Genomic DNA, 121896 nt, shown 5'->3' with positions numbered 1-121896 from the left:
TCTTTATACCTGCTTGACAAATGCTCGGAGGGAGGAACTTACCCGACCTACTTTTGTTAGCCGCACTGTGGGATACCGCAAGGGTCAGGCTCTTAAACCCTCCCCGCCGGTTACGCTGCCCGTAACCCCAGACAGAGCCGCGCTGCGCCCTCCGACTGACGGGGCGGCGCGAAAGCGGGCAGGGCCGGACTCACAGCAGCTGGGGCTGAGGCACTTCGAGGCGGGGCGCGTCTGCCCCACGGCCGGGGCCTGACCCAGCAGCCGTGAGCTGACCGCCAGCCCCCGGGCGGCTCCTGGCTCAGGGTCGGGGGAGGAGTGAGAGCCCCACGCCCCTGGCTTCTCCTGCCCGGCCACCTCGACCCTGCTACGGCCCGGCACTGGCTCAGCCGAGCCGGGGAGTGGCAACTCGTGCACCTGCTGCCCATGCGCAGCTGGCGGGGGACGACAAGAATCTCCTGCGCATGTGCCGAGGTGGTGCTGACTCATCTGCGCACGCGCCTCAGCAAAGCTCAGGCCGCGCCCCGCCCCATCCTCTGTCTACGTCATACGGCTAGGCCGGAGTACTGTGTGTCGCGCGCAGGCGAGGGAAGGTGGATGAGGTCATTTCCTGTCCCTGCAGAAGTGTTTCCTGTCTCTCTCTCGCTCTTCCCCCCCTCCTTCCCCCCCAACCGAGGAGGCGGCAACAAGATGGCGGCGTCGGGTGGCGGAGCGGAGACCCCGGAGGAGCCGGGCTGGGAGGTGGCGGTGCGGCCGCTGCTCTCCGCCTCCTACTCGGCCTTCGAGATGAGGGAGCTGCCGCAACTGCTGGCCTCGGTCATCGAGAGGTGGGGCCGGGGCCGCGGGGGTGTCGGTCCGCTTCTCTCGGCTCTGAGGGCGGGGACCTGGCAGGGTCGGAGAAGGCCCCCAGCCCCGCGCCTGTCCTTCCCGCCCCCGTTCTCCAGGCGCTGTGCTGGGCCCCCCACCCCACCCCAAGCCAGTCCGCTCCCCTGTTCCCCTGCCCCCCGCCGGGCTGGGGAGCCCGCCCCGCTAGCGCTGCCTAGCTAGTCTGAGCCGAGCCCCGCGCCGGCAGGCAGGCGCCGCTCTCGGGCCTCGGCGGCAGCTCAGCGCTGTCTCCGGCGGCCCCGGACCGAAACTGACCAGATTCGGTGTCTTGCTGCTGAGGGCAGCTGCCACGGTGACAGCAATGGCTCCTCTGGGAGACCTGGGGAGGGCTAGATTGGCGGGCGCTCAGGGGCACGGGGAAGGTGTCAACACTTTGCCTTTTCCAGGCAGGGGTGGGGTGGGGCTTAAATGTATCCAGCAGCTTCTAGCCCGAGGCTACTACGGAAAATGGAATTCCAAGCAGCGTCCCGGGAACTCCACCCTGGTAGGATCACTGGCACCCTGCCTCTCCTGGGCTTCTCAGATTGTGAGCTCCCAAGGGCAGCAAGTGGGGACAGGGTTCATATCCCCTTTCTCCATTTTTTTGGAGCTAATTGGTGTCTTGTAAAAAAGATGAGCTCTGCCTTATCCTTGGTAATTATACCCTTCTCGTATTTTTAGACTGTTGTTCTGTGTTCATATTTCTCTGGTTAAAAATGTGTTGTGATCTTATATGCTGCGTAATGCAAACTATTGTGGTCCTTGGACAATGGGGTACTAGATCTTCATCTCATTAGATTAAATGGAATTGGATTTAGGTTCTGTCACTGAAACTATTTTTAAGAAATATGGAGATGGAAGTTTTACTCAAAGGCAAGGTTCTTTCTGATCTCGTCTGTCTTTCCCAGAAGCTGGAGGTGTTTCATTTTGAGTGCATAGTGTATTTGCCATTGAGAATATTTTCTAAAGTTATTAATGCATGACTTGTAGCTCACGAAAGCTTATGCTCAAATAAATTGGTTAGTCTCTAAGGTGCCACAAGTCCTCCTTTTCTTCATGCATGACTGAAGTAGTTCTTGTATACCCTGAGCTTTAAGTATGAATACCACCACCTTATTTTCAGTTACAGAGAAATATAACTCTCAATTGCCTGTTGGGAAGCAAAAAAGAACACAACAAAAATCTCAAACTTGACACATTAGGAAAACAGTTGCAATAAAACATTGTTTTGCCAAATCAGACAAAATACCCTAAACAGTAGATACCTAAAGCAGGAAACTTTTGCACGTATGTATATGATCATGCTATTCAAGAACATTCTTGCAAATCCTGCTTTTGAAGGCTTCCCTAGCATGGTCTTTCTCTTGTGGATCTCAGCTGTCGAGTAGGCAAATTCATCACCGCCTTAATAAAATACATATTTCAAAAATGTTGATCGTTGTATCGATGGCTGTCTTTGATCCTTTATGTTCTTTCTTCAATAATGAAACTATTGACCTGATTTATGGATTTAGACCAATGATTTATCATTATTGTGAGAACTGTTCTTGAGGGCCTAATCTGATGTGTTGAGTGCCCTCCAGACCCACTGAAGCTTATGGGAGTTGAGGGCACTCTGTGCTTTGTAAGATTGGACCTTCTGTTTCAGACTATGGCCCCACTGTGGTGCTGTATAGCCCTATGGATTTGAGGACCCTTAACTGAGGAAGAAAAGAGAATATAATGCATATGATTATATTTTAAACCAGGCTCAACTTTTAGACATGGTAGAAGTTATTTTCAAAAAGATACTATTGAATTTTCTAATTTGTGTATCAGCGGGTGTAATTCATAAAATCCATGAGGTGCATAGTTGTCATCGTGATCAGCATAATGTAATGCTGTCTGAATAAATAAAGAGTGCAAGAACTGCTGCTTTTGGTTCTTAGGTTTAGGCATTAACAGCTTAATGGAGGAGTTTTCATAATGACAGATGTTTGGCAGCTAGTAACCCTCTTGCTTAAATATTGTAAAATTAACTTTGAATTATGAAATTAATGATGTGAAGTTGCACCATCAACTTGGAATCCAGTGTGTATACAAAAAAAGAGTTTCTTTGAGTCAAATGGGACAGACTTGCAGGAGAAGTTCATCTATTAAGAACTTTTTTTGAGTCAGTCTATTCCTCTTCAAGAGGGAGGCCTTCGTGAAAACTATTGTACATAAAGGGCCTGATCCTGAACCATTAAAGTCAACAGAAGCTGGCTCAAATCCAAACAGTGCAATGGGGCCTTGCTCATGATTAGAGCCTCTGCGTGCTACTGGAATATAAACAAAGATTACAATCTGTATCTGACCCATGTGTTTCTCTCAGAGGGTTCTGGTTGTGTGAAATAAGATTTCATCATGGTGAATGTGTAATATCCTAAATTAACAAACATTTGTGCCCCAACATAAGTTACATAGTTGAATATTTTTGCAGTGCTTCATTATTTACAAAAACAGACCTCTTGAGAATATAAATTACTTATTGACTATGTGACTGCTCTTTTAATAATAAAAAAAAACAAATCTCTCATCTTCAAATCGAAATGTGCAACATTTCATTTCCCTGCTTTCTAGTTCCTCTGCCTTTGGCCTCATGTAACCCTGGGGGGATTTGTATATCACACAATTTGCCTTACACAACAGAACAGTAGCAATAGCTGAGAGTAGCTGCCAAATGGTTGGATACATGATCATCCCCAGATTGTTCTTGCTCATTCTCTTTAAAATACATCACGTATGGATGTTGCTGCTAATTTACGATTGTGCACAAAGAGGTAGAAGAGCAAAACCTACTACTGAATCTGAACATGTGAGAATATGAACTTTGGAGAGGTCTATTTTCAAGCCTCTAGATTATTTGGATTTATGGTGAAGCAGTCTGATTCCTAAATTACAGGAATAAATTGTACTGAGAACTTCCAAATTATTAAAAACTAAGCTGTGTGTTACCCTAAATCCACATACAATTTCCGTTTGTATTGGTAGGCGTTGTTCTTGCATCTGAATTAGGTTTACAACATGAGAGTAAAATACTGGCAGGAGGTAGGAAGGGGTGAACTGTTCTGTTGTAACTGAATATCATGAAATGAAGCCCCTAGAATCTTACTGACTGCTCTTGCCTACGTAAAAGAATAAACTGTGCTACATTCCCTCTCTAAGGGATGAAGACAGCAAGTCTGTAGCTCTGAATTCAGAACTATTTTCTTTAACTATTTCAGGTAAGTTTCACAATAAGATGGCAAAATGTGACTGGAAAATAGAAAAGGGGAAAAGACTAGTCATTAACTGATCGCTGCACAGGTCAGCAGGGAGTTGTTCCTTGTCTCCTCCTCCCGGATGTTTAAGATTACACCAATGTGCAGGTAATGTAAGGGCGTGATGTATTTTGCCTGCTGGAGACAGGATACCAAACCTGAGGGTTCATTTTTTCGATCTAGTATGGCAAAGTGTTTGTTCCTAAGTGGCTGACTGGCATTAAGAACTTCCTAAAAATAAATAGCTGCAGAGTACTGATAAATAATAAATGGGGTGCTGTGGAAATCACCGGAGCATATAACCAGACATGTAGACAGGATGAAAGAGTATTAAAACTTCCTCTCATGTTTCCAGGGATTTAAGACAAAGCTGTAGGAGTACTTCTACATTCACTTTGGAGAGTTTTGGTTTCAAATGCCTAAACTCGAGGGAGGCAGAAAACTAAGATAGGGATTCTTCAGTATTGGAAGAGGCAGATCATCCAATGAGATTAGAGTCAGGAAACTGCAAAGGTATCTTCCACTTGTTTTCCATTCATTTATTTTGAGAGTTTTTCCTCCACTCAAACCTTATTCCAATATTTCCCTCACTGTCTGTATTTGATTTATTACGTATCTGATGAGGGGGATTAGGGAAATCATTCTTTGTCAGTTTCTTATTGCTGCATGGTCTGCCACTGAACACAGTCATAGAACTCAACAGGGGTCCAGACACACCGTCATGAAAATGTTAGCTGAGCGCTGGGGCACTCTAACTGCTCTTGGATCTCTGTCTGCTTCCAAAGCAGTGGCAACTGGGCAGGATAAAGTCAATCATGCAGTCGGATAGGAGGTAGGCACGGAGCATTGAAGAAAAACAATGTGCTGAGAGGAAGGATAGTCTTGTGGTTAAGACACTGGACTGTGACTCAGGTGACCTAGGTTCAATTCTGCTTCTTCTGCAGAATCCGTATTATCATGGGCAGGTCACTTAATTTCTCTCTGCCTCAGTTCCCCTGTCTGTGAAATGAGAAAAGTTCTCTTGCATTTTGTCTTCAGTCGTAAGCTTCTCAGGGCAGGACTGTATCTTACTGTGTGCCTGTGCACGTCATCTTAATGGAGTCCTGATAGCCTCTCAGTTGAGGTCTCTAGAAGGTACAGGAGTATAAATGATTAAATAATAATCCTATAGCGATGGGAAAATTCTTCTCCCTCTCAGCAGGGCAACAGATTGTATTTATAACCAATGTAAGTCTTGCCCTTGCCAGAAAGTTTAGAAACTATTCCTGCTGCTTCCCCTGCCTCTGCTGAATTGAGGCAGATTCCAGGGTTTGAACTGCAGTATCTCATTTGTTACTGCAAAGTGTCTTCTGTCGGCCATCAAACCACATCACCACAGTTTTTGTGACCAACAGTCAAGTCTTTCGTCCTAAATTACTAGTTCAGATCTGGTCGGTGCTGAATGATGGTTACGACCATCTGATGGCTCGTGTGATACGATTCATTAGCTAGTGGGCAGGTATCCACATCCCACAGTGTCACCACTATAAGCACCACTACGTCAGTCACAAGAAAAACTGAGGACTGAATTAGCCCTTAAGACACAGCTACCTTCTCATTCCATGGGGGCCTATCCATGCTAATGTTGAGGCACATCAGTGGGACAGTGTGTGAAGCTTGATCTGCCACGGCCCATGCTGTATCTGTTCTGTGGGTAAGTCGTCTTCCATCTCCCTGACTGTCAAGCAAAGAACTAAGCTGCAATTATTTTTAAAGATCTTTCATGTGCATAGGGGTGTTTTTTTATTTTACTATTTTTAGTCAGACATTTGAACTGACATTAACACTTCCTTCACTGGGGGTGAGCAGTTTGTTTCCAGCATTGACATTGATTTTATGTGGGGAGCACAAAAAAATCTTAAATGGATCTTTGAGGCCACATGTCTTTGCCTCTAGGACAGATTTCAGCAAATGTATTTTTCTCCAAGTGTGTGGCAGCTCTGCCAAAAATTTCCCTTCCTTTCCTCTCTTCACAAAGTATGTTGTTATATTTGTCACTGTAACTGACTGTTTTGAGCTCTCCATTCTGCAGAATTGCCTCCTGTCCTAGCAAACCCTGGCCAACGGTGCAAAACTTATAGGCAGCTAAGATGAGAATGATCCTCTGTTAAAAAGTAATAGAAGGGGATGTTGGGAGTAAAGGCAAAATGTGCCAAACTCTTGAAAGCAGAAGGGCAAAATGTTTATTGCATCAGAATTCTCTTCTCTGATCCACAGTGGATTTTGACCTTGGTATTTTCCTCTCACTGTTTATGCAGAAGTCCCCATGGATGATGTCAGAGAGCTCCTTGCACATAGGGAAGAGCAGAGATGCTGCATTGCTCTGTGGAAAATAGTTTTATTCCCCATGTTTTATTTTGAATATATATTTGGAATTAAAATCATTTAATTTAAATAATCTTGCCTTCCATGTATTAACAAATGTCACATCTTCAAAGCACTCAAACATTTACTATTATTTTATGCAGCTGACTTGCTTTCCTGTTATGTTTTTTTATTGCAGTGAATCTGAAATCCTGCACCACGACAAACAATATGAGCCCTTCTACTCGTCCTTTGTTGCGCTCTCCACTCATTACATCACTACAGTGTGTGGCCTAAGTAAGTGTTCATCATGTCCTACTTCTTGTCTAGTGACTGGGATGTAATGAACAGGGATGTCATTCTTTCGGTACTTGCTTCAAGTCTGTTTTCTGAATCAGATGTTAATGAAGAGTTTGTGGGTCTGGCACTTGCCAGCAGTTGTTCTAGCAGCCTGTTTCACGAGTGTGGGGGAAGCACAGCCCTAAGGATCTAGGCATTGTAAGTGAAATCTAATGGTGAACTCTTTGCTTTATGACTTTTCTCATTTATTGAAGCCTTTTAGTGTCATTGTAATGCAAAATAGCAAATGCTGTTATAGCTTGCATATTTATACCTGCCTCTGGAAATTTCCACTACATGCATCCGACGAAGTGGGTATTCACCCATGAAAGCTTATGCTCCAATATGTCTGTTAGTCAAGAAGGTGCCACAGGACTCTTTGCCGCTTTTACAGATCCAGACTAACACGGCTACCCCTCTGATACTAAATACTATTATAGTATCCCTTGTATCTATGGTGGTCCTTACACCTGTATAGATAATTATTCTTGCTTTAGAGAAGTTCCTTGTATATTATTGTCTAATAAAGAAATAGACTAAACTTAATCTTCTATCAATACAGTATGTTACTCTGCAAGTGGTTCTGTTGAAGTTACTGGGACTAAATGTGGAGTGAGGTGCTATTTATAAGAGTATTGGGATCAGACCCTCTCTTCTGTCTCTCGCACACTGTTTTCTTCAGTATAGTTAAGAATGTATTCCAGTGATTTAACTCTCAGAAGGTGGGGTTAAATGATACAAGCTTTTTACTTTTGTAGTACCCAGGAACCAGCTGCAGTCCGTGGCAGCTGCTTGTAAAGTTCTGATTGAATTCTCACTACTGCGACTTGAAAACCCAGATGAGGCATGTGCTGTTTCACAGGTGAGTAGAAGGGTGGATTTTGAGACTGGAAGCAGAACTATATCAGAGAAAGGGTGCGTGGCTTCTTCCTTCTTAGTGTCTGCTCTAGTGTAATTTTGGGAGCTGTTGCAAGATGCAAAGTTATTCTAGAAATATTTAAGATTTAGTGCCCTAGAAGGGTAACACTTGTAACACTATCTTGTTGCCGCATCCTCAGTTGGGTAAGGGTTGTGGTGGGGGAAGGAAAAAGGAGAGAAACAGGAAATGCTTCTGCAGGGATGGAAAGTGACCTAATCCACCGTCCCTTGCCTGCATGCGACACATGGTACTTGTAACCTACTGGATCTTTCTTGTTAATGCCTTCTTTTTCCAGAATCACTGTGCACAGGCATTAAGATGAGTGTTACCTGCAGATTTGTGATTAAATAGACTTCAAGGAGCAAAATTAACTCTGAACATCCATTCTGATTTTCTATTTTCTCTGCTTTGCATCTTGAGAGATGCTTCCGCATTGCCACCTCATTTGTTCTTCTTGTGTAAGAAACAAACTCTTCTCTGGTCATGTGTTCCTCTCCTACGGAGAGTTTTCCTCTTCCACAAAAAGAAAACAAGTTGCTGAGTTTCACAATCCTTTAAAATCCTAAAGGTAAATTGGCTTCTGAGGCTCAGACACAAGGTGATCACTTACTTGTTCTGAGCCCGAGTGCACTATCGGAAAGATAGCTTCTCCAAGTGCTGTTCTGTAGCAGGGAGAGGATTCAAGTCCTGGCTGCTCTCTCATCTGCTGTTCATTCCCTTCCATGCTCCTAGATGAGAGATCAGCTTTGGCCTGTGAGGGGAACATAAGAACGATCACACTGGGTCAGAGAAAAGGTCCATCTACCCCAGTATCCTGTCTTCTGACAGGGGCCAATGCCAGGTGCCCCAGAGGGAATCAATGTTGAGGGAAAAATAGGGAAAAAGAGCACTTGGATTTGATTTGGTGTCCTTTTTGTAGAAACACCTGATTCTGCTGATAAAGGGGCTCTGCACTGGCTGCAGCCGCCTGGACAGAACTGAAATTATTACTTTCACAGCAATGATGAAATCAGCCAAGCTGCCTCAAACTATCAAAACCCTCTCTGATGGTAAGTGCTTCAATGTAATCTTAGCACATGCTTGTTGTTTCAATGCAGTACTTTTACAAAGCACTGCACACTTCCTACCCTTGACATGTGGAATGACACTCTGCTTCTGCCCCTGCAGTGGAGGATCAGAAAGAGTTGGCCTCTCCAGTGAACCCTGAACTGCGACAGAAAGAGGTGCAGATGAACTTCCTGAATCAACTGACATCAGTCTTTAACCCTAGAGTGACAGCATCACCATCTCTTGCTCCAGACACCCAGGTGAACAAACAGCCTTAGAACAGAAGTGCCATGTTCCTAATACTACTGGTGTGAGCATAGGGATGGGCAGAAGGCTATAGGAGATGAACAGGGAGCTTTTTATATATATACTCAGATGAAGCTCTTCTGCACTGGTTAAATCTCATTTGCATGTGGGTAAGTATCAATGAGATGGAGGAAAGTATGGTAAATCTTTTGGTGACTGATTTATCACAGTATGGAAAGCTAACATCTTTGGAGGTGTGGGTCCTCGTTGAGTTGTGTTGCAGATCAGTCTTGCTCCCATAAAGAGACCTGCAGTAACACCCCATTTTCAGATGCTGGTTGTCCTGTATTTCAGGAGTTCTCCACAGCCCAACTGTGCCACAACTGGTTTTCTGCATATAAAAGCCAGAGCCAGCGTTAGGGGGTAGCAATCACGGCAATTGCCTGGGTACCCATGCCACAGGGGTCCCCGCAAAGCTACATTGCTCAGGCTTCAGTCCTGGGTGGTGGGACTCGGGGCCCTGGACTTCAACTCCATGTGCTGGGGCTTTGGCTTTCTGCCCTGGGCTCCAGTGTGTCTAATGCTGGCCTTGCTTGGTGGACCCCCTGAAACCTGCTTGTGGCCCCCCCAGGGGGCTCTGGACCCCTGGTTGAGAACCACTGCTGTATTTAACATCTGCTTGTTTATTAGGTGGAAGGAGAAAGTGATAATCAGACATCCACAGATCAAGCCTCTGTGGCGAAGACCAAAAGTATATTCATTGCTCAGAATGTAGCCAGCCTGCAAGAGCTTGGTAAGAATGAGCTTTTAATAATAATAATAATAATAAAAATTAATAATTGTTCTTGGAATGTCCCAGAGTGTAAGCCCTGGAGCCTGAAGTCCTCTGCTGCAGAGATGCAGCATGGGTAACGATAGTGCAAGCCTGCCCTATATCACACCCTGCCATCCCTAACCTGAAGGAACCAGCTCTATGGGTGGAGGTTGAGTTCATCCTCCAAGACCCACTCAGTGATTTGTCTTTGTATTGAGATTGCCTGTAAAGTTGGTGGCTGTGATGTGGTTACTTATTTGTTAGGAACAGGATGAAGATGATGATTTAACTTACATGCAAATAGCTATGATACATAGAAAAAGGCAGTGTAAAATGACAAAGGATGGCATACTGACTGGGCACGAGTGATGGGGTTGGGAGTCACTGCTGCATAAGTTAGGTCTAATGTACCACACAAGATGAGCATGAGACCTTCCACGTAACACCTTTTCTGTTACTTTTTTGGCTGCTATCCTGTGGTGCATTTAAACTAGATTTTAACTTAGGTTTCTTTATCCCAATTACCTGATCTGTGGTGCCATCCCTATATTTCCTCACAACAAATTGCAACTGCATTCATTTTAAAGATAATGCCACAGGTGAAATATGGGGAAAACTTTATCCCCACTGATTTAAGCCCATGGCTCATACTCTGTCACCTTAATTCTAGTTTTAAAGCCATCCAGTGGAACAACAAAGGTAAAGCAATGGCCTGTTTTTTTTCTGATTTATGTCTGATAGGTGGCTCTGAAAAGTTGCTGCGAGTGTGTCTGAACCTCCCTTACTTTTTGCGGTACATAAATCGATTTCAGGATGCAGTGTCGGCCAACTCGTTTTTCATTATGCCAGCCACTGTAGCAGATGCCACTGCAGTCCGCAATGGGTAAGAGATTTCAATTTTTCGTCCTTTGTTTATATTAGGTATGTTAGATGAGAGAGTGCGAATGTACAAGTGGTACAGTACCGGCCACTGTCTCTCTTCTATTAGACATTTGATGCCAGTAAGTCCTCTCCAGAGTGTAATGTGCTTTTCTTAACTCATTTCAATTGTGGTTATAGGTTTCATTCGCTGGTGATAGATGTGACCATGGCATTGGATACTTTGTCTCTCCCTGTGTTGGAGCCCCTGACTCCCACACGGCTGCAGGATGTGACTGTTCTTGCCCTCAGCTGCCTTTATGCAGGTGAGTTAATGTCCTTTGGTAGCATCATGTTTCTAGAGATCAAAAGTCTTTTCTCTCTCCCTGGAGCCCTGAGTAGCTCTGCATTTCCCCTGCTTTGTAACCTGCACCTTTGAGACCCAAAAAATGACCTCCTTCCTTCATAGAATATCAGGGTTGTAAGGAACCTCAGGAGGTCATCTAGTCCAACCCCCTGCTCAAAGCAGGACCAATCCCCCACTAAATCATCCCAGCCAGGACTTTGTCAAACCTGACCTTAAAAACTTCTAAGGATGGAGATTACACCGCCTCCCTAGGTAACGCATTCCAGTGTTTCACCACTTTCCTAGTGAAAAAGTTTTTTCTAATATCCAACCTAAACCTCCTGTGCTGAGGGAGGACTGAACAGGACACTCTTTGAAGGCTGACTTTGATTGGGTGGAACAAGAGGCATGCTGAATTCCCAGGGGTTCGCCTCTGTAACATAGTACTCCCAGTCCATAGCACTAGGAACCTAGAGTGCCCTTTCCTTTTTGTAAATCTGAAGGCTGACTTGGTAGTATTGTGTTCAGGTTAAGCAGGAAATTGTTGTAATGTCACCAAAATGACAACGGACAGTGCTAATGCAGAGTTTCTGTGACTGAGGGCGTATTGGGTAGTGTTGGCCGTCCTTGTAAACCTGTCCTTGGGATGCACAAGTTCAGTAATGAAACACTTCCTTAGTTGTCATCTTTCACCTTTTCTGCTTTGCTTTGTTGTTCAGGACTTAAATGTTTCTCAGAGTTTATCCTTTAAATTTGCTAGTTATACCTAGAATTCAGCCCTGTCTCCCAAGTGTGTGTAAGCGCCCCAGAATTATGAGAATGTAATCAGTGCGTAAAGTATTCTCTATTAATAATTTCTGCTACATCTGATTCCCTCCTGAGTATTAGGTTGTATGTAACTTCGTTGTTTTAGGGTAACTGAAATTATCCTCTCTTCTGCCAACTGGAATGGTGAATATTCCTGGCCTAATCAACTCCATGTGTAGTTTCCGCACTGCTGACTGTAGTGTAAGTGAACAGGAATATAGATTTCCAAGGTCAGCTCTTAACTGTAATGTGGTCCTTTGCCCTCTTCTTTCATCAGGTGTGAGTGTGGCAACATGCATGGCAATCCTCCATGTGGGCAGCACCCAGCAGGTACGAACTGGATCCACAAGTTCTAAAGAAGATGATTACGAAAATGATGCTGCCACCATTGTACAGAAATGTGTAAGTTGATGGCGTGGAATGCAACTGCTCAAGGGAGAGCAGTTGTCTTGCTTTCACTTTATTTTTGCCAAGGATGCAAAGGAACATAACATAAGAACGGCCATCCTGGGTCAGACCCCAGGTCCATCAAGCCCAGTATCCTGTCCTCTGACAGTGGCTAGTGGCAGGTGCCCCAAAGGGAATGAACAGACAGGTTATCATAAAGTGATCCATCCCCTGTCACAACAATCCCAGCTTCTGGCAAACAGAGGCTAGGAACACCATTCCTGCCCATCCTGGCTAATAGGTCCATCAATGGTTATCTTCCATTAATCTATCTAGCTCCCTTTGGAACCCTGTTATAGTATTGGCCTTCACAACACCCTCTGGCAAGGAGTTCCAGAGGTTGACAGTGCGTTGCATGAAAAAATACTTTGTTTGTTTTAAACCTGCTATCTATTAGTTTCATTTGGTGGCCCCTTGTTCTTGGATTATGAGAAGGAGTAAATAACACTTATTTACTTTCTATATACCGCTTGTGATTTTATAGACCTCTATCATATCCCCCTTAGTCGCCTCTTTTCTAAGCTGAAAAGTCCGTCTTATTTATCTATCCTCATACGGAAGCCATTCTATACCCCTAATAATTTTTGTTGCCCTTTTCTGAACTTTTCCAATTCCAATATATCTTTTTTTTGAGATGGGGCGACCACATATGCACGCAGTATTCAAGGTGTGAGCATACCAAAAGACTAGAAGGAAACTCAGTTTAGGTCTTACACATGGAAGTGCCTATCAGTTTTAACTGTTTGAATCACTGTTAGCTTCTCTTGGTCCCTGGCACTGGGCTTGCTGACACCTGAAGAAAGACTGATACCAATATAAGCTAGTAATATCTGTGAGTTTGCAGTGGGGAGGATTACTGTGGAGTGGAACCGAGCAACCTTCAGAGAAGGGTGTTTGAGTAGTACATGGAATAGTTTAGTGACTTGTCTAATAGAACACTGCAAGATTACGAAGGTTTTTGGTTTTACTTACAGCTTGAAATCTATGAAATGATTGGTCAAGCCATCAGCAACTCGCGCCGTGCAGGGGGAGAGGTAATAATCGCATCCCACCGGGAACCTTTTCTTTGTTGTAACTTGTGGTGGTGCATTTGGTCAGTTGGATTTACGTTGGTGTGTCTGGTTTTTTCACTGTTCGAATGCTAGCATTATCAGAATTTCCAGCTGCTTGGGGCCTGGTGTTTGCTCAACAGCCTCTTCCTCATCTTGAACCTCAACCCCACTGCCCTGGCCGATAAGGGAAAGGAGAAAGACCCATTGGCTGCTCTTCGAGTCAGAGACATTATTGCTCGTACCAAAGAGGGAGTTGGGTCTCCCAAGCTGGGACCTGGGAAAGGGTATGTGAATACCTCCACTAAGTTAATCAGTTTACACATATCACTGTGGTATTGTTCTGTTATGCTGTGGCTGTTACTCCTGAGTGGTTGTCTTCTTCAAGAGACTTCCTGCGCCCGCCCACCCCACCTTCATAATCAATCCCTTCATATTCTTTTCTCCAGTTTTCTTCCCTTTCAGTTTAAACTGAGTGAGATGACTGAGAAATTGCTCTGTTAATTTTTCACAAATTATATTGTGCATATTTTTTAGCCAGTACTTAGTAAGAGGAGGGCTTTTTATCTGTAGAGGAATATGAAGATTCCACTTTAGGCTTAGCGCCAGGTACTTTCTCAGTGGGCAGGGAATATATCTTGTATCGGACCGGATGAGGCATTGTATACCATAGGGTGAACAGAGCCTAGATTTCTGTCTAGTAGGGCTTGGCACCTTTAGTGAACCTCCCCTTCCCCAATCAATTCATGATTCTCTACAGTAGCAGATGCAGTTGTGGGGTGGTAGGAATCTGTAAACCTTGCCCTCAGGTGGAAGAATATTTTCAAGTGAATTATTATTTTCACTTGAATTAATTGCTAAAATTAATTTTCCTATTCCACTTATTGTGAAATTTAAATTGTATACACTTTGGTCTGGCCGGTATTGCAAATGAGACGTAAATGTAATTGATATAAGCATCAGGCAATGTTCCTGATACTCTAACGGTTCACTGTTTGGATTAAAGTCCTCAGAGATGACAGTGATGTACAATGGAGAGATTGAGCTGGTAATTCTTTGGCAGTTCCTATAGAAGACAAGTAGATAGCATTAGAGTAGTGATTAAAATATTAATATCAAGACCTTTTCTTTTTCTGCAGACATCAAGGGTTTGGTGTTCTGTCAGTGGTGTTAGCAAATCATGCCATCAAACTCTTAACATCCCTCTTTCAAGATCTGCAGGTGGAGGCACTACACAAGGTGAGAAGGTGGAACTCTGATTTTCTTAAATAGTCTTCTTCATTGGAACATGCTTTGAACCGTCCTTTGATGCTGTCCCCTAGGCGTGGGAGACTGATGGTCCCCCAGCAGTGCTGAATGTCATGGCTCAGAGCACATCAATTCAGAGAATTCAACGTCTGATCGATTCCGTACCGCTCACTAATCTGCTGCTGACTTTGCTCTCCACTTCTTATAGAAAGGTAGGAGATGGCACGTTGATAGTTCTGTTGTGGAACTTCTCTCAGTTAAACAGTGAGAGTTGTGTGGAAAGTTCCAGTTGCAAGTGTCAACTAACATGCTAAGGAGAAGAACTTAGAACTGTGTTTACTTATAAATGTTGCAAGTTACCAACAAGGAATTGGATGTCTCCCATTTTATAGAATAGGAGAGGTGGTGACTATGACAGACTCTGTTCTCAGGTGCTTCCAGTGAACTAAGAAAATAAGGGTCCTGTGTACAGAAGGGGAGTCTTCATGTTTCGATTGTTATGCAAAATGTACCTTGGAGTCTTTGTGTGGGCTCTGCGTTAGCCACCCCAGAAAATGATGGATGTAATTTAGAAGAAAGTCTTGATAGGAATGCCAGTAAGCAATTTGAGCAGAACTATAATAGAAAGGAATAAAAAAAAAATGAGGATTTGAAAGCAAGTCTGTTCTTATCTATTGTACTTTCAAGTTTTGATCTTGTGGTTTAACTTGCCCTGCTGTTCTTTTAAGGCTTGTGTCTTGCAACGTCAGAGAAAGGGTTCCATGAGCAGTGATGCAAGTGCCTCTACTGATTCTAATACGTACTATGAGGATGACTTCAGCAGCACTGAAGAGGAGAGCAGCCAGGGTAATAGTTTTCAGCAAGCATCTTAACTCTAGGTCTTACACTTTTTATTTTTCAACATAATGGAAGCCTGTGCACTAAGCTTTTATCTCCCAGGACTGGATTACACTGTGGTGCTTAAGAATTAAACTCATTTGTTAGGATCAGTGGGCGAAAAGAAATACCAGCAATGCTCTGTAGGTACTGAAGTCAGCCCCCCAGCGTTACAGGGTTGGCAGTATCTGCTCCAAATGGAACTTTGGGGAAGACTGAGAATTCTCCCCCCTCAAAGGGGAGTCCCTGCCAAATGAAGATAGAGCTCGTTGGCCTTGTGATTGAAAGGAAAGGTGAAGTTATAGGGCTGCTGGTATTGCCCTTTACTGGGCTCTTAGTGAACTAGCTGGTAGAAGCAATGTCATTTTGCATTTGTATCATTGTTTTCCATGTACTCTTTATTAGATGATGACAGTGAACCCATCCTTGGGCAATGGTTTGAAGAAACAATTTCTCCAAGTAAAGAGAAAGTGGCCCCACCCCCGCCACCTCCCCCACCTCCCCTGGAGAGCTCCCCTAGAGTGAAAAGCCCCAACAAACAGGCTACTGGGGAGAATGGAAACATCCTGGCCAGCCGCAAGGACCCAGAATTGGTATGCTATGATCTCCGTGATGAATTATGTAATTAGTGAGATGTAGCACTGAACAGTGGCCAAAGAGGCTTGTTAGTCTGGCACTTAGCAGTTTAAATCAGGCATAGTATTATATTGCTGTTCTGAGAGTCATTGGCTAGCTGGGGTAGGGTGAATGGCCATGGGTCTGATTGCCAAAAACCTTGGCTTCAGGAGGAGCTGTTTTGAATTACTCTTTCTGGAGGTACATATTAATAATGGCTATTGTCAAGGGAGAGAATAATTAAGATAATATCGATTTAGGTTGGAGGGGGTGAGGAAATATGAGGGCAGAATTATAAATGGAAATGTTAACTGCACTTTATCAGACAAACCATTCCTTTGGGTAATAGTGAAAATGAATGTTGCTGTTGAGCAAGATAATGGATTTGCAAGCTCTTTAGACATCTATATGAAATACCAGCTGAATGAGAGAGCCACTCATCCCAGTGGGTTTGTCTTGAAGACTAGAAACTGTAATGGCAGACAAGCAGAGTGGCTGTACAGCAATCTAATTGTAGTGAGAAGAGAGAAGTAAATCTGAACTCTAATTATTGGCTTGTAATGGAGGACGAGTGTAGCTGGGTGGTGAATTACCTAGCAAAGAGATTTTTTTGTTTAGTTTTTCTTTGACCACTATTGGATTTTGGTGTTTCTAAGATTGATGCATTTCTCTTTCTTCCTTCTAGTTTTTAAACCTGGCTTCCAATATTCTGAACTTCATTACTTCCTCCATGCTGAACTCCAGGAACAACTTCATTCGCAACTACCTGAGTGTGTCTCTTTCAGAGCAGCACATGGCCACGCTGGCTAGCATCATCAAGGAAGTGGACAAAGATGGGCTGAAGGGTGAGCAAGCAGAACTTCTTTACTCAGGGAACGTCTAGGATGGGGGAGTTCTACTTTTACATGGGTTTTCTTTGTCCAGTGTTGGGATCATGGCTCTCCAAGTAGAGCTGTAGTAGGAATTGACATAATCTCATTTGTGTTGCAGGCACATCAGATGAGGAATTTGCTGCTGCATTGTATCACTTTAATCATTCCTTGGTGACCTCGGACCTACAGTCTCCTACCTTGCAGGTTAGGATGTAAAATTAAAGCATTTGTGTCTGGTGTTGAATTTACATGGAGAATACATTCTATGTTAGTACATCAGTGCTTCTCACTCTAGAGCCCCTTTTGAACACCAAGCAATGGGATATTGTGGGGCTGGCAGAGGAGATGCTTCTTGAGGCGATGCTTTTTCTACAGAATAGTCCCCAGAATGAAAACAGTTGGAGAGCAGCAGTCTGCATCAACACTCATTTGTAAGGGGGTTTGAATTAGTGCCCTTAACTCCAGAGATGTTTAAAGGGGAAACTGAATAATTCTCCATGTCTAGGATGCTGTTAGTTTCAAAGAATGGTTTCTGAATGTGCATTTTACTGTAGGAATTTCCTGCTTGGCTTTTTATGATTTGATCTCTTTTGCTTTCATATACTAACCTTGTGGCCTCTAGGTTTCTTTGTCAGAACACGTAATGACCAAGCTTAATGCCATAAGAAGAGGGTTTGTAAATCTGTTACAGTAGTGTATCAAAACCCTATGCCTTTTGTTGACTATTTTCCCCTATAGTTTAAATACAGTAATTTTTTGAAGTAGTTACTCTTTTTTAAATATACATTTTTGACATACGTAAACAGAGAGCGAGCATAACTGCACTCAGTAGAAATGGAGTGTTAAGAGTGGGGATGACCTCTCTGGTTCTGGTTAGAATTTACTGGAGACATGGTACTTAAACACAATCTGGCAAATAAAGAGGTAGTGAGTGAAGGGCCTTCCAGAGACTGTATTGGCGCTAGTTAACCTCTTGCATCGGTGTTTAGCATACTTAATAGATGTAATTAGAGTTTAAAGAGTTTCAGATCAGTGGTTTCAGGTAAAATCTCTTTTCACATGTCCATATGTTCCTGTTTTTGTGGCACAATAAAAGTAGCAGTCCGTTCTCCTTTGGTGGTATTTTTTTGTGTTTTTTCTCCCCACATCCCCCCAGTCTTAAGGATACCTGAGTTTTAGCTTTTGACAGTGAAACAGGATACATGATTAATGTCAGGCAGAGTAACTATAGACTCTGCAAGTCTGTCTACCATTCTGCCAAACCACCATCTCTTCTGCCAGTATTGGGTCTCATAAGTGAGCAGGACTCATGATATTTTTTCCTAGACTTTTTAATGTAACAAAAGTCCCCTATGGTGTAGATGGAGGCTTTAAAAAGAACAACAAAATCCCTCTGCGTAACTTCACTTGGTACCTATGCCATATTTTACTTAGTACATGTGCCAAATAATGTGACCTTCCAGAGGTGAAATACCACTGCATTAACCCTATATATATCATAGAATCATAGAATATCAGGGATGGAAGGGACCTCAGGAGGTCATCTAGTCCCACCCCCTGCTCAAAGCAGGACCAATCCCCAATTAAATCATCCCAGCCAGGGCTTTGTCAAGCCTGACCTTAAAAACTTCTAAGGAAGGAGATTCTACCACCTCCCTAGGTAACGCATTCCAGTGTTTCACCACCCTCCTAGTGAAAAAGTTTTTCCTAATATCCAACCTAAACCTCCCACACTGCAACTTGAGACCATTACTCCTTGTCCTGTCATCTTCTACCACTGAGAACAGTCTAGAACCATCCTCTTTGGAACCCCCTTTCAGGTAGTTGAAAGCAGCTATCAAATCCCCCCTCATTCTTCTCTTCTGCAGACTAAACAATCCCATTTCCCTCAGCTTCTCCTCATAAGTCGTGTTCCAGACCCCTAATCATTTTTGTTGCCCTTCGCTGGACTCTCTCCAGTTTTTCCACATCCTTCTTGTAGTGTGGGGCCCAAAACCGGACACAGTACTCCAGATGAGGCCTCATCAATGTCGAATAGAGGGGAACGATCACGTCCCTCGATCTGCTGGCTATGCCCCTACTTATACATCCCAAAATGCCATTGGCCTTCTTGACAACAAGGGCACACTGTTGACTCATATCCAGCTTCTCGTCCACTGTCACCCCTAGGTCCTTTTCCGCAGAACTGCTGCCTAGCCATTCAGTCCCTAGTCTGTAGCGGTGCATTGGATTCTTCTGTCCTAAGTGCAGGACCCTGCACTTATCCTTGTTGAACCTCATCAGATTTCTTTTGGCCCAATCCTCCACTTTGTCTAGGTCCCTCTGTATCCTATCCCTACCTGCCACCGTATCTACCACTCCTCCTAGTTTAGTATCATCCACAAATTTGCTGAGAGTGCAATCCACACCATCCTCCATATCCACTTAGAGCCCTACTGTTTATTATCACTTTTGGATTGTTGAAGTTTTGTAGTTACTTAAACCAACATGTAAGGCTTTCCTCTCAACTGTGTATCTGTTGTCTTGTGCCAGAACACTCTTCTACAGCAGCTGGGGATAGCCCCTTTCTCTGAAGGACCGTGGCCTCTGTACATCCATCCTCAGAGTCTGTCTGTGCTGTCTCGGCTTCTCCTTATCTGGCAGCACAAAGCCAGTGCTCAGGGAGACCCTGACGTCCCAGAATGCCTTAAAGTTTGGGAGAGGTAAGAAAATGTTCTATATATCATGACTAAAAATAAGTGACCTGCTCTCTCCCATGACTGCTAATTTCCTAGGAGATGGTATATTTTCTGTTGGACAGATTAATCCAATGACCAGACATTTGTTTTAAAAAAAACTAGGAAAATCCTAGAGGGGAAGGATGTGAAGCTTGGAAGATCCGGTTTATTTGTTTGGGGAGGGGTGAGGAAGATAGAGTTCTTCAAAAATGCCTTAGACTGGAAAATTCAGCCCCTGGATGAAAATAGGGGATGAGAACACTTATCAAGTATCAAGACTAGATGAGTAGAGTATAGACTGCTCCAGCAGCACTGATTTTAAAAAGAAAAAGCAATAATCACATTCTTTTGGTGCCTCATACCAAGCCCATCATTGTGGTATGTGAGTTCCTTTCTGCCAAGCCTTGACCCCTATGTACTTGTTTTTAAATGTGAAGCTGTACAATAGTCTGGCTGAGTTACAGCCTTTCCTGCTGGGGCAAATGCACATCTTTCTCTTTTTTAGCTTGTTATATTTATCTTGAAAAGTTTTTTGCTGTTTTTGTTTATATAGGGCATAAAGTCTCTTCCACAGTCTCACTTTCATGCATCCTTCAGTGAAGTTATGGTTAATTTGTGAAATCGCAATATTCACTTAGTAAGACTGAGGTCAGAAACAAAACTCTAGTTGCACTGCTTGATCAAGTAGAAAGAAATCATTATTAAAATGTGCATCTTAATCAGCGAGCTTGCTTCAGGGGAAGTCCCCTCACAATAGTGTGATCTATGGATCACTCTTCAAAAGAACAAACGTCTTACTGAACCTCTTTCCTGTTGCTGGCAGGTTTGTGGGCACAATGAAACAAAATGCTCTGCAGGGAACTCTTCCTAATGACACAGAAGATCTGAATGTTGAGCACCTCCAGCTGCTGTTGCTTATTTTCCACAACTTCTCAGAGAAAGGCCGCAGGTCTATCTTGACCCTCTGTATCCAGACCATCCTGGAACTGATTGTGAACATGGACTCCCAGCTGCGGTCTGTGCCCCTTATCCTGGCTCGTCTTCTACTGGTGTTCGACTACCTTCTTCATCAGTATTCCAAAGTTCCTGTATACCTGTTTGAGCAGGTAAGGGATTGAGGATGCATGTTTCCATTGTTTAATCAAATAATCACTCAGCAATGACCTATATCAAGTAGTCTCCTTGTTGTATTCCTGTTCCTGTGTGTCTCCCTTTTGGCATTTCCAGTAACTCCTTGTTTTGATTTCACTAACTGCATGCAAGGTTACATCCAGTTAGCAACACAATTGGAGCTGTTAATTTCGAGCAGCTGGTTTGGGTGGAGTGTTATGTGGCTTTATACTCGGGCATACTGACTGCTATAAGTAAATTCATGCTGGGCAGCATGGGTTACTAGTATGGCAAAGCCCAGAGCAGTAAACCTGCCTTCTTACTATTGCGTGTACTCTCAAACACCCTTCAGGTAAAGTTCTTTGAGTTTAGCTCATCTCTGTTGCTTTGTTTCAGTCTTTGGCACTGTTCCAGATTAATGAGATGCCAATGTTTTGCAGACTATTCTCTGGAGTATCTCCTTAGTATCTTGACAGTAGTCTTACTCCACTGGCTCAAAAGTATGAGAGAGTCTTCAGCTGTGTGCTCAGTGCTATCTCTGACTCCTCACAAGTTGGGAAAGTCCATGTGTTTGGTGGGGGGCGGGGGATTGTATATTTTTCTTCTAAACAGCCTGCCTTGTTTTCTGTGTGTTTTTTACATAGGTACAGTATAACCTGCTAACCCAACCCATTGGCTGGGTGAGTGGATCCCAGGATAGTAGTAGAAGAATCTCTGTCCCTCTGTATCATGGATTTAAAGAAGTGGAAGAAAACTGGACCAAACACTGCTCATCAGGTCAGAAGGGAAGTTGTTCAGTAAAATTTTACTCCTAGCCGTGGGGTTGTGGTTGCATAATAAATGAGTGCTGCAGCATGAAGTCAAAAGTCCCTTTCAGGACTTCGGAGTGTGGTTTAAGACACATTAGACTAGACTAAATACCAGGCTTGTTGTGAATAAATTACTTGTAATTTTACACCAAAGGGGAGATGGGGGAAACCTGCAGACCTCTAGCATTGCCCAGCCATTGTTTGTTGAACAAAACATGCCTTACTCATATGCTATGTAGGTTTAGGAATATGATAGTTTTTGTAATGTTTATTTTAAAATGGAAAAAGTACTCAAATGCTAGACATGCATCACTCAGTTAATCTGTGCCCCCTTTTATGGGTATATATGTAACACACACACCGTCTGTTGAGCAGATTTTTACTCTAGCCTTAAGTGACTTGTTGTCTTTGAGGGGAAAAAAAATTACCAGTGATGATATGCCAGCAGCATTGTTTATCTCTTCAACTGTTAAATGGTTTAACTTTGGTATCTGTGTCCCAGATGCAGTTCCACAGCCCAGATTCTACTGCATCCTGTCACCAGAAGTGTCAGAAGATGACCTGAACCGCCTAGATAACATGGTACCTGGAATTTCTTTAAAGACTTTCTCTGAGCCTGTATTACATTAGGGAAAGCAGCGTAGAAAATGACTGGCAATGTAATTGAGACGTGAGACAAAAGGTGCCCAGTGATTTCATTTAGTACTGCATTAAAAAGAACTGTGTGTATTAGCTGAATAGATGTTAGTATAAGACAATAAACAGAGTTTGAATACTTTATAGTTAAACAGTGCACAAATCCTAACTCGAAAGCTGATATTTGGTGAAATAATCCCAGCTCACCTAGCCCATATATTCTTGCAGTGATTTGCCCAGTGGGATATATAACGTCCACCTGTGTTGCATAGAAGTAAACTGTGGCTGAAAAGAGAGGAGAACTTTTCTGTCTTTGTGGTAGCTTGATTCTGTCGGATGTGCCAATGCCAAGAGTTCCTTCATATTCAAGTTACCTCTCAGCGCTTCGTCTAGAAACGTGTCTGCTGAGGAGTTGTCTCCCCATCAGTTTGCCCCATGTTCCTTCTGGCTTTTTTACAACTGCTGTCTTTGCTCACTAGAGTTCTTATTTCTGCAGCTCAAAAGAGAAAATAACATATTGTTGGATGGGGCAATTTACCATATACACCAAGGTTCCTGTTTGTACATCCAAAATGTGTTCCTTTCTTGCACACATTTAAAGCATCTTTGAGACTGATTGGGAAAAGCAGCAATTGACACACCTGTCCTTTGGGGTTATTTTGCTTGGGAGTGTGTGTGGTGTTTTTAGTATATCTGGGAGCGGATCTGAACTGGCTATGGATGGGAATCTATGTAACCAAGGAGGAAACAATTCTGACTTGGCTTTTTCAATAGGTTTGTGAGGTCCTGTTCTCTAGGACAACGAAGTATGATGAGCTTTATGCAGCCCTGACCTCACTACTTGCAGCTGGATCCCAGTTTGATACACTCAGGAGGAAGGAAAACAAAAATGTCACTGCACTGGTAAGGGCATATGTATGTGTTGCTATAACATTCTCCCTGCTGAGAAAAAAGAGTGGCTCCATGCAGCTGCATGCATGTTATACAGAGAGTTTGGGCAATAGTTGCTAAACTGGATTTCGGAGCTTAAAATTTCCTAGTAAACAGTTGTCTTATATTTTGTCAATGTGAACTGGTGGGCCAACTCCTCACCAGCCAATGCATCAAGTAGTATGCTCCCAGTAATGGCAGAAATTCAGTCACTTCCTTCAGGGAGGAGTTTATTCAAACCAAAACAGATTAATTAAGTCCTCCTGCCTGGCCTGTCTTACAGTCCATTCCTTGTAAAGCTTCTGCACCTCCCCATGCCTCATTGGTGTGAAGATTCCCCTTCCAGATCCTTTCTCCTGATTCTGGGTCTCCTGCAGCAGCCTTCCTACTCCCTGCAGGTCTCTCTCCCTTAACTGAGCTGCTTGCTCAGTTAACTCCCTTAACTGAGCCTGCAAGTCACCTGGTCATCTATCATATGATCCCTGACCTCAAACCCATCACCTGGATGGCAGCTAATTAGTTATAGGTAAGGTTAAGCCCACCTCCCTTTAAGGGCCATCCCATCCTGTGACCATCAATAACAAGATGCACTCCTGTGTCTGGCTTATAATTCAGTGTCTGCTTCAAGCTTTTCCAGCTGCCTAAAGGAATAATTTGGACCTTTCATCTTTTGGGCTGAAGTGGATTCATTGGATTTTTGTGTCCATAGTAGAATGGGGAAGAACTTGAGTGATGTATGTTTGTGTTGGTGCAGGAAGCTAGTTGATGACACTTCAAATGTAACGTTTTAGATTAATATTTCAGTTTTCACTTCAGCTGAAAAAATATAAATTGTGCAAACTTTCCTAGGTTTGAGAGAGTCAAGCTGCTGGCTGTGAGATGGTTCTTAAAGTTGGCTGGTTTTGTTTAGTGGTAAATGACACTACATAGTGCCAAGGTTCTTTTAAAACCTATAATGAGCTTCTGGATCATGATGTCTCCCAAATGTATTCAAGAGGTCTGGCTTGAATGTGATTTAGATTAGATGAGAATTTTATGCCTCTTGACAGGGAATTATGTGAGATAAGAAAATTTGTGCCACCAAACCAGCATGAAATGGAAGTATGGTCCATTTCACTCTAATCTCGGGGACACTACCTCCACATGCAGACACATTTAGGAGCCCCTGCTAGAATCACAGCAGTTGAAGCAGGGTGATTATAAATGTTTCCTTCCTGATGTATCCTCCACTGTCTTTGTTTAGGAGGCCTGTGCACTTCAATACTATTTCTTGATACTGTGGCGGATATTGGGGATTTTGCCTCCATCCAAAAACTACTTGAATCAGCTGGCCATGAACACACCAGAGATGAGTGAATGTGATATCCTGCACACTTTGCGCTGGTCTTCCCGCTTACGTATCAGTTCCTACTTCAGCTGGATCAAGGTATAGCCCTTTCTTTAGAATTTACAATGTACGGTTTTTGACACATTATTAGCGTTCAACACAACAGCACAAATTCCAGAGCTGTAATGATCTGTGTCAGAAGTAAGAAAATGAAATTGTAGCAATGTGTCAGAGCTTAATGAGGAGGGAAATATAAACTGTGCTAGGTGTATCAAAAATAGTTTTAATCTCCCTAAGTGCAGCTGAGGGGATTAAACCAGTTCTTAGTCTTGTTTTATAGCTGCTTTTTTTAATATTAAACAACATTAGCAGGTGTTTCTAAGATGGACAATGATCATTTTAATCTCTGCCTGGTTCACTTCATGTGGGAATTGCAATGTTTGCATGGTGGTGGGAAATGGGGGTTAGTATTATATGGGGTTTAAAAAAACCCAAGTATCATAGCATGGTGGTGGTTCATAAATTGGTAGATTCCACAGCCCTTCTATATTCCCTTAAATGTGATGCTAAATCTTTCTCTTCAATACATACAGGATCACCTTATCAAACAGGGCATGAAAGCTGAACATGCTGCTTCTCTCATTGAATTGGCATCTACCAAGTGCAGCTCAGTGAAATATGATGTGGAAATAGCAGAGGAGTACTTTGCTAGACAGGTAAGTTGGTATGAATACTGGATACATATAAGCTAGTGTTGAGCATTGATCTTTGTGTGGCGCATTGCTGTTATAAATGTCTTCATTCTATTTTAAGATTTCCTCTTTCTGTGGGATCGACTGTACCACAATTCTCCAGCTGCATGAGGTTCCCAGCTTGCAGTCCATTTATACCCTTGATGCTGCAATTTCCAAGATCCAGGTTTCTCTAGATGAGCATTTTTCCAAGCTAGCTGCAGAAACCGACCCACAGAAATCATCTGAGATAACCAAGAATCTGCTGCCTGCTACGCTACAGCTTATTGACACTTACGCTACATTCACCAGGTATGCTGTTGACTTAGCCCCTCTAGAGGGATATTGTTTTCTTTTCTGTACTTGGCTCTTCATTTTGTGTTAGCTCCCCAGCCCTGTAGTGTTCTTTTTTAATAGTCCAGGGTGATTGCTCTGTCATATATCACACAGAACGTACCATGTTAAATCAATAGACAATCTAAAATCCATAGGTTTTATTATTCTTTTTCAAGTAATCTACTATCTGATCTTTCAAGACTTTCCTACAAGCTGCAAAACAGCTTTATCTCTGAAGATGAAACCTCTTCCTAGCACCCTGAAAGAGAGAGAGCAGCACAGGGTTATTTCAGTGAGTTATTCTTGTAACTGTCAGGATGACTTGGAAGTGGGGTGGTATAATTGTTAAGTGAGAGTCCAAAGCCTTTTAAACTGCCTTTGGCTCCTGTGCAGAAGAAAGTGAAAGTAAAGCAGCTTTTTTGTTTGTTTGTTTCCTGAGCAGCCACTTCTATTGGTAAGTGGCTTAAAGGAGCTTAAAAGCCCAGAACTCGTGGAATGGTATTGTAGGATTTACGGGATAACAATTCAGAGAGTTGGTTCTTGAAGTTTGCCTTCCCGTCTGTTACTGTATTGGCATGTTAGTTCTGAAATGCAGAGCTGTCCCCTGAAATGAGTCCTTTCCACCCCCAACACAGATCTTACTTACTGCAGAGCCTCTCTGAAGAGGGGTCCGCTGAGAACAAACCTTCTGAAGAGAAGCTTCGGGGGTATGCTGCTGTCCTGGCTATTGGATCGAGCCGCTGCAAATCAAATACTCTGGGTAAGGCTCTTGTGGCGTTTAGCTGCGTTCCTAAATTTGTTCAAGGGAGACTTTTGATACAATATTGTAAAGGTTCAGCTTCAAAGCTGTGCTGGCAAAAGGTTCACGCCCCTGCTGCCCCCCAACCATCACCTCAAAGACGGGGGTACTGATGCTGTGTAGTTCAGTCAGGTACTTGCACCTCTGGATTCAGAAGTGGTTGTAGTGCAGAAGTGTGGGGGGAAATCATGAAAACAATAACTAGCTTAAGTCCAGCCAGCATTAAAATGGCTTTGCAGCTGTGTTGCCACTCTGCTGGCATAGCTGTCCTTTGAATTTCCATGGATTTTCATTGCTTGAATGGATAGGCTGCATACTGTGTAGCAAGTGAAACTTTCAGAATTCCTCAAAGGAGGGATTGTTGTTGGTTAATCACTTGATTAAAGCATTTTGACACGTTAATACTGTTGAAATAATACCTTTTCACTGGAGGAACTGTCTGCTGCATGACGAGTTGCCCAAGGCTGTGGAGGGTAATGCAGGCTTTATTTTCTTAAGAGCAGTTATCTTATTGTAGAAGAGTGTGAAACGAGCCTCACCACCAGAATGACAGTTCAGATAAACCTAACTTTGATGGGAAACTGGATAGCTAACTTACCTAATTCAGTTGGAAGTATTCTGGCTTTTTTTAAAGAGGGCCTTACTGAATTCCAGCCTTACTGGCTTCCCTGTCAGCCCTTGTGAATTCCTTATTTTTACTCTCTCATTTGGTTGCAGGCCCAACGCTTGTACAGAACTTGCCATCAGCAGTGCAGGCTTTGTGTGAATCTTGGAACAACATTCATACTAATGAGTTTCCAAACATTGGATCATGGGTGAGTCCAGTCCTATATAAGGGCCTTGAAATAGCCCTTAAGTATGTAAATTGGTGGGAAAGTTGTCTACTATATTTTTTTGTTTAACTTCCATTAAACTGTAACAGCTAAACATATGGCAGGAGGGAAGTAGTCTTTCTCATGCTAGACATGAGTCATCATCTGCTATTGCAAAGGTATCCAAATTTTGCACAACCAAGAGCTGCAAATTTTCCTACAAAAGGAGCAGATTTACTGCATCCTTCCCTTTTAATATAGAGGTTTGGCCAGTGGAAATTAGAAAGTTCCAGTTCACCATCAGAACAGCCCTGCTGCTTAGTTCAGTATGGAGGATTGCATGTTAGTGTGTAAAGTCTCCATGGGTGTCACATCCCTAACCACAGGCTGAACTGTCAACTTCTGCAGACTGCAATTCCACCACCTTGCGGCTATTAGGACAACAATGTGGAGGTTTTAAAAATCCAAATGGTGAACTTCAGCCATGACGCACTGTGTTTACTCACATATGCTCCTTTTTTAGGCACCAGATTATGCTTTCTGTGGTAGGTATTCATCCTGAACATGTGTTCTGATTCTTTTTAGCGCAATGCCTTTGCGAATGACACAATCCCAGCAGAGAGCTACATCAGTGCGGTTCAGGCTGCCCATCTGGGCACACTCTGTAGCCAGACTCTACCCCTCGCAGCTTCCTTAAAACATACCCTCCTCTCCTTGGTCAGACTCACTGGGGACCTCATCGTGTAAGTGAACATTTTTTTTTGTTGCGTTTGGTTTTGCCTGTTCTTTTAAACATGACTTGCAACTGACCATTCCTGTTTATGAGGAAAAAAGTTGGGTAAAGGACGCTGTTTTTCTGAATTTGAGACCAGGAACTGTACGTGAGTGAAAGGTAACACTCACTTGGCATTGGATCTGTAGAAGCCAGACTTCACCCTAGAGGGAATTCTTAGCCCCTTCTTGCAGAATGGGGGCACGGAATAAACACACGTCCCACAAAATGGGGAAAACAATGGAAGCAGTGTGGATTGCTTTTTAGATTGTGATCACCAGGTGTGTCCTCTTAGAAATATTAATGCATAACTGGAAAGGAGAACAACAGAAACAGTTCTTCTGTGGTGACTTTTATTCTCTAGGTATCCCAAAGCACAGAACAGGGTTCTGATACTGTCCCATTGTCTAGAGGACATACTAAATGATGCAGTTTCTACCTAGGAAAACATTACAGGAATTTATATACCATAGTGGCTCAAAGATAGTTTTGGTGAGGAGAACTGTTTTGTTCAGAGAGGATAGATAGTCAGGGCAACTGAATTATACCCAACTATTTGAAAAGGGCTTTGGACTTAACATGTACCTAGTCTTCCATCTAGATCAATTTCCCAGCTCTGTGCCTGCTAAGCTATTTCATTGCGTAGATCTTTTACTGGTGTACTAATGGAAATATTTTTGCTGTTTCTCTTCTCCCTTCAAGCTGGTCAGATGAACTGAACCCACCACAGGTTATTCATACCTTGTTGCCCCTTCTGTTGGAGACCAGCATGGAGAGTGTGGCAGAGATCAGCAGCAACTCCCTAGAAAGGATCCTGGGCCCTGCGGAGTCTGATGAATTTCTGGCTCGTGTCTATGAGAAGCTGATCACAGGATGTTATAACATACTGGCTAATCACTCTGACCCCAATAGGTATCAGATCATGTACAATGTGTCCCTTCATTGTGTGAATTGCCAAGCCAGATGGACAGGATTATCTTGATCCATTTGTTCATCAATGTTTTTATTTGTGCTATGGAAAGGCCACATAATAGCATAGTACAGAAAAGAATAAGCTAATGTAGTTTCTGATTAAAACCTAACAACATTTTATCCAAGTTACAAAAACTTTAAATAGTGAAATATCTATGTAAACAAGCAGTGTGGATTTGATGATCTACTTGAATTGAGTGTTGAATCACATAGAATCATAGAAATATAGAGCTGGAAGGGAACTTGAGATGTCATTGAGTCCTGCCTCAGTGAAAGGGGGTGTAGAAGTAAACCTAGACCATTACTGACAGGTGTTTGTTCAACCTGTTCTTAAAAACCTCCAATGACGATGATTACACAACTTGCTGTGGAAGCCTCTTCCAGAGCTTACCTACCCTTAGTTATTTTTTTCCCCTAGTATCTAATCTAAATCTCCCTTCTTGCAGATCAAGCCCATTACTACTTCTGATCACTGTTCTTCTTATAGTTGACCTTAATGTATTTGAAGACTGTTATCTGGTCCGTCCGTCCCCCATCTAGACATGCCCAGTTTTTTTTAAGCTTTCCTCATAGGTCAGGTTTTCTAAACTTCTTATCATTTTTGTTGCTCTCCTCTGGACTCTGTCCAATTTGCCCCCATCTTTCCTGACACGTTGCATCCAGAATTGGACACAGTACTCCAGCTGAGGACTCATCAGTGTTGAATATTTGAACATGAATAATTTGTGGCTGTTACTAGACAAATAGGGGTTGTACAGGAAGCATGAGATTAAGGCTAGAGGTGCTAATCAGAATCACTTGGTAAATTTTTCCTTATTGTTTGTTTGCATCTGACTATTAAATTAGGCTGGTTAATGCCAGCTTTCTCATTGCGAACCAGACAGATATAAGGCTTTTCCCTTCTCATTCTCCCTCTGTAAGTCAACGGGCATAATAACCTTGGAGAACAGGTACTGTTACCAACTAAACAAGAGACTAAAAACATTTTGCAAAATGATATTTAATCTTTTTAACATTGATTCCCTGTGGATGGAAGAAACTCAGAGTATCTACTACACTTCTTGTTAGAGAATGAAAACGTCCTTAGCTTTTGCATGCAATGTAGGAATATTTGCTACAGGATGTATTTCCAGATAACACAAGGAAGAAACTTTGGAATCAGTAGTGTGTGATGACGAAAGTGTGTGTGTGTGTATTATAATTATGCACAAACTTAATTTTTGTCGCAACAAAAATAAAACCCAAAATAAGTTAAAACAAAAATAAAATTTTTAAAAAGGTCACGTGGCACAGAACATACAGTGTATGTTATATAATATATAAAACGAGTTAAAACAGCAAAACAAATGAACTCAGCAGGTTGCTTATAACTCATTTAAATTTTCACATCATTTATTTAAATGCAACAACCCACAGTTCCTTTATAGATTACCGGTGCTTTGTGAATCCATGAAGTTGCACTCTCTCTCTTTTCCAGTAAGCATCTGAATCCTCCTTTTCCCAGAGGGGTGGATGGGGTGAGTGTGTTAGTGCCCTCTGCAAAGTTAACTGTTTGCAAGTTTGTTCTGATTCTGAGACTGTCACTTGGCCATGGTCTGCAGCCTTTTTAGTCTACGTTTTTAACTGTTTGCAGGATTTCTTAACCCCTTTTGTGTCCTGCAGACACAAGACCATTACATATAATTCTTCAATACACACTTCCTTTTTATGGAAGTTTTTATATTTCTTGTTGTTTACTACATTACTCTCAAAGGTCTCTTGAACCATGTCCCAAGGTTCTTCCTTGGCTAAGGTTTTTCTATGAAATCCCCCTCCCCAAAGGAGATTATAAACTGTTTAATGCAGTGCTCCATTCTGAGAGCCTACTTTCTTATCTGGATATTTTCCAATGCCCTGGCTAGGGCCTCCCTTGAACCATCTGTGCCTTGTTAGTACCCGGAGTCTTAGGATTGCAACACCAAATGTGACAATAAGACATCTTGGAGTTTAGCCCACCTAGGGATGCCTATTGTAAAGTGGGAAACTGAGGTCTGATCAATTTAGGCTTAATCAATTTTTGACTTTATTTATAAATTTTCAGACAATCATTGTCACATATAGTTTCTGATTCTATATGTGACAGATAATAAACACGTAAGACTGAGCAGGAAGTGCACTCTTCTTTATACTTAATCTTTGATCCACAGTGGCCTAGATGAGTCTATTTTGGAGGAGTGTTTGCAGCATCTGGAGAAGCAGCTGGAGAGCAGCCAGGCCCGGAAAGCCATGGAGGAATTCTTCTCAGAGAGGTGAGGTGATGGAATATTGCATTCTAAGGACTGCTTTTCTCCTCTGTTATTGCTTGTCTTGTCATACTTAGCATTTGTGGAATGCTGTTGCTTCTGTACAGGAAAGTGCAGAGTTCATATAATATGCACAAGGAACATGTTGCCCTTTGGAGAGATGTGGGATTTTGTAGGTGTGACAAGATTCCCAGGTGAGAGAGAGAGTTCTGCTTTGACACGGCAGATGAAATGTTCAATTAGTCATCATTTCAGTGACTGGTTTTGTGAGTCTTTGGATACATCCGTTTTGTTCGAGGCAGCATAAAGAACCTTTTGAGAGAGGCTGTATTAATTTGCCTGTCAGTTCTACTTGTAAAGTAGCACCTGTTCTCTCAATGCTACCCCCAGATAGCATTGGCTTGATCTCCTGAAGGATGCCGTTTTCCTGTCTTGGAGTATGAAGACAAGGTAGTGCGGATGTGAAACAGCAGAGCACAGCAAGAGTGTAGGAAGAGGTGAACTGGGGGAGAGTTAATTACAGTTGCAAAGTTGATTGACATCCTTTACATGCTCTCTACTTCGTGTGTTCAGCCCAAGCTAAAGTAGCGTGATGGGGGAGTTGGCTTGGTTTATGTGCACTGTTGGGATGGGAGATGATACATGAGAATAGAGTGAGAAAGAAGATGACGACAAAAGATGTTGAAATCAGCTTTGGCCCTTTTGTGACAGAACCCTGGTTTGTCTCCAGATTGCTCATGATCTGTGAGGTCCTGAGGTTTGCATACCCTTCTGAATTTGGAGCTAAGGCTCTGATGTCACTGCTCTGAAAGTATTGTATACAGCCAGATTGCAAAAACACGTTAATGTAGTGCTGCTAACCATGAGTTAGTACCTCAGAGAGTGGAGGAGAGGACAATGGGAAAAAGATGTGATGATTTTACCAGCAGGCTGAAATTGCTTCAACCAAACAGCTGCAATCATTTTTTTAACAAGGCGCTTCTGTTACGTAGCCTTAATTTTAAGCTGACTGACTACAGCAGGACTCTGTGGCTCTAATAAACATTGAAGGGAAGTAGTGTTGGCACTTGTTTGATATTTCCCTTTGGAGTGTAATTGCTTGGCTTCTTCATGGACAACCCATTAACATGGTTTTTGTTGTCATTCTTTTCTGGTGAAACTAAGAATGGAAGGTAGCTGCCTGCAATGCTCCATCCTTACTGTGCTGGGTGCAAGCTTCAGAGTTTTGTCTTGTTTAGGTGTCTGTTTCTTCCCCCACTCCCCCAAAGTACTCTGCAGCATATGAACGGTTTCTGCCCTGGCATCTAAGATTGATATAAAGAACAGTGAAGAAAAGAGGTGAGTGCATTTTTGAAAGGTTTGACCTGATGATTTGTTTTCTCTCACTCAATTAGTGGAGAACTGGTCCAGATCATGATGGCAACAGCCAATGAAAATCTCTCAGCTAAATTCTGTAACCGGGTTCTGAAATTCTTCACCAAACTCTTCCAGTTGAGTAAGTGACTGTGTTTAATCTCCGCATCAGAACTTTGATTTCCATTTAACATTTTTTTGTTCTACATAAATTGACCTACAGTATGAAAATGCTTGAAAGAAAAATTGTGGGGAGATAGTGAAGACTACGTGTACTCATTCCCAGTCACCTTTTGTGTTTTGTTTTTGTCTTCTGTCCCCTCCGCCTCTCTAGCTTCAGTTTTCAGGTCTGTCACTGTCCCTCCCCTGACAGCCTCCCTCTCTGCACATTTCCCCTTGATTATTTGCCCTTTCAGTGTGTAGTAAAAGCTTATTCTGAGTTAACTAGTATTTCAGCAATTCCTCTTTTGAAGGTGAATGTTTGCTAAGCAGACTGTTCAGCTCTCTGGAGGAGCAGGCACAAGGGGACTGTCTGGCAATATCTTCAGTATGCATATGAACAGCTAGAGATGACCACAAGCTGGAAAATTACACAATTCACTTTTATGTCATGCTTGATTTAGTTACCCTCAATGTGTGAGAGAGAGAGAATAAGTGTCTGGGGGGAACGAATGGAGGGACAGAATTAGAATGATGATGATGATAGTAACAGGGATAGCTGTGGGGTTGTCTCCAGTTGCATGCCCTTTAGGGAATCCAGTGAATTTTCCTTTTAATAGTAGAAGGAAAATTGTCATCAGGCCTGTTCAATTTACAGCCACAATATCAACCACTGATCATTCTGTCTCCTAGCTGAGAAGAGCCCTAACCCCAGTCTGTTGCGACTATGTGGCTCCTTGGCCCAGTTGGCCTGTGTTGAGCCTGTACGCCTACAGGCCTGGTTAACCAGGATGACCATGTCACCACCTAAAGATTCAGATCAATTGGATGTTGTTCAAGAGAACAGGCAGCTGCTGCAACTTCTGACAACATATATTGTTCGGGAAAACAGGTAGAGAACAATCTTATGTGACTTACATTATATACTATTGATAAAATACATATTCCATAGACACCTTCTAGTCTATTAAATACTGCTGATCTCTCATGCTGTAAAGCCATTGTCTTGCTGTTGTTCTCTAGTGTATATTAATGTAGTAGTATTTGAAACAGGACTACATTAACATACCCTAGGGAACTTTTATTGTATGCCAGCAGGGCCCATATGGGGCAGTTAGTGCGCGACACACTAGTCCATGCTAGAATTTGCACCCGTCTGGTGCGGACTAATATACTGCTGAGATAACCCTCAGAAAAGTTCAGCTTAAACTGGTGTAGATGGGTGATTTAATGCATCTCAAACTTACTTTCTTGTTGATTAGCCAAGTCGGAGAAGGCGTGTGCACTGTTCTGCTGAGTACCCTTATACCAATGGCAACGGAAATGTTGGCCAATGGTGATGGAACAGGCTTCCCTGAGCTCATGGTTGTGATGGCAACTCTGGCCAGTGCTGGGCAAGGTGCTGGACATCTCCAGCTTCACAGTGCTGCAGTCGATTGGCTGGGCAGATGGTAAGAAAAATGAGACCTGTGTTGGTGGTTGATTATCTTCATGCGTTGGACTTACTTCTTGGGAGTTTGATAATGGAGAGGGGAGAGCATGTGGGCTGCTGTGTGGTTGCCTCATAGTTCGGAATGCCACCTGTTGGAATTTGTGGTAGTTGGGATAAGTATCTTTGTGGAGATTTGTATTGGAACCATGGAGGTCCTTAGCTTTTCCTCTCGTTGATTTAGTGGTCACTACCTTAATGATTTGCTTAATGCTGTTGTAAAACTAACAAACTAAATACTTGGGATCGTCATCAGTGAGGATTAAATTGATAACTTTTAAGAGCTGTTTCTATAACTATCTTTTTTAACTTTCCTTTATCCTATAGCAAGAAATACCTGTCTCAAAAGAACGTTATAGAAAAAATGAATGCTAATGTCATGCATGGAAAGGTAAGAAACACAGTCAGTTCTCAGTCCTCAGTGTTTGGTCTGAGCCCTGGTCTGCATCAGAAAAGTTATACCGGTATAAATGTTAGGGAAAGAACAGAACAGGTAATCATCAAGTTATCCATCCCCTGTTGCCCAATCCCAGGTTCTGGCAAACAGAGGCTAGGGACACCCTCCCTGCCCATCCTGGCTAATAGCCATTGATGGGCCTATCCTCCATGCATGTACAGTATCTGATTTTTCTTTTTTTTGTTGAACCTTGCTATAGTCTTGGCCTTCACAACATCCTCTGGTAAGGAGTTCCACAAGCTGGCTGTGCGTTGTGTAAAGAAATACTTCCTTTTGTTTGTTTTTAAACCTGCTGCCTATTAATTTCATTTGGTGACCCCCTAGTTCTGGTGTTATGAGGAGTAAACACTTCCTTTTTACTTTCTCCACACCAGACATGGTTTTGTAGACCTCTGTCATATCTCCCCTTAGTCGTCTCTTTTCCAAGCTGAAAAGTCCCAAGCTCATTAACCTCTCCTCAAAAGGAAGGTGTTCCATACCTCTAATCATTTTTGTTGCCCTTTTCTGAACCTTTTCCAATTCCAGTATATCTTTTTTGAGATGGGACGACCACATCTGCACACAGTACTCAAGGTGTGGGCATACCATGGATTTATTGAGAGGCATTATGATATTTTCTGCCTTATTATCAATTCCCTTTCCTAATGGCTCCTAGCATTGTTAGCTTTTTTGACTGCAGGATGACTTAAGTATTCCTTCTCTTTTTTTCATATTCAACTTTTGCTTGCAGCATGTTACTATACTGGAGTGTACATGTCACATTGTGTCTTATCTGGCTGATGTCACTAATGCTCTGAGCCAAACCAGCGGCCAAGGACCCAGTCATCTGTCCGTTGACGGAGAGGAACGGGCTATCGAGGTGGATTCAGATTGGGTGGAAGAGCTGGCAGTGGAAGAGGAAGATTCTCAAGCTGAAGACTCGGTAAGTTCTCGTAGTGTGATGTTCGCAACTAGTAGCTGAAAGCTGATGCTGTTGCATGGTTGTGGCAGCTGGCCTAAGTAATCAATCATCTCCACAGTCTCCTTTATACACGCAATTAAATTGTTGCATGCAAATTAGCTGTAGAGTACGGGTTGTGATTTGTTGAGTTACCTCTGATATCACAGTGGTCTAGCACTCATGGCATAGGTACATGCCTTACTGTAGCTGTACACCTCACGAGTGTAATCTGTAAAGTTCAAAATGTCTCCGATCTTAAAGATTGGAGAGTGACAGACCATGAATCCCAGTGATGATTGGACCTTGTGATATTCTTAATCAGAAATCAGCTCATGCTTGTAGCTGTTTCCATTGCTTCACATTGACTCAGCAGTTATTCTAGGCTCCAGAGTGACAATCCTGTAATCTTATGATGTAGATTAGCGGTGAGAGTCACAATAGTCTTCTATATTTATATGTGCAGCTTCCAGATCAAATGTAGAAAAATATTGTGATTTGATTTATAAACAGTATGATTTCATGTTGGACAATCTTAACCTGGGATCTGAAAGCCCATCTGTGCCCTCTGTCTCTTAAAACATTGTCAGTAATAAAGATTTTGCAGTTTAGAACGTAGCTGACATAAGACAGAAGAGAATCCAGCTCTATCTTGTGTAGATAGATTAGTTTTTCAGTGTTGACAAAAAAGTCTTTACCTTTGTCAGTAAAGCAAGCAGAGATGAGCTGAAGATGGAGCAGAAATGTTGAGTAAGATGTTGCTGGTCTTGTATAGCTGGTTCTCTGACTGTTACATTAATACACAATTTAACTGGGATAGGCTTTTAGATGTCTCTTTAATATTAAAGCTGCCATCAGTAATTCATTCCTTTAAATTCAGGCCCCAATATCTTCTTTTAATTATTGTTCAATATTTCTTGGATGTAAAATGAAGTGATTTTGTTTGGTGCCTGCTGCTTTAGATGATGCTAAAACTCACTGTTTTCAAATGTGAATTTGTCAGAGAATGTGTTTCTTTTGTATCAAGTGATGGCTCCAGGGTAGGTAGGTAGATATGTAATGCACTGACCAAATGATCTTCCTTCCTAAACAGGATGAAGATTCTCTCTGCAACAAGCTGTGCACCTTCACCATCACACAGAAAGAATTCATGAACCAACACTGGTAAGAGCCCTCCAGGTTTTCCTATATACAGAATATCAGCCTGGTCTTTCTGGCCATTCAGAATTGGGGAAGAGATGGTATGCTAAATTGGAGGGGCTATAATTTCTAACCTCTCTGGTTTCTTTTGTACAGGTACCACTGTCACACTTGTAAGATGGTGGATGGGGTTGGTGTTTGCACGGTTTGTGCTAAAGTTTGTCACAAGGACCATGAGATTTCTTACGCCAAATATGGTTCATTCTTCTGTGACTGTGGAGCGAAGGAAGATGGCAGTTGCCTGGTAAAGGATCTTCATGGCTAAATTTAAACTGTCCTGCAACTATTACAGGTTGCCTAAGTTTGGCTTTGCAAAGTCTTATATTGCACAATAGTTATTTTGTCATCAGTATATGGGAGGGGTCTACTTTAGAATAAGCTTCATCACTGCCCTGTAATTTGAAGCTTTCTACTTAATGATTTCACCCCCTTCACCAAGATGATCTCTATTGGCAGATCTGTTAATACTAATTAAGACTTTGCACCTACATAACTGACTTGTGGTTTGTAGGTCAACTTCATGTTGCCCACTTACCAGATCTCTGCTCTTTTGATGTTTCCCACCAGCTGCCAACAATGTTACTTCCTGTCTAATACAATGTCTAAAAGGAAAGTGACATGCATGGTACAGGGTTATTGCTGTCTTATCTCTCTGAAAATGTACTTTGAGGAATTTAATTTTGCTCCAATTGAAATCACTGGGAGTTTTGTCATTGACTTAAATGGAAACTGGACTGGGCCCTCAATATTGCTTTGTCTTTCCCAGGCTTTAGTGAAAAGAACTCCCAGCAGTGGCATCAGCTCTACCATGAAGGAGTCTGCATTCCAGAGTGAGCCCAGAGTGCCTGAGAGTGTCATCCGCCATGCAAGCAGCTCCCCGGCAGATAAATCCAAGGTCACCATCAATGATGGGAAGGGCCCTGATGAAGAGAAACCCAAGAAGAGCAGCCTGTGTCGAAATGTTGAGGGCTGTCGAGAGGAATTGCAATCCCAGGTATTGTCACGTTAAAATCTCATTCAACAATCAGGATCCCTCTGTGTAGTAGTTCTTCAGGATTCTTTGTTCTCCTAGAATAAAGCTGTCTTTGCAGTAGTCAATGCTTCTAACTTAAGAGACTTTTACCATTTTGATTTAGTGTTATGCCAGTACAGAATTGGTGCAGGGACTATGTTCTGTGTTGAGAGTTAACACTGGATTTTTGTGTCTAATGCCGGTAAGAAACAGTCGAGTTTGGTACAGAGCGGTTGTGGAGTGGGCTGTACTGGTAGTTAGACAAGTTACCTGATTCTCAGTTGTCTATTAGGATAGTGGTGCTGTAACTGCTTTTCAAAGGCTTATCTTGCCTGTGAAATGCTGCTGCTATGGAGATTTCATGGGTATGTCTTGTGCTTTACTTGGCACATCTGTTTCTCATAGGCCAACTTCTCCTTTGCTCCTCTGGTGTTGGATATGCTGAGCTTCCTAATGGATGCCATTCAGGTCAACTTCCAGCAAGCTTCAGCCATGGGCAGCAGCAGCCGAGCACAGCAGGCTCTGAATGAGCTGCACACTTTGGACAAGACCATGGAAATGACAGATCAGTTGATGGTATGATTACTGGCTGGCTTGCTAGTTCAAATGCTTGCTTTTGAGCCGACGGGAGGGATCACTTTTGCCTCAGTTTTTAATAAGGGTAATGAGCAGCCTGGGGGAATGGGAGCATGGCCAATGGGAACAAGGACATGGAAGCAGAAATTGCCACAACCGAGATGGAAGTCAAACTCAATGAGCTTAATAAGACCAAACTGGGGAGCCTGGATATTCTCTATCCAAGAATATTTAAGGTACTGACACATGAAATTGTGAGCCCAGTAGCAAGGATTTTTAATGAATCTGTAAACATGGAGGTTGTACCCTATGACTGGAGAATTGAAAATATAGTACCTACGTTTAAGAAAGAGGGAAAAAATGTGATCTGCTAAACTGCAGGCCTGTTAGTTTGACCTCAGTTGTATGCAAGATCTTAGAACACATTTTTAAAGAGAGAGTAGTTAAGGACATAGAAGTAAATGGTAATTGGGATAAAATACTGCACAGCTGTACAAAAGGTAGATTGTGCCAGAACATCCTGATCTTGTTCTTTGAGAAAACTGATTTTCTAGACCAAGGAAATGCAGTAGATTTAATCTACCTGGATTTCAGTAAAGCATTTGATACATTTTCACACAGGAAACTATTAATTAAATTGGAGAAGATGGGGATTAATATGAGTATAGAAAGATGAATAAGAAAAGGGGAGGCCAGGTCAACCTGCAAGTAAATTGCCAGGCTGGAGGGAGGTTATTAGTGAAATAACTTAAGATATTCCTCAGGGACTGGTCTTGCAACTTATCTTATTTAACATTTTCATTTATGACCTTGGCGCACAAGTGGGAGTGCGCTAATAAAATTTGCGGATGTCACAAAGTTGGGAGGTCTGGCCAAAACAGAGGACGACCAGAATATCATACAAGCAGTCACGGGATAACAGGGAAGGTCCACTCATGAATCAGTGGCTGGTTAAAAGACAGAAAACAAAGGGTAGGAATAAATAGTCAGTTTTCAGAATGGAGAGAGATAAGTAGTGAAGTTCCCCAGGGATTTGTACTGGGACCAGTGCTGTTCAACATATTCATAAATGATCTGGAAAAAGGGTAAACAGTGAGGTGGCAAAATTTGCAGGTGATGCAAAATTACTCAAGATATTGAAGTCCAAAGCAGACTGTGAAGAGTTACAAACGATTGCACAAAACTGGGTGACTGGGCAACAGAATGGCAGATGAAATTCAATGTTGATAAATGCAAAGTAATGCACATTGGAAAACATAATCCCAACTATACCTTCACAATGGTGGAGTCTAAATTAGCTGTTGCCACTCAAGAAAGAGATCTTGGAGTCATTGCGGATAATTCTCTGAAAACATCCACTCAATGTGCAGCAGCAGTCAAAAAAGCTAACAGAATGTTGGGAATCATTAAGAAAGGGATTGAAAATAAGACAGAAAATGTCATCTTACCTCTACATAAATCCATGGTAGGCCCACATCTTGAATATTGCGTGCAGATGTGGTTGTCAGATCTCAGAAAAGATATATTGGAATTGGAAAAAGTTCAGAAAAGGGCAACAAAAATTAGTAGGTGTATGGAACAGCTTCTATATGAGGAGAGATTAAAAAGACTGGGATTTTTCATCTTGGAAAAGAGATGACTAAGATGGGATATGATAGAGGTTTATAAGATCATGACTGGTGTGGAGATAGTGTGTAAGGAAGTGTTATTTACCCTTTCACATAACACAAGAACCAGGGGTCACCCAATGAAATTAATAGGCAGCAGGTTTAAAACAAAAGGAAGTACTTCACACAACCTGTGGAACTCATTGCTAGGGGATGTTATAAAGGGCAAAACGGTAACAAGGTTCAGAAAAGAACTAGATAAGTTCATGGAGGATACGTCCATCAGTGGCCATTAGCCAAGATGGTCAGGGATGGAGCCCCATGCTCTGGGTGTCCCTAGCTTCTGTTTGCCAGAAGCTGGGGGTGGATGACAGGGGATGGATCACTTGATGATTACCTGTTCTGTTTGTTCCCTCTGAAGCTTCTGGCATTGGCCATGGTTGCAAGACAGGATATTGGGCTAGATAGACCATTGGTCTGATGCAGTGTGGCCTCTCGTATGTTTGTAAGATTTGTACAACCTTGAAAACTGGAGTAAGAGAAATGGAATGAAACTTAATAGTGCATAGTGCAAGGTCATGCTCTTAGACAACAAGAACTTTTGCTATAAGCTGGGGATATACCAGTTGGAAGCAACAGAGGATGAGATAGACCTGTTTGTATTGGGCAATCACAGGATGACTGAGCTGCCAATGTGATGCGGCCTTGAAAAAGACTAATGCAATCCTAGGATGCATCAGGTGAGGTATTTTCAGGAGAGACAGGGAAGTGTTATCACCATGATACAAGACACTGGTGGAACCTCATCTGAAAAACTGTGTGCAAATCTGGTCTCCCATGTTTAAAAAAAATTAATTCAAACTGGAACAGGTGCAGAGAAGAGCTGCTAGGATGAGCAGCAGAATGGAGAAGCTACCTTATGAGAGAAGACTTAAGGAGCTTGACTTGTTTAGTCAAACAAAATGAAGAATATGGGGAGATATGATTGCTCTTCCTAAATACATCAGAAGGATAAACACCAGGGAAGGAAAGGAGTTATTTAAGTTAAAGGCCAGTGTTGGCACGAGAACAAATGGATAGAAACTGACCATCGGTAAATATATACTTGAAATTCGATAAGGGTTTCTAAGCATCAGAGGAGTAAAGTTCTGGAACAGCCTTCCAAGGGGAGTAGTGGAGGCGAAAAACCTAGCTTGTTTTAAGATCGAGCTTGGTCAGTTTTTATGGAGGGGATAGTATGAGATTGCCAGAGATGGCACATGGTCCATCCATGACTGCTATTAGCAGATATCTCCAACAGCCAGGTGTCTGGCTGGTGAGACTTATCCACAGGCTCAGGGTTTATCTGATAGCCATATTTGGGGTTGGGAAGGAATTTTCCCTGGGTCAGATTGACAGAGACCCTAGGGATTTTTCACCTTCCTCTGCAGCATGGGGCATAGGTCACTTGCTGGTTTAAACTAAAGTAAATGGTGGATCCTCTATAACTTGAAGTCTTTAAATTAAGATCTGAAGACTTCAGTAACTCAGCCAGCAGTACCTTCATGAAGGTACGGTCACATGGGCCTATTAAAAGGAGTGGGTGGGCGAGGTTCTGTGGCCTGCAGTTTGCAGTGAGTCAGATCAGGTGATCATGATGGTACCTTCTGGCCTTAAATTCTGTGAGTCTAAATGAAACTATTTCAATTGTTAAATCTCTGCTATTTGTCTCTACTTCTGTGTGTTCTTTGTGCTCCACAATGGCTCAGGTCCCAACTCTTGGCTCTCAAGAAGGTGCTTTTGAGAATGTCCGAATGAACTACAGTGGCGACCAGGGCCAGACGATCCGACAGCTGATCAGCGCTCACATGCTGAGGCGGGTGGCAATGTGTGTGCTGTCCTCCCCGCATGGGCGCCGCCAGCATCTAGCTGTGAGCCATGAAAAGGGCAAGGTGGGTGCTGAGAAGGGGACGCACTCCAATGGCGCAACAACCTAAAATCCATTTTAAAGTAAGATGAGATGATTTAAAATGTTCCATAGTGACTAAAGAATCAAGCAGACTTCCTACGGTCAGACTCAAGGAGTCTGTAAATGACTAGACTCTTTTGGAAAAACCTCCCTGCATGATTGTTACTTCAGTTGTTCCATATTTTAGGGAACAAAAATCTTGCTTCTTGCTGCAGAGATGCTGAGACAGTACATTGATGGAGTCATATAAGAAGCTAGATACTGAGAATTTTTTTTTGTGGTACCAACCTTAGACAATTGACTTGATTTCATTATTTTGTAGATTACGGTGTTACAACTCTCAGCATTGCTTAAACAAGCGGACTCCAGCAAAAGGAAATTAACCCTTACTCGCCTTGCATCTGCACCAGTTCCCTTCACTGTACTGAGCCTAACAGGAAATCCCTGCAAGGAGGACTATCTAGCTGTGTGTGGGCTGAAGGTAAGGGTCTGACAAGCAAGAGAGTTCCTTTACCTCTGGAAATGTGACCTCAAACCAAGCAGTGCTCCTCTCTCCCTAAGCGATGGGTTGTGGAGTTCTGTTTGGCTATCAGAGATCTGAAGTCATTGTAGATGTCACTAATTCTAGTTCTTGAATCACTTGCTCCTAGTTTAGTTTTGCTGCAGCTTCATTTACTATGTCAATCCTATTTATTATTTTAAACCATTCTTGATGATGCCCAAATAAAACAATGATACTCAGGCCGACTGTCCTTTGTGCTGCAGAAACCAAGAAGGGTATCCACGTAAATAAAACTTCACTGAAATGGATGTGTTTAATCTTAATCTGCAGCCACTTCTACTACTGAGCAATGGGTGATCATTTTGTATTTTATCAAATCAGTGTACAATTTCCGCAATTAAAGAAATACACCGCCTAAGAAACCAGTAGTCTCAAATATTTGAAAAAAACCCAGAAAAGACACAGTTCTCTTGCAGAGTCATTCATCCTGAAAACAGGGATGCTTAATTTCTTCCTATATGAATCCATTATTCATGTTTGGGGCTAGGGAGAGGTCAATGGCAGGAATGATGCCCCTTGAATCTGTTTTTGCAGAAATAAATATATATATTTAATACTTGACTTTTATTTTCTTGTCTCAGGACTGCCATGTGCTAACATTCAGCAGCTCAGGATCAGTTTCCGATCACTTGGTACTCCACCCCCAATTAGCAACAGGAAACTTCATCATTAAGGCTGTGTGGCTGCCAGGATCTCAGACAGAACTTGCTATTGTGACTGCAGACTTTGTGAAGGTACGGTCACAACTTGTGGATGATCCCGGATTGACTTGGTGCTGTGCGTTGCTTTTCATTTCCCGTGGAACTGACGTGGGCTTCTGGCAGTCTCCAGAGTCATCAGTGGATGTCAGAATAACATAGTGCTCTAATTTACGAGGAAAATTTGAATTCTAGGAAGGGCATTACTGTTACTTCTAGTTTTCTAATATGTATTGCTATTCACCACTGTTAGGAATAGACTGTTCACAGAAACATAAAAACAAAGGCTCACATTTTCGTAAGTGACCTCTTATTTTGAGTGCCCAACTTGAAATATTTAAGATTTTACTCTCTCTCTCTCTCTCTCTCTCTCTCTGTGGTACTGAACACCTGCATCTCCCTTTGATTTCAGTTGTGGGTGCTGATACTTCTTAAAATCTGGCCTTGATTGTCTAAAGTTGGTTTCAGAGTAACAGCCGTGTTAGTCTGTATTCGCAAAAAGGAAAGGAGTACTTGTGGCACCTTAGAGACTAACCAATTTATATGAAGTGAGCTGTAGCTCACGAAAGCTCATGCTCAAATAAATTGGTTACTCTCTAAGGTGCCACAAGTACTCCTTTTCTTTTTGTCTAAAGTTGGACACTCAAAAATGAAGGTCACTTTTGAAGATGGGGCCAACATTTTCCCCTCTTCCTAACCTCACAAACACAGAAGAAAGAGGTCATTCGTAGATCTGAGATTATCTTTATCTCCATATTATGGCACCTGAATAATCTGCCCTCCGGGATCCGCACCATTGTAGGAATAGTTCCAGTCTGTGTTTATGCTCCATTAGGAAGAGCTGTGGGCTCACTGCTAATTCCCTTCCCTCTCCTCCCACAGATCTATGACCTTTCCGTAGATGCTTTGAGCCCAACGTTCTATTTCCTTTTGCCAAGCTCCAAGATCAGGGATGTCACATTTCTGTTCAATGAGGAGGGAAAGAACATCATAGTCATCATGTCATCTGCTGGGTACATCTATACTCAGCTCATGGAGGAGGCGAGCAGTGCCCAGCATGGACCATTCTATGTTACCAATGTGCTTGAAGTCAACCATGAAGACTTGAAGGTAATGGTGGCTTTCCCTACTAACTTTTCTCTCCCTCTGCTCCTGATGGTAAGAAGCAGCAGTTTCTTTTTCTTTCCCCTGATCTAGATCAATGAGTGCACTTTTTTCTGCAGAGAGAGAAATTCTGACACTGACTCTGACACCACTTGGAGGGTGGTGGTTGAGGGGGAAGGTTGAAATTAAACCCGTTGATCCAGTCATCTACAAAATTGAGCATGGTTTCCATGATTGGATCTGAAGTTATGCCCAGCAGGATTTCATAGCAGGAAGATGGTTGCAGAGCAGCGTTACTGTTGGTATGATGCACGGCTAATGGTGCATTAGCTAGAACGGATGGGATCATCCACCCTTACGCAGGGTCTGCAGAGACACAAGCCTTTTTTTGTTCAGTGTCAACGCTACTGTGGGCCTGGTGTGCCCCACCCAGGCTGGCTAGTTTAAAATATTTCCAACGTCCATTTAGCATCACTACCCCAGTCTGCTCTGAAATGGGGAAATAGAGGAACTACAAGCCAAGAGGAAAGCGCTTTTGGGAGCTGGAGATGAGAAGGGGTTGGCATGCAACATTCTCTCACACAGGTGCTGTCTCGTGCACTACCTACAGTCTGTCGGCGTGCAATCTCAGTATCTTATTCAAAAGTGTTTGGAGTATCTCATGGTGTGCAGCTTAGTAATGTTGTTGTTGAAAGTTGCATTCTCAAAGACCTTTGCTGTGTTATGTGATAGGTGGAAGGGCAGATGTTGAAATATTGTACTTGTTCAGGAATTTAAAAGCCTGACCACTCTAGAGCTTTGAAGATGTGTGTTTAAATATCAGTGTTTTTTTCCTTGTCCCTACAGGACAGCAATGGCCAGGTGGCAGGAGGCGGCGTCTCTGTGTATTATTCCCATGTCCTTCAGATGCTTTTCTTCAGTTACTGTCAAGGCAAATCTTTTGCAGCCACAATTAGCAGGGCTACACTGGAGGTACAGCGACTTTTCCCGATCAACATAAAGAGGTGGGACTGAGGGGCTGCCCCCCTCCGATTTCTGTTTCTTATTAGCTACAGTGGCTGTTCCCAGTGAAAGACGCCAGCTTCCACTGCCCAAGGCTTTATGTAGAGAACCTTCCTGCAGTTGTGTTATCTTACCATTTTATATGTCACCTCCTGCTTCTACCCTCTCTGTTTGTAGAACAGTAAGACTGAAACTAAACCCAGCTGCTTTTGCAGTGGGGTGTATGTTTAGTTTGCTCACTAGGATTTCACAGCACACAGGTGCCTTCAGAGCAATCTTACTGTCTGAGTGCAGAGCTTCCAATGGTGCAGCAACTAGAACTGATGGGATTATCCACCCTCGCAGAGGCTGAGGAGCAGGAAGCCTTTGTTTCCATTTGGCACAAGCACTGCAGTGGACCCTGAGCATTGTGCATATAAAGTCTTACTTTCAGGCTCCCCTGAGGGAAACCAATCTCTTATGCTATAAAAATGGCAAGAAGAAAATTCTTCTATCATTTGTTCTGACAATCAGAGCTGGGCATTCAGGCCACAGAGTCACGCTAGCTTAGCATGAAGCAGATATCTTGCATTCTATTTCCATGAATATCAGGTCCCAACATCTCCCTCACTCTAATCAAATGTGGCCTGGTCATTTTGCACAGGGGCTTTCACTTCTCTGAGAGTTAGATCTAAGTGGGATTATGTTCTTGGGGAACATTTTCCTGTGCTTGTCTGTTTCCTCAGTGTTCATCACATGGCCACGGTGGAGCATGGAGCACTGTATCCACTAACACAGATGCTTTGCTCTGAGACCAGTGCCCTTTTATTCTGTCTGCTAGAATGCTGACAAGTAATGTGGTGTTTTCCTATCACTCCCCTGCCAGCCTGATAAGAGAGCTCTCTAGTATAAGGTTAAAAAGATACTTCAAATCTGATTTAAGAGTAACTTTCATGTTTTTATGGTAGTGTCACTAGAATTTTATATACCAAACGAATGGGGAAAGATGTTAAAGAACAGGGCTGGGTGTCAGGACTTCTGGGCTCTCCGTGCTGCCACTGACTCAGCTGTGCAAGTTTTTGCACTTCAGTTTCCCCATCTGTAAAATGGGGATAATACTGACCTACCTCCCAGGGATTTTCTGAGGTTGTTTTAATTAACCAAATACTTTGAGATCCTCAGGTGGTGATTTACTTGTCTTACTAGCTGGAATGAGAATTTTATTTATTTAGCTTGACTCCCCTTGCAGCTGCTTCTTGAGGTCATGTGAGCCTGCCCTTTTTTTCTTGCAGTTCAAATGGTGGGAGCAAGACCTCCCCAGCACTGTGCCAATGGTCTGAGGTGATGAACCATCCTGGGTTGGTGTGCTGCGTTCAGCAGACCACAGGCATTCCTCTGGTGGTCATGGTGAAGCCAGATACCTTCCTCATCCAGGAGATTAAAACCTTGCCAGCTAAAGCCAAGGTGAGTATTCTCTATCTTCTGCACTTCAAATTGACTTTCCTGTGTCTCTGTTGCTGCCATTTCTTCCAGGTTTCCCTTGCAGTGATGTCTTACAGCAAAGTCGTCCTGGTAATAGCCACTAACACTGCCCTTGAAAGTAGTATTTCAATACACAAACTGACTTTCCCCAAACCCACCCATGTTTTTAAGGTGTTTTCGACCTCTGTTTACTCTTCTTTCTCCCTGCAAAGCCATTGAATCTCTTGCTCTATTGTAGCCTCTGTCGGCTTGAGTACCTGCTATCCCTGATACTTGTGTGACACTTATGTGACAAGCTTGTTCTCTGAGGCAGCAACTTCTCTGGATCTTTCATTTGCTGGTGTGTAACCTGTTTCAGATCCAGGACATGGTGGCCATCCGTCACACGGCCTGTAATGAGCAGCAGAGGACCACCATGATCCTTCTGTGTGAGGACGGCAGCCTGAGAATATACATGGCAAATGTGGAGAATACTTCCTATTGGCTCCAGCCCTCCCTCCAGCCTAGCAGCGTCATCAGCATCATGAAACCAGTTCGCAAACGCAAGGCAGCTGCGATCAGTAAGGCTGCTTTCCTTTCATATCCTGTCTAAGTTGCCAGGAAAGAAATTAACAATGGAATAAATACATGGTCTGTGACCTTCTCCCCAGAAATAGGATCCTTCACAATCCAGTGAAGCCCCAAGCAACTCCATCAAAATTTTCCATTTAACTTCCCTTTCATGAGGAACCTATAACTTTTCAAAAGTCTTTGCCCATCATTCAGAAGTAGGACAGCTCTCTTCATAAACATGATCATCAGTGGGGGACTGGATGGCTAAGGGAGTTAGTAATGGAATAATGGAACCTTTCATTTCTAAATTGCTGGTTTGAATCTAGACTGTGTTGGTATTAAGCAGAATTCATTACCACCTAATGGTGATTTGAGTGTGTCTTGTCCCTAGTGGACACACATCCACATCACACAGTCTCTGCTACAGCTGGCCGCTTTGTCCGCTTATCAGAAAACCAATGACTGAATGAGTATGCAGATTGGATTACCCCCTCTTCGCTAGAGGCCAGCATGGAAGCACTTTGGTGGGATAATATGGGGAAGTGCATACTGCCACTGCCTATGCTATACCTGTTCTGTAAAGAGAACTTCAGTCTTCAAGACTCGCCAGTTCAGAACCTTTTGCCAGCGCTAGTCACATTTTTAAAAAAATTCCCTAGTGTCTAATGTTAACCTGTTATACAAGGGTCACTACTGAAAATAGGATCGCATCACTTAGGCATTTGGCTCTGGTAATCACCTTACTAGTAAACACCAGCGTTGGGAGTTATGGGGTTAGCATGGGATTATTTTAATCTTTCAGTATGAATCTCATTTGTATGAGCTGCAGATAAGCTGAATAAGAGGACCTTTCCCAATTGAGCATGGCACATGTATCTGATAAATGCATAACTAATTAGAAAGTTGTAGCATTCCCAAAAGATATGCAGTCAGTCTGCAGTTGGAGCACTCTAGCTTCAGCTCTGTGTCTTTTTTTTAGCCATTGGTGTCCTTTCTTTCAGCGACTCGCACCTCCAGTCAGGTGAACTTTCCCATTGACTTCTTTGAACACAACCAGCAGCTCACAGATGTGGAGTTTGGAGGCAATGATCTCTTACAGGTTTATAATGCCCAGCAGATAAAGCACCGGCTCAACTCCACTGGCATGTATGTGGCCAACACCAAGGTAAATCAGACACTTTGGGAGCTCTCTTAAGCATTTACATAATTCTGTCATAAGGCTGCTGTGCTCTTCATCTGATCATGAGCAGTTGTTTTTAGAAGCGTACGTTCTCTCTTGAATGACCGACCCACTGCCAATCCTGGAGGCTACTGGCCTAACCAACCCCATCAGTGACTAGAGGATGTTGTATACAAATTTTGGTTGGTCACCCAATCTGAGTCCTCGTAAGAGCCAGCTTGGCATCAAATTTACAACCAGTCGTCTGCCACTAGGAGCTTTAGCTTTGTACCTCAGCTCTACCACTCTTTCACTGTTTTTGGTTTTCTTGGCCTTTTCTCTCCTTGACTGCTATTTTTCTCTCTGGCTCCATTCTTCTTTCCAACGACAGAGCATCCATCTTCCAAAATAAGTAGGCCTTTGAACCTCATTAATCTGCTGCTCCACCCAGTCCTTCCCAGCAGGTCCATGGGGTTGCTACTAAAGTTAGGTAGTGTAAGAAGACAATTCCCAGGAAACATTCTGTTCCTATCATGGTGTAAACAGACCATCAGCATTGCAGTGAGGTAGGGCACAGGCCTTCCCATTCCAGGGTACTCGTGGTTAGAAATACCCATCTTCAGCTTTCCCTTCCTCAGTAATGATTGTCGCCTGCAGCCTGGTGGCTTTACCATCGAAGTCACTAACAACAACAGCACAATGGTGATGACAGGCATGAGGATCCAGATTGGCACTCAGGCAATTGAGCGAGCGCCCTCCTACCTGGAGATCTTTGGCCGCACCATGCAGTTGAACATGACCAGGTCTCGTTGGTTTGATTTTCCTTTCACACGGGAGGAAGCCCTGCAGGCTGACAAAAAATTAACCATCTTCAGTAAGTCTTTGGTCTTGGTTGCATGCTTTAACTACCTGCAAGCTAAATGTGGGTGTCTGGGGGCTGTTCCACTTCAGCTGTTAGTGGGCAGAGGTTCCACCAGGAATTAGTATTACTGGGACATAGCCACGGTTCTAATAATCCTGGGGTTCTGTAAAGTAGCTATTTATAGTGGATCCAGCACCTCATTGCAGAGGACACGTGCTGCACCTCTAGTTGAGTTACAAGGATTCTGTGCTGAGGTAACATGGAGGGAAAGACATTAGAAAATAAGACCAAGCTATGTTTCAGAATGGATGAGTGCTGGGTAAATTGAGGGGCAAACCCTCTCGACTTGCTTGTTGGATGTTTCAGAATGGATGAGTGCTGGGTAAATTGAGGGGCAAACCCTCTCGACTTGCTTGTTGGTATCAAAGAGAAGAAACCTCACTTCAGTGAACCTGCAAAAATCTCTCTTGCTCATTGCAGTTGGGGCTTCTGTGGATCCTGCTGGAGTCACAATGATGGATGCCGTCAAAATTTATGGGAAGACCAAAGAGCAGTTTGGCTGGCCTGATGAGCCCCCAGAGGAATTCCCATCTGCCTCAGTGAGCAACGTTTGTCCCCCGAACCTGAATCAAGGAAATGGTACGGGAGACTTGGAGTCTGCTACCCCTGCTGCTGCCAGTGGGACTGTCCTGGAGAGGTATCTATACATCTCTCTCTATATGTGTGTGTGTATATACATTGTTTCTATTTGCCTTTGAAAGTTACTAGTTGTACTGGTGCCCTGGATGCACTTGTGTGTCATTCTTAGCTGGGAGCTTTTATACTGGTAATGAAGTGTTCCTCATTTTCATATAACGTGACAATTCTATCATGCCACCAAAGAGTCAATGTGCAACTCTTCCAAAATGGTTTCCTGCTGCTCCCCTCTAATCTCCCATGTGGAGCTGAGGATGGAGCTTCATGCATTCTCCTTCGCATTACCAATTGAGTCTGTCTGCAGCAACCTCAACCAGCCTCAGGTGGCTTCTGTCTTCTTGCCACCTTTTCTTCTTTAAATCTGGGATCCTTTTACAGCCACCAAAGATCACAAAAGTTAGAGGCTATTTGAACCTAAGCTCACTTCTGATGAGCTGTTTCTTCATTCCTCTTTTTAAGTTTCTGTGTGACATTGCCTGACACACATTCTCCTCTCCTCTTCTTTCTCTGTAGCAACTACTTGTGCTCGTAGGCCAGGGATTCCCATGCTTTTCAGTCTTGCAGTCCAACCATTATAATACTAGCTATTGCACGAGACCCTGTTCTGGGACTCATACAATATCGAGGTGCGGGACATGCCATGAATAGGAGTTGGGAGTGTATTTGGTAGAGGACAGAAAATTTCTGTTGCTTTCTTTTTTTTCTACACTCAATTGTCTATCCCTGCCTCAGGGTCTTAGAGTCCGTGCAGCAGAGACTATGTGTGGCTGCAGAGCTAGTGGAGACAGAAGGCGGGAAAGTAAAATAAAGATAGATCAGATGACTCAGTGCAGAGAGAAACTAGTATGACTTAAAAACTAGCCAAATTCATTGCTGGTGTAACTTGACTGACTTCACTGGAGATGCACAGAGGTTAAGTGGCTCTTTGGAGGAAATTTTGAAAGGCCATAGGCACTTAAGTTCCTTTGAAAGTCACCTTTGAAAATCTACCCCGTTATATTTTAGCTAATCAGTACTTCTTTTTCTTTAGGCTAGATCTTTCCTTTCTCTTCTCTGCTGCCCTATCTCCACCAGGTGTCTCCCTCTGTATGGAAACTTGAGAAGTGGGACTATGTTTTCATAAAACTCAAAGCTAGACTGATCAAATAAAGTATTTTTCTTGCATCCACTTTATTTACTACAAAATTCCCAGCTGCCTGGTGACCCCAAAAATGGGCTATGGACCCCTCATTGGGAACCACTGTTGTAGACAAGAGGCAGTTTACTATGGAGAAGTTTGGTGTCTAGACTCTGTATCCTTAACCTAGCCTTCAGTAGTGCTTTTAACCACTTTGCTTGGCTTCTCTGTGCTAGATGGCCTAGAGCTCCTTTAATTTGTTTTGCTGTTAGGGAAGTGGTGTGCTGCCCAAATAGAAGGAGTCATGCTTGGAATTACTGTATATATCGCTCTCCCAGCTTCCTGACTCCCCATTTAATTTGCCTTTTGCTTAGAATGTGTTCTAGGTAGTTTTCTGTGAGCTTCACACATTTTTTTTTCTTTTTCTTTGCTCCCCCAAAGTTCTGAAACTGAGTCCCTAACCATCCTGGACCGGTTAGTATGCCATCCTTTTCTCAGCACGAATGAGTGTGTGTCAGAGACAGAACACATGATGTGGCTTTTGTTGACTGTTTATTTTTTTAAGTGATATCTGCTTCTTTACATTCTGGTCATTGCATGGCGGAAGATTTAGCAAAATGTAAAGGTGTGATGGATTGAGAATTTCTGCTGCATACAGTATAACTGTTGCCTGTTTGACACTCCTCAGCTCACTTTGTCCCTCTTTGTGCCTCTCTTTTCCCCCCTTCTATTTCCCCACTGGTTTTGTGGACACATGAGGGGAAATAAACTGTTCAGTTGTTTCTGTCAGATAAGTGACCAGAGAACTTGCCCAGTCCTCATATTGTTTCTTCTACCCAGTTTTTAATCTTATGTTCTGCTCTCTCTCCTTGTTCTTTATGCTGTGTCTCCTCTTCCCTTTCCCCTCCGGATCTGTGTAGCTTTGCCCCTTTTACTCTGTACATTGTTGCTCTCTCCTGCTGTGTTGCAGTGCTCCTTTCAATGTGTCAGTTGAGCATTTTGGGCAGTCTCATTGAGAGGCATAGAGTAGTGCAATGAGGGAGAATTGGCACAAGACTGGAAGTCCTGAATAAGACTTTCCCTGTGGGCAAGCATTTTACTAATATGCCTTGCCCAGGGTCATAAGTGGTCGACTGAAGGCTCTTGGATTTGGGTCTCTTTTGTAACTCATGTTTTGGACATACCTAGTTGCATGCCTAGTTCAGTAAATTTTACTGCTGGAGCATTTGGGTAGAAACTCTAAATTGGAAAGAGTGCCCTCTGAAAATAGCAAGTGAGTAGAATCTTGCTCCCTTAGAAAAAGCATAACCGACTTTTCTCATGTGTCATACCAACCCTTGATCTGTAGTCATATGTACGTCTGTGGGCCATGGTGAATTGGTACTGTCAAGACAATCCAAGTTATCTCTGCCGCAGGCAGCATAAGGAAATGTTTTATCCTCTTTGGTAGAGAAAAGCCCCTGTCTTTCAGCTGTGGATTATTAAAGCAGTCCTAAGTTTGTCTGTGAGCGTGAGCCAGGTTTAACTCTGGTCTGTAACACAATGAAATGATATGCATGGTGCCTGTGGCAGGTTTTATCATGCTTTGATTTTGTACTTGGCATTTGTGAGCTGTTTCTGAGCTACTCATGACTGCAGCCTGCATAAAGCAAAGTGCTAAGGAGAGAAAAGGGTTGCTGTACTCAAGCCTGCTTTCCTTTCTCCCTTCAGGCTAGTAGTGAGTTCTTTAGAAGCACTGGAAAGCTGCTTTGCTGTAGGACCAGTCAACGAGAAGGCAAGTAACTTTCTGAATACATCTTGAGCTTTCAAAGATGCGGGAGGAGGAGTGAGATCAGCAGCAGCTCCTGCAGCCCTAGGGGCCTGATACCAGAAGAGAGCCGCATCCGTTTTGCTTAGAGCAGTGATCTGAAACTTGAGTTAGTGAAAAGCATTTGAAACTAGTTTTGAATGACAATTGGCATTTGCGTTTTATTGCTGGTGGGGGGGTTTGTGCTGCAGAGTGACCTGGTTTGTGAATACAGCAGGGTGGGAGCCCAGCAAACCGAAGAGGAACTTTCTTGTGTATAAACCTGAAACACTGTCTAAATAATAAAGGTAGCCTCATGTCAAAGCAATATTGAATCAAGGAGGAAACCTACATTCCTCGGAGGGGATGGTAATGTAAGAAGGATGAAGCAGGAGTGATTGAGAAGTCAGACTTGCATGCCCATAGCACCTTTAGTGGTACACTTACTGAAGGCTTTTTGTCTGTCCCCGGGAACAGGAAAAGAGCAAGGCTGCAGCCCAGGATCTGGCTACCATATTACTATCAATGCCAGCTCCCTCCAGCGTTCAGCAGCAAACCAAGAGTCTCCTGGCTAGCCTGCACACCAGCCGCTCGGCATACCATAACCACAAGGTAAGCTGTTTGAGGGTTTTCCAAGCCTGCTGTAACTACCCAGTGTCATGGCTGATGTACAAGATGCGCCCAAAGGGCATCTATTCTAGGCAACATGTGCCTGCTGGCTGTCTGCCTTCAGCTTCTGCTGCCTGCCTGTCCTTTCTTTCCATCCGAGAGTTCTGTAGTCATGACACTTTGAAGATTTTGATGTGAATCCATATTTTACATAAAGAGTAACTGTTAGTCCGGGAGAAACACATGGGTATCTTGGGACATTCTGAAGTTAGTCTGCAAATTATGTCCTATAGGTCTGACATCTGCAAGGCAACCAGGTTTGAATCAAATACCATAGAACAATATCAGGTAAATCATGGTTATACCTGAAAAATCTAGTCCTACCATAAATATATAGACTACTGCATCGTCTAACCCAGTAAACAGCTGCAAATGGATACCCTGTTAAGTTTATATAGAGAAATGAAACTCCGTTCTCCAAGTGGAATTTATTTGTCACTGAGTACTTCTACTGCCGCTGACACGTGTCAGCAATGGTGGTGAAGAGTTAACAGGGAATTCACTTTTTAATGAAGGCTAAACTATCCCATCTACTCCCTCCCACGCTGGCTCTTCAGACCTTTGCTGCTGCTGTTCCCTTATTTCTCTTTGTCTTTAATAATCCTTGCTTTGCAGGATCAGGCCTTGCTGAGTAAAGCCATCCAGTATTTGAGCTCCTCCAGCAAAGAAGGGAAGGACCTGGACCCTGAAGTGTTTCAGAGGTTGGTGATCACTGCTCGCTCCATCGCTATTATGAGGCCGAACAACCTGGTCCATTTCACTGAGTCAAAGTTGCCACAGATGGAAACAGGTGGATAAACCATTGAATTTCTATTTTTGTCTGTCTTGAACTTTCCCTTTGGATAGTTGTGTATATTTTATGTTGTTTTGTATGTGCAGCTGCTTTATATAAGGGCTGGCAGTTCCCATATGCATTTTATCCTCAGTGGTTCATGAGTGACCAAAGAGATTTCAGCTCACTGAGATGTAAAGGCTCATGTGTTGTGTATTCTCTCTCCTCTCTCCCAGACTTTTGGGGTCTGCTGCCATCTGTTCTATATAGACGTTGGGTAGTCATTGCTGGGGCATCTAATTCAGAACATGTCATCGCGTGGTGCTGGTGGCAAGTGTCCCAGACTAGATCCAGCACTAAGGCTTTTAAAGGGGTCAGCTAAGGCTAAAAAAAGCCCACTGTTACTGGCCTGGGGGAGGCAAAAGTCTGTCCATCCCCCCACTCCTCCCCAGCCTCTAGCAGCTACTGGAATTGTTGAAGTTGGGAGAGTTGGGGCTTTAAATGGGGTCCCCTTAACATACAAAATTAAAAATCAAGTAGAAGTGGTAGGGACAGGTCTATGAGGATAACATTCATTAGACATTTGGTAGCTTTCCTGACCAAGGCATTGGCTGCCTTTCAGCAGTAGTCAATGTAAAATTAACCCAGTGGTGCCTTGGTTGCTAACAAACCCTCTCCCCTGCCCTGCCAATAGTGATGGCAAGCTTAAAGCTCAACTCTGACAGTGAGAGATGTCCAGAAGATCTTGTGTCCACTGACAGATATCTGGGGAGTGGGGTGGCAGGGAACATGCAATGTCTCAGATTATTTGGGTCTCAGGCTATTTAGAGTATTATACGTTGGTATAGAAAAAGATAGGCACCACTTCAAGCTCATGATGTGAGTTCCAGATTTAAATTAATTTTTCACGTTTTCCCCTGTTGCATAAAACAGTGGTTTGAGTGTTACAATTTTCCTGACTTTCTGTGACCAGAATCCTGCTTTGTGAGTCTGTGTGGTTCTGATGGTTACTTTTCTGCCTTCACAGAAGGAGGTGAAGAAGGACAGGAAGCCCAGAAACACTCTGAAGGAGATGGGTGTAGTTTTATCATCCAGCTGGTCAACCATTTCTGGAAGCTACATGCATCAAAACCCAAAAATGCCTTCCTGGCTCCTGCCTGCTTACCAGGTATATTAAAACTGAACCTTGTCATTTGCCAAAGTGAAGCTTGTGTATTTTTAAAGCAGCCCATCTGAAATGAAGCTTGTAAAGGGATAAAATGTTTTGATATTTGCTTGCTTATTTCCCTGTTAAATTATATGAATAAATGCCAATCTAATGCTTTTATATCTTGTACAAATACAAAAAGCATAAGAAGTGATGGCGTACATACCTCATCATAAGGATGGAAGTTTTTGCTGGTGTTAAGTTTTCCAAGTAATTATATTTTTTACACTATTAGGGAACTTGTCTGTATAAACTTCTTTTGGTCTTCATGCATTATTATTTTTTATAATGCCAACAGTGTGCTAGTCTGTTTGCAGACAGGTACAAACAAAAGAGCCCTTCCTGAAGCGCTTAGTCTATATAATAATTCACAATGCTACACTCTTGTTCCTATTTAGGTCTGACGCATGTTGAAGCCACAGTCAATGCTCTGGTGGACATTATCCATGGATACTGCACATGTGAACTGGATTGTATCAATACAGCATCCAAGATCTACATGCAAATGTTACTCTGTCCTGTACGTAATCTTTCTGTCATTGTTTGCTGGTTTCTTCTGCACCACTGACAGTGTGAGGAGAGTCTAACACAGGCAGGGTGGTAGGAGAAGGCTAGCAGTGTGTGTGGTGGAGGCTGTATGGTCAAAGCCCCATGTACTCTGTAGCAACTTCTGCAGTTAGCTTCTACAGTCAGGCCCCTAGATTCTGTAACTCTGGATATTCTGTGGCAGTCTCAGATACATTATAAAATGGAGGTTCTTGTTGAATTAAATGTGACTATGCGAAGCGCAATCAATGCAGTATCCCTGGTTTTATTTAATTTTATATTACATTCCATTTGTTCTATTTTGCCATTGACTTAATTTTATCGAGAACACAACTGACTTTATGGAAACTGGCAGGAAAGAAGCTGAAGTATTTGGCAGCTGGGGCTTTTGGTATGAGAGGTGGTTTAAGCACACTAGCTGTTTTGGCTATGATCAGCAGTGAAATAGATAAGTGACATTTTAATCGGTACCCATTATGTGTCGTAACTGGGACAGTTTATAGAAGCTCAGAGGAGCTATTGTTTCACACTCTCTACAAACTCGGACGTACTGAATTGCTTTTATACTCGTTTCATGTTTTTAGGGTCATCTTTGCAACCTTAAGGGCTAGATGCTTTTTTTAATAAATGAAACTTTTAGAGGCGGGTACCTGATTTGTGATAAAACTCTAACACTGAAATCATAAATTACTCAGGACCCCTTTTATAGTATGTCCTTGGTCAACCTGTGAATTCCCAGTTTTCTAAAAGCAGCCATCTGTTAGAGCGTCATCTGATATCCAACAGTATTGTCCTTTGCATAATATGGGAGGGGTGTTGGGGCAGGAGAGGCTGAAGACCTCTGTTAGAGATTTCATACCAGTTCAGCATGCCAATGTAAAGTTAGTCACTCCTCACATTCCCTGTGATGAAATCTAGACATTGTAAGCTCAAAGTTGGTAGAAAAAAGCACAACGTAAAATATGCATGGGCAGAAAGAATGTTTGACCCGATGCTCAAACCACAAAACTGACTGCTGAGGAAATGTGCTTAGGAGCAGGAGGCAGACATAGTATGAAAACATCCTATGCATTTAGCACAAGGAATAGTGGAACTAGATCGCCTGTACTATTGGCATCAGTTGTGCCAGAGGTTGGTATTATAAAGAAGTAGAAATTAATGGTCAAGAATAGTGGTTGTAGTGAGGGAGAGAGTTTATACTGTATGCTTGCCATGGGGTAGCATGGGATAGATGATCATCATTGCCTTAGGGAACAGTGTAAAGTGTTACAATGGGGGAAGACAATAGCTGTGCTGTATGTTTGTATGATGACTAATAGAGAGTCAGCTGGGTATTTCTTAGGTGGATTCCTAAGGACTGTTAATATACAGTTAAAACGGGAGAAGGTTCATGACCAATCTGTTTACATTGTAGGATCCTGCAGTGAGCTTTTCCTGTAAACAAGCTTTAATTCGAGTGCTTAGGCCAAGGAACAAGCGGAGGCATGTGACGCTGCCATCTTCTCCTCGCAGCAACACCCCCATGGGTACGCATAGCCTTCCTCTCTGCTTTTGACTAATCTGAACCACCTTATGCACAATAGTTCATATAAGATCATGTGATGTGAGCTCATCCTTAGCAAGGGGAGAATCCAGTCCTTTAAAAACAACTCGCAAACCTGATTTCTCAAATTGGCATCTTGTGTAACGCTACGTAATGTAATGCCGTGTAATGCCCCCACTTAATATATAGCTCCACACAGTTTATCTAGTCTAGACTGCAGTAGTGCAGACTGTGACAACATTTCTGTCTGTACTTTCATGGGTTTAAAAGTTGGCCGTAAACTTTTGCTCCAGGCTAAAATTAGCCCATCAGGTCTCCATCCGAGAGAGAGATTTTTAGAACTTAATGTCTGGTGGAAGGTGCCATAGTAGAGACAGAAGTATCTGATCTATGGCTAAATGGAGGACAATGCAAGTTTTCTTCCCACCATTGTACCTCTGCCCTATTTTGGAGTAGCCACAGCTATGTAAAGAGTGTGTATTATCTACCCATCCAGTTCTTGGTATGTATGCTGAGACTAGAACAATGACCACCCAGACAGCCAATTTATTTCATGTAGCCGGGGTGGAGAACCTTTTTTTCTATCAGGGGCCATTGACCCACATCAAAAATCAGTCCAGAGCCACACGCAGCTCCATGGGGCTAGGAGCAGAGGGTGCAGAGGCTCTGGTCTTCCCTAGGCTCTGGAGTGGGGCCAGAAATGGGTACAGGGCGTGGGAGGGGGCTTCAGGCTTGGGCCAAGGGGTTTGGGGTGCAGGATGGTGTGACTCCGGCTGGGGGTGTGGGCTCTGGGGTGGGGACAGGATGGGATGGGGTGCAGGAGGGGGTTTGGTGGGAGCTTGGGTGCGGGAGGGAGCTCAGGGCTGGGACAGGGGGTTGGGGTGCGGGTGGGAGTGCAGGCTCCGGGAGGGAGCTTGTGTGGGAGGAGACTCAGGGGGTTGGGGTGCGGGCTCCGGGAGGGAGTTTGAGTGCGGGAGGGGGCTCCAGGCTGGGGTAGGGAGTTGAGGTGCAGGAGCGGGTGTGAGGTACAGGCTCTGGCTGGGAAGCGCTTACCTCGGGTGGCTCCCGGGCGGCGGGGCTAAGGCAGGCTTCCTGCCTGTCCTGGCTCCGTACTGGTCTGCTCCCAAGGTGGCCGGCATGTTGGGTCCCTAGGTGGAGGGGCCAGGCTGCTCTGCCCATGCCCACAGGCGCTGCCCCTGCAGTTCCCATTGGCTGTGGTTCCATGCCAATGGGAGCTGCGGTGCAGGCGCTGGGGGTGGGGGCAGCACGCGGAGTTTCCGTGATCGCCCCTCCGCCTAGGGGCCGCAGGGACATGCCAGCAAGCCAGCGCTTGCAGCTACAGCCCTGCGGAGGGACGCCAAGGCTCGGGATGTTCGGCTCGTGGTGTGGAGACTTGCTGTAGGCTGGATGAAAAGAAGCCTTGGGCCAGAGGTTCCCCACCCCGATGTAGGCCAAGAAACAGTGATCAGAACAATTAGTCACTGCCAACCTGGATGGATTTGAACTTGGTGCAAGACTCTTCCCCCTCCTCCCCCCCTCTTCCCAATTATCAGTCCCCTGGCCCATCCATGTGGGTTTCCTCTCCTGTATGCAAGAATAATATTTTCCAAAAATGTAGGCAAGTGGGGGGTTGGCACAAGAGGGATTTTGGAAGTTCTCTCTTCTTCCCTCAGCTTTGTGTAGCTCATTTTTCAAAATCTGAAGTTTTCTTAGATGGATTCCTAAGGACTGTTAATATACAGTTAAAGCAGGAGAAGGTTAATGACCAACCTGTTTCCATTGTAGGATCCTTCAGTGAGCTTTTCCTGTGAGCAATTTTTTTCTTCTCTTCCACCCTAAAAGCACTGTATTGTGCTGATTGTCCTGGCTGAGGAAAGCTGGACATGGCTTCCTCCAGGATTTGGCCAGGGAGTTGCCACAGAGCAACGTGAGTTGTTCCTTTTTATGATACCCTGCACCTGCAAGGACTTAGCCTTTTCATTTTGAGGGTGAGACAAAACCTGAGTCTCTTTTACACCTGACTTCCCCAAGCCAGTCTGTTAGTCTCTTTATAATTGAGTGACCTAGGAACAGTGGCATTGAGAGGTTGGGGTTTGTTTTTTTTCTGCGTTATAGAACTTTCCCCTCTTCTCCCTCTGTTCCTGGGGGTCCTCTGCATCCCTGAAGACGAATCTTTGCATTCCCTCACCTTGAGGCTTCATGTCATTGCCTCCCCTCGCAACCGAGGATGACTGTACAAAAGTCCCTATGGAGTCCTGTCAGGGCTGCTCCTTACCTAGAGGGTGTACAGCTTAGAAGCACTCAGGTGCTGAGCATTCTACCTCAGTTACAGTCGTCTCAGTCTTTGCCAGCCAGCAGAGCAAGAGAGTGGGAAAATACCCCGGGTCTCCCACATCGCAGTGCAGAACTCCGCCGTTACAGACACCGCTGGTGTGTTGGTCAGCATTGCCCACTGCTCCACACATTAGCATGGAGAGAAAGGGATGAGGAAAGGGTGTGTTTGTTAATGGTATTTTTGTGGCCCAGGAGATAAGGACGATGATGACGACGATGATGCAGAAGACAAAATGCAGAGCTCTGGGATAGCAAATGGCGAGCATATTCGAGAAGAGAACCAGGAGCAAAGCGAGGTGGATCACGGGGACTTTGAGATGGTGGTGAGCCCAGAGTTCTTTTGTTTTGGAGTCTGTATTTTAAAAAGCACTTAGGTTTAGTTTAATTGCTGTTGTTCAACCCTAATCTCTCTATTGGATGGGGGTGATCTGGTAGAAGCTCTGTCTGTGTTTCTGCTCCTTAGTCTGAGTCAATGGTGCTGGAGACTTCTGAAAATGTGAATAATGGCAACCCTTCTCCTCTGGAGGCTCTCCTGGCTGGAGCAGAGGGATTCCCACCCATGCTGGACATTCCTCCAGATGCAGATGATGAAACAATGGTGGAACTAGCCATTGCCCTGAGTCTGCAACAAGACCAGCAAGGTAAGATGTTCATGTTATCTGAGACAGATTGGAATCCCAGTTTCAAAGGGCCTTAGGGATTTAGAAACCAGTCTTGCATTGAATTCCCTATTTGAGATGGGCACTTAATTCCCTAGAACCCTTTTGAAAAATCTCAGCCTACCTGACTTGTAGGCTGCATAAGAAATTTGAGGCAAAGTTGGAATTGAACCAAGATCTCCTGACTCCCAGTCCAGTGCCTTAAAAACAAGATCATCCTTCCACTCCCAAATGACCATTGGGTACAGTGGATTGGAACTGGAGCAGATAAGATCTGTTAAGCCATGAGAGGCAATACTATTCTTAAGGGATGGGGCAGATGTTGGTTATGTGTATTTTTAGCTTTTGTTCACATACCTTTGTATCCTTGCCAAGTTGTCACAAAGAGCCTTTGTGGAGGAAGTGTTCTCTAAGGAGGGATTTGAATGAGCAGTGGGTGGCCAACTGTCACAGGAGAAGAGGCAGACTGCATCAAGTATAAGAGCTGGCATGAAAAGAAATACTTAGATGACTGGGGAACAGTTGACTGAGGGGCTTGTGCAGAACAGAGCCAGCAAGATGGAATCAGGACATGTGGGGACAAATGTAAATCAGCTTAAAGGGTGTCCATTGTGTGTTACCTTGAAGGTATTCAAAGCATAAGGCTGAGTCATACTGAGAACTTGTCTACAGGATGCCTTAGTCTGCACCAGCTGGCCCGTAAATTCAAACGAGCACCAGCGTGGCGTGCACTAACTGGCCCATGTGGACTCTATTCCCTAGTGTGTGTTCATCTTATGCTATTTCAGAACAGTATTACATTAGCCTGCACTTGGGAACTTTCCGTGCACACCAGCAGGGTCCATGCAGCGCAGTTAGTGCATGTCATACTGGTACTCATAATTTACACCCCAACTTGTGCAGACTAAGGCACTGTGTAGACAGTTCAGGGATTTACTGACAGTCAGTGTTGTGTGTTCACCTCTCACAGGGAGCAGCAGCAGTGCACTTGGACTACAGAGCCTGGGACTGTCTGGCCAAGCCCCCAGTTCTTCATCTCTTGATGCTGGAACTCTCTCTGATACCACAGCATCAGGTAACTGTTCACAACAAGGTATTAAATTCTCTGTGGGCATCTTGAACCCTATAGCTGTACTGCCTGCACTGCAGTACCTGCTGTAGGCCACTTAGTCATTTTGAATACAGTTTTGCCAAGCGGTCACCATCGTTGGGTTCTTTGCTTTAAAAATGAACCATCAGCCCCAGAAATCTGGAGTTCAGGAGGAAACTTTTCCAGCAGCCTACGTCCCAGGTTGCACAGCTAAAATATAGATTGTCGGTGAAACCCAAGAGATCAATTGGATTCTGTTAGCATTCTGCTTTAGAGATCTTGTGAATTTTTCAGTTCTGGAAGAGCACCTCTGCTCAGTTTGGATACTTACACTTAAAAGGTATAATGGCAGGTCTGATATGGCACATCAGCAGCTCAAATTATTAGGCTTTCCAGAATTTTTTTTTTTTTTTTAATTAGGAATAGTGAACTCAGCGTATTTCTTTAACCCTTTTTGGTCTGTCTCCAACCACAGGGCAACCCTTTTTAAGAACCTGTTCTCCATTGTTTGTGAACAAAAGCTCATGCACACCATTTTTTGAGCACTACCACTTGTTCTAACAGATGATAGTTGATACTATTCATTAAGCGTGCAATTAATCCTCACTTATGCATGCAGATATTGGATTTAAAGCAATGCCCGAAAAGAGGGATGACTGTACAGTGATGGAGGCTCGTTTGTGGCCCCTGGAGAAAATTTGGCCCACGGTTTCTAACCTAAGAAGCAGAGCAGAATTTGCTTCGAAGCTCAAGTATCGAGAGCACTACTATTGTAGTTTGTTTCAGATGCGTTTGATAGTGTGTTATGTTCCTCCTCTGTTCTGAGGGGTTTTAATCGGAGTGTAATTTATAGCAAGAGATTCTTCCTTCATATAGTAGAGCTGCTGAAGTAACTTTCGTTTAATAAACAACCAAATGTAACTCTTCCCAGTGCTTGATAATCCCTTGAATTGGTGGGGACATTCTCTTTTCTGTAGCTAGACCCCCCAGACTTCTCATGACACCTGTCTAGTCAGAGCTGTCCAGCAGACCCGAGAAGTAGTGAGGGACATTTCCATATCCTCTTGATTAGTTAATGAAAATAGACACAGAAACCTTGAGGAGTCACTCTTGGCTTTTCTCTAGAGCATGCTCTTTTAGAGTTGAATAAAGACGGTGTTTTTACTTGTAACAGCTCTCGTTACTCTCTTAGCTCCAGCATCTGACGATGAAGGCAGCACAGCGGCAACAGATGGCTCTACTCTTCGGACTTCACCAGCTGACCATGGCGGCAGTGTGGGCTCGGAGAGTGGTGGCAGTGCAGTGGATTCGGTGGCTGGCGAGCACAGTGGTAATAACACGTAGTGACTTATTTGCACAGTGCCTTCATGTTTGGGGCCCTATTTAGATGATTGCACCGTGGTTATTTTATAACGGTGTCTGAGAGAGACAAGAATATTGTTTGACGAAAAGGAGCAATTCTTTAGTGCATGGTAAGGGGATATGGACTATCGTAACGTTCATCTCAAAGTGCTTTACAAACTCCATATGCAGGATTCATTTCATAAGTTCCCTGTATTGGCTCCATGTCATTTAAGCTCTTGCTTTGGGTGAAACGTATATAATAAAAATCGGCCATTCACACACCGCTGCGATGCGATGTTAAAATAATTGGTACAGAAACAAAGCTCCTTTGGTCTTTGAAGATACCCACAGACACCATTCCCCCTTCCTGAATCCAAAGAACAATTATCCCAAATGGTCATTCAGCTTTGCAGGTTGCTCTGAGGCATAGTGGAGATCGTGTTCAGTTGTGCTCATGTCATCTTTCCTCCTTCAGTGTCTGGCCGCAGCAGCGCGTATGGCGACGCTACAGCTGAGGGCCATCCGGCTGGGCCAGGCAGTGTCAGCTCGAGCACTGGTGCCATAAGTACCACCGCAGGGCAGCAGGAAGGGGACGGTTCAGAAGGAGAAGGCGAGGGGGAAGCTGAAGGCGATGTCCACACCAGCAATAGGTAAGGAGCTTTATTTTCCCATGAAGAAATAGATCAGAGGGGACCCACTCATGTGCCGTTGATGTTACGTTGTCATGGTGGGGAAATGGACCTAGGAGATAATATAAATCCATAGAGAATAATGAACAGCTGTGATAGAGATCAGAGGCCAAAAGTCCACCTCACTGGTCTCCAAAATTATTGTGCATAGAGCAAGCCACTGTTTGCACCCATGCATCTGTCATTCTGACTAGTCACTTGTGTGTCCCATGAGACTTTGTCTGTGGAGTTATACTTGCAGGGATGAACAATCTGAATGGTAGACTAATACATCTAGTGAGCCACTCACTGAAACTTAAATCTTGGTAACATCTGACATTCAGTGGGGAAACATAATGTAGGCTGCCGAGGATAGTGTCTGTCAAGCATGCGGTACAGTCTTTTTAAAACAAAAAAACGCAGTCTGCAATGATCCCACTGCAGTTTCTCATTGCCTTTCCCCTTCTTCTTTGACCTGGCAACAGATGATCAATCAGTTTCCCAGGGGTGCCTTCTGCAGATTGGAATAGACTTGTGACACATGTCCCTGGTCAGTTTCATTCTGCAGGTAATTGTGCTGGGAAAAGCACGCTAAAGCAGAGTATTAATTGAATTCTTCCTCTGATGCCAGAGTTGCTTTTGCTTTTGACATTACTTGCCTGTAAAAGGCATCTCTGGCATCTGTGATTTTACCTTTCTAATTTGGTCAGCTCAGACTTGTCAGGAAGTGAATTTTTGCTGACGTATCAGGGTGTCCCATTTGTAATGCTTTTGGGTTTCACTTTTATTACAGGATGTCTTAAACTTAATTGCTTCATGACTGATTCTTGATATCTAACTTTCTAGACTGCACATGGTCCGTTTGATGCTTTTGGAGAGGCTGTTGCAAACCTTACCTCAGCTGCGTAATGTTGGAGGAGTCCGTGCCATTCCTTACATGCAGGTAGCTTACTGAGGAAAGATCAAGAGACCCTGTTTGGTGGTTAACAAATATCTGACAATTTTTTCAACAAAATTCTGTGTGTATATTTTCCATCTTCCTCACCCCACCAATCAGATCATATTACAAGACCTTTCTAGTTAGGTCTTGCAGACCATTCATTATACTGTTGTCTCATAGGCGGTGGTCTGTCCCCATGAGTTTTTTCTAGATTTATACTCTACAGATTGCTACTCCCCTTTACCATTCCTTTTCTCTTACTAATATGTCTAAAACCCTCTCGAGTATCCTTATTTACTTAGGAAGACATGGTCTTTGCTGACCATACCAAATGTTATTGTTCAGATGTGATGGTATAAGCATGATTCATGGAGGAGAGAGTATACAAGTCTGGGATTCCTCTGTGGGGTGTTCTATGGAGGTAATCCATCTCTCTCACAGTCATCATGGAGCCTGACTTCACTGCCTCTCCAATTTCTGTGTTTCCAGGTTATTCTGATGCTCACAACAGACCTAGATGGTGAAGATGAGAAGGACAAGGGTGCTCTAGATAACCTTCTGTCCCAACTTATCACAGAACTAGGCATGGATAAGAAGGTATGGTGGTGTGAGCAAACACTTGCAGCTTGCTAGAGCTCATGGGTTGGGTCCCTTCCTATGAAGGGGCATTTGAGGCAGAGGAGTTGTCCAGGGAGCAGTGGGTTTGTTTTAAATAGCCTTGTTCAGACATTTTATTTCACTTGCTTTACTTCATGAGGAGGAAAATGTTACTGGAGTATAACACTCCGCTGGTAGGGCTGGTATCAGTAAGTCAGCATGAAATGTAGTTACAAATTGTTACCTTCTTATTCAAACTCTTAGACCTGGCTTTGGCAGTGATCTTGAACATCCAAGTTTATTCAGTATAGCTGTATACTTTGGGGTTTGTGCTACCATCAGCACCAGGGTGATTTACACTAACATTCATTGTTGCCAGGGCATCATTTATAAACAGGTTCCCAGGATCTTAGAGTTGGAACATAGCTGTGTAAAGTGACTGATCTCTCTCTCTCTCTGCAGGATGTGTCTAAGAAGAACGAACGTTCTGCCCTGAATGAAGTGCACTTGGTGGTAATGAGGCTGCTTAGTGTGTTCATGTCCAGGACCAAGTCAGGTTCCAAATCTTCCATTTGCGAGGTACAGTCTGGCACCTTTAAACTTTCTTTGCAAGGGGGCCATGCCTTCAGGAGATCCCGTCCTTCACCGGGCGAAGAGTGGCTGGGGGGGACTCTCTGGAATGGATATTCTGGAATGAAGGATGACTGGATGTGCTTTGGTGCATCCTTGTGGGGAGTGTACAATGTTGCTGCAACTTGGCTACCCTGGAAAAAGACCCCTGCTGGAATTAAAGAGGGGGAAACCAGCAGGACAGTGAGACTGGATAAGTTTGTTCCAGTGGCAGTTGCTGAGTTAGATTCCATTGTTGATTTGGAGTAAAGGCAGCAGATAACTGTATTTCTTAAACTGGCCTAGCAAGATTTACTTAAACCATCTTGGCACTGAAGGAGTTAAAGGGGATTTGTAATGTGATTATTGGAAAGCAATATGCTGCTGTGTCAACGTAAAAGTCGCTAAGAGGATTCCTTAGATATTTGTTGCTAAAAGGTACGGTAATAAGGCATAAAAACAGTGTGTGTGGTGGGAAGGAGATTAATAAAGAAGCATAGAGGTTAAAAATTTAGTCTGAACTGCATCAAATTTTAATGAGCTTATGAGCTGTGGGGTTTGTTTGGATTTACAGGGCTGCTTTAATAGTTTTATTTACAGTAGCTTTTTCTGTAGCCTTTGTTATTCGCTTGAGCTTCCCACAGAAATCAAAGCTCATCATTGTGCAGAATGCAGGTGGAGTAAGACCTGGGTGGGGCAGAGCCTTTGAGCGGCATCTGCAGCAGTGACTTCTTCTTGAGCAGCGCTCACCCCCAGCTGGCCAAATCCCAGATAAACAAATAGAAATCCCAATTTGAAAAAAAAAAACCAGCTAGTCTTCTAATCCACAGCTCAGTGGCCTCTGGCACATGTGTCGAGGGGAGATTAGACTTAGGCGGAGATTGTGTTTGTTTTTCTTTACTAAGCACTTGTTCAAAAGAGTCTCTGTAAATATTTCAGTTGATTTTTTTTTTTTAAAGAAACTCAAACCGCAAACATAAAACTGCCTGTAAAGTTTCAGCAAAATCTGCCCTTTTTCCCCTAATGTCTGCAAATGGCTCTTTGGTGCTAGTGACTTAGTCTGCTTTACTGAAGCAGCTGCTGCTTAGGAGTGGAGTAACCGTTTTATTCCCCTGTCAGTCCTCTTCCCTCATTTCTAGCGCCACTGCTGCGGCATTGCTGAGCTCAGGCGCAGTGGATTACTGTCTGCACGTTCTGAAGTCTCTGCTGGAATACTGGAAAAGCCAGCAGAATGATGAGGAGCCCGTAGCCACCAGCCAGCTGCTGAAACCCCACACTACCTCTTCACCACCTGACATGGGCCCCTTCTTTCTCCGGCAATACGTGAAGGTGAGTTCCGCATCATGCCACCATCATAACCTGTATCAGCATCCAACCACAGGCATAGAGCTCTTCCTTGCCAAACTGCTGTAGGATTATCTAGTATCTGGCCTGCTGTTGTCTCTCTCTCCAACGATTCAAAATTTGTCCTCCTGCGTTCTAGAGTCCTTACTTACATCTGGAGCTGCTTGATGCTCTCTAACACTAGAGCCATGTTTGTTGCATTTCTGTGCCATGCAATTCTTGAGCTGCTGTCATTGTCTCTTTTTTAAACAATCTTTCTGAAGAGATGCTACTCTGGGGGGGTGAATTCTTTTGCTTGGCAGGCAAAGATCCACAAACCACTGCTGTTTACCATGGCAAGGATGCCTTGCAGATTGCACAATTGCAGTCATGATTTACAAGCTAAATCCTAGGCTTGTTTAACCACCATAGTGTCTTTATTGTAAACTTCCACTGGCGTCAAGGCTTTGATTTATGCATCAGTGCAGTACAACGGAAGCCTAATTAAACGATAGAATGCTTTCTAGTTTGAAGGACAGAACATTAAAATCCTTAAAGGCAAGGAGACCTGTTGCACCATAACCACTGCATTACACTCACCATAGGGGCGTGCTGGTTTTGTGTTCATCTGCCAATCAAGGGTTTTCATTTTAGCTGTAAAGGTGCAATTGAGAATAAATGGAAGAGCAATTTACCATGCTTGGAAGATGGGAGTATTCTGTGCTCACGCTCCATATCCTTAGCTAACCCACTGAGTTTCTCCGCTTCAGGGTCATGCAGCAGATGTTTTTGAGGCCTATACTCAGCTTCTGACAGAGATGGTGCTGCGCTTACCTTATCAAATCAAGAAAATTGCGGACACAAACTCCCGGATCCCGACACCCATCTTCGATCATTCCTGGTTCTACTTCCTGTCTGAGGTAGGTGAAGAACATATGGTGCTCCTGGAAGTGGAATGTAGGATTTATGGGTGGTAAGAAAAGGGAGTAAATAATGGTATCCTCCCTGGGAGAGCCCTAACTTTGGTATGACTGAACTGAGATCCTTCTCCCCCTCCCCCATGTAAGGGGGCTAGCTCCTCAGTACTGTGTGTGTCTATACCGAACAAGCATCTGTGGGAGCGCGTGCTCCACGGATAGCGTTGCCGTTACTATCCAAAGTTCAACGCTGTTTGCTGGTCTAGAATCAAGAGCCTTCTGCTAGATGGTGGTCGAGTGTGAAAATGTGTTGCTAGTGCTTCACCTATGTTCTTTAGAACAAATTATGGGTCTGGGGTGTGCGTTTATTTCAACTGCCAGCTTAGATTTGTGGGTGGTCCCCCCCCACACACACACACACACCTGTTTCCCTAGGCAGCCACACATCCTCCTACATCTGTCATAACCTATAGTGCAGCTGTTAATTCAGGGGAAGGATTCCTTCAGTAAGGCTTGTTCTGGCCTTTAACCTGAGCTCATAGGTAGCTTGGATAACTATGCCATGGAATGAGCCTGCAGGATATCATTCCATAACCACTAGCTCCAGTACTGCATAGCATTGCTATGCAACTTCTCTTCTGCCCGAGACTTGTTGTGTTGATGGTCCCAGTACCTTCAAACTGAGAAGCTGCTAAATGCATTTCCGTTTCCTCTTTACCTGTGGAAATAGTATTCATGTTAGCTTGACCCACCTTGAGGTCTTGTGATTGCTGTGATGACGTAGGTCAACTATTGATTTCACAGCATTCATGTTGAATGCTTTGTCTAGTACCTGATGATCCAGCAGACTCCGTTTGTACGCCGCCAAGTCCGCAAACTCCTGCTCTTCATCTGTGGATCAAAGGAGAAGTACCGCCAGCTCCGAGACCTCCACACTTTGGATTCTCATGTTCGTGGTATCAAAAAACTCCTGGAAGAACAAGGGATTTATCTGCGGGCAAGTGTGGTCACCGCAAGTTCAGGCTCTGCCCTACAGTATGATACACTGATCAGTCTGGTAAGGAGAATTGTGTTTCAGTGGATAAAACATATGTGCATATAGTGAGAGAGGCATGTTGCGTTTAAAAAAGGTGACATCAGCAGAAGAGTTGACTTGCTGCTTAATCCCATGCTACTCTCCATTTCAGATGGAACACTTGAAGGCTTGTGCAGAGATCGCCACGCAGCGAACAGTGAACTGGCAGAAATTCTGCATTAAAGATGACTGTGAGTTTTCTCCCTGACAGTATTTTAGAGAACAGCGGCAGTTCGTAGCATGCTTAGATTTGATCCAGGGTTTCCTAGCTGTTTGTCGAAAGAGAGTGTCCGTTTTGACATTCAGCACAGGAGAACTGGAAGGGATAAAGAAGAGCTTGGAGTTGCCCAGGATTTGTTTCTAACACTAATTATCAGTGTGTATTGGTAGCTTCTGTTCTGTGGCTAGAGAAAGTAAAAAACAAAGTAGACAGCGTGCTCTAGTGGAAGAGCACTGGACTGGGGAATGAGAGACATGGCAGTGGCATTGCCATTGACCTGCTCTGTAGTCTAGGGCAAATGTCCCATTTATCCTAACTCTGTGTATCCAAATAAATCCCATTCCCCTCGCTCTAGTCAGGTAAATAGGATTCTTCTGTCTTTCAGAATAACCTGTTGGGTAGATCCCTGTGCGGATACAAGAATGTGTATCCGCATCCGATCCGCAAAAATTATCTGCAGATATCCACAGTTGCAGATGCGGATTTCCACAGATATCCACCGTTTTGCAGGGCTCTACGCTGGGGCGGGGCTGAGGCTCCAAGGCACACCCCCATCTCCCACTGGAGCCCAGTCGGGGAGAGCCCTGTGGACAGTTGTGGGGAGTTGCAGACTCCACCTGCTCTTGGCCCGGCGGGTAACCTGGGGGGTGGGGACACGGTCAGGAGCTGCTCAGCCCCCTCCCCCACATACACACACTGTGGGCAGATGGAAGGTTCACTGTGGCTCCCCAGCTGGGCTCCACGCTGGCCGGGGTTGGGGGGGAGTGGGGGTGTGTGTGTGACACCTGTGGAGCTGCCCAGGGGCTGCTTGGGCTCCCCACCCAGGGCAGGTGGAGGGTCTGCCGTGGCTCCCCACATCTGCCTGCCTGGCTCTTACTGTGACTGGGCTGTGGCTCCAAGAGCCTAACTGTGGGGAGCCTGGGTCCCTCCACTTGGCCTCGGCAGGGGGCCCGAGCAGCCTCCCGCCCATGTCCCTGGCCCCCAGACTCCCTGCCCTGCAGGCCCCCCGGCCAGGGCAGGTGCGGGACCCAGGCGCCCCACAACTGCCAGCATGGTAAGAGCCAGGCGGGGAGCCACGCCGGACCCTCCACCTGCCCTGTGAGAGGACCTGAGCAGCCCCACCCAGTGTCCCTTTTGCTTAGGCTGCCCCCGCAGTGTCCCTGCCCCCCAGGGCAGATGGAGGGTCCGCTCCACATTCCTCACAGCTGTCCTCCTGGCTCTTACAGTCAGAGCCCTTACATCTGCGCTATCTGCAAAAATGGTCTGTGGATATAAAGCGGATACCCACAGATTTGCAGGGCTCTACTTTTGGGGTGGTTTTAACTTTATTTTATTCCGAATTAAACTTTTTCCTGTCCTTCCTCCGCAGCTGTTCTCTATTTTCTCCTGCAAGTCAGTTTTCTGGTAGATGAGGGAGTCTCACCAGTTCTTCTGCAGCTTCTGTCCTGTGCTTTGTGCGGCAGTAAAGTGCTGTCTGTGACTTCATCCTCTGGATCATCTAGCACCTCTTCTACGTCAGCTCCAGCAGGCACTGGGCAGCCAGCAACGCAGAGCAAATCCTCCACCAAGAAGAGCAAGAAGGAAGAAAAGGAAAAAGAGCGAGAAGGTGTGCTGCAAGCTGTTAGTCTATTTGTACCGCTATCCTGTTCTGCAGAGCTCCTGGTAATAGAAATACACTTCTCCCCAGCTTTGAGACATGCACGGCTCTTGGCAAGAGCCCCAAGCGTGCAGAGCAGAAGAAACACTTATGGACACATGGCCAGTTTTGTTGTAGTTTGCATGTTTATTGGAATGGGTCAGGAATGGAGCCAGGCTTCCTTAAAACTGATGCTGAAATAAATTTGAAGTGCAGAGGAGCTCTCAGGCCCTTCCCAAATGCCTAATAATTTGGCTGGGTCTGTAGTTCTAATGGGGATCATAATATATCACAATTCTTACCATACCAACTCCCTAAGTGGCAGTAGTGAGAGTTGAAGCAGCTACTGGGACTGCACACTCAGCCCCTAAGCAGCAGCTCCTATGTGTCTATGCTCAAACTTTCCCCCACTCATGGTCAGTGAATGATTTGGGGGGCCCTCTTAGTGCCTATCCTCACCACCTGGCTTGTGTGCATGGGAAAATAAGTTTTAAGTAAGTTTCTGTAAGTATTGAACCTGCAGCTCCAAGTCCCCCAACTCTCCACTGTGTAGCACTCCAGTGATCTGCATCACATCGTTACCTAGGAAGCCTGCCACACCACAGGCTCCCTTGTGGTAGGGAAAGCCCTTTTGAGATCCATTCTGGCAGCAGGGTGAGCTGATGGTATGGATCTTCCTGGGAGTATAGTACATTTCTAAAACTCCCTGGCAAGGCTTTCAGACATTCACTGCTTTCATTAGTCAGAGATGCTAGCTTCCATTTTCTGGAATAAAAGATGGAGGGCACATGCATTCAGAACTACAGTAGAACCTCAGTTACGAACACCTGGGGAATGGAGGTTGTTCGTAACTCTGAAATGTCTGTAACTTTGAACAAATTGTTACGGCTGTTCTTTCAAAAGTCTGAACATTGACTTAATACAGCTTTGAAACTTTACTATGCGGAAGAAGAATGTTGGTTTCCCTTTATATATAGTTTACGTTTAACACAGCACTGTACTGTATTTGGTTTTTTGTCTCTGCTGCTGCCTGATTTGTGTACTTGTGGTTCCAAATGAGGGTGTGTGTTTGACTGACTCGTCAGTTTGTAACTCTGGTGTTTTGTAACTCCTAGGTTCTCCTGTAGTCCCAACCCAGAAACTTGTTCGCTGTCGATGAACACTTACAGTTCACACAGTTGTCAGCCGGGGATGTCTGCATCTCTCTCTCTCTCTCTCCTGCCATGCCATCCATGAAACAGATACATCTGCCACACTTGTGATGCATTCGATCTATCTGGTTTCCTGTGCTCTTTTGACTTGTGCTATTTGCTGTTCTCCAGGTGAGAGCTCTGGCAGCCAAGAAGACCAGCTCTGCACAGCTCTGGTGAACCAGCTGAATAAATTTGCTGATAAGGAAACCCTTATTCAGTTCCTGCGCTGCTTCTTGCTGGAGTCCAACTCCTCCTCTGTGCGGTGGCAGGCACACTGCCTGGCACTCCACATCTACAGGTATGTGTTAAAGGGCCTATCCAAAGCCACAGTTTTTCTCATAGGTGGATCCTTTGTAGCAGATAAAATTGTGTGGTGAATTAGAGTGCACAAACTTGTCAATCGCTGCTTTCTAGCACTTGAGTTCTGTCAGTGTGTTCAACACTACGGAAGTCAAAAAATAGACTCTCTATCCAAAGGAGTTTACAGACTAAGATGGACAGGCGAAAAAGTGCTTATTTGTCTGAAGTCGTGGTGCTCAGTTGCCCATTCAGCAGGTGTTTTGAAGCCTTCAGGCTGACAGCATCATCTTGAGGATCTGTTTCCAGCATTTTTGCAGTTAACTGCACTTGTGGCTCATTCACTGCCATGGATTTTGATCATAACCCAAAGGGAACGGTCTGTTTCTACTGTGTGGAGTCTGGGCTGTCTGTTCCATTCTGTACAACTTGGAATTCATGAGAGAATCACTTTCTTTCCTCTAGAGAGGTGCAAACTAACATTGTTATCAAATGATGCACATATCATTTATGCATAGGGCAAAATTCAGTGGGCTGAACTCCTTGAGCTTCCTCTGTGGTTAGTTGTCACAGGACCATTTAGCAGGATGCGAGACTTAGTTCAGTGGCGAGAAGAGGGGTGATTAAACAATATAGGTGATTTTGTTGTGTGTACTTTGCAGAAGCCTGGACTGACTGCGGTATATTTCTCACCTGGGTAAATCCTATGAGAGTGGGGTACGAAAAGCACACAGAAACTAATCTCCAGAAACTGATCTGATCTGTAATTTATCCATCAGGAACTCTAACAAGTCTCAGCAAGAGCTGCTGTTAGATCTCATGTGGTCAATATGGCCAGAACTCCCAGCCTATGGACGGAAGGCTGCCCAGTTTGTGGATCTCCTGGGATACTTCTCTCTGAAAACACAACAGACTGAGAAGAAGGTATGGTGTCATTCTGGAACAGCTGAAGTGAGGGCCTCTCGCCCACTTCTTTTTCCCTTCTAAATGTGTGTCCCTTTTCAAGGGTGAAGAGTAACTTTAATAGTCGAGCCGATCATACCTGCTGTTGAAAGGTTTTTTGATGGAAAACTTCTATATTAAATTTTCATCAAAGCTTCATTTTAATTTCCCCCCAAAATGGGTTTTCTTAAAAAAAAAACAAAAAAACAAAACAAAAAAAAAACTGAAAAACATTCTCAATAAAATCTGAAAAACTTTGAAGAAAAACAAAAAACCTTTTGTTTTCATCATTTTTCAGAGAAGAAAATAATTTCCCAACCAGCTCTAATTTATAGGTTTCAATCTGCTTCAACCCTAAAAAGTACTTTATAGTCATTAGTGTTGAACTAAAAGAAGGGCAAGTGGTATGGTTTCTCAGGGGCCTGTGGTATCGTGGGATGCTCGGATAATCGTGCGTTGATATGCACAAGAGGTGAGAGCATTCCACAGACATTTGACAGTAATCTCATTTGTTAGCCAAGGGTTGCATCATCACTGCAGTAGAAGTCTAATTTTAGTATCCGTGAAAGTCTGCTTCTTGTGGGTATAGAGCATGTATCTGCTGTGGAACTAAAAGGCTATGGGGAGGGCGGCTGTATGTCCTTTTTTGTGCTGTTAAAAATCATAAACTTGCAGAAAAGACAGTAATATTTGCCCGAGTCACTTGTTTAACTTATCTCTTCACCAGCGGATGTTGGTCCAATAAAAGGTATTTCCTCCCCACCTTCTCTCACTTGTTTAACTGTATTTCAGTTGAAGGAATACTCCCAAAAGGCTGTTGAGATCCTCCGGACCCAAAACCACATCCTTACCAACCATCCTAATTCCAACATTTACAAGTGAGTTCTTCCTGTCTTTCCTCCAGTACATTACAAGAACTTTTTAGCTGCACTCCACAAGGGAGTGTAAACATCTTTTGTTAAACCAGTGGTGGGGGAGGGCCTCAGCTGAAATCACAGACGTGCTGCAGCTGGTCTTAAGAAAATGGTCAAATAAAATCTGTTGTTCTTTTCTGAATGACTTGTATTTAAAGCAGAGTGAATGCTAAAGTACAGCTCTTTTTAATGTTTTCTCTATCCAGCACGCTGTCTGGCCTGGTGGAATTTGACGGCTATTATTTGGAGAGCGATCCTTGTCTTGTCTGCAACAATCCAGAAGTGCCGTTCTGTGTAAGTGATCAGTGCTGTTTGTCTTCCCTTCAGACTGTAGAGATCCCAGCCTTTATAGCAGTGTAAATTGCCATGTTTCTCCATTCATTGGGATCCGGTTGTGCTGGCTGAGGACTTTAATAGCGCTTTTGTTTCTCTTCCCAGTACATCAAGCTGTCTTCCATCAAGGTGGACACACGTTACACCACTACCCAGCAGGTGGTGAAGTTGATTGGCAGCCACACCATTAGCAAAGTGACAGTAAAGATAGGAGATCTGAAAAGGACCAAAATGGTCCGGACTGTCAACCTCTATTACAACAACAGGACAGTGCAGGCCATAGTGGAGCTGAAAAACAAGTATGTACTTCTCGGGTTTGGCAGTGGTGTCAGGATATTTTTTTTGGCCAAAATAAAGTTTGATTTGGTGCTGATTGTTTCCTGGCATAGGATATGACACTTTCCTGAATTAGAGGACTTAATTTCACCTTCCAGCACCTCAGCTAAGGCACACTGACCAGGATGTGTACTTGCTGAAACTCCCTGGTCCCTTTTGGAGGGTGGGGAGAAGAGAATCAACAATGGCCATTGCTGTAAAACTCCTGTACCTGTTTGATCCCAGAGTGGAAAGTCTGTTGGCATTAAAGTTGCTGTGCCCAGGACAATGTAATGTGGTTTGGGAATGAAGCTGAAGTGAAAATAAGGATAATGAATAATTGGTTAAAATCCTGTTCACTACTGAAGAGTTTGATAGCGTCCCATTGAAGAAGCTGGCTGTGCACTGAGCGATGATTCTCGCTGCATACTAACTACCCCTGTGTTTTCCTTGGGATTTTTGAATTGAGAATGCCCTCACTGATGCAGAGTGGTCTCTCGATGAATCTGAGATAACCAGCTTGTTCACCCTGGCCTATAGTAATACTTGTTTTAAGCACATCCTATAAAATAACAGCTTTGAGAGTATAGAAATTAACCCTGTCCAGGCATCCTGATGTGTCTTACAAACTGAAATTGGAGCAAGATTGTGTCCTTGAGCTGACCTACAGAGAATCATCTTTTAGTTCCTCTGTGCTGAAAGTCTCTATTTCCTGATCTGGTTGAGGAATTCAAAATGCCTAAATGCCCCTGATCTGGCTTGGTTACCCCTGCATGTCTAGCCCATTTCTGCTTATATTCTTCTTTCTTCTCGAGACGTTCTCGCCAGAATCAGATCTTTTTGGTTTAGGAATTTATCTATCCTGCTGCTTATTTGAATTACTAATCCTCAGTGACATCACAAGTGGTTGCCTAGCAGAGGATTATGATGTCACAAAGAGAGGATTCTAATTTCAGGTTGGGAATGAGGAGGAGGAGCAGATGAGATCTTTAGAAATAAATATCCTCTTTTTCTTACTGATGTCTTTACTAATAAAGAGGTGAAAATCCATCCTTAAAAAATGTCGGTACAATTATTTTTTTTCCATGAGGCATCAACAGCTCTTTAATCCTAAACAGTCTCTTGCTATGAAGGGGATAACGGCTTAGTGTATTTCTGGCTACATATCATATCAATATACAAGCTAAGAAAATGAATCCTAGAACTGCTCTCCATTCATGCTGATTAAAATTGATTTTGAGTTGAGATTGTTGTTTGGCTTCTGTGTGCGTGGGTGGGAGGTTACTGTTCTGTTAAACGAATGTTTCTTCCTCTCCTTCCCAGGCCTGCCCGTTGGCACAAAGCCAAAAAGGTACAGCTGACCCCAGGCCAGACAGAGGTGAAGATTGATTTGCCGCTGCCCATTGTGGCTTCAAACTTGATGATTGAATTTGCAGATTTCTATGAGAATTACCAGGCCTCCACAGAAACCCTGCAGTGCCCTCGGTGCAGCGCATCTGTCCCAGCCAACCCTGGGGTGTGTGGGAACTGTGGCGAGAATGTGTACCAGTGTCACAAATGCAGGTGAGCCTATAATTCTTTAGAGGGATCCTGTTGGTATATCTACTGAAATGCTTCCACCTACAGTATAGAAATATGGCAGACACATAACAGCTTACAGCCACACTACACTATCTTACAGCAGGACATGAAGACAAAATTTTGTTGTTAAAACGCACCGAATGTGCTTCAAGTAGTCAGGTATTTGAGAGGCTACCAATGGGTATTGTGGCAGCTTGGGTGTTTTAATGCCCATCCATCTCATTTGTGCGAGACTGCGTGCGTGCGCACATAGAAGTTAAAGCTTTCCCCACTGTCATTCACACTCCCCCCAATAAGACAGTTTTATTGCCCCCCTTTAACTCTTCTGGTTTGCTTTTCAGATCCATTAATTATGATGAGAAGGATCCATTCCTCTGCAATGCCTGTGGGTTCTGTAAATATGCTCGCTTTGACTTCATGCTGTATGCCAAGCCTTGCTGTGCAGTGGATCCAATAGAAAATGAAGAGGATCGGAAGAAGGTGAGACTAGTACAAGTAGTTTCGTAACAAAACACAGTATCCCTTAGACATGCCAACAATCTAGTGACGTCAGAGGTGGTATCCCAACAGGGAGTGTTACGGAGGCAGTTTGCTTGGTGCCTGGAAGGGAGGGGGGAGTACCTTATGTCACTCTTTAGTGGCTAATGCAGAACGTGGCATTGATCATGGAGGTAAATTTGCTTTGGCACTGAGCCTTGTACAGGATCCCCTTCCTGTTTCTATACTGTCTTCCACATGCACAAATTAAGGTAGTCTAACTAGATGTTGTGCACTTAGGGCTCTGACTTGTGGCCATGATGACTTCCAGGAGCCCATATACCGAAAGCTTTGTACGTAGCACTGCTTCTCACTAAGAGACACTGAGGCAGAAATAATGGACGCATCAACAGCTGTTTCTGCTGGCGGGTGTTCCACTATTTAAAAGTGGAATAAAAATCTTCTCTGAATGCAAGTGACATCAATTTTTTTTTCTTTCTTTCTTCTAAGGCAGTAACAAATATCAACACTCTTCTGGATAAGGCTGACAGAGTGTATCATCAGCTGATGGGACACCGACCGCAGCTGGAAAACCTGCTGTGTAAAGTAAACGAGGCTGCTCCCGAAAAGCCACAGGTAATGTGAAAGAGACAAATCCCAGTATACGGCACAAGTGAGCTTAGCCAAGACCAGGCTAAATAAGACACTGGCCTTAATGCGGCTTACCAGAAAGCAGCATTTTCTCAGTCAGGATTGTGATGGAAGGGAATGAAGTGAATGTATTTTTGCTAGGGCTAGAGCAAGTCCTGTGAATCCATAGGCTTTGCTCTTAGACTGCCTTTATCTAACCCATCCTCTTCTATAACTAAAACTGTCATTCTGGTTTCACACTCCAGGCATACATGAAGCAGCTTGTCAAGCCAGTTGCATGTCGATAAATTAGCCAGTACTGTAGTATGTGGTCTACAGGTACATGAGTCTCTCTGGTATTTTCCAGAGTGTGTAATTGTGTGTGTTTAGCCTTGCCTGTTTTGAAGAATCTTCCTTTTGCCTGACTAGTATGTTACGAAGTTTCTGCAGAGAATGGCAAAGAGGCTTCTCCTCTCAAGCAGGTTTTCGTAGCAGAAATCTCAATGTTTGTGTAGTCCTCCCGTGTGACTACTTGTTGCTGTACACTTGCTGGTTATTTTCCCCTGCTCCCCGTGTTTCAGGAGGACTCTGGTAGCAGTGGCGGGATCAGCTCCTCCTCAGCTAGTGTGAACAGGTACATACTACAGTTAGCGCAGGAGTACTGTGGTGACTGCAAGAATTCGTTTGATGAACTCTCCAAGATCATTCAGGTATTACGAATATTCACTTTGTCGTGAATATGGGCAACCCAGTGTCCTAAATTGCTTCAGACAATTTATATAAAAAATGCAAAGCGAGCTGTGGCTGTTCTAAATTGACCCCCTGTAGGAACAATAAGGGCTGCACTGCAGAAGAAATGTAGCAGCTAGATTTTCAGTAAACTCATGAGCTACCTTCACTAAATGCTATGGCAGCTGTTAATTCTCAGGCTCTGCGGACCAAACCCTTAAACAACATAAAGCATGTAATGGGGAGAGCATTGTCTACTGGTTAGAGGAGGTGCCTGGGAGTCAGGGTTCCTCAGTTGTCTTGCAAGTTCTGCCACAGATGTGTGGTGACTTTGTCCAGGTCACTTTGCCTCTCTGTTTTCCCCTTCTATAAGATGAGGATAAAAATTACTTACCTCGTAAGTGTGGGGTAAGGTTTATAAATTACTCGTTTTGAAGTATGTGGAGATATTTGGATAAAAATGGCTCTGTATGAAACCTATAAAGTGCCCCCACAGCCTGACACCTGGATACATTCAGGGATCATGATGATGTGCTGCTTCTCCTCTTTTTCCACCATTTTGCATTTGGTTCCATTGCAAATGGAAAAAGTTAGTTTACGAACATCAAATGTCCCCTGGGTTAGGAGGGGTTAAATCTTGCGCAGGTTTAATTTCTCCTTTTTTTGTGTGTGTGTTTACAGAAAGTTTTTGCGTCTAGAAAGGAGCTCCTGGAATATGATCTCCAGCAGAGAGAGGCAGCAACCAAATCCTCCCGAACCACGGTCCAGCCTACATTTACTGCCAGCCAGTATCGTGCTTTGTCGGTCTTAGGCTGTGGCCACACATCTTCAACGAAATGCTATGGCTGTGCCTCAGCCGTCACGGAACACTGCATAACGCTGCTCCGGGCCCTGGCAACCAACTCTGCCATCAGGCACATTCTTGTGTCCCAGGGCCTGGTGCGAGAGCTGTTCGATTACAACTTGCGCCGGGGCGCAGCCGCCATGCGGGAGGAGGTCCGTCAGCTCATGTGCCTTCTCACCAGGTTAGACTCAGCTCTGCATCTACTTAGGATGGTTCGTAGCTGTTGGTTCTGGTTTTAGTGAGGTAGAGTCACAAATGGAAAATCGTTGGAGGTAGCCATATAACTAATGACACTGAGACCTGCTTTAGTTACCCCAGTTTCCCCCAAAGGCCAGTTGAGCTGTCCCACTGCAATGTTAACTGTGGATCACTTTGAGCACATATTGGCATTGTAAAGGATTTAGGGCTTGCACATCAGGTCAAGCTTTTCCGTAAGCACTTCGCTTCAAACAAACATTTCTGTGTTGAAGTGCTGAGCTCTGGGGAGCTCTGTACTTGTGGTGGTCATACATACTCCTACTTGGAATAAGATGGTTTCTAGTGGTTTTAGTGGAATGGGAGTTGGACATCCTGAACTCTTTCTGCCATTTGCATTGACTTTCTGTAGGTCAACATTTTCTATAGTAGCCGCAGGTTTTGAGTGGCTCAGTTTGAGACAGCCTAAACGTGGTTTTTAGAAGGTGCTCAGTGTTTCAGCAGGAGTTTTGGATGGTCAACGCTTCAGAAAATCGGGCACAGGGTCTCCCAAGTTTTTGCATCCTAAATAAATTACTTTTGAAAATTGACATTAGTATGTCTGTGCCTCAGTTTCCTCCTCTGTAGAAGTTCATTTATCAAGTTGTGGTCTTACGTCAGAAAAGTGCTGGTTGGACGGGCTTGCTCTACGTTTTAGATGAACCAGACTGACATGGCGCTCTGTACATCTGAGAAATGTCTGCAAGCAGTGTTTAATAATATTTTACTTTGCTTCTGAAATCAGAGACAATCCAGAGGCCACACAACAAATGAATGACCTAATCATCGGGAAGGTTTCTGCAGCTCTGAAAGGACACTGGGCTAACCCTGATCTGGTGAGGAACTCCAGCATTTTACTATTTCTCTTTCTCCCCTACCCCTCTCCAGTGGCCTTTTGATTCTAATAATTGATTTCTGTAAAGCGGTGTTCCCAATCAATCCATAGTCAAGAGGGCGTTTCTGTCTTGGTAAGCACTATAATAGCACGGGCTGGAGTCAAGCACAACGCGACGTCATGGTGGGCTAGCTTCCCCACACAGCACTGCCAATGCATCTGTCCTTTTAGCACTCTGTCCTGGGCCTCTCTCAGACAGGTTGCCAGTCATCTCACATAGAGGCTTTGAGTTGAGATCACAGAAATTAATGTACCTCGAACCCCCCCAGCCTCCAGATACTGAAGAGGCAGCAAGGACTGTACTCTGTCCCCGAGCCTTCGTAAAGCTTGGTACGTTTTTCTGTTGCAGGCTAGCAGCCTCCAGTATGAAATGTTGCTGCTGACGGACTCCATCTCGAAGGAAGATAGCTGCTGGGAGCTGCGACTGCGCTGTGGTAAGTTCAAACAACTAACGAGAGAGTTTAATGTAAAAAGCATGAGTTAGATGTCTGTGAAATACAGTGTAGTAATCCTAGCACAGATGAGTTGGTAACTGGGGTCAATAGTGGAGGAGTCAGCTGTAGCCTTTATGGGGGCAAGATATACGATAGGAATGCGGGGAGGAGAACATGGAGGGAGTAGACCTAGAGGAGAAAGGAAGTGGGATCTTTTTCCTATCACGGGCAAGTTTCTCTCCATGAGAACGTGATAGATCAACCGAAGGATATGAGATCTTGCCTTCTGTTGAAGACTCTCTTGATTTGTGTGTATGGCAGTAGTACCTCTTCCAGGGATTTTCTTAGCCTTACTGCATACTCGTTAATGGCATTAAATCCCTGTGTCCTCCTTTCAGCTCTCAGCCTCTTCTTGATGGCAGTGAACATTAAAACTCCCGTAGTTGTTGAGAACATCACCCTAATGTGTCTGCGAATTCTACAAAAACTGATCAAACCACCTGCTCCAACCAGCAAGAAAAACAAGGTACCTCCCTTGATACTTCGGACTGAGCAAAGAGACAGCTGGACTGAAATCTGAGACACAGTAGTGTGTGTCAGAGAAAAAGTACCATATGTATGGGTTTCCTGTTCCTGGTCACTGCTGCTCTAGAAGCTCAAGACCACATGCATTGGAATCCACTGACAGGGGTGGATATATCTAAGGATCTCTCCACTTTCTCCTGCACAGCTTTAAGATGCATAGGAAGAGGGCCCTCAAGGCAATTACTGTGTTACTTTATAAAGGTTCTTACAGGACTTTACCTAGCTTTTTTGAAGCAAATACATCTATTGATTTTTATCTCAACTGAAAATTTGTAAATGTAGAGCTGTAAATTTTGATGAAATATTGATCAACTTCTCTGTGTGATCCATTCACAACTGGAGCGTGTGTCTTGACCCTGGTGTCTGACTTGGATTGTCCGATGTCAGACATGGAATATGGAACTCCATAACAGTATCAACCTTTTACATTAGAATAAAGCATCCCCATTTAAATGATAGGTCATCAGTGTCATGGGTATAAAGCGGGGGATGTACACGGATAGCTCAGTATCATTTGCACTGAAGTAAAGTGGGCTAATCTTACATAATTGAAACTCGTGTTCTGATTACATAGAACACAAACCTTGCTGGTCTAGTTGCCTCTCCTCCTGTGGAGAACTGTGTTTACCTATCCATTGTGCAGGCATGCCTTATTGTTCTGCCACAGGAATAGTTTGTCTCAGGGGAACAAAATTTGCTTTTTGAGGCTGTCACAGACTTGAGGCTTTCCCTTTGCTTCCTAGGACATCCCTGTCGATGCTCTCACCACTGTTAAACCTTACAGCAATGAGATCCATGCTCAGGCTCAGCTCTGGCTCAAGAGGGACCCCAAAGCATCATATGAGGCCTGGAAAAAGTGCCTCCCTGCTAGAGGTAGAGTCCTGTCCTTTTACTTATCTTTTCTAAATGGAGTGAAATTGTGCAAGGAACATTTGTATGTGGCCAGATTGAGTGATGATCTAGTTAGCGGGTCCTAGAACTGCTTCCTGTCTCCTTCCCTCTTGTTGCAACTAATATAATCTTTGCACTTCTACGTCAGCTGCAGAATGGGCAGACTCAGCGCTGCAGTCTCCGAGCCACAGGCCTAGCAGCACCTCAATAGTAACTGGAGAATTCTTGGAATAAAATCAGACATTGGAGGCAGTATGGTCTAATGGTGGGAATACAGGGCTGGGCCCCCAGAACTGAATTCTACTTCAGGCACTGCCACTGACTTACTTTGTGGCCTTGGGCAAGGCACTTAATCTCTCTTTACTTCAGTAGGCCTTCTATCAAATGATACCACCTCCCTTATAGGGCTGTTGTGATGAATAATTGTCTGTGCATCATTAATTTTTGAAAACTCCATCTCTTCGTTATATAAATTACAAAACCTCAAGGCTCATGGGGTGAGCGGTTCCCAGTTTACCAATGTGAGTATCAATGTACAGTATGATTATAATATGCAGGACTCACCTAGTGTATGGATCTTCTTTACTCTCACTTGGAGGATTCATGCCTCTTGGTGATTTGGGTATAAAGTGCTATGCACACTTATGGTGCTATAGAAATAATACATTGATGGCAACTTGGGTACTTAAACAAAGGGCCAACTCTGTGCCATGGTATCAGCACGTTGCAGTTGCATGAGAGGAATTGGAGTTCCGGATTCCTTCAGACCTGCCGTGGCAGTGGGACTATTCTCTGGGAACATCAGGAGGGAAGTCCTGCAAAAATCCTCACAGCCAACTCGAGAGCAGTACTGATGAGTTCCCAAGGAAGTCATGTGTTGCATTTTTTGGCCAGAAGGAAGGTTGGCCCAGTGGAGGATTGAAAATGGCAGCAGAAGGGAGCACAGGAGGATTCCCGGGGCTCCTAGAGGGGTTCGGATGGTTTCAGCATGAAAAAGAAATATAACTACATGGGATCCTCTATTTCCTCAAAGCAGGGTGTTGTATTCACAGGACAAGGGAACTCTTTAAGCTCCTCTGCACATAGGGTTCATAGGGAAAGGCAGCTGGCAGTTCCCTTAAGCTGTGTTGATATTTTAGGTACAGAAGCCAATGGGAAAGCTCCTAGCAGAACTGAGCTTCGCCAGCTCTACTTGTCAGAAAAGTATGTTTGGAAATGGAAACAGTTCATGAGCCGACATGGGAAGAGAACCTGCCCTCTGGATCTCAAACTGGGACATAACAACTGGTTGCGACAGGTAAACATCCTGGAGACATCCAGTGCACAACCCAAGAATTGTAGCATGTGTTAACTTCTTAATCATTGATGGTTTTTATCTCGCAGCTCTACAACTGGTTATTGGTAGTGTCTCTTCGTACATTTGCTTTGCAAGCAAACCATGAGGTGTCAAAGTAGCTGTGGTTTGGAGACACTGTGCCCACTGCAACCTTTATGCGAGTGGGTCGTCAGATAGCTGGAAGAAAAGAGGGGTTGCCCCTTTAAGGACTTCTTTATAGCAGGTTGAGATTGGGGGAAAGCTTTCAGGAATGACCAGGAAGGGCAGGAAGCAGTTGGAGCTGGGGCAGGACAAGGTCTCTGCATTGCCCTTCCTGCTGACTGAAAGAGTGGGATGGTATTTGTACCCCTGCAGACTTGTAGAGGCCCTACTGACTGACTGACAAAACCTCCCTTAGGGCTGGGTCCATGAAAATCCCATTTTAAAACAGAACTCCCAGCTTCCTGCCTTCTTATAAAACTCTCTGGACCTTTGAGTGACCTTGTGATCACCACTGACTTTTTCCTGTCCAATCACTACATTTTGGTTACCATTTGTTTCAAGAGTCCTGCACAGAACACATCAGCACTACTCCTTACTCAGCTGTACAGGCTGGCATTGAACAGTGCAAGGTCGTTCATTTTCTCTGTTAGTTCTGTGTGGCTTAGCATTCTGCCTACAGTGATTTTCACACCTCACCAAATTGTGGAGCAAGAAAGATTCAAATCAAATCTAAAGGCTTGTCTGCAAAAACGCTTCGTTCCCAGCAAGCTTGGGTATAAATCTATTCTCTACTAGCCTGCTACACAGTAAGTGTCCATGTGGATGCTGCTGCCACGCACCAAAAGTTCTCCAGTGCGCTTTGATCTACCCTGCTTTGAAACAGGGTAGATTTTCACACCCCCATTTGCTGCAAAGTAAGTGTTCATGTAGACAATCCCTAGGTCTCTGGCATGGCAATACAGAACACTACTGCTAGGCCATCAGTTGCCCCCGTGTTGGTCTCATTTTAGTGACTGTCTCTAGTTTACCTATCCGCATCCAATGACATCATGTGTTTTAATTTCCCCACCTTAGGTACTGTTTACTCCTGCAACCCAAGCTGCCAGGCAGGCTGCTTGCACTATTGTGGAAGCTCTGGCTACCATCCCCAGCCGGAAGCAGCAGGTCCTCGATCTCCTTACCAGGTATCTCACAAGGTGCTTAGCTTTGTAACACCATAGTGAATCACATAATTTGATTTCTCTGATCCCCACTAGAACTTGCCCATCACTCCTTTAAGAGTTCTCACCACAGTCCCTAAAGTATGGCTCCTCTGGGCATTTACTGCTTTACAGGAGCAGCACTTAACACTAATAGAACTGGTATTGGGCAGAAAAAGCACAAATGGGGAAAGGCAGGTTCCTTACAGCTCTTCTCCTACCTTGTTTCCTTATCTATCACAGTTACAAGGTGAACCATGCCTGAGATCCCTTTCAGTTCCTCTCAAGTGCTGCACCCCTTAGGTGACAGGCCTAGCTTCCTGATCCTCACTCTGGGTGGAACCATGTAGACCAGCCACTCTCCATCTGGATCCTCTGGACCATTCCCCATCCATGTTAATGTGACTAGCTCAGCTACTTTGGACACCTGTAAGCCCTTTCATTCCTAGGGTCTGTGACCAGCACGTTGATTAAAATGACTCAAACAGTCTTCAAAACAAAGCATTATTTGTTCATTCCCCCAGAGGTACAATGTGCACAGGGCAATGGGTAAAATCAATAAGAGTCTTATGCTGTAATCAATCCTTGCCAGGTGTTGTAAGTTTCCCTCAGCTCACCCGCATCTCTGGGAGAAACAGACCGTCCTGCGCAGAGCATGGTCTCTGTGTGTTCCATTGCCAGCCTGTCAGCTTCCACTGACACTCTCTGTCCACTCAAGCACCCATCTTTTCTGGTCCTCTAATGGTTTGACCTCTCTCTTCCCAGCCTTGGCAAAACAGCTCTGTCACCAGGGTTGGAGTTGAGGAGTCGTTTCTTCACAGCTATAAACCTGGCTATTGTTTGGAGTATTTATTGGGGTGCTCCTTATCTAGGCCATTATTTTACCTTTCTTATTTGTTTCCTTTAACAACCCAGTTTGATCTAACTCCATAACAAGTAATCCATCATAAACGCACAGAGGCATGCACCATATTTATAAAAACAATTATAGCTATTTCCCAGGTTTTCACACCATCCTTAAGTTCTGAGTGCTTCTTGTCACTAGGAAGCAGTTAACTTCTGTTTCCCTGTGTTAGCTACTTGGATGAGCTGAGCATTGCTGGAGAGTGTGCTGCCGAGTACCTAGCTTTGTATCAGAAACTCATCAAGCCCGCACATTGGAAGGTCTACCTGGCAGCAAGAGGCGTTCTGCCCTACGTCGGCAACCTCATCACAAAGGTACGGATCTGTAAGACGGAAGCAAAGTAAATAGCACAAGGAAGCTTCTGCCAACCTTGCAGCTCCCCTCAAGCCCCACAATGTCGGTCTCCTCACCTGATTTCTGCACTCTGAGAGCTGCACCCGTTTGCTTTTGTGCACAATTCTGAATTTCTCTTTCTTCCCTATGGGATCAGTTGTATAAGGTTGGTATTTCTGAGCTGACGCCTATCACTATGGGCAGAAATGGCTATTGTACTCTTAACCCCAGCTGCTCCGTGCCTCGAGATGAGCCGGCCACTTCCCTTTACTTCAGTACTCCACAGGCAACTGTGCCAAGGAGCAAAAATGTCTGGTACATTGACTTGGCAGCAGCTCTGTGCCAAAATACCATGTCCTGGCTGACGGACTGAGCGGGCTCAAAGAGCAAATAGTGACCGCAGAGCAGGAGGATTAGGTCTGCTCCAGTTCCTCCAGAATGAATTATGGGCTGTTTGGAGGGATTGTTTTTATGTTACAGTTTTCAAATCGTTGGGTTTCAGCAGCCCCCTGATACTCAAGTTTTACAGTGAAATCCAATCCTAGACCATAGCAAACCCTGCTGGAACCTGAAGAGGGTGAATAAAATGTTACAAGCACAGTTATGTACAGTACCCCTGGTGTGCAATGGAACATACCAGGTGCATCCTGACATCACATCATTCGTAATGAACAATGCCAGCACAGCATGTGCGATGGTTGACCAACAGAGAGATGGGTAATAGAAACGAGATGAGTAAGTGGAAGAGAATCGGAATACAGCTTGGGCACCAGTGGACAGATTGTCGTCTTACTTTGTTCTGCAGTTCTGGCTTTTACATAGACAGCCCCAGTCCTCTACTGGGTCCATTAGCAACACGGTGCTTTTGTTTGGAGTTTGCTGAGCACTGATCAGCCAGTCATTCCTGGCACTGGTAGTTTGCTTTGCTGCTTTGTCATGTACTTATGTTATTTTTAGGAAATAGCTCGTTTACTTGCCCTGGAGGAAGCCACACTCAGCACTGACCTGCAGCAGGGATATGCCTTGAAGAGCCTCACAGGTACCTAGCTGCACCCTCCACCCCCATGTAATGGTCACATATTAAGATCTGCAGCATGGTTCACTGCATTTCAAAAGCATGTAGCAGCGTTCCAAACCGTCCCCCAACGGTAGGTGTAAGGTTAGTAAAGTCATTCACCTGCATATCATCAGAGCTGGCGAAAACATAAGAGGCCAGGAGAAAAGAGCGACCGTGGCACTGCCAGTCCCTCCTCAGACACACTCCCTAGGCTGGAGAAAAGAGCCCCCAATCCCACAAGTGGAGTTTGGTGAGGAAGTTATAAGCCCCACACTTGGGAGATTGATTGCTCCCATCCCTCTCCTCTTCTCTGATCACATTTGGTGTAGCAGACAAGCCATCCCCATCCCCAAAATGGGCCCTTTTCACCTGAAATCTTGTCTGTCTTACCCGACATACTCCTAAATAAGACTGGACACCAGGAGTCACTGCAGGCCATTTCATTTTCTTGTTCCCTTCTCAGGATAGTTCTAGATTTACTGGCCATGTGTAATTCGTAGCTCACAAAGCAAATAGAGTCCCATGGTTCCTGAATCTCTCCTGTTTTCGTAGGGCTTCTCTCTTCCTTTGTGGAAGTGGAGTCCATCAAACGACACTTCAAGAGCCGTCTGGTGGGCACAGTCCTGAATGGCTATCTCTGCCTGAGGAAGCTGGTAGTGCAGAGAACAAAGCTGATTGATGAGACCCAGGACATGCTGCTGGAGATGCTGGAGGATATGACAACAGGTAGAGCCAACTGGGTCCCAGGAGTTCTGACTATAGGTTACCTGAGAAGACAAGACCTGTAGTGCAGCCCCACAAAGGAACAACTTCAAGGACCCCACAACAGGGATTTTCATGACTTTGGCCACCACTTCATGTTGGTTTTAAAGCACATTGTACAACATTTCAAAACTATGGCATGATCTATACTAGCCGTGGGATTATAAACACTAATGTAGGTCAGTGGTTCTCTCACCTCCCTCCCTTCGTCATGTAATAAACTTAGCAAACAGAGCCCCAGGCCATCCCTGGCCACAGGGACATTTTAAAGAAAATGCCTGGAAGAGACCTTGATTAGTTCCCAGGAATTTTGTGCTTTGTTATGAAAGGATCATTTTCCTGTGGCACTAGCATGCAAAGCAGTTTCCTGGTTACCATGAACCCAAAGCAATTTCCCCAGCTATGTTAAACGGATACTTTTCGGAAGAGAGGTAGCCTCGAAGTGTGCTACTTACTGCTAGAGGAGGTGGTGTATATGTTGGGCTAAAAGGAGCCCACTGAAAAATTAGATTAATATGAAATGCCCCCTTCTCTTTGCAGGCACAGAATCTGAAACAAAGGCATTTATGGCAGTGTGTATTGAAACCGCTAAACGCTACAGCCTTGATGACTACAGGACTCCTGTCTTCATCTTTGAGAGACTTTGCAGTATTATCTATCCTGTAAGTGAGCAGACACCTGCAGTCGTTTGCAGATCTTGTATATGTCCTCAGAATGAAACAAGCTTGTCAAAGTAGTTGTTTACACTTCTTCAGAACAGATCCCAAAGCTGTGCTGACTCCACTGATATTTGGTTTGACATTAACCAATGTAGAATTGTACTAGTGTGCTGGACCCATTCTGGGACCCCATACCAGTGATGGGTTCCTTTGCCATTGCTGAGCAGGAGAGAAGCCTGAGGCTTGGCCTTAATGTGCAGTGAGGAATTTGAACATGATTTGGTATTATCAGGTCTCCTCCAAGGTCTGTAGATACAGCAGGGGGAGCTAATGATTCTACTGTCTTAGAGAAAATCCTGGTAACTGATATGAGGATGAGAGACGTGTTTAGGGAAATCCTCACCCACTCTCCCTTTGCTTTTGCTCTTAAGGAAGAAAATGAAGTGACTGAGTTCTTTGTAACACTGGAGAAAGATCCCCAGCAGGAAGATTTCTTGCAGGGAAGGATGCCAGGGAACCCCTACAGCAGTAATGAGCCTGGCATTGGGCCGCTCATGAGAGACATCAAGAACAAAATCTGTCAGGACTGCGACCTGGTGGCTCTCCTGGAGGATGACAGTGGAATGGAGGTGAGAATTCACAGCTGCTGACCACATGCTGAGAAACATGGAGGCAGGTTTCTGGGCAGGCTGGTGACCAGCATCAGTGATGTGGTGTGAGCTTGTGCTCAGATTTTTTTTTTTTTTTTTTTTCCTCCTTTCAGCTTCTGGTGAACAATAAGATCATCAGCTTGGATCTGCCTGTGGCTGAGGTCTACAAGAAGGTCTGGTGCCCCACCAATGAGGTATGTGCTTATGGCCCCCTTCTCTGTTTTTAAAACAATACCAGATGGGGTCAGCTTTTGTCTCTGGTGCCGAGTTGCTCAGGATCTCTTCATGCACTCATTTGGGAACTGGAAAGCACTTCTGTTACTCATCCCTGCCATACTGGTGGCTTAGAAGCACATAATACTGACGCAGCTAAGAATAGTGACCATGCTGCACTTATGCGCTTGCAGAAATCTGAGCTGGCTTCTCCGACAAGGACTCTTCTGACCCTTCCTTTAAGAAACAGCTGCATTTTATGTCACTGCCTTTCCAGGTTCACTTCACACTCCATCTGCACATGGCAGCTTGATATTTAAGCTTGGGACACCAGATTGCTCCATTATTCTGCATTTCAAAGACCAGCCTAAAATGTCTGTGCAGAAAAAGTATCTGATATCAATAGTATTTTGTACTACTTTGTAGTGCCTTTCATTTAAGGATCTCCAAGAACTTAAGACATTAATCCTCACAATGTGTCTTTGAGGTGATGATAGGTATTGCCCCATTTTACTTCTGCAGAAAAAGACCACGAGTTTAAGGGACTTGCCCAAGCTGTCACAGCAGGGAGGAGTTTGTTCTCTGTTCTATTTCCACTCTGCAGTCAGCCTACTGTGATACCTTGGGCACCTGTCAAGAGGTGTCTGCCTTGTTTGTGAGGGTTTAGTTTAGTGGATAGCACTAAAGAGGAAGCTGTCAGTGTACATCTTGCATGCAGAAAATGTATGCCTTACCGTTCCTGCTAATAGCACTGGAGATTATTAAGGCTGACTGAATTTTTTAAATCTTATTTTATATTTCTTGTTTATGCACAGTTTACTCTTTGCATTTTGCTCACCTTGGACAAGAAAATGTGACTTGGTCATTTTCACTTTCTGGTTCTCAGTCACTATCTCAGTGTTTCATTTCACAGCGCTGCTGAGGCAGATTCAAATAAATTCTGTTTGCTTTGAAATAATACCAATGCCTCATATGGAGTGTAGTGCTGTTCGTTTGGGGCAGCACCTCTGATCAAGCTTGTGAGTTAAAATGTTTGTGGTGCAAAATGAAGCTTGAAGCTAGTTGATGGTCACCTTTTTCCATTAAGAAGCAGCGCTGTGGATGGGGAAATGAGTTATGGTCTTCCATGGTGCATGTGAGCTGCCAAAAAAAGCAAGGCTGAATAGTCCATGTACTCCCCTCAGACCTCTTTTATGTATTCAGCATTTGGAAGTAGTGTTTGTGTGAGATGTTCTTCTGTAGCCAGTGTATTGCTTTCCCAGGATGCACTGCTGGATGTGAAAGGCTGAGTTTGTTCAGCATTACTGTCACTAACAGCTTTCATCTGTCTTCCTTTGTGTGCATCGCTCCAAAGCACTTCTGGAGCTCCATCTTGAGTTCCCTAGGAAATAGACAGGCTCACAAGAAGCTAACCTCAGGCCTGTTTTATTTCTCTTGTCTCTCTCTAGCGCTTTTTTGTTCATCTGCCATTTTACCAGGGCCCCTGTGGTGTTAATTGCTGGTCTCTAGCATGGCCTTTGAGCAGATCTTCCCCCAGGGCTTTCCCGGTGCTTATGTATTTGCTATGACATTAAGCACTGCTTATTCCACATTAGGCTTAGTGCGCTCTCTGACAGGTTTTTTCTCTCAAGGTCTCCTGTTCCCAAAGCTATGGGAGTTTTTCTGCTTTGTATTCAGACCTATAGTGTTAAAATGATAAGTTCAGTGATACACGCTCAGCCAGTGTTTCTGGCTGGAAATGCATCCTGCTACCTGACCCCCTTCCCACAGGAAGAGGGCAGCTAGTCCTTTACTGTGTTTGCACACTTCCTAATACCCTGTTTTACTTAAAGCTCATCAAAATGCCATTTACTCTTTTCTCCTTCATTTCCCATTGCTGGGAGACTTGTCTGTTTAAAAGCACCCGTCTAATTAGCCTGTCTTTCTCCCTGATTTATTGAGCAACGCCCCATCCAATTTATTTAACAGTCTTTTCCAGGGTTGTGCCATGGAATCAGCTGAGAAGAGAAGGTTGATTTATAGAGCAGGTACCTTCTCCGAGAACATACATGTCTCATCAGCCCCCTTCTTCTTGGCTATGTCTTTCACTGATATGATACCACAGTGCAGCCTGTTACTAAAGGAATCTGTCATGAAGTCAGATGAAATAAGAGGGAGAACTGTTAATTAGACATACAGCTTGGTAATGGCCCTTGTTAGGAAACAGACTAGACTAAATGATGATTTAGTGGGGTTTTATAAGAATGTGATTTTGGAGAGACTCTAGAAAAGATAAAAAGTGGAGAAACGAGCCCTTGCAAGAATTTCCCTGCATTATCTTCTGCTTTGGGGTGAAAGGAAACTGAGGCTTAATTGTCTGTCATCTCCTCTAAAGGGAACATCATTGGACTACTGGACATTTTCAGATACCAGCATAGCAAATGTGACACTTGTCTAATTCTTCTCCCCCAGGGGGAGCCAATGAGGATCATTTACCGCATGCGAGGGTTGCTAGGAGATGCGACTGAAGAATTCATTGAGTCGCTGGACTCCACTACAGGTAAGGCATTTGTTCCCTAGAAACTGGAATTAGATTTGAAATGTGGAGCTTGCCACAGAAGGATGGCACCATTAACCTTACAGCACTGAGCGTATATTTGACTGACAAACATTTCTTTTGCTATATTTACCTCCTGTGCCAGGAATAGATTAAATAATCAACACTGTAGCTTATAATATCAGTGTGGCTACTTATATAGCTCCCCCTCATTGTAGTATCTGAGCACTTCATAAACATGAATGAATTTATCCTCACAATCCCCCTCTGAGTTAAGAAAGTGTCATCTCCATTTTATAGAGGTGCAGAGAGATTAAGCAACTTGCCCAAGGTGTCTCAGGAAATTTGTGGCACTGTTTGGAATCAAACTCAGTCCAGTGCTTTAGTGACATGACCATCTTTTCTCTGACTTCAGACATCCCTGAGATTAGAGAAACTGTTTATATTGACCTTCAATTCTGACTTTAGTTGGTACATGGGAGCGTGCAGCCAGCAGCGCTTTGGAGTTTTAGACTTCATGTTAGACATGGAAGGAACTTGTGTGTCAAAATCCTATTTTAATATTCTTGCTCAGTAATTTTTCTCCAATTTGACCCAGCTGCTTAACTTTAACCCTAGCTGGCATTGGCAATTGTAGCTTAATCTCCATTTTTACTTCAATGCCTCGCTCCTTATGATCAGCTGTATAGTCCTGTTGATGTGTCTGCCTCCCTCCTGTCATAGTCTTTCTTTCCTGTAGATGAAGAGGAGGATGAGGAAGAGGTTTATAAAATGGCAGGTGTGATGGCGCAGTGTGGAGGCCTGGAGTGCATGCTGAACCGACTGACTGGAATCAAGGATTTCAAACAAGGCCGACATCTCTTGACAGTGAGTCTGAGCTACCCCAACTCATGGCAAAGAGACTGAGAGTAAATCCATAAGCAGTCAAAAAAGCTCCCTCTTTTCCAATAGCTGCCTACCAACGACTCTTCTGTACAGCAGCTCACATATTGCAGCAGAGTTTAAATTCACTAATCCATGTCTTGTAAAATTATAGCAGTTTCCTCCTTGCTTTCTCCTTGTCCCCTTTTAATCCCCTCTGTTAACACTTCTTCAGAATAAGCCTTTGAAGTCTGTGGGAGTTGAGGGCACTGAGCAGTTTGCAGGATCAGGCCCCCGGTTGTTAGCATGACTGTTTTATGTATTCAAGAATCTTACTGGAAAATCACAATCTTCTTCTTGGCATTAATGGTTTTGGAGGGGTCACACCTTGTGCTTTCCAAGGGGTTAACTAGATTGTTTGGCGCTTTTAAGTTCACTTCCATCCTGCCAGCCCTTTCATGGATATCTTGTAGGTCCCGTTCTCTGTTTCTTTGCAGGTGCTGCTAAAACTGTTCAGCTACTGTGTGAAAGTGAAAGTGAACCGTCAGCACCTGGTCAAACCTGAGATGAACACTTTGAATGTCATGCTGGGAACTCTGAATTTGGTAAGGAGGAATTTTGGCTTACAGTGGATTTTGGTACCCTTGGCTCACCTTTTGCTGGATGGTATATCATGCCCAAAGCCATCAGTGTAGCTTGATGGTGGCATCAAGAAAACAGATTCGGAGTTAGTATGGAGACCATGTCTTTGGGTGATTACCCGAGTTATCTGGAGAGTAGCATTCCAGGTAACACAACTCTTTTATCCACACCTTAGCTGAGATCACATTCATGCCCTTCCTCAATAATGAACAGGATCCTCTTGCACAAATTTACCAGGACTTCTGAAAATTTTTCATCTGCTCGGCTGTATTTAAGCTACCCAAAATTTCAGTCATACTTGCCTCATAGCAACCAAAAGAGAGCTTAAATATCCTCTCAGTGCTGGTCTAAGCTAAGGACTATCAGCCCGATTTTCCCTCTGTCATCTGTTAGTGATAGCAGTTGGTGCTGTAGTGACTAATATCGTCTTCTGTGCAGGCTCTGGTGGCTGAGCAGGAGAGTAAGGACAGTGGAGGAGCAGCAGTGGCAGAGCAGGTGCTGAGTATCATGGAGATAATATTGGATGAATCTAATGCAGAACCACTGAGTGAGGACAAGGTGAGTGTTGGTTCTGGGTGCCATGGAGAGGGAAATACTGACTGGAATCCAAGGCTTGTAAATGTCTTGTTCAGTGGTACAGACCTTCCACGGTCTGTACAAGGAGTCTAAGCCATGCCATCAAACAGTAAAGACTGTGTTGGGGACAGAAGGAGGAAGAGCGACACTGAACCAAAAGCGTTGCAAGATTCCTACCAAACTCTTTTGCACAGTAGTGGTGCGTTGGGTCAGAGCAGCTGGATCAGCTGACATGGAAAGAGGTGAATCTGCCTTGTCCTTTAGAGTGCCTTCATATGAACTCTGAAACCAAACTTGGTTTTCTGAATAATTGGCAAAGAACGATGTGCGACACACTGAGAAATGGGGCTTCTCTCCCTCCCCTGAGGGTACCATTAGCCCAGTGGATCTGTTAGAACTACTGTTGCTTGAGTCGGACCTCCTTTGGGCTAGGGTTAGGTTGTTTCGACCCGAGAACATTTTAACAGCAGTTGCAGGATGCCAGGTATTGATTAGATGGGTTGATACAGCTGTTCCATTAGACACCTGGAAATGTGCTAAAAATGCAGTTTCTCCGTGGCCACGAGAATTCTAGTGTTGCTGTCTTTGTTCTTTATCACACTGTCTTACTGAGATCTCGAAACTCTGATTTCGTCCGGATAGGGAACAGTCAGTAAACCGCTGGAATAGGAGGATTTTCCTGAAGCCTATAGGTTAATCCTGAACATAAATCATTGTCCTCTTTGCAGGGTAACCTCCTCCTTACTGGTGACAAGGATCAGCTGGTAATGCTGCTGGATCAGATTAACAGCACTTTTGTCCGCTCCAATCCCAGTGTGTTGCAAGGCCTGTTACGCATCATCCCGTATCTGTCCTTTGGGGAAATGGAGAAAATGCAGATCTTGGTGGATCGATTCAAGCCCTACTGTAACTTTGACAAGTACGTTTTGTGCCGTCAGCAAAGAGCACCAATTAAATTAAAATCTTAATAAATCAGCATCCTGGATGCTTCCGTTAGTCTAATGGATGTTTACAGGAGAAGGGGAGTCTGGGTGGCAGGTGGGAGTTCTGGAGAGTTTATTTGGGCTGATGTACGTGTGTTAATCTGCAGAGTGGACCATTATTATATCTACTGGGTCCGTAGGAGAGCCCTAACTTGATTGCTGTTTCCTCTCCTCACTCAGGTATGATGAGGAACACAGTGGAGATGATAAAGTTTTCCTAGACTGTTTCTGTAAAATAGCAGCTGGCATAAAGAATAACAGCAATGGGCATCAGCTGAAAGATCTCATCCTCCAGAAAGGCATTACACAGAATGCACTCGACTACATGAAAAAGCATATCCCCAGTGCAAAGAAGTAAGGGTCACTTTGTGGTGTGTGGTAACCATGTGTATCCCTATCTCATTTCATCATCACCAAATGGAATGGTCTTCCGAGGAGAGGGTTAGGACTTCCATCCCTGGAAATGTTTAGGCTCGATGAATCTCTGGTGAACGAACTCTTGACGGGACAGACCTACAGTGGTGGCACATGTGGATTAGATGACCTAAAGACTCTACTAGCTCTAAGCTTGGTTATTCAGATGCACCAAATGGTCTAATTTCCTAGCTGTATCTTATCCATCACCCTAAAACAGAGCTCTCACACTGAGGGTCATCTCATGGGCCTAAAACAAAACCTGAAACTAACAATTGAGTGAGGAGCTGGCTGATAGAGTGTGCAGTGTGGAGGAGGGAGCGTGAACGTCATTTCAGTTACCGTATTAAGGTTTTATAAATAAATGTCCTAAAATTTAAATATTTGAGCTCAGACAGGATGCAACAAAGTAGCCCTTCTGACTGTAGGTTTATGGTGTGTGTGTGTGGAGGGGATGAGGAAAAGGTGGCCATCTTTCCTAGCAGCCTGTATAGTGCAAGCTGGCTGTTGGCTGGAAGCTAGATACTTATCGCTACTGGTGAGTTATCTTTCAGCTGCTGTATGTTTTTACCTTCTCTGTGTAGTTTGGATGCAGACATATGGAAGAAGTTTTTATCTCGTCCAGCACTTCCTTTCATCCTGAGGCTCCTTCGAGGTCTCGCCACACAACACCCTGCCACACAGGTAAGGAGGTAGTCTTGGAAACTGACCAGGAAGCAGGTGGCTGGCTTGTATCTGGGAGCTTATATGGTGGCTGTAGCTAGATCAATCTTTTCGTAGTAGTATCTGTGGTTGAGTTTGGAGAGCAATGTTATTCTCATACACAGCTGATCATTAGTCTGGAAAGAACTATTGGGTTGACTATGCCCATTCAAGCAGAGAGATTCTGACTAAGTACAGCCTGGTTCTCTGTAGCTCAAGATCGTTCTTTTCTGTTAAATTTTACAATTCCTTTGAAGTGCAAGGTAGAACTATAGACTATGGCTGTGATGGGTTTCCTATGGTCTAGGTGGTGTTTTATAGGCTTCAGTACTTCAGTAGCTTATATGACAAACTCCTTTTAACTCCTGGTTACTCTCAATATATGTGGCCTTGGTATGCAGTTTTAGGGCATGAATCAGGTGCATTGTGGAAGACTGTGAGACACCAGTCTTGGGTGCCTATAGCATTGCAGTGAACTACTCCCCTTAAAACGCTTGTAGTGGCCTAAAGCTCTAACTAGTCAATCAGTGACTGCTGCAGGTTGGATTAGGTGAAATAGTTCGGGGTCTTGCTCACATTTTCCTGAAGAAGCTGCTGTATTTGAATCTCTAACAGGTACTAATAGGTACAGACTCCATTACAAACCTGCACAAATTGGAGCAAGTGTCCAGTGACGAAGGTATCGGGACATTAGCGGAGAACCTGCTGGAGGCGCTCAGGGAACATCCAGAGGTGAACAAGAAGATAGATGCAGCCCGAAAGGAGACACGTGCAGAGAAGAAGCGCATGGCCATGGCAATGAGGCAAAAAGCCTTAGGCACTCTGGGAATGACGGTAATGCCTATCCACAGTAATGGATTCCAGTGCTCTATGATGGATGTCGTATTCCTGTCTTGCTAAAAATGCCACCGAATTTTTGTTTGTTTGTTTTTAAGTGCACGACAAATATTGAGCCACATAGTCTTTGCGTGACTTTTGGAAGAGTGAGGGTCATTTACCTGTGTCAGGGTGGGAAATCCTTTAACTCTCTGATGCTAGCAGTTTGGGAGTTCCAACTATAGCAATGTTATGCCTGCAAGAGTCCACTGACCATAATCTTGTCATCTAGTGTTCAATATATAACAGCTTTCCATGCGCTGGTGGTTGCCTTTTGTAATACAGAACTGCAGGAAATCTCTGAGGTCCGAAAATATTGTAAATCTGACTTAATCTTGATTGGTAACTCTCAGTAGCAAGATTATAGGAGCTTCCCAATTCTGCTCAGAGGCCTGTGATAGCTGTACAGCTTGAGCAGCATTCTGTGCTCCAATGTTCTCTGCTTCCAGTAAGTAAGGTGTTCTGAGATTTTAGCAAATATAAATTCCTCTCTGGTTTTATTCTCCTAGTATATTTGACTTGTCCTCTCTTTCAGACTAATGAAAAGGGCCAGGTGGTGACAAAGACTGCACTCCTCAAACAGATGGAAGAGCTGATAGAAGAACCAGGACTGACCTGCTGTATCTGCAGGGAAGGATATAAGTTCCAGGTACAGAACAGCAACAGGAAAGCCCTAATGTGATACGAGGAAAATCACTAGTGTGCGCCCTGGTGCTTGACAGAGACTTGATGCCGTGACACTGTAGGGCCAGGTGATCTCAGGTTTTGTTCCTGGGATCTGCAATTCTCTGCTGCACTTTGGAAATGAAGATGGTACTCGTTAAATCTCTTCTCTGGGTTCCCCTCACCATCTGCATGAAACCGAGCTGATTGTCCCTGCACAGCTTAGCTCCTATGTATCTAATCCTGAAGGAAAAGGGGATGAGATGTTTATTTCCAGTAAGGAGCTGGAGTGGATCTCATGTAGAGCCCAGCTTTAGTAACAATCCCTCCTGCACAGGTGCCGTGGAGGCGAATAGTACAAACAATGTAAATTCAAAAAAACTCTTTGAAACCACAGCTAAACCCTAGTGAAGGGTCTCACCTAGAACATTCACTTACCTTGATGCAAGTCTTAATAATGGATTTTTATGTTACGTATCTTCTGTGGTTTGCTTCTACTTTCAGTATAAAGTGCAGGTTAGCAGGCTCTGTTCTTAGCTGGAGAGGTATAGGCTCAGCAGAGTGTAATCTCCGCCCATCTCTTCTGCTAGTGGCATATTTTGCCACGAGGCTTCTTTCTCCAATTTAGAATCTAGTCCTAACTTCTTAATTGTCTTCATGATTCCCCTTCCCAGGTGGGGAACGTGAATTGGTGAGTGGTTGCTTGGGAAAAGCTTGTTTGAACCTAATAACTGGCCCTTATCTCTAGGAAGGTAACTCTTGAATGAGTGGCAAACCACTAAATGCTTGCAGGTGCAAATATCTCATCTCTAAGGTCCCAAAAATTGCAGATTCCTCAATATTAGACTTCCACCACAATTCTGAGAGCAGGAGCCCCACCACGGGGGACTGACAGTAGGAGTCCTGGTTGTCCTGGGGCTAAGAGCGGGAGCCTCTGCTGTCAGCCCCGGGCAGTTGACAGCAGGGGCCCCTGCCCCACTCTCAGCCCCGGTCAGCCGACAGCAGAAAATCATGGAAAAGTAGTAATGAACTTTATTACCACAAATAATAGGGTCCATTATTACTTTTCTGCAATTTTCCATGGCTTGCTTGCAGCTCGTCTGCAATTTTTTGACAATTCAAGTAGGACTTTATTCATCGCTAATAAAGCTTTGGTTGTTACAGCCTACAAAGGTTCTGGGTATTTACACTTTCACCAAGCGGGTTGCACTTGAAGAGTTTGAGAACAAGCCCCGAAAGCAGCAGGGATACAGCACGGTCTCTCATTTCAACATTGTCCATTATGACTGTCATCTTGCAGCTGTCAGGTAAGATCTGATCTGTCTCTTGGGTCATTGCGCTTGAAGTTACCTATCATGGTATATGTCCCTTAAACATCCAGCACAATGCAAAATGCAACTCAGCACAAACATGGTTATCCAGAGATCATTGTTCCATCATCCATCCAACAGCTGCTGTCCTCCATCTTTATTATGGCCACCTTAATATCGTAATTTCAAACATTAACTAAAATCAGTGCATGGTGCTGTGAAGTTGGAAAGCACTATTTATAAAGGGTGTTAATGGAACTAAGCAGCTATGGAGTGCCACCATTTTCATTTACTGCTTAGAGTAACGGTAGGCAGTGTGGCCAGCACTGGATTAGAACTCTGAGATTTGGGTTCTAGTCCCAGTTTAGCCATTGGCCTGCTGGGTGATCTTGGGTGATTCATGTTCCCTTTTGGTGCCTCAGTTTCCCTATCTATAAAATGGGGATAATGATATTGACCTCCTTTGTAAAGCATTTTGAGCTCTATGAATGAAGAGCACTGTAGAAGATCCAGGAGAGTGGGGGGGATGGTGATATTAGACAAAAGCTTAACTAATTGTAATCCCTTTGTGTATAACCTCTTTGTCAATACAGACTGGCTCGTGGCCGGGAAGAATGGGAGAGTGCAGCCCTACAAAATGCCAACACCAAGTGCAATGGCCTTCTACCAGTGTGGGGGCCCCATGTGCCAGAGTCTGCTTTTGCAACCTGCTTAGCAAGGTGAGTATAGAATATTACTCTTAATGTTGGTTTGTATTCAGAATAGATGAGCTGGGGAGTTACTGTATGATACACATGTGTGAACAAGTTTGACTGTAAGCCCCAAATGGAGTTTGCAGTGCTACAAACAACTAGGAGCCATTACTGATCACCAGAGTCTACACCACCCCCTGTCTATCAGCAACGTTCCAATTAAAATACACATGTAACGTATCATGCCGTCTTGCACAGACTGGTAAGGTAGAAACATGAAAAACAAATCCACCACTAGGTGAGCCCAAAATTATCATCATCATCATCTCAACCCTTATGGTTAGTAAGCCCTGACTGCTGGCATTGCAGGGTTGGCATCTGTCTCTGCTAAGAAATGAGCTTCTTGCCACTGGAGAGTTTTGTACCTCTCTTCCAAAAAGAACCCGTATCCAAGCACTGTTGTGTTAGTGGTAGCTACAAAGAAGCTATACGCAGCTCTCTCGCTGAATTCCTGAGTGTTTATTGACTTCTGTGTTGTGGCTCTGTTTTTAATCACTCTAAAGCTTTGTTTGAATCTCCACTCTGCATTGTATTTTTAAGGAAGTTTAGTACTTGCAATTGTGCTGAATTGCTAGCAGTGGAAAGTAAAGGGAGGATAAAGTAGTTTAATCTTCATGCTGATCGTTAAAAACGGGTATCCATCGTGGTGGTGGAGAGGACAAATCTTGTCGACACCAGCAAGTCAGTTGCATAGATTGCCAAACTGCGGTCAGACGTTAAATGATTTTCAATCACTGCTGAATTCTAACCACTGAGCTTGAGCGGAAGAAGTCCGTATCCCATTACCAATTCCCTAACCCAAATCCTTTGCATTTGTAATGTTGTGTTAGATATTAGAATCAGTTGTACCTCTAGTCCATGTCAGCCAAGGAACCACATCCCAGGGCCTTGCAGTGGGGAAGCAGTGCTGATGGTTATGCTCAGGAAACCCACACTGAATTGGATTTGCCCAAGAGAGATGAAAGAGCTCCCTTTTCTGTGGTGTTAATCCAAGGGGATGGAATTTGCATTTTAATTCTGAGCTCTGACTTGTTTGCATTGTGGGAGGAGAATTTTGACCTGCATTCCCAAAGGAGTGAATATATATGCAATATAATCTATTACTGTTTTTCCCCAGGCACAACACATACCTCCAGGAATGCACAGGGCAGCGGGAACCCACCTACCAGCTCAACGTCCATGACATTAAGCTACTATTTCTCCGTTTCGCTATGGAGCAGTCATTCAGTGTGGACACTGGAGGAGGAGGAAGGGAGAGCAATATACACCTCATTCCATATATTATTCACACTGTGCTTTATGTTCTTAACACGTCAGTATCTCTTTGTGTGTCTTAGCTGTCTTCTCTCCTGTTAGTGACAGACTGAATCTCACAGGGCAGGTCTCCAAATGATAAATGGATGCACAGCTACCAGTCTCCACTGGGTATTGCTGTGGGAGGTGGAAGCCTTTACCAGCTTCTTGGGAACAGGGGAAGACGGCAGAGGGAAAGGAGATAAATCTCTTAGCAATAGTGGTGCAGCCCTGGAGTATGAAATGCTGAACGGTTGCATTCCAAGTTGATAGTAGAGCAGTGAACAGGAGAAAGCTTGATCCTGAACCTCACATGCAGGATGTGTTAGTGCCACGGTGCCTACTATCTGGCTTACAAGGGAGGTGATGGGAAATGTTGGAAACCACATAAAAGGTTTAAAAGGAAATTTAATTAAATCCTTAAGGCAGGTTGTTACAGCTGTTTCACAGAAAACACAGCAGCTTGTGATCATGTAATTTGGAGACTGATTTAACAAAAGCAAATTCCATTCTGTGTGCAATAATTATCTCCATGTTGGACAAAGTATAAGAGTTTTCAATTTATTAGAGATTAAAGGGACATTGTCAGGTTGTCATATTTTTGGTGAAAAACCCCCAATGATTCCCTCACCTGTTTGTGAGCAATGTAAATCTTAATTTTTCACTACTTCCCTTCTTTTTACCTCTGATCTTGGAGAATAAACTAGTCTGTTTTGCTTCCAAGTTCTCAAGAACTAGAACTAGTCAGAGGGAAGCTCACCACTGAGGTCACATGCAGGGTGCTTGTCACTCGCTGTTCAATGCCTCTGGGAAGGTCTGAGACAAGAGCCATTAGCTGCCCTTGCAGGGCATCACTGCTGCAGGTGGATGAGTTACCAGCTATTTTGGGCCCTGGGTGTGGGGCAAATTGGACAAGGAGAAGCTAGAGGAAGCCCCCTAGTGGATACCCAGCCCCCTCCCAAGGGTTTGGGACAGACTCATGGCTGGCAGCACTGAGTTCAAAGCGCGAGCACTGTAGTTTGAGTTGCTGATACTTCAGTGAAATGTTTATATGTCGACAGGGTCTGCTCCATGGAATTTAAAAACAAAATAGAAACCTTTCTATTGATTTTTAGTTTATGTAAAAGCTTATTTTTACAAAATCTAAATTCCAAGCCCCATTGGAGCTGTCAATATGTCTAACTGCACACACATGCAGCCAGCCAGCCAGCATCTAAAGTGTCTCTAAACAAATGGGCTGGAGGTAATATTACTTTACAAAGTATGGTGCACAAAAGTAAGGTCCATAGTCCTCTTATTTCAGTAGCAAAGAGCAAAGGAGATAATATTAATTGGATGAGGTATCTTAGAAAACAGGTGTTAGAATCTAAGCCCTTTATTCCAGAGTCACTCCAAATCAAATGCAATGAAACTGCAGCCTGTGTATCCCTGGAGCAGTCAACACTTGGGCAGTGACACAATTTGTGTATTGCTTTTAATATCTTTTTCTCCAGATGCCACTGTATTTTTCTCCAATTCCCTTGTGAGAAGACAAATTAAGCTAATTATGTAATCTTATAGCCCCGCTCGGCACCATTTGAGAGCCCTGCTGTGTGAGTTATACAGCCTGCTGAAATGGTTCTTTTAAAAGCAGTGTTTAACAGTACTGCAGTTCCTAGAGTTGCTGACCAGCTAAGATCAGCTGTAGAGTGCAGCCAATGAGAAATGCACATACCATTGGCAACCTACAGATAATTCATATCTGCTGGGGATACTGATTTATCACTCATTTGATTATAGGGGTTTGTTATTAATTTCAAAATGCTGGGTAATATCTAGCAGGCAGCCTCATTCTCATTGATCAGTGCACTGGGTTGTGGCAGTTTATGATCACTGGGTACAGGGCCCATGAATCTCTTAGTCTTGGGTTGTCTATACAGCTGTAGGCTGTGATATAGTTATGTTTTTGATTCCCTCATAAGAGTGGAAAAGAAAGGAGTTTTCATAAATAAAGTGTATCTTTGTTTCTGATGGTGGCCTATATCTTACCCTTGATTGCTATAGGGAGGGCTAAATAGCACAAGTTGTTACAAAGATCTAGCCATGGAAAAATCTATAGTTAAGTGCTTTGTGCTGCCTGTGGGATTGGTTATTTTAGCTCTTCTGGCTGAAGTGGCTGGCATCTGATTCTTCCCCCACATTCCCAAAAGGGAAGGGACTTTTTATTAAACATTTCCCTCTAGCAGAGAGAGAGGTGGGTTGCCTTGGGATCCTTTCTGCTGCTTTGTACTGCTGGAGGGAAAAGCTAGTCTGCAACCACTACGTGTGTGTTTGGGAAATCTGAGACAAAGGAGACATTTGGGGGGAAACGGACTCCAGTTAGGAAATAAGACGTTGGTTGGTTGTGTAGTGCTTCTCATGCCCGGGCTAGTTGTTCACTCTTCCCTTGTATTCCAGAACCCGAGCAACTTCCAGAGAGGAAAAGAACCTTCAGAGTTTTATGGAGCATCCCAAGGAGAAATGGGTGGAGAGTGCCTTTGAGGTGGATGGGCCCCATTACTACACAGTTCTGGCACTACACATCTTGCCACCAGAGAAGTGGAAAGCCATGCGGGTTGAGATCCTCAGGAGGCTGCTGGTTATTTCACATGCACGTGTGGTGTCACCAGGGGGAGCCAGCAGGTCAGTAATCATCGCAGCTTTTGCCACCCTTCCATTCACTCAGAAGCTGCCCAGTGAACTTACTGGTGTTACCTTCCTAGTCATTTGAGCTGCATAGCAACATGTGTGATATAGGGCTGTCAATTAATCACTGTTAACTCAAGAGATTAACTCAAAGCAAATTAACTTGATTTAAAAAATAATCACAATTTATCGCAGTTTTAACCACACTGTTAAACAGTAATAGAATGCCAATTTAAATGTATAAATATTTTCAGATGTTTTCTATATTTTCAAGTATATTGATTTCAGTTACAACACAGAATACAAAGTGAACAGTGCTCACTTGATATTTTTTATTACAAATATTTGCATTGTAAAAAAGATAAACAAAAGAAATGGTATTTTTCAATTCACCTCACACAAGTACTGTTGTGCAATCTCTTTATTGTGAAAGTGCAATTTAAACATAGTGTGGGGTTTTTGTTACATAACTGCACTCAAAAACCAAACAATGTAAAACTTTAGAACCTACAGGTCCACTCAGGCCTACTTTTTGTTCAGCCAATTGTGAAGACGAACAAGTTAGTTGACATTTATGGGAGATGCTGCTGCCCACTACTTATTTACATTGTCCCCTGAAAGTGAGAACAGGCACTGTAGTTGTTGTTGCAAGGTATTTACGGGCCAAATGTGCTCAACATTGGTATGCCCTTTCATGCTTTGACTTTTGTTTGTCTTTTTTTACTACGATTAATTGCTGTTAATTTTTTTAATCATTTGACAGCCCTAGTCTGGTGCTAAACAAGAGTGTTTATTTTTTTGAATAGTCAAGATTAACCTTTTCTATATATGTTTGTATTTAAATCAATGTGGATGGATGCAGGCACATATATAATTATATGCACTCGTTATGAGGCATTTATGCACATGGAGTTTCTTCTGCTGTCTTCCCTATGGTCAGAATTGGTCCTGGTACCAGTAGATTAGATTAGTACACACAGATTTTTTCCCAGGGAGATTGTTTTTAGTAGTATAACCCGCTTTGCATATTCAGTCCCAAAGAATGAATTTCTTTCTAGGGTCATCTCAATGAGAGGAGAATCAAGTAGGTGAGAACTGGGAAATTACAATCAATAAGACAGCATTGTTGCTTTATGCAGTGGTGCTGGCTAATTAGTGAGTGGTGTTGAATGCTGCTGTTTTATCAGAGAAAATCTAAGGCGGATGTGTGAAGGAATTAAAAGAAGGCTTAAACTCCAAGAGCTCATCTTTTATTTCCTTCTCTCCTAAAGGAAGCAGTTCAGTTTAACTTGTTGAACTGCAATTTAAGAAACTGTCATCTGTAGCTCACTTAACTGACAAGGTCCAAACCTATAGATAACTGTAAACAGAACATGAAAGATCAGGTCAGTGAAGCAGTCAAGTGATCCTGACAAGTTTAGTGGCAGAGTGTCCTGTGGCACTTTATGGACTAACAGACATATTGGAGCATAAGCTTTTGTGGGTGAATACCCACTTCGTCGGATGCATGCATGCACGTATTGGATGTATGCATGTATTGGAGCATAAGCTTTCGTGGGTGAATACCCACTTGGTCAGATGCATCCGACGAAGTGGGTATTCACCCACGAAAGCTTATGCTCCAATATGTCTGTTAGTCTATAAGGTGTCACGGGACTCTTTGCCGCTTTTACAGATCCAGACTAACACGGCTACCCCTCTGATACCTGACAAGTTTAGAATGCTCAAAAATTGATCTAACTGCTCTTCTGAAACCACACCACAAAAGCAAATTATGCTTCCTTTAAACCCTGCCCCCCACCCCCTCAAATATTAGCAATCAAGCATGTGAACTGTACTATAACAACAAATGACTGCCCCTGCTTGGTGGGGGGGCGGGGGAAACTGTTTCCAAGAAGGGGGACCAAGGGAATTCCAATTGCAATTTCCAAAGGTGTCATTCTAAATAATAATTCATAATTAAGGATAAAATATTCTATTTTGGGAAATGTCCATTAAGATGACTTATCAGTCATTCTTCCACTAGTCTGTCCCATAATCACATGCCTGGTAAAAATTAATCCACAGTATTGATTTCTTTGTTTCTGTTGTTCTTGCTAAACCTGTCATTCATTCATGTCCACTATCTATTTCCACCACTTCTGCTCTGGAGTTCTTGGAAAAGTAGGTTAAGGATATGTCTACATGGCCCACGTTACAGCGCGGCCATGGCAGCGCTGTGATTTGAGCAGTGTAGGCATGCTTTATCACCGGGTGAGAGCTCTCCTGGCAATTAAAAAAAATAAAATAAAAACCACCCCGAATGAGCGGTGGTAACTTTATCGCTGGGAGCATGGCTGTAGGCTTTCACACAGTCTACAAAATATTCTAGAAAAAGCAAAGCCCTTCAGTGAGTTGACATGGGTGTTTCATTGGTTTAATGCTGCTGAAAACCCCCAGAGAAAGTTATACTAGAAAAGGAAAAAAAACAAGTAATTACTTCACCTGTCAAATATTTCTGAGAATGTGTACAATACAAGCATCTTGAAATGGGAATAGCAAGAATTCTACATCCATCTACCCTGCCCCAAAGCCTTAGGAAAAGCCTCAATGACAGGATAGGTTTCAGGGCACGTGGCAAGGCTTATTCAAGAGCTTTCTCTTTCCCTTAGGCTGAGAGAGAATTTCAGAGTATTCAACTGATTACACTCAGCCCCTCAGATAGACAAACGTAGGGTCTTTTTGCTTGCGGGTCCTAGCTGACCTTAGCTGTTGGGGTGGAACATGGAGATCTGGTGGCCTTTAATGCACTAACGTGATTTTTAAGTTAAAACCAGCACCTTAAACGTTACGCTAAACCTAACTGGAAGCCAGTTGCAGTTTCTGGAGCATGGTGTATTTGCTCCATGTGTAGGACAAAGCATAATAAGCAGATTGCTGCATTCTGCACTCGCTGAAGTTCCTGGGTACTTTTTTAAGAGTAACACCATACGGAGCACAATTGAACAATCTAATCTGGAGGGGACAAAGGCTTGTGTAACTGGCAAGGATGCAGTCTCCTTTCCAAGTGAAGATGGGGAGAAAAGAACTTTGCTACTGCTGCTGTTTGTGCATCTAGAAGCAACTGAGGATCTAGTAGGGTCCCTCGATTGCAACCCTTAGTAACAAAGGTACATGCACCACCAACTCAAATAAGAGCAAATATCACCTGTGCTGCCACCTCTGGCTGGTGGTTTCCTCCAGCCGCTCAGCATCACTGTTTTCTGTTTGCGTTTCAGTCACATACAGGGAAAGCCAACTGGGTTCGCTCTATGGGGCTGATGGAATGCATCCCATTGTGTCTCCCCCTCACATATAGTGAGGGCAAAACCAGAAACCCACCATATCCCACATGAGAGCATTCGCAAGTCCCTTAAGCCATTGCTCAACAATACCATCCGTGTCCAGCTAGAGAAAAAACAGGAACCACTCTAACTCATTCCCATCCAGGAGCTACAAGGGTCACAATTTAATTGTCAATGGTATCAAAGGACCTGATCCACAGAGGTGGTGAGCACGTGCATCTCCTATAGACACCCCTGATTGAGGCACAAAGGTTGCAGATAAAGTGAAAAGAATTCAGTACAGACAATGAGGCACTTCTGAAAATTTTAGCCTTTAGTCCAGTGCCAGGAAAAGATTCGTCTAGTGGGCCTAGTGTGTTAGGTTATTACTGAACCAAGAGTTTTAGCAAGAAAAATCCTATAAACATATGATTCACTGTGTGGATCTGTGTGAAATTTGAGGGGAGTGGGATCTTTTGGATTTTTTTCCGTGCTCCTGACTCTGACCTTTGGAAAATATTCATGGGAGAAGTGAAGCTTCCAAACTGCTAATGTCTAACTTGCAGCTGGAAATCCATGCGTAGCTGATGAGCCTGAACCAGCTTACGTTAATGCAAATATAGCAGCTATTGTATTGAGTAGCCATTCCAGATGGCAGCTACATAGACTTAACCCACAAGGGCCTTTTAGTTTTCAATTAAAGGAACAGAGTCCAATTATATCAAAGCCATTCAAATAAAAAGAAATTCTGACTCAACACTATTTGGGAATCCAGAATTAGCCTCACTCTAAGTTGCTCTTCTTCCCGTGGAAATTTAGTCACCTTTACTAATTGGTTTTTCTTTAAATAATTGAGCCTAGCCGCACAAGCAGGCTCCCACCTACAAAGCACATGTTATAACATGGAGAGGGAGGGTCTCTTTGACACACACACACATGGTTTATGAAACAATCTGTGTATGAAGCAAGACCTATACCTTCGGTGGATTTTAGCTGTGTCCGTAATCTGAGGGTGCCCTTTTGTCTCTTGCTGATCCACAGCCGTGGCAGATGAACTGGTTGTAAATCTGTACAATATGGGGAGGGAGATGTCTCTAAACTTTAAAGTGACAAACGGGAAGCAGTGTGTGATGAAATAAGGCAGATATACCTACACAAATTATGTAAGAAAATTCCAAATCCATTAGGAGTGTTGGCAATACATCCCACCTTGCCAGGGGCTATTGCTGATTAGCTTAATTTTTCCTCTTAAAAACTTGTAGCTAAGCGATCCCTGTCTTTCCCCGCCTCTTAACGGTATATAGCACTTCTCCAGATACTGGTGTGTTGAAAGCAAGCTTAGGAAGACTCTTGGGACAATACTAAAGAGTCAGAGTCTGACCAGAGATGGAAATTCCCACATTTGCTGGTGGGTTTTTCTCCTTTGGGGGGGCCAGGGAGTGTGACATAATCTGACAGAAATGGAAATACCTCACTGAAGTTTTTCAGCAACACTTTACTACTGAGTACACCCTTGCATGGAACATGTCTCTTTCTGAGGGCTTGGCTACACTTGCGAGTTACAGCACAATAAAGGAGCCCTGGGCGCCGTAGCTCACTACCCATTCACACTGGCAAAGCACGTAGAGCGCTCTGACTCCAGGGCGACAATGCTGCTGGTCTCCACCTGGGCAAGTGGAATAACATTTGCTGCGCCCCTGCTGGAGTGCCACGGCACCAGTGTGAACGAGGTGTTGCATTACTGCGCTCTGATCAGCCTCCGGAAACATCCCATAATCCCCCTAAGTCAAGTGTCAGAGTAGCAGCCGTGTTAGTCTGTATCCGCAAAAAGAAAAGGAGTACTAGTCTCTAAGGAGCCACAAGTACTCCTTTTCTTTTTAAGTCAAGTGGCCACTCTTGTCATTGTTTTTGAATCACTGCAGGAATGTGGATGTGCCCTTGGAAAGCTCCGTTTCTAAGAGCTGGCTGCTTATCTGCTCCAAGACAAAGCAAGCCATTAGTGTGGGATGCTGTGTGTGTGTGAGAGAGAGAGGGGTGGAGAGGTGGGAGGGGGTCTGCTGCTGTCTGAACTTACAAGACAGCATGCTGACATGCTCTCAGCCCCCCCACAACCCACTCTCTCCCCCCACATACACACAACACACTCCCTGTCACACTCCACCCCACCCCACCTCATTTGAAAAGTACGTTGCAGTCACTTGCATGCTGGGATAGCTGCCCAAAATGCACCGCTCCCAATGCCGCTGCAGGTGCCGCAAATGTGGCCACACCAGTGCACTTGCAGCTGTCAGGGTGGACAGATTGCAGCGCTTTCCCTACTGTGCTCTCCGAAGGCTGATTTAACTCAAAGCGCTCTCCATCTGCAAGTGTAGCCATGCCCTGAGACAGCTAAACAGACACCGTGTGGATTCATTTTGAACCCTGGATTTGGCAACCTTCACAGGCTTCCAGATGGCCATCCATCAGTCGAAGTGTTATTCTAAATGTTCAGTGTCTTTGAAGGACTCAGCTCAACTCACACTTGTCTGAATGACTTTCTAAAAGTAATACCTGCCAGACTGCGTAACTGGACATTTTTTTCTATGGTCATTTGGCAGCACTTTGTATACAGGCCCTTTCCCTCGGTATGGTTAGTCACTCCATGTGTTCTTAACATGTCTGAATCTTTCACAAGTGACAGGAGAATGTCAAAACTCGGTGAGGGACTCAGGTGCGGCTGTAACACCATAAATATAATAGTACATTGAAAACAATTAACCTACAAGTTTCAAGTTAAGTGTCATTTTAACTGGCTTAAAACTGACCAGGGTCAAGCCCCTCTGGTGTTATTACACTGCTCTTCAAAAGACTTGTTCGAGTTTTTTAAAAGGTGGCAGAGATTCCAGTCAAAACTACAGCTGAGTGTCAGGTTTCAGAGTAACAGCCGTGTTAGTCTGTATTTGCAAAAAGAAGAGGAGTACTTGTGGCACCTTAGAGACTAACCAATTTATTTGAGCATGAGCTTTCGTGAGCTACAGCTCACTTCATCGGATGCATGCTGTCAGGCTCTTTATCTATGACAGTAAAGGATGAGATGGTTCAAGCACAAGTACCATAATTATTCATTGTATCAGAACCATTGAATAAGAGGGGCCGCATGGTTGAGGAGTCTGAGCATTGGACTGGAGATAAATTCTTTTTCCAGCTCTGCCACTGACTTGCTCTGTGGCTTTGGGTGAGTGTTTCTCCCTTCTGTAAATAGAAGTGGTGTTGGCGTCCCCGCCTCAGAGTTTAGTTAGTTTGTAAAGCAATTTACAAGTGCTGAGAATCACAGGGCACAAAGGTCTAACCCTAGACCAGCATGGTAATGCATACGTTTGCTCCACATGCTAAAGCACAGAACAGTGCTTATTCACAAAACCATTTCCCGTGTGTATTATTGATAGGCTTTTGGCTGTTACAGCGTTCATGCTATTCATCAAATGAGTTACAAAGCAGAGTAAAGTGATTAACTCAGAGCTTGATTTCATTTTCTCCCAAGACTGACGGATAAAGCAGTGAAGGAGTATTCAGCATATCGCTCTGGCCTTCTCTTCTGGGCCCTAGTAGATCTCATTTACAACATGTTCAAGGTAAGATCTGTCTGGAATCAAGGTTGTTGGTTTGTTTGGGGTTTTTGTTTTTATGGATGCTGTTAAAATCAGTCTGCTCTGTTCCTTTGAAGGGTAGGCAGGGCTTTAAATCCCTTCTAAATTTCAAACTCTGCTTGCTCATGAGAACAGGAGGGGTGGTACGATGTATGTCCACTTGTGATTACCCCTCTCCTCAGCTGTTGTCCATCTGAAGTAGTAAGGTCTTATGATTTACAGGCCTTCTCTCTCTCCCGCCTCCCCCCGCCCCTGTTTTTCTGTCCTCTGTTCAGGCATTGTTTCCAAGATTCTGCACTGGAGCAAATGGTTGGAATAGCCTTTGTTGCTGGGGTGGGAAGGAAGTCCTGGTCTTGGACCCTGCTTGGGGTGTCTGACCCTGCTCAGAAGGGATAGAGAGGGATTGATAAGACACACTCTTCTTTTGGAAAGTGTAAAAGCAAAGCCCAGTTAATCTATAGCTCCCTCCCCAAAGCAAGCAGACATTTAATTAGGGTGAGTTGGAGAAGGAAAACTCTCGGGTGCTTTTTAAAACTCTGTACAAAAAGAACTGAAAATCTGAGTACGAGGCACCTTCCTGTGTGGCATGTTTACAGGAGACAGGAAATCTCAGCCCAAAGGCAAGGCTTCATAATGGGGCATCAGGTTATTGAAGTCTGCATTTTCTAAAGGTTGTAGGCAGTGTTGTTGTAGCCATGTTGGTCCCCGGATACTAGAGAGACAAGGTGGGTGAGGGATCATCTTTTATTGGAACAACTTCTGATGGTGAAAGAGACCAGCTTTCGAGCTACATGGAGCTGTTCTTCAGATCTGGGAAAGGTACTCAGTGGGTCACAGCTCTGTCTGACCATGGATTTAGCTGTGACATTTTGATACCTTTCCAGATCTGAGAAGAGCTCTGTGTAGCTCGAAAGCTGGTCTCTTTCACCATCAGAAGTTGGTCCAGTAAAAGATGTTCCCACACCCACCTTGTCTATCCATTTTCTAAAGGGTTTATTATTCTATAGGCTTAAAACAAACTGACTTGTCCCTTTTCTCCTCCTTGTAGAAGGTGCCTACCAGTAACACAGAGGGAGGCTGGTCCTACTCACTGGCTGAATTTATCCGACACAATGATATGCCAATACACGAAGCTGCAGACAAGGCCCTGAAAACTTTCCAGGAGGAGTTCATGCCAGTTGAAACCTTTTCTGAATTTTTGGATGTGGCTGGTCAGTATTAACTTTACCTTTTAAAGGCTGTTTTTGTGTAATTCAGGACTGGAAATATGTAATTTATGTAACTTGCTTTTAGAAATATGTGGAGGGAGGTGGGGGGAATGATGGGATCTTAAACCACCTGGTGCCTCCTAGGTCACTTTAAAAAGCATTCTTTTTGGAGAGTCTTCTGTTTCTCTCTGCAATCTGCATTCACCTCTGTAGGGATGCGTGGGGTGAAATACACTTGTTTCCTAAAAATTCACCTTCTGCCATTTCCCCATCTGCAAAATGGAGATAAATGAGAATTATCTTTGTAAAGGACTTTGAGATCCATCAGTGAAGAATGTTGTAGGATATATATGCCGCTGCTTCTGCTTCCACAGCTGAATTTGTAATATGACACAATTACTATAGCAGATGATTCCAATTTCAAAAGAGGATTGCAAAGGAATTAACAGGAACAGATGAACTTCTAAGTAACAATGTTCCTGTATTCATTTAAACATCCCCAGTAATAAGGACCAAATGAAATGTAAAACATAAGCTGTAGGAGTGGAATTGTTTAACACAGAGTGGTCTTCCACAAGGCAGGAGCAGGGGCTTTGGACACCTATTTTATTTTAGGTCTTACCCTTCTGTATTAACAGGGGCATCTGGCTGCTGTTGGACTTGGTTTAGGATCCTCTCTAGTTTTTGTAAGTTCATCATGGGTACTAAATGTGTCAGTATTTGATAGGGTACCAGCTTCCACAGGATCTATATCTCCAGGAAACCAGAGAAACTCATCCACTGAGGAGCTGCTCTTCATCATTTTATCCTGCCCAACTCCTGTCCTTACTAGTTAGCCGTCGTCATTGCTCATCATCCAGCCTCTTAGCAGAAGATGCCACTACCCTCAAATAACTTTTGGACTGCAGCATCTGTGCTACAGATGCTCCCCACTCTTCTGCATCAGCTTCTACATGTGTGTGTAGTGTCAATATTTTCTGGCATTTCTACGTCACTTCTGTAGGTAGGTTGTGAAGTTAAGCACCAGACTGAACTTGTTACACCTAAAATGAGGCCTTGACTGGAATCCCCAGTTTAGACATCACTGCCAGTCACTGGTGTAGCTGCACCTAGTGCAAACCCGTTGTATAGGCAGGATAAACAGCTGTACGCTGCAATTTGCCCTGGTATACTGCACTGGTGCAAATAGCAGCTTTACTTGTCTACATTGGGGTTGGCACTGACTGCTCTCTTCAGGCCTTGTGAGTCTGTTAGCCAAGTTGATTGACATGGGTCTGCTGTTCTCAGATCTCAGCAAGCATATATTTGCTTTAAAACAGTATTCTGAGTGGCCGGTCTGTGATGAGGCCAGTAGTGGTTGTAGCTTGCCTGTTTTCTGAATCCACCTCTAGGTGCCCTGATGGTAAAAGATGCCTGGTGATTCAGAAGGGCAGGCAGCTCCTGACTAACTTATTTGTGCTGTTTTTTCAGGACTATTATCAGAAATCAACGACCCTGACAGCTTCCTCAAGGATCTTTTGAACTCCATTCCCTGAGCATAGAGAAGCAACTTGCAAAGATCTACAGTAGCTTGCCTTCCATCTCTTTGTGCAGTCTTTCCCTCCCCCAAGTAGTGCTGCATTTTTTTATTTTCTACACTTTTTTTTTTTTCTTGGAGTGATTTGGGATTTAGGCTTCTTGTTTTATCCGGTATTTCAGTGCTTCTATATATAAAGCCTTGTGTATTCCAGGCAATCGAAGGAACTTGTAAAGACTGAGGAATCTCAGTCAGTGAATCTTAACACTTTTTAGTGTGCACCTCTTTGAAATTAAATAAATTAAACACAAAAGGTCAAGGTGGGTTTGACTAGTAATTTAACCAGCCAGTGACAGCACCAGGTTCCCTTTTGTCTTGTATCTCAGAGCTCCTTTGTTACTGCAATTCACTTGGGTTCAGGGCTGTTGCTCTTTTCAGCCCATAGTGTGGACGAAGAGCATGTAAAAACCCACTGAGTTGCAGGGGTCAAGGACTCCGTTTGTAATGCTACATTTACTGACCCATTTTTCATACAGTATAAACCAGATTTTCTCTTTTTGTTGTGTTAGGGGTCTATGGAATGCAAGGACAGCATGTTATGCTTGATTCCTTCATAGTTATTCTGAAGAGAGAATCGCTTTCATCAGGGCAGTGATTTTTCTTAATGCCTTGTGTGTTTCTCCTTTCATTGAGCCTACTGGGATTTAATATTATAAGTGATTGATGCATGTTTTGTGTACCGAGGTCTTTCTAGATTCCATTCACTCTAGGGCTGTTTTCAAAACAAGAGTGCACACTAGTGGGTTGGGTAATTTACCATACAGGGAGATCTCACCTATACAGGGGATAGAGTTAAGGAAATTGGACAGTTTTGCAATTAAAACTTGTTCCTTAGTGTCTGATAAAGTTTTGATTCCTTTGAGAACCGTGTGGGGAATAGACAAAGGAGGCATGTCAAGATGGCTGCCAATCCTTTTAATGGTATCAGGCTTGCATTCTGTGGGGTGTACCCTGGTTTGAATCCAGGCATCAGTCTCTTTGAACACAGCCTTGGTCCTTCTCAGCAAGTTATGCATGTTGGTAACTTACCTTTGCCATCATCTCTGCTGTCGTCTGGTTAAGCTGGAATCCAATAAAGCTTTTCCCATCCTTCTGTCTCTGTATGAACGTGAATTTCAGCGAATCAAACTCGGTCCCATAACTTAGCATTGGGTGACCAGTAAACAGTAGTTCAGAGACTGAATAACTAAGCAGCCCATCTGATGCCATTATTAGCCGTGGGCATGTATTGATAAGAAGACAGGTGGTGGAACACTCCATGGGAGGTGTCTGTGGGCACTCAGGCCAGTTCCAATTGTCTGATTAGATCCGGGGGGGGCAGGGTTGGAGTACAGAATAGCCAACAGAACAGTGGGGGTGTTTATTAAGAATAGATTGAGGCAACATATCTTAAGGGAAGTTTCAGAGGGATAAATTAAGCTCTATCTATCTATAGATCTTCCTTGCTCTGTAAGGCACTGATAGCCTGGGTGGAGAATGAAGTATTCTAAGCAAGTCTATCTCAACATAGCTCCCTGTTAACAAGGCAAGTGCAGTGTAATAGTTCTGTGCAGTTGGGGAGATTCTCGCGGGTTAAGCACTAGACCAGAGATGAGAATCTCCTCTTCTTTGCAGAGCACTTATTTGCAAGGACAGACTTGACAGTCCCAAGTCTGTTTTTACTTTCAAATCACCATGTGACACCAGTGGCCCAAAAAACAAATACAAAATGCTTAAACATTGAGAGATAGGAGTACAACTCCAACACCAGTATGGTTCAGTACAGCTTCAGATGCACTCCCATGTATTGCTGTCAGGAGTCAGATGCTGCTAGTCGGATTTCTTGCATAAGGAAAGGACCTTTCACGCCCGTATAATTAAGAAATTCATGAGAAGGTGTTTTTGAGAGTAACTTGTAGAAAGCAAGACTCAGCTTGTATCAAGAACCCAAATCTGTGCTGCCATTCATGTCAGCTTCTACTTTCTGTGATTCTAATGTGCCAGTCGTCATGGCATCTAGGAACCAGGTACAAAAATAATGTGTTATTACTTCATTTAGACTGCCTTCCTCACAGAAAAAGGGAGACTATTTATTAGCTAAGCTCATGATTAAAATGTAACAGCTACCAAACACTGTTTATCATTTGACAATGCTATGAAGGAAATTAACCACTGCTTGCCATTGCCAGATGTCTTGCTGTAATGTTCTAAAAAAGCCATATTCTTTTCTATTCCTTTCTTGCCCTCCAGCAATAAATAGAGCCCACAGCCTAATTTCCTGAGCTTTCCATCTGTAAATGGACTAAGGTTTTATTTGTCTGGGTCTTAGTTGTATAACGTTTGGCAGATTTTTGCCCTGAACAAGGCGTACTCTTCTTGTGGTTTAGCAAAGCTTGGGGGTAAATTACCAGTGTAAACAGAGTTGGTGTCTACCTGCTTAGTCTGTGTTTTCACATGACTCTGTGGTCGAAGCATCACGTTTTCTTTTCATCTATGCGGAGTTGGCCCGCTGGGCACTACAGTCGCTTAAAATATAATGCTTAAAAATAATGCGGCCGTCAACAACAAAAAAAATCTTCCAAATATATTACCAGCTCCTACCCATTTACATGGCATTTTTCTCTTGTTTTTCCTTGTCACATAACAGTAATGCTTGGGCTTAAAGGTTGATATGTGATAGGCCTTGTCCGCACGCAAACTTGCACTGGTTTAATTAAAGGTGTGTGTTAAAGATGATTCAGTTAAACAAGACCAAAATCCTCTGTAGACCTTCATTTTGGATTATATTGATGCAGCTTAAATAGGTTCTTTAGCAATTTAAAGTAAATCACAATAAACCACTCAACAAAAAAGTATCTATGTAGGATTTTGCACTGGTTTAATTATATTTTATTTTTAAGCCAGAGCAATTTTTCCCATGTGTATAAATCACAATGTCCCAAAGGCAGGATTATGACTTGAGAGCGGTCATAGAATCCAGTCTGTGATGGGACTTGTCAAATTGTGGGGACATCCTACAACTAAGATTGATGATTGGTCTGGTCAGTCTTAAATATCTTAGTGGGAGCAAACAGTGTGTTGACCGCATCTACAGAGCATAATAAATTGGGAGGGACTGACCACCCGTGAAGAGATAAAAGGAACTAGGTTATTTAGAAATGTGCAAAAAAACACAAACAGTTTGGAAAGTTTCTAGCGAACGTGTAAAGAAAACTAATCTGAAAGACCGTAATGCTAAGACTCGTTCGCTTTCCACTGTCACCTAAGATATGAGTGTGTAGTGCATTCTGGCTGCAGTAAAGGCCAATGTAATTTTAGTTACACAGGCTCACAGGGCAGGGGCCAGAACCACTGCTAGGCATAAGCAAACTAAGCAATTGCTTAGGGCCCCGAGCAACTCAAGGGGGCCCCCTGTTAATTACTATGGGGGGGAGGATATTCCTGCTTAGGGCCCCCAAAAGGGGTGCACAGACACTGGCAGGGACATAAGTGTGGAGCCATCCTTGGAATTTAGTGTTCAATTCTGGGAACCATGATAAGATATTGACAAATTAGAGGAATTTCAGAAAAGAGGAATTGGGGGCTGATGCAACTGACTTCACCAAGCCTGTTCGTTTTTAATTGATGCCTTGGGACAAGAATAATGACTGTACAAATGTTAAAGGGGGCCAGATGCCAAGGAGAGAGAGGAGTTATTTAGGACAGGAAAGAAGGGCTACAGCTAGGAATAAGAGGATTGAACTAAGAGAATCTAGTCTGAATATCGGGGGAAAATCCTGATAGTGAAATGTAAGGCTATAGAAGAGTTGTGAAGTGGTGGATGCCCCATTGCTTGGGACATCTAAAATGACTGGATAATACATGAGTCAATGTATAACAGTGAACAATGCTTCACTGGCTGACCTGGGATGAACTGTGTGACCTATGAGATCTGCTTCATTTCTGCATCTATGGGACAAGCACTTCCCCAAAACAAAGATCTGAAATGGTTGCAATCAGACAAGCCAAGCAGATTGCTTATTATTTAACATTTGTAAATAGTATCTCACAGTGGGAACAAAGACAGTCCCTACTCCATTAACAACAATATTCTCTTCTTTCGCACCTGCTCTACTGGGAAAGCCCCGTTAGATGGAATTAACTTGTTGCCTTTGCTGAAGTTGCAATGCTGGATTTTGCAATTGCAGCAAATGACTCTGTGAATCATATTAAAACCAAACTATGTGAACAATCAAGAACCTGAAAGTTGCTCATTTCAGAAGACCTAGCAACAAGGTTTCCAGCTGCTAATAGAATGTGACTTTTTGTTACTTTGTCTTCATTAGCAATTTTAAGAGGAGTTCCTGTTCATATGCCAGCAGTTTGAGAACTCTAAAAACTTCTTGTTTCTTTCCCTTCTGCCCACCCTTGCAGACAAGGAAACTTTAGAAGTCCTGGAGTTTACAATCAGATCATGACAACACTTACACTGATGAGGCTGAAATCCATCAGCTCCTCAAAGTCTCTCCCTCCAACACAGTTTTCAACCCTTTTGTGAGTAATTTCTCTGGTACATTTCTGGTAATGCTATAGGAGATAAACACAGTGTACGGCGTGCCTAGCAATAGCTCCCATCTGGATTTTAGTGTAGCAGGGATCTCATTGGCCCAAATCCCCTCCTCTCATATTAGTATTTGCACTCTGCATTTTCTCCAGTTGTTATAAACAGCTTTGCTACTTCTGTCATGTTCTCTCTATTCCAGAATACTAACTGTTGATGTTTTGCAAAGAAATTGCACCCTCGACTTCTTGACCTTTCCTTAGCTTAATTGTGGCTCCTTGTGGTTCAGAATAGTTTCCGTACACTTATCCAGTAGAGTGGCCTGGTGTTCTCTTGTCTTCCTAGAGTCAGACATGCAGATCTTTTCTCTAGGCTCTGCACACTGAAATCCTCCTTTGTGTTCCTCTGTTGTACCTACACGTTTTTTAACCTTTTAGAAGACTAACATTGTGGTGACCAGAAGCACACACCTTACTGCCTCTATACCTCCCTGCCCCGTTGCACATTAGTATTTCCTCTTAGAAATGTGTATCTTACAGTTTCATCTCTGTGTTTTGTCTCTCAGTCTAGTTGCCTAGAGTATTTTCAAACAAACACTGAAACCGCTACTGCGGAGCATAAACATATACATCGTGAACTGAAATACCTTACAAAGGTTCTGAGTTTCCAGTGCAATAAAGGCAAAGCTTAATTCTTCTTTAATAGACAACAAATGGATAACTTGTGGGTAAGGGGACTCAGGAGATGGGGGTTTAAATCCCAGCTATGCCACACAAACTACCTGCTTGGGCAAGTCACTGAATCTTTGTGCCTCAGTTCCCCGTCTGTAAAATGGGAAAAATAATCCTCCATTTCTCTGTCTTGTCTTATTTAGACTGTAAGCTTTGTGTGTGCACAGTACCAAGCTCAGTGAGTCCTTTGGCTGGGGCTCTAAGCACTACCATAATACAAACAAAATCACTTTCATCCATAACCATCATCGATTCCTCCAGTTCCCCTAGCTACAGCTAGGTCGCTTTCAAAAAGATGCGGAGGCACTGCCTGGTGGGCCACCAGCAAAAAGGCAAGGAGATAAACGTGAGCCAGCACCCTCAGAGCCATGTAAACACATGTACTTGCCCAGCACGAATGTGTTTACATTGGCAGAAACCTCCCACCACAGCGTTGCTGGACTGCTTGAAGCAGTTTAACAGTACACCTTGTTCACCACAAGATCTACCAGTTATTGTATAACAACGGGGTCTGGAGAACAAGCAACTCAATCATGTAGGTTTTGGAAGAACAAGCAATTAATGTGAACTTGGGGAGAGATACAGGAAGAAATGTAGCAGTGGTTTGTCTCCGTTACAGTATGGCTTGAAATGATGCAGTCTCCTTGCAATGGCTGATTTTTCCCTCATTAATGAACCAGATGTTCTATCTGCCTCTGTTTTTTGTTAAGCACTTTGGGTGGGATTTTCAAAGGGGCCGAAGGGAGTCAGCCACCCAAATTATTGAAATTCAAATTCCCTTCGGCTCCTTTGAAAAGCCCAGATGCAGTTTAGAAAGTTGTTTTGTCTCCACCAACATAGGCTGCCACCTTCCTCCTCCTGAGTCAAAACGCAGTTTGCTCTTGAGTATTTCAAGCTCAGGATTTGCCTGCTCCTACTGTGCTTTGAGTTTTGTGTGTTGGCCGTAGCATTGCTCCATTACCTACACTGAATTACCTGAACCGTTTCTCTGCCTTCTGCTCTTAATCCACAAAAAAGAGACTTTGTTGGCTTCTTGCCCTTCAGTTTATATCACACTTTCTTTAATATCATCTTATCTACCACTTGTGGTTTATTACTACTGTGTTTATACTGCAGTATCGCCCAAAGGCCCTAGTTGGAGCAGGGCACCATTGTACTACAGACTGTACAAACCAATAAGACAAAAGACAGTCCTTGTCCAAAAGGCTTAACGCAACCCACCATCTTTCTCCTTTTCCTATTATAAAACAATAAAATCATTCAATTCTCTAACACAATTACAGCCGCCACCACCACCAGAAGTTCTTGTTGAAATACATATACAATTAGAATCTCATGGGCAAATACAGCTAGTTTCCATCTTGTATTAACTAGACTACAGGCATTGATCTAAAGATAATTCTACACGGTCAATGGAACCTGTTCACTGTCTTAAGAACATAAGAATGGCCCATGCTGGATCCGAGCAATGGTCCATCTTGCCCAGTATCCTGTCTTTCAACAGTGGCCAGTGCCAGACACCTAAAAGGAAATGAACAGAACAGGGCAATTATTGAGTGATCCATCCCCTGTCGTCCAGTCCCAGCTTCTGGCAGTCAGAGATTTAGGGACACCCGGAGCATGGGGTTGCGTCCCTGACCATCTTGGCTAATAGCTATTGATGGACTTATCCTCCATGAACTTAGCTAAATCTTTTTTTGAACTCAGTTATTTTTGGCCTTCTCAATAGCGCTTGGCAATGAGTTCCACAGGTTGACTGTGCACTGTGTGAAGGAGTACTTCCTTATGTTCATTTTAAACCTGCTGCCTATTCATTTCATTGGGTGACCCCTGCTTCTTGTGTTCTGTGAAGGGGTAAATAACAGTTCCCTAGTCACTTTCTCCATACTATTCACGATTTTATAGATCTCTATCATATTCCCCCCCCACACACACATCCCTAGTCATCTCTTTTCTAAAATGAACAGTTCCAGTCTTTTTAATCTCTCCTCCATGGAAGTAGTTCCATACCCCTAATCACTTGTGTTGTCCTTCTCTGTACTTTTTCCTGTTCTAATATATCTTTTTTGAGATGGAGCAGCACACACAGTTCAAGGTGTGGGCGTACCATGGATTTATATACAGTGACATGATATTTTTCTGTCTTGTCTATTCCTTTCCTAATGGTTCTAACATGCTGTTAGCTTTTTTGACTGCTGCTGCACATTGTGCGGATGTTTTCAGAGAACTATCCACAATGACTCCAAGATTTATTTATTTCTTGAGCGGTAACAGCTAATTTAGAATCCATCATTTTGTATGTATAGTTGGGATTATGTTTTCCAACATGCACTACTTTGCACTTATCAACATTTGAATTTCATCTGCTATTTTGTTGTCCATTCACCCTGTTTTGTGAGATCCCTTTATAACTCTTCACAGTCAACTTTGAAGTCAACTGTCTTGAGCAATTCTGTATTTTCTGCAGCCATTGCCACCTCACTTTTACCCCCTTTTCCAGATCATTTATTAATATGTTGAACAGCAGTGTAGATCGGTGGTAGACCCCACTATTTACCTCTTTCCATTGTGAAAACTGATCGTTTTACCTACCCTTTGTCTCCTGTCTTTTAACCGGTTACTGATCTATGAGTCGACCTTTCCTGTTATCCTATGACTGCTTACTTTGCATAAGAGCCTTTGGTGTGAGACCTTGTCAAAGGCTTTCTGAAAGTCCTAGGACACTGTTTTGACTTATCCACATATTTTGTTGACACTCTCAAAGAATTCTAATAGATTGGTGAGGCAAGATTTCCATTTACACAAATCACGTTGACTCTTCCCCATATTGTGTTCATCTATTTGTCTGATAACTCTGTGCTTTACTTCTGTTCTGTTCTTTTAGCAAGCCTGGCAGGCATAATCCGTTTGACAAAGAATGTAGATGAACCCAATAATTCAAAATGTTTCTTGTTTGCCATTTTCTGGTGTCTTCCTGCTGTTGCATTCATGGGCTGAGGGAGTAATACAATACTTTGTCTAATAGTGGCTTTCGGTGAAGGATCTCAAAGTGCTTAAAAAACAATAAGTAAGTTTCATGACACCTCAGGAGGTAAAATAGATACCTTCCCCATGTTACAGATGGTAGAGACAGTCATCAAGAAGTGAAGTGACTTCCTAAAGTCAGCAACTAAGTCAGTGGCAGAA

At 43.7% G+C, this 121896-nt stretch overlaps 1 protein-coding gene across 4 annotated transcripts; it reads left to right on the top strand.

Moving 5' to 3' along the window:
* Positions 1 to 668: 668 nt before the first annotated feature.
* UBR4 (ubiquitin protein ligase E3 component n-recognin 4) lies at positions 669 to 114553 on the top strand. 4 transcript variants are annotated; one of them, XM_084651895.1, is made up of 107 exons: positions 669 to 824; positions 6685 to 6782; positions 7583 to 7686; positions 8663 to 8792; positions 8911 to 9050; positions 9727 to 9829; positions 10592 to 10733; positions 10910 to 11034; positions 12139 to 12263; positions 13283 to 13342; positions 13454 to 13644; positions 14497 to 14596; positions 14680 to 14817; positions 15334 to 15451; positions 15887 to 16074; positions 16782 to 16941; positions 17087 to 17172; positions 19501 to 19670; positions 20509 to 20791; positions 21440 to 21572; positions 22107 to 22186; positions 23015 to 23143; positions 24414 to 24596; positions 25091 to 25213; positions 25311 to 25540; positions 26200 to 26324; positions 27081 to 27178; positions 27761 to 27918; positions 28650 to 28859; positions 31106 to 31207; positions 32596 to 32696; positions 33407 to 33605; positions 33976 to 34164; positions 34530 to 34593; positions 35390 to 35581; positions 36690 to 36760; positions 36893 to 37040; positions 37563 to 37790; positions 38214 to 38384; positions 41740 to 41922; positions 42262 to 42420; positions 43083 to 43235; positions 44082 to 44309; positions 45150 to 45307; positions 46577 to 46748; positions 47125 to 47326; positions 48320 to 48483; positions 49135 to 49351; positions 49820 to 50036; positions 51594 to 51626; positions 52863 to 52926; positions 53416 to 53550; positions 54223 to 54397; positions 55410 to 55547; positions 55985 to 56106; positions 57547 to 57658; positions 60202 to 60332; positions 60473 to 60650; positions 61639 to 61743; positions 62951 to 63088; positions 63578 to 63752; positions 64617 to 64713; positions 65200 to 65307; positions 65770 to 65886; positions 67036 to 67245; positions 68010 to 68159; positions 68986 to 69213; positions 69344 to 69422; positions 70821 to 71057; positions 72410 to 72578; positions 73357 to 73501; positions 74312 to 74397; positions 74640 to 74727; positions 74872 to 75065; positions 76405 to 76644; positions 77004 to 77142; positions 77650 to 77775; positions 78351 to 78479; positions 79180 to 79523; positions 80322 to 80412; positions 80821 to 80905; positions 81304 to 81431; positions 82234 to 82363; positions 83521 to 83678; positions 84774 to 84883; positions 85975 to 86116; positions 87093 to 87174; positions 87745 to 87918; positions 88495 to 88616; positions 89045 to 89242; positions 89377 to 89457; positions 91928 to 92015; positions 92752 to 92879; positions 93371 to 93478; positions 93954 to 94073; positions 94820 to 95010; positions 95255 to 95428; positions 96073 to 96172; positions 96806 to 97024; positions 97602 to 97715; positions 98894 to 99036; positions 99633 to 99758; positions 100909 to 101103; positions 103521 to 103745; positions 110571 to 110661; positions 111725 to 111887; positions 113355 to 114553. In XM_084651895.1, the coding sequence occupies exons 1-107, from the start codon at positions 688 to 690 to the stop codon at positions 113417 to 113419; spliced, it is 15528 nt and encodes a 5175-aa protein (XP_084508021.1). In that variant the 5' UTR covers positions 669 to 687; the 3' UTR covers positions 113420 to 114553. The 4 variants fall into 4 exon arrangements, with proteins under 4 accessions (XP_084508021.1, XP_084508020.1, XP_084508023.1 ...); XM_084651894.1 differs by having other exon boundaries at positions 55407 to 55547; XM_084651897.1 differs by lacking the exon at positions 51594 to 51626.
* The last annotated feature ends 7343 nt before the right edge of the window (positions 114554 to 121896 follow it).

This window comes from Lepidochelys olivacea (genome assembly GCF_965140295.1).
Source record: "Lepidochelys olivacea isolate rLepOli2 genome assembly, chromosome: 18".
Lineage (NCBI taxonomy): Eukaryota > Metazoa > Chordata > Testudines > Cheloniidae > Lepidochelys > Lepidochelys olivacea.
This window is presented reverse-complemented; position numbering and strand designations above follow the sequence as displayed.

Coding starts and splice junctions, on each gene's coding strand:
- UBR4 (XM_084651894.1), top strand. CDS start 688: ATGGCGGCGTCGGGTGGCGGAGCGGAGACCCCGGAGGAGCCGGGCTGG. Junction 81,432..82,233: donor CAACCAGCAAGAAAAACAAG/GTACCTCCCTTG, acceptor TTTGCTTCCTAG/GACATCCCTGTCGATGCTCT. Junction 87,175..87,744: donor TGCCTTGAAGAGCCTCACAG/GTACCTAGCTGC, acceptor CTGTTTTCGTAG/GGCTTCTCTCTTCCTTTGTG.